Source organism: Leptodactylus fuscus, chromosome 2 (genome assembly GCF_031893055.1).
Source record: "Leptodactylus fuscus isolate aLepFus1 chromosome 2, aLepFus1.hap2, whole genome shotgun sequence".
Lineage (NCBI taxonomy): Eukaryota > Metazoa > Chordata > Amphibia > Anura > Leptodactylidae > Leptodactylus > Leptodactylus fuscus.
Genome location: NC_134266.1, coordinates 220,095,074 through 220,228,007, shown reverse-complemented (window position 1 = coordinate 220,228,007; position 132,934 = coordinate 220,095,074). Strand labels below are relative to the sequence as shown.

General features: G+C 40.9%; 3 protein-coding genes across 4 annotated transcripts; 2 read left to right on the top strand and 1 right to left on the bottom strand.

The window, feature by feature from the left end:
* The first annotated feature begins 26,626 nt into the window (after positions 1 to 26,626).
* Positions 26,627 to 45,267, top strand: DNAJC14 (DnaJ heat shock protein family (Hsp40) member C14). Its single transcript, XM_075265642.1, has 7 exons — positions 26,627 to 26,765; positions 29,197 to 30,688; positions 35,207 to 35,313; positions 37,882 to 38,001; positions 39,535 to 39,695; positions 39,897 to 39,999; positions 41,196 to 45,267. The coding sequence occupies exons 2-7, from the start codon at positions 29,249 to 29,251 to the stop codon at positions 41,425 to 41,427; spliced, it is 2,163 nt and encodes a 720-aa protein (XP_075121743.1). The 5' UTR covers positions 26,627 to 26,765; positions 29,197 to 29,248; the 3' UTR covers positions 41,428 to 45,267.
* A 5,287-nt stretch (positions 45,268 to 50,554) lies between these two features.
* ORMDL2 (ORMDL sphingolipid biosynthesis regulator 2) lies at positions 50,555 to 62,079 on the bottom strand. The gene is made up of 4 exons (XM_075265586.1): positions 62,024 to 62,079; positions 59,733 to 59,907; positions 58,807 to 58,958; positions 50,555 to 53,233 (listed from the first exon to the last, which is right to left on the bottom strand). The coding sequence occupies exons 2-4, from the start codon at positions 59,904 to 59,906 to the stop codon at positions 53,098 to 53,100; spliced, it is 462 nt and encodes a 153-aa protein (XP_075121687.1). The 5' UTR covers position 59,907; positions 62,024 to 62,079; the 3' UTR covers positions 50,555 to 53,097.
* A 214-nt stretch (positions 62,080 to 62,293) lies between these two features.
* SARNP (SAP domain containing ribonucleoprotein) lies at positions 62,294 to 112,513 on the top strand. 2 transcript variants are annotated; one of them, XM_075265693.1, is made up of 12 exons: positions 62,294 to 62,549; positions 75,716 to 75,815; positions 77,634 to 77,680; positions 78,842 to 78,909; positions 86,192 to 86,287; positions 87,856 to 87,910; positions 88,933 to 89,006; positions 89,130 to 89,158; positions 89,320 to 89,345; positions 89,651 to 89,719; positions 110,484 to 110,567; positions 112,336 to 112,513. In XM_075265693.1, exons 1-12 carry the CDS (start codon positions 62,517 to 62,519, stop codon positions 112,375 to 112,377), a joined length of 723 nt encoding a protein of 240 aa, XP_075121794.1. In that variant the 5' UTR covers positions 62,294 to 62,516; the 3' UTR covers positions 112,378 to 112,513. The 2 variants fall into 2 exon arrangements, with proteins under 2 accessions (XP_075121794.1, XP_075121795.1); XM_075265694.1 differs by lacking the exon at positions 86,192 to 86,287.
* Positions 112,514 to 132,934: the final 20,421 nt, after the last annotated feature.

Here is a 132,934-nt window from a genome sequence, read left to right as displayed (position 1 = left end):
CTGCTTTAGACGCCGCTTATTCTGAACGTGTTTTACGTTCAGAATAAGCTAGCGTTTACTCAGTGTGAATGCACCCTAAGGGAGTCTTCACATGGAGTTTACGCTCACTCATTCTAAACGTAAAACTTGTTCAGAGTGAGCGGCGTAGAAAACAGTTCCATTGACCTGAATGGGTGCTGGCATACGCGCGCTCCCCATTGAATTCAATGGGAGGCTTTTTTACCTATTGCTTTCAATGTGATATGCGCGTATCACATTGAAAGCAATAGGTAAAAAAGCCTCCCATTGATTTCAATGGGTAGCGTGCATATGCCGGCACCCATTGAAGTTAATGGGATCTGTTTTTTACGCCGCTCACTCTGAACGAGTTTTATGTTCAGAATGAGCGAGCGTAAACTCCGTGTGAAGGCTCCCTAAGGCACTTTTGAAGTTTGCTATTCAAAAGGTTGTGGCTTCTTAGTTGTAACTGGACAAATTAATTTTACTTTAGGGGCCACACGGTGGCTCAGTGGTTAGCACTGCAGCCTTGCAGCGCTGGAGTCCTGGTGTTCAAATCCCGCCAAGGACAAAAGACCATCTGCAAGGAGTTTGTATGTTCTCCCCATGTTTGCATGGATTTCCATCCCATATTCCAAAGACATACTGATAGGAAAAAATGTACACTGTGAGCTCTATGTGGGGCTCACAACCTACATATATATAAAAAAAAATCATTAATTTTGCTTTACAAAGGTGGATCAATTGTGTGACTGGTCAGATCTAATATAAAATCAACTTGTTCAGTTTTAGAGACATGTACAGTATCATACCATTTAAAACAAAACCCCAAAACTTGTCCCAAATACATTATTAATAATTATATCCCTATATGATATGTAAGGAAATAAATGAAGGATTCCAGGGACAACACTATAAACATTTGTACTTGGAGCCCGAACAATGTGATCTGTCTCCTTCAACTTAAACAATAGTTACTTTTGTGGAAAATGCACATACATTATTTGTTGTGGAATCTGTAGCTACTTGTTACATTGTTTATGTAATTTATGTGAAAAACAAGTCTCTGATCTATAAACCAAATTAAAAAGGTCCTGATCCTATATTATCCTATAGGCTGCTTAAGGTTAATAGACAAAAATGGTATCTTTGTGATAGAAAGACATATAAGAATTTAAGATTAACTTGGGATGCACATGTGCGGAAAAGATCGTGAAGGAAACGAATCAAGTTTTTTTTCGTAACATATTTTTACAGAAAGTCCGTAGAATTTTCCACTGTAGATTTTTGCCCCTATTATGCATATACGAATAACACCAGCGTGTCAGTAGGTATACATGACATGCTGTGATTTGAAAAATGCAAGCTTTTCTAAATGGACAGCTCTTCTGCTTCCGATTTTTTTCTGCAATGTATGGATGGGATTAGCCAGAATCCCATCTACAATGCTGGTAACGCGACACATTGCTCCAGCCTAAGGCTAAGGCCCCATGTAGCAAGCCACAGCCAAAAAGTGCAGTGGAAAAAAAATGCCGCGGAAATGCATTGTGGTTTTTTTCTGCAGCACTTTTCCTCTATGGAATTTCTGTCCCTATTATACCTATAGGCCCAGTTCACACGGGGCAAGAGGTGGTGGATTTTGGCGCTGAATCCATTTCATAATCTGTCCCCTCACAATAGCGGTCTATGTAGACCACTAGCTTACTAGCTGCAACAGTCGTGGAAGGCGCATTTTTGTCCTATTCTGACGCGGCTTTCCGCGTCAGAATCAGGACCACAATCCGCTGTTCCTTGCCCCATGTGAACGGGGCCTTACAGAAATGCCTGTGTATCTGTAAGCATAATTAACATGCTGTGATTTACAAAAATGTAACAGTTTTTGAAATCGCAGCATTGTCACTGCAGATGTTTTTCTGCAATGTGTGGATGGGATTAGCCAGAAACCAATCCACTTTGAAGGTAATGTAAAATGCCACTGTTTAACGTCACGTGGGGCCCCAGCCTAAGGGCCCCTTCACACGGAGGAAACGCACGTGTATTTTGGCAAAATTGCAGTGTGTCGGCACTGCGGTTTTTACTGCTAATTGGGCATGAGATTCACAAGAGTCCCATCCACTTTGCAGTTACTGTAAAACGCTGCGATTTTTTCCACAGCATTTCCACTGCAGGCAAATTGCGGCGTTTTCTGCCCATGGGCTGAAGCTGTTTTCTCAACAGAATTTTAGCTGCCTACTTTCTCCTTTTGCACTTGATAGTTTTCAGCTCATTACAAGAAGCTCTAGCTTGTTGTACAACAGTTATCTCTGGATTTGCTATACACAAATAACAGAGACTTATCTAGACTTTATCAGGACTTTCCTCTCCAATCTGTAGCAGAGCCTCCTATGGAGAATACGTGTTTCTAGGGAGAGGGACAGAGACATCATTCTGACCTGCAAACAGGTCTGTAACTTAGGCAACCAGCTGTAAACACTGACGACAGAGATTTAGTTGTTTCTTGCAAACAGAGCAAAATAGAAAAAGCAATGTATTGGGTAAAACACTTCAGCTAGCTTAAGTTACAAGACTATTTAAGGCTAAGGCCCCACGTGTGTCCCGCAGCAAAAAAAAGTGCTGCGGGAAAAACTGTGGCGGCTTTTCCCGAAGCACTGTTTCAATTTTACCTTAAAGGGGCTCTATCAGCAAAATCATGCTGATAGAGCCCCACATATGCGTGAATAGCCTTTAAAAAGGCTATTCAGGCACCGTAAATCTTATATTAAACTACCCCCCCATTTTAAAATAATACCCTAAAAAAGAATGTGCTCTACTTACGGATCGTGCACCCTGGGCGGGCATTCTGGGTGTGTCTTCATCTTCGAACACGCCTCTTCTTCCTCTGATGTCTTCAGGTCCCATCCTCCTCCGGCGCTCGCAAACAGACACTGATATAAAAAAAATAGCCTGGGCGCATGCGCAGTAGCATGCGGCTTCTACTACAGCTACTGCGCATGCGCCCAGGCTATTTTTTTTTTTATAAACGTCCGTTCGCGAGCGCCGGATTGAGGACGGGACCGGAGGACATCGGAGGAAGAAGAGGCGTGGATGAAGATGAAGACACACCCTGAATGCCCGCCCAGCGTGCACGTTCGGTAAGTAGAGCACATTCTTTTTTAGGGTATTATTTTAAAACAATATGAGATTTACGGTGCCTGAATAGTCTTTTTAAAGGCTATGCACTATGCACGCATATGTGGGGCTCTATCAGCATGATTTTGCTGATAGAGCCCCTTTAAGGGAAACTCCCCATGGTGATGACACAACATCCCTTTGTGATATCGTACCATCCAATTGTGATGTTTCAGTGTCTCAATCTGACCTCACAGTCCTATTGTAATGTTACAACACTCCATTATGATGTCACAGAGCCCCTTTGTTATGTCCTTATGACCTACTGTGATGTCACAAATCCCAATTCTCATAACAAAGTCCAATAGCCTGATATGTGAATGATATGGTAGTGTAAATGCTGGACTACTATATGGAACTGACTCAAATGCAGCCAATACTTTATTAGTTCCATAGAAATTAATGGCACAATGTGGATAGGTGATAATGGCGACCTCTTTTAACAAAATAACGTGTGCACATATGATCTGATATTATTTATATGGCATATTTCATTGATACAACCAATGTTACATTTTCCCAGCAAAATCACCTGCTTGTTCATCTGTAGGTAACTGACCTGCTGCTTTCTGCATCTCTCATATTAAAGAGCCTGTCTGGGATGAATTGTGCGGAGTATGGGTACTTTTTTAAATGTGACGTCCTATGTTTTGGAAATCAGTATGGCAAAAAGTTTAGTAGCATGATGGGGAACACATATGCTTTGAAACACTTATTTAGCTTATAATACCCTAAGTGCCTGTTTATATGGCAAGTCTTATACAGATTGGACAGTATCTCTTTATTTGGATCTGGAAGCTGACAACGGACAAGAGGTTAAATGAGGAAAGCCAGCAGCTCTGTAATTGGAATGCACTGGGCACAATGTGTTTCTGAAAAGTGACACAGCAGAGATTGCAGAGAAGTGTCCATTCATCCATATGTGAATTAGCAGAGAACATGCATCCTGTCCTGTCTAGCAAATACATATCATTGCTTGCAGTGGCAGATCTACCACCATAGCAGTCACAGCTGCTGTTATGGGGCCGGTGACATTAGGGGGCAAGTACCCCGCACTGCTTTTTTTTTTTTTTTTTTTTTAGAAATAAGCGGCCATTGTGTACTGGATAATTCCGGCAGGTGATGGCTGATATATTTACCATAATAATAATATAATAATAAATATAAATATATAAAAATATATATAAATAAATAAAAATTTTATTTATATAGCGCCAACATATTCCGCAGCGCTGTACAATTTGTAGGGTTCAGATACAGACAGATACAAAACAAAGAACGTCATTTCACACAATGGGACTGAGGGCCCTGCTCACAAGAGCTTACAATCTATGAGGTATTTACTAATAGCCATTCCTGCCCACAGCTGCCTCCTCTTTGGCCTCCAGGGGTCCCACACATTACGTTCTAATGCTGAACATTGTGCGTACATTACCACAAAGCAAAGGCAGCGATGGGCAAGTGAATATTGGCTGTTAGCTGCTGGAATAATCCAGTAGGTAGCAGGTTAATGTAATTCGGGATGGGGGGGGCAGTAAATGGAGAAATTACTGTATGGCGTTCAGTAAAGGGGACTTACTGTATGGGGGCAATACAAGTGGCATTATACTGTCTGGGGTCCAATGAAGGGGTCCGTACGCTATTACTATTCTTGATTGCAGATAGCAAGACAAGTTGTCATGGGTGGGTTCTTCAGATGATTACACAAATCAACAGTCCCACCAATGTCACATGCACAGTCAATTCACGTTATTATGACTACTTCATACTTTTGACATCGACAGAGCACATAGCCTATGAAGGAAGTGACATATAGTAAGTTCAGTGCAAAAGACTGAACACACATGACTTGTCGCTGTCATGGGTAAAAGGGGTGATTTATCAGAGATGAGAAAAGGGATTATTATTGGCTCTTGGCCCAAGGGTGTCAGTATTTATGAAACAGAGCACTTTGTGAACTGATTGAATGTTGCTGTGGCGAAAGTGTATTGTGAGTGGACACATGGTACCATTGGGAATAACCAACGTGGAAATTGCAAAATGTTAGTTACAAAGATACGCGGGAATTTACCGACAAGCCACATTGGAGCAGCTCACTGTGAAAATGAACCAGGGGGTACCAAACCTTTATCTAAAGCAACAGTTCATCAAACCCTTCTCTATATGTGACTCTGAAGCAGATGGATAGTCTCTGCACCTCTGCTAGCAAAGATGCATCAGAATAAAAGGCTTCAGTTTGCAAGTCTTTTTGGAATTGGATCACTGTTGATTTACAAAGGGTTGTCTTCTCTGATGAGTCATGTCTTCTGCTTCATCAATTGATGGACGTTGCAGTATCATGCGATGAACATCAGAGAACATACATCTTGTAATCACTGCTGAAAGAACACAAGCTGGTGGCAGCAGTGCTATGGTCTGTGGACATTTTCATGGCATTCTCTGGGTCCACTCATTCATGTGGACAGTAGTTGGAAGAACACAGCAATGTATCACAAAGCACCTAATTCTTCAAACTTGAATCTGTAGGACCACCTCAGTCATCATGTTCACTTCTTGGATTCTTCCTCACACACCTTATAGAAAATTAGGATTTAATTGCAGTCAGTATGTTTCTACATGCCCGAGACAAACTACCAGCACCTTACTGAGTCACTTCCAGGCCATCTAGCTGTTGTCCATATGAGCGTACGAAGTAACTTCTTGTTGGATACTCACATATAGTTCAGCAATTAGACCACCACCAATCCTTGTCAAGTATCCAACACCTTTGGCTGTGAAACAACTTCATATTATCAGTTTTCCTCCAACAAACTTGACAGTTCCTTTAAAGGGATTCTACCATTAACCCCTTCCCGCCGATGGCATTTTTTGATTTTCGTTTTTCGTTTTTGACTCCCCTCCTTCTAAACCCCATAACTTTTTTATTTCTCCGCTCCCAGAGTCATATGAGGTCTTAATTTTTGCGGACCAATTTTTTCTGCATGATGCCACCATTAATTATTCTGTATAATGTACTGGGAAGCAGGAAAAAAATTCAGAATGGGGTGGATTTGAAGAAAAAATGCATTTCTGCGACTTTCTTACGGGCTTTGGTTTTACGGCGTTCACTGTGCAGCCAAAATGACATGTCCCCTATATTCTGTGTTTCGGTACGGTTCCAGGGATACCAAATTTATATGGTTTTATTTACATTTTGACCTCTAAAAAAAATTCCAAAACAGTGTTAAAAAATTTTTTTTCTAAAAGTTGCCATATTCCGACGGCCGTAACTTTTTTATACATAGGTGTACGGGGATGCATAGGGCGTCTTTTTTTGCGGGGCCGGGTGTACTTTTTAGTTCTACCATTTTCGGGAAATGTTATTGCTTTGATCACTTTTTATTCAAATTTTTATCAGAATTAAAACAGTGAAAAAACGGCGGTTTGGCACTTTTGACTATTTTTCCTGCTATGGCGTTTACCGAACAGGAAAAATATTTTTATAGATTTGTAGAGCGGGCGATTTCAGACGCGGGGATACCTAACATGTATATGTTTCACAGTTTTTAACTACTTTTATATGTGTTCTAGGGAAAGGGGGGTGATTTGAACTTTTAATACTTTTTATATTTTTTTATATTTTTTTTTACTTTTTTTTAATTTTTTTTTTGCATTTATTAGACCCCCTAGGGGTGTTGAACCCCAGGGGGTCTGATCACTAATGCAATGCATTACAATGCTAATTCATTGCAATGCATTGCAAAAAAGCATCATCTCTTTTGCAGGCTGTATACACCAGCCTGCAAAAGAGAGAATTTGCAGACCGGCTGGGAGCCTTTAACAAGGCTCCCGGCTGTCATGGCAACGTGACGTCGGCCCTGGAGCATGCTCCAGGAGCCGGCGATCCCTGCCAAAATGGCGGCGCCCATGCGCCGCCGGGAAAATGGCGCCTCCTTAAAGCAGTAGACACCCGGCGGCTATGATGGCCGCCCGGCTCCCGGGCGGTCGCCATAGTTACAGACCCGACACGCGCCGTACTATTACGGCGCATGTCAGGAAGGGGTTAAAACCCTTTTTTTCTCATTGACACAACGGAATAGCCTTAAAGGGGTATTTCCATCTACATAGTTATTTTTAAATTTGTAGATAATAAAAAGTTAAACATTTTTGCAAATATAAGTAATTAAACATTTTGCAGAGTTTTAAAGATTGTCTCTAAATATCTTGTGGTGACAGTCTGTTGTCTTGATCGGTTGCCAGTGGATACGACCATGTATGCTGGAACTTTCTAAGGTCAGAAAATCTGCCATGATTTCCTTATTGTGGCCGGGATATCTTCTCATACCTGTAGAGTCCCTGCCTGATAACCCAGCTACAATAAGAAAATCATAGCTGGGTTCCTGACAAGTCCCAGACCATAGAAAGTTTCTGAATTAGTGGTCGTATCCATTGGCAACCGATAAGGATAACAGACTGTCACCACTAAGAAAGTTACAGAAAATCTTTAAAACTTTGCAGAATTTTTAATTACTTATATTTGCAAAAATGTTTAACTTTTAATTATCTACAAATATAGATATGATTATGTACATGGGAATACCCCTTTAAGAAAGGCTATTCTTCTCTTACCTTTAGGTGTCCTGTTTTTCGCCGGTATGCAAATGAGTTCTATCGCAGCACTGGGGGTGGGCCCCAGCGCTCAAATAGCACTGGGGGCGTCCCCAATGCTGCGAGAGAACTCTCCAGCTCCACCTCCATCTTCTTCAGGAATGGGGTCTTCACGCGTCTTCTTCCGGGGGTTGGCTTCAAATTTCTAGGCCTTGGGCCTAAGGCAAAGCTGACAGGGCATGCCCGCCGGTCACAAGAAAATGGCCACTTACACAGTATTGTAAGCGGCCATTTACACAGTATTGTAAGCAGCCATTTTCTTTTGGCCAGCGGGCATGCGCAGTCAATGGGTTCCTTTTTCTGCTAGCAGAAACTGATCACCAGGTTTCCGTCGCCTGTCCAGTTTCTCTCGGCAGAAGACGGAAACCCGAAAGCGGAGACTGGGCGCAGGTGTGAACCCGCCCTAACCAGTGAATTTTGTTTTAAACAACTGGAGGGGTCTCCCCTGGCCCTTTGTTTCTCAGCCAGGCCTACATGCCTTATACTTTATTTAATTCTTAGTATACTTCATTTGGTATGTTCTTTCTTCCCCTCCCTTGTTTTATATAAAATCCTTAATAAAATCTGATTACACATAAAGTATATTCCAATGTATATTAATATCACACATGCAGCCAGAAAATCAAAAGTTGTACAAAAGTTTAAATGATATAAAGTGTTGTGCAGCCCAACACATAACCTTCAGGAGAGGAAGGTACTTTACAAGGACAATAAGTTTCATGAAGAAGTAAATGTAAGTTGGCTTGCCATGCAGTTATTTAGAGAGTGCTATGTCCTCAGGTCTAGGAACTCCTGAGATTCTTTCCCTCCCAGTAATAGAAGGGAGACAGGAGACATTACTATGTTAAGACACTGTCTGAGCCACTATGAGCTATTCAGAGAATAAGTGGGTTGTGATGCTAGCAGCAATGCTATAAAATTACACATAGCAACACTCATCAGTAGGTGCCTGATTGACAGTGCTGAAGTAGCAGTATAAAGCTGGCCATACACATGAGATAAATGTCGGCTGATATATGGGCAGGATCGTTCATTTAAAAAAATTACCACGAACAACTGATCACAATGGCTGATAACACCAATAATAAATGAACATACTGCTGCAAAATATTGGCTGTTGTTGACCCAAAATATAATTGAATGGCTGAATTTGGCCGATCATTTGACATTCAAATTTAGTTTTTGGGGTAGTTTAGTTGGCTATAGTGATGGTGGAATTGTATGAACGAACAATCGCATCATCGTTAGAGATGCAGCATTACATCACACTTTTAACCCGTGTGTGACCAGCTTTAGCTAGTACTGGAATAAGATATCCACTTAATTAAGCCTAAAGCCTAGTTCACATCTGCGTCGGTAATCTGTTCGGGGGAGTCCACATGCGGACAGAGAAGCAGTTCACGATGTGCTTTTCCTGCACACTGCTTACCAAAGCGTTTGGTAGTCCGTTCGGGGGGGGGGGTTCCCCATGCGGACTCCCCCGAACGGGAGTGCAATAAGCTCTGCAAGAAAAAACACAGCAGAGCTGCATCACAGTTTTTCTCACAGCCTCTATGCTACTTACCCAGCCACAACTTTGCTGAGAAGATTTTCAGCTACGGTATGGCTTTACAAAAAACCCAGCTTTTAGCTAAACTCAGAACTCCAATAAATGTGAATGAAAGTTACGGAAACAACGTAGCTCAGACATATACACTGCGTTTTTGCTCCCCCCCCCCCTCGTTTTAAACAGTGAATTTTAAAATGCAGTCCAAAAAGTCCATGATGGAGGCCTATCTGCTTCCTCTAGAAATCCTTTCAAGTGGTTTTCTGGATAAAGTAATTAAACAGTCACCATATGCAGTCACTTAGCGGGATCTACACTTCATTATGTGCGGAGTTATTGACAATGTTTACATGCAGACATGATCTTACAGTAACACTAATATCTTCTATCAGAAACACATTTGATCACAAGGAGAAAAATGAATAGACGTTCAAAGATTATTTTTCCTTAGAACAAAGAAGCTCCAGGATCTTGCTTTGCTTCTTCCTGTTTTGTAGGAATATATTCTTTTTTTCCAGGATGTCAGACCTTGGTTAAATATAATGTGTTTCACTACAGGGTGATCACTATTTTTTGTTTTTACTTTATCCAACAACTGTAGAATTACTTATTTTAAATCAGAGTTATTATAATTATATAAAATATGGCCCCAGTTTTTTAGGGTAACATATATGGATCTATAAGGCCTCTCTTTGCACTGGCCTACCTAGCAGCAATGTTTGTGAATGAACATTTTTAGGAAGTTTGCTCACGATTATTGCCCAATTTGTCATCATACTGTATAGGAATAAGCATACTGTCCATCCTAATTAAGTTTTCATTCGCTGTACACATGGACCAATGCATTTTGCCTGTGAGTCAGGTGATTATACACTTATATATGCCAATTATTGGGAACAACCATTCCTAGAAATGGTTGCTCCTGATATTTCTTTTCTTCTAACCCCCTCCCTATCAGTATGTCTTTAGAGTGTGGGAGGAAACACACACAAACACGGGGAGAACATACAAACTCCTTGTAGGTGTTGTCCTTGGCAGAATTCAAACCCAGGACTCCAGCGCTAACCACTGAGCCACTGTGCTGCCTAGGTCGTTCCTTATGTTTTGTCTGATTATTGTTCCATATACAGAGACCATTAGATAAGTCATCAATGTCAGACCCGTTGGGGCTCAGCATCCCCACCAATTAGCTGATATCAACAACTGCAACAGCAGAACTGTGCAGTATACAGAGTTGGAAGCCGACAGTTCTGTGTACTGCATATTGGTCATGTTGGTAACTGCAGATCAGCTTCCAGTCTAGTCACAAGATCAATGCCTCACTTCTTTTGCCTACCCCCAACCTCCTCAAAAGGGCCTCTCCCCCTTCTCATTAACACATCAGACATCTAGCAGAAGTAAATACTTGGGTGGGTTATCATCAAGATATCTAATATTTTTATGAGGTTATGGGATTTCCAGTGATAGGTATGCAGGATAGAAATGCCCTAAATATGGACTATTTATTATAAGGATCTTATGGTCAATTGCCATAAATTTACCGTAATCTATCTGTATGACAACCTAACAGAGATTTGTTATTTATATTTGGTTGTATTTAGGACACTTAGAAGACTCATTGGTTGACCGACTGTCTAAGAGGGGTAAACTGAGTACCCTCATTTGCAGATAATGGAGGACTGCTATGTATCTTTTTACACTCGCCTGTACAGCGGTGATGTATGGTGGATTGGCTGGGCCTGAGAAGAACCTAATGCTGGCTAGGGACTAGGTTTTGTGATGATAATTCGGCAAGTCATGCTGCCAGTAACAACCAGAAGAAAGCCAATAAAAGGAGGAGGTTTGTTCGCTATTATTACAGAGGATAGGTTATTGTGTGAGGTGTTGGGTCTTTGTACTACAAGTCTGTGTGTGACATAGGCTGGGACTTTGACATTTGAAGAATGGCTTTGTCCAAGCAGGTGTGATATACAGTTTATGGAGAAGACAGGGAACCTCTTGGTAGAAGATACCATCCCCCCAAGTACCAAAGAAAATGTCTTGGAAATACTTGGGGTGGGTAAAATTAAACTATTCTTATTCTGTCAATTGTCTCCCAGATATAGATGACAAAAAAACCCAAAATGTATTTGCTCCAGTTTGTTATTACAAAACTACTCTAGCAGTGAGACACTAGTAGAGCCGACTGCACATGCGCGCATTTGTGACCTTGGAACTATGGCCGACGGCCAGCATGAGCAGTCGGCTCTTCTAGTGTCTCACTGGCAGAGCCAACTGCGCAGGCGTCGGAGGTGACGCTGAAGAAAGACGCCAAAAGAAGGGGAGGATCCAGCCGAAGATAGAGGCATCGCTGGAGCCTGTTCTCGAGCAGCAGTGGGGACTCCCCCATCGCATTTCCAGCGCTAGGGCCCGTCCCCATCGCTGCAAGAAAACTAATTTGCATACCGGTAAAAAACGGTATTTCTAAGGAACGGCGCGGCGGAGATCACATCTAATGGTAAGAGACGAATAGCCTTTCTAAAGGCTATGCCAACGTCTTATCCACAAAAAAAGGTTTTAATTGTAGAATCCCTTTAACCTGATACCTTTCTTCAAAAGTTACCCTGAATTCCATGCAGTTAGTATCTGTACAATCACAGGTACAGCTAGTGACTGACTCTTACAGCTTCCTTTGTATTACTTTTATATTAAACAATGGCTACAACACTGTTATTACCATGTTTTCTTGTACATCGTAAGCTGTTGCGAGCTGGGCCCTCATTCCTGTTATTTGATATATTGATCATTTGGTTATATTGCAATGTCTGATATTGTCTGTTCATGTACCCACTGATTTGTAAAGTGCCGAGGAATATTTCGCTGCTATATAAAGTTATTACTATTATCATTCCTCGGGTTTACTTTTTTCACGTTCATATTTTGAAAGGGTTAAGTGATATCTGAACTTGCTCCTCTAACAAAGACAGTGGGATGATGTAATAGAAATAGCCAAAAACAAGATAGAGAAGGAAAGAAAAACAGAGCAGGAAGTGAGAACACTTAACATAGTCCATCTCAGGGGAATCCATATCCTGCCCTCTATGTGTTCATGTGTTTTGCTGTTTCGTAAAAAAAGGTATACATAGTCACACATCAAACACAATATCTACTTCCGTCACTGTGCTAGAGAAGGACAGGAACCACAACACAAATCAGACTAGTTTTACAGTAATAGTGCCCCCCAGTTAATAACATTATCTGTGTGTGGGGAGCTATAGTATTGCTATAGTAGTGGCCTAATACTGACCCCACGGGTAATAATCCTCCCACATACTGTTACTATAATTACAATTATTTCATACTTACCTGGTTCCTAATGCAGCTCTCGGGACCTGTTCTTGTATACAGGATTTGTGTATCTACAATTCTTCTCTTCAGTCCCAGAGACACCATAGGGAAAGTTCTAAGAGCAGAATAGAAGATGCACACATCCTGTATGCCTGCACAGGTCCCAGGAGCTGTATTAGTAACCAACTAAGTGGAAAGTGATCTGCTGCGGTAGCCTATACCAGCAGATGACTCTTAAAAATGGAGGTGTTGGCTCATGCTCATGTGCTGCGTGTTACACACAGTATGGGAGCATCAGCCAAAAACTAATAACCTATAGAGGTCTCCAATGACTGGGTAACCCCCCCTTACCAAGTGAACCACAGCCCGATACTGGTCCATAGCTTGGTCATTGGGGACGGGGACGGTCATCTGGGATACGGAATAATTTGCAGATCAGTGGGGGTCTAATTCCTCCCTCAAATCCCACTGATTAGAAGAACAGTTTTCTGGCAACGTGTATCGCTCCATTTACTATCTGCAGGACTCCGAGTGAAGTGAATGGAGCTGCGCGCAAGCTGCCTAACCACTGCTCCATTCAGAATATGGGAAGAAAGTCCCCCATTCTCCTGATCAGTCTGGAAGTCTGAGTGCTCAGGCCCTCACTGCTCTTTAAGTTGCCCCCTGTTCTATGAATAGGGGATAATTGGCTTTGATGCTCTGATAACCCCTTTTATTGACCAAACATATTTGGGCATTATTGATATACTTTTTTTCTGTGTTTCAGCAGCTATAAATCGATTATTACACTAAATATTGTAATTAATTATTACAGTAATCACATGTAAATATTACTGTCATCTTTATTTTAAACTAGTAATATATTAGTATACTTCTCTTGTGTTCGAGCATGGATAGGAACTCAATCTTTGCTATTATAGAACATAAAGTCTGAGACATTGAAAAAAAAGTTTGCAGATTCCAAATGAATTACTCAAAGGCAGTTCAGGTATACGGTAGTGACAGTTTGGTCCATCCCAGATCTTCTTTATACAATCGAATTGCTACAGAAGGCAGGCTGGGAAGCAGGATGAAGGTGCGCATGGACAAGCACTTTGCATAATTTATTAATTTTCCTCCCTATGTGTAAGTTGTTTGTTTTACCCGTCAACTACTAGCAGATGTTTGCACACTGATATTTGTCATTCATATTCTTCACAAACAGCTCAAATTTTGAAAGGAAAAAACTCTGCATGGACATTTGTTTACAAGCTGTGTCCTGAACCCTCCTAGGCCTTACATTCTAAATAAAATAAATGTAGTGGTGTTTTATTGGTGATTTAATGGGTTTAAAAAAATGGCTTATTTTTTCCAGAAACAGTGTTAGGGCTTATTTACAAAACAGTGAAAAAAGGCCATTGACATCCAACACCCTATTTCCCAACCTTTTCTGAGTCGGGCACCCCTGAAAAAAAAAAATTCATTGGGGGCTCCCCACCAAATAATTTACCAAAAGACAAAGAACTACAGTTTCATGTGTGTGTTTTTCAGCACAGTTTTTGAAATCAAAGCTGGAACATAAATTTGTTTAACAAATTTAGAAAACCTCCCCAAAAATCACATCAGAACTGCATGCATTTTTTCATTGCAGTTTTGATGCAATTGTAACTGCATCACAACTGCAACATGTGAATGCGCCCTCAAAGCTACACCATACTATACTTTCCACCCAGCACATTCAATAATTCACCTTTTACCATCACCAAGCTCCCTTAGTTGCCCCACATAGTATTATGCTCCCTAGTGGTCATCAAAAACATAATAACGCTTCCGTGTGTCCCCCAGACACCTAATAGTGCTCCTCAGATGTCAACACTGTACTGCCATAGAAGTAAAAAAACATTACTTACCCATCCTCGGTTCCCCGAAGCTCTGAGGTTCTGTTTCTTATAAGCCGATTGATGCAGCCAAGTCTTCAGCAGGCATGACTAGCTGATGCCTGAGTAATGGAGCAGGAAGTTAAAGCCTTCCTGCTGCACCATTCTATTCAACTAAGGATGCCCATGTAGTTAAATGGGAACGTGAGGCCATTTCTCCACCAGATTGTTGTGGAACCCCAGTGTCAAATGGGATAGTCACAGAAATGTGTATAACAAATGTTCTGTGTTAAAATTTTACCCTTACATAGGCACATTCATTAAACTAAATTTGCAAAGGAAAAGGAACAGTTTTTTGTGCGTGCAAGATTTCAGCCAAAAATTGTTACCTTCTTCTCCCTCTTTCCACTGCTCAAGCCATTATTTAAACTTGTGGGCATGGTGTGAGTGGTGTATGGGCCGGTACAGCTGGTGAGGAGGGAAGCCTTTACAGCCCAACATATTCAAGATTACTTGGGTCAGTTTTCTTGCATAACGATAAGAAACTGCATGCGTGAGTTTAAGTTTCTGGTACATGCTCCTTCTGAGATGCGCCAAAATTATTGAGCCTCCTTAATAATTGTGTAGCATTTGATGCCAGCATAGCCCAAATTAAGAATGGTGTATAAAACATGTAAATTGCAGTTTTATTCATATACAAATTAGGGGAAATGTACTTTGCCCAGAAATCTAGAGCTGAGATTAAAGACCAGGTAAACTAAGGCATGCCCTCAAAGCACTCTGTCCTCATATGCATATGAATAAAGCAGCTATTTAGATGAAAATGGTGCTTCAATGCTGAACAATATGCAGATTCGGAGGAAGAAAAGACAAGAAAGCCGGGCTCCTTGGAACCGGTGGACTTTGTAGTGGGGAGTAACCAGCTATTCAAAGGTGCTCGCCTATTTCTGTTATCTGGATCACAGGTTGCTTTAAGAGTTCATTTGAAGTCACAAGGACTTAGGAGGGTAGCGTCCACTGGTTTGTGCCCACTTCCAGACACTTCCGGAGCCAAATGAAATACAAGAGAATAACTTGGGGAAAGAATATTTCCAAAAACACCAGGATGCGTGCTCTCCCTTGGAAATACAAGACTCAATATATCTGTAGAGCTTGATAAAACCTGGGATTTTATTAGCTAGGATAACGCGTTATGGGGTTTTTACACATTATTTAGAGTGCACCCCTTCATCACCTCCAACATATAGAAACTACAAAAAATAATGAAAAGGGGCCCTTTTGCCTGTGTTCTGGGACTGTGCTGCACTCAGGGACTTCTGGACTGGAGTCCATAGAGTTCTGTGTCAGGACTTCCATTCCTCTCTACCCTTCACCCCGCCCTTCTTTTTGCTCCACTGGTCGGATCTTCCTCTGCACTCCTACCGCAAATCCTCCCTGCGTCATATGCTCAACGTGTGGTGTGTTTTTTTTCTTCCTTCCTTCCTTCCTTCCGTCCGTCCTTCCTTCCTTCCGCCCTTCCTCCCTCGTTCTGTTCAATGGTTTATATTTTATTTCTCTGTTCCCTCCATTTGTTTTGGATGTACTTATGTTTTTGCTGTGGGCAGGCTGGGCTGGTGCCTCTGACCTCACCCTGCCTCCATGTTGTAAAAAATAATGAAGAGGGAGTGCGCATCCTGTTTTTTTTGGGGAATATCCTTTCCCCAAGTTATTTACTTGTAAAGCTGAATATTAGAGGTATATTTAGAAACTGTAGATTCATCATTACAAGGTACTAAGATTAGGTTTATAACCAATTTACTGCTGATAGACTCCCAGTTTGCTGCTGACAGACTAATGAATGGCCTGGAGTTTCTCAATGACATATGGTGAAGTCTATCAAATTACAATGGTGCACAGTCTGAGAGCACTGTAATAGCTTAGCGATCCATGTGTTTATGGGCTATGTCTTTTTTTCACCATAATGATTTTATAAATTTACAAGAAAGGATAATAGACATATGCATTACATGGATCGTTTTCACCAGACACATTAATAATCTATTCTATATGATACCGACAGGGATTACTGAATGTTGTTGTAGGGAAGGCTTTACAAAAGATGACGCAGGAGGGCCTGTAATGATCAGAGCTAAGCAATTGTTTTTATGGCTTTTCCATTCTCTAAACAAAAGGTACATTAGATAGATGGAGGGGAGCGACTAGACTTGCTATTAATATCCTACAACATATTTATTTTTAATGGCTTTTCAGGCCTGTGCTGAGTTCCCTGTTTGTAATCTCTTGTATACTCAGCAATTACAAGAAACAAAGGCTTTATTGGAAATGAACTGACATGGTTGTATGAATACAAGAACAAAAACATTGTGCACCATATTTTTTATGGATAATAGATGCCAGGGAGTGAACAGTATAATCTGGAGAATGTTAGGCCCCATACACGTGAGCTGTGTGCACAGAGATAGAAGGACACCTTGTGGCTCTATATCAGAGAGCTCTATGCGCTCCGTAAGCTACAGTGGCGGCACCACCAGTGGATTTTGTCAAGTGTATGTGATGCGTATAAATTGGTATAAATTTTGTCCCTGCAGATGATAAGTATACCTTCTACTATGAAATCGACTGAAAAATGTCACGTGACATGTACAAAATTCCAAAATACTCGGCATCCAGGAGAGAAGACGATAGAAATGGAAAAACACAATCATTACATTTTGTGAAATGGTGCGTTTTTTTTGGCCACCACTGTATATGTTTTATTATAGTGATATTCTTCCGTAAGAGATCTGTTATATGGTGCACAATGTCACATACTGAGACACCGTAGGACCCCATAGTAGTCTATTTAAATCATATTTTCCTATGTTCACATCTTTATTTGTGACTCTAACAGAGAACCCATTAAAAATCAAGGACACTAAAGTCAGTTAGCGTAATGGATACCCAATGGACCTAATTGTTAAAACTGACTCTGGTTCAGAATCAGAGAAAAGATGCCCCAACCAGCCCTGAAACCAGGGTAGTACAGGAAGCCAGAGGCTTCCTGCCCTACCACTCTGTAACTTGTAGTAAATAAGCTACCTTAGGTCTGTGGCCTACAAGGTGCCAAGAAGCAAGTATGGGTCCACGACTCACAGCTCTGCAGCACACTCCTTTTCTTCTCTGGGTGCACATGGCACATCACAGAATCACTGAGCAAGACTTTATTCTGCTTTGGAGCACTGAGGTGAGCATTACCCTGAGCAAATAGAAGAGAATATGAATATAAGGGGGAGCATTAGAGGACAGCGTTAATACTAGGGGAAATAATTTATATAAGAGGAAACTTTAATGTGGGGGGCAGGCATAGGTGGGTTGTGGAGGAGAGATGACCTAACCTAGTTCTGAACCACAGGAAGAGCAGGAAGCCATAAGCCACAAACCACCAATGGTCCTGACTACTTGTAGGTCACAGATCTATAGTGGCTGCGGCTGCCGTTGCATAGGTCAGGGAAGTGGTATTTTTTTGTTGCACATTAGGGGAGACTATTAATATAAGGGAGGCATCAGGGTACATTGGGGGGAATAATAATATAGGGGGAATCAGGGGACATTGGGAGGAATAATAATATGGGGAAAATGGGGGAAATAACATATGGGGTGCATAGGCGCCAGTGGGGGAATATTTATATAAAGGGGGCATCAGAGACATTACAGGGAACATTTTTCAAAACATTCAGCACACTTTGCCCCTGAAAAATTTTCATTCTGCCTCCCAGGACTGGAACCTACTCAATCCCCTTTATAGTTAATGTTGATGTCGCTTAATATACTTATAACCTATAAGAAACTATTAGTTTCCTGGGTACAACTGGAAAAAAATAAATATTTTTATTAAAAAAAAGTTTGCTTTTGTTGCCACCATTGCCCTTTACTATTAAACATCATCAATATTGAATAAAGAATTGCATTGTGTTCTTGATGTGAATAATAAGATTGGTGGTCCAGCTCGTGAGAATACAGTCAGTGACTTCTGATGTTACAAGAAGAAATGAGTGGTGTCTGTGTCAGAACTGGCCTATCTTACATGCCATTCTAGTATTGTCACTGTCTGACCACTACTTATCATGTGCTTGGCTGCTTCAGCTCCAGAGGGAAACACAAAGCACCCACTGTTTTCTGTCCTTAACCCAATGAAGAGGGGGAGAGGGTAATGATACAAACGTTTCAGCTTTATTATCCCCATCATGCCCTCTCTCTATTCTTCAGTTACACATAGACTTTTTGTGCAGAGGATTATGGGTGACTTTCCTACTTGCACTGCACTGCTTTGTTGCGGGAGCGGTTTAGGGTGTTAGAGAGGACTGTGAACTGCAAGAGGAACAGATTTAATACCATATGAATATTTACTCTTCATCTAGCCATGAGTAATCCACACAAATCAGATGACAATGTCCTGTGTCTAATGGTAGGCATGTATTTATTCATGTGTCATAAACATTTATTTTTTTTGTTAAGAGCGAATACATGAAAGGGCTTTTCCCATCCCAGACACGAATGGCATATCCTGTGTATATGCCATAAATGTATAATACAAGTTGTTCAAGTTGCAACTCTGGGATCCTGGACCTGTGTTGAGAATGCGGATTTCCTCGACTTACCTATCTGGGTGGCTGCCTTATCTAAGAGGAGAATGGAAATGGTGGTGTACATTCGCTCAGCTATACCAGTAAGGCTCTGTTCACACTACTGATGCTCATTGCGAGTGCTGTCTGTGGAATAGTAGAGCATGTTCAATATGGAAAAAACACAATGCCGCACTAGTGCTGACCTGGCCATCGAAAAACTCCATGAATTAGCACATTCATGTAAATATAGCATAACTGCTAAAGAAGAAAATAAAGAAAGTCGCAAATGTCTGTGGATGGCTACATTTCAATTGTCTCTCTATCTAAAAGTGTGGCCAGTAGCCAACTCATCAGACACAATGGGGAATCCCATAGATAGGGCTCCAATTTATTTAGAAATTTTACGGCATAATCTCTGGCTATAGCCTACACGTCTGAGATGGGAATAGCACTTTAAAGAGGACCTTTCACCATTTTGCCCACAGGCAGTTCTATATACTGCTGGAAAGCTGACAGTGCGCTGAGTTCAGCGCACTGTCGGCTTTCCCGATCTGTGCCCGGTGTGAAGAGCTTACGGTCCGGTACCGTAGCTCTTCTATGGTCAGAAGGGCGTTTCTGACAGTTAGCCAGGAACGTCCTTCTGCCTCGCGGCGCCTATCGCGCTGTACTGTGGAGCGGGGAGGAACGCCCCCTCCCTCTCCTGATAATACTCGTCTATAGACGAGCTGTGTGAGCAGAGGGAGGGGGCGTTCCTCCCCGCTCCAAAGTACAGCGCGATAGGTGCCGCGAGGCAGAAGGACGTTCCTGGCTAACTGTCAGAAACGCCCTTCTGACCATAGAAGAGCTACGGTACCGGACCGTAAGCTCTTCACACCGGGCACAGATAGGGAAAGCCGACATGTGCACTGAACTCAGCGCACTGTCAGCTTTCCGGCAGTATATAGAACTGCCTGTGGGCAAAATGGTGAAAGGTACTCTTTAAAGAGCGTCTTTCAAGTTCTCTGACATCAACAGTATTATACCACTAGAAAGTTCACATCAGCACACTGTCAACTTTGGCGGTATATGCCCTGATGCTAGAGATATAGGCACCGATATTCTTCCACAGTTAGTTCACAGGCTTAGTTCACAACGTGTGGCTTATTTTGGCAGCGGGAAAAAAATGCTTCCTAATCAGGAAGCATTTTTTTGACCTTGGCACGCTTTTTGTGGAGCGTTTTTTGTAAAAACCGCTTCCAGGCATTTTTCCCATCATTTAAGAGAACGGGCAAAAAAACATGCGGTAAAAACCACTTCCCATTCACTTCTATTGCTTTCTTCAGGCAGAAAACGCGTGAAGAAAGGTCATGTCGCTTCTATTTCTCTACTAGCAGAAAAATCTGCTAGCAGAAAAAAAAAAGCTAGCAGTCTCCATAGACTAACATTGTATGAAAGAGGATTATGACGTGGATTCCGCTGTCAAAATCCTCCTCCATGTCCCCGTGAACTAGCCCTTAAAAAGGCAGGCCTTAATGCCTATCGTCATTGTTGGGCGTAAGGAATGACAGTATTCTGTAGCCTTGTACAGTCAGGTACGGGGGAGGTGTTCTTTACAACCCAGTGATGATATGAGCTGTAAGGCTTACTCTTCTGACAGTGGAGAGATATTGGTGCTGAAACTAACAGCACAGATATCTCAGGCTCTGGGATGCATACCAGCAAAGTTGATAGTGTGATGTCAGCTTTTTAACGGTATATAATACCGCCAATGTCAAAGGACATGAAAGGTCTTCTTTAATCTGGTCATACACTAGCTATTTCAGATGGTTGCTTTCTGAACAACTTCTCAGTCATGATCGGTCAGTGAAGGTGTTCTGAATGACAAAAAGTTCTCTTCTCTGAACTCTGACCTAGGCTAGGCTATTTTCTTCCTGTGGATAGGTAATAAATAGTCTAATACATTTTCAAATCAGCAAACAGAAATAGTTTGGCTCCCTCTACTGGTTAAAGCTGTTACATGTAACTTTTTTTTTCTTTTATAGAAACAGAATCTATTATGCATTAATCTTTCATGTATCTCTGACTTTAACCTTGTTTTACAGCAGTGCACTGAAAGTGGTGCTGCAACCTTTACAATGGTGCAGTGATTTACAGGACAGGAAATGTCAAACTTGGACATTGAGTGGAAGCAGCAGCTTGAAGCTGTGAGATTATGTCTTCTATACATACCCAGAATTTTTGTTCAGTTATAGTACCTGCAAATGGATGTGGAATTTTCCACCACAATTTTTCTGGATCGGTGGCAAATCAACATGCATAACATTTGGATTTTGCTACAGATTTTAACTCCTGGATTCCACGCCAAATTTGAAAATAGTGAAATTTAATTTGACAAAACAATATCACCCTCTTACAAATAATAGTCCCCCTCATAAATAATAGTGCCCCTTGTAAATGATAGTTCCCCATGCCTTAGAAATAACAGCCCCCTAAATAATATTGTTCTCACATAGTCTCCATTATAAATAATAGTCCCTGTTCATAAATAAGCTATTACTTAAAAAAAAAAAAAAAAAAAAGAACTAAAAACAAAACAACAAATCTTAATCTTATGATCAGTGAAGTAGCCTCTCCTTGCTATTGGACTCACAAGTGGCGCAATACAGTGACATCATCACGCCAATTAGAGAAAAGCTGCATTTGCAACATTTTCTGGTCAAGGACGACCTTCAACACTCTCCAAAAAGGGTTAAATCAGGCACAGGTTTTTATGACCTTTTATAACCACTACACAACACATCACTGATCAAAGAAGCCATAAACCCAGAAAGCTTTCCTGTTAACTGATATACATGTTTTTTTAAACTGTTTATTTACATGTTCTGTTTTCCATCTATTTTGCATCTAACACTCCATCTCTCTGTGTATATATATGCCTAACTTCAGAAATTGTGTTATATTATCCTGATGAAGGGACCTTTATAGTATTCCCGAAAGCTCGATATGTCATAAAAAAACTTTTTAAGTTAGCCATTAAAAAAGGTATCAACTACTGAGGACTTCTCTCAAAAAATTTCTTTCATTTCATATCCACTGGCTAACACGGTACAAGGATATTTTTTCTTACACTAATTACATAATCATACATTTTATTTCTTCGACCAAAATGCATAACCTTATGTTTGTCTAAATTAAACTTCACTTGCCAAGTCTCCGCCCATGCTTCCAGCTTTCCTAGACCCCCTGTAATATTCTACTATCCTCATTTTTTATCTTACATAGATCAGTATCATCTGCAATTATGGACACTGCTCTGTAAACCCTCTACCATATAATTAATAAAGATATTAAACAGGAGAGGACCCAATACTGACCCCTGTGGCACTCCACTGGTGACTTTGTCGTAGAATGAGTATTTACTAGGTAGTTCAGTGTTCCTGGATTTCCTATTTTATGGTCACTTAGGCTTTTCTTAGCTATTTCTTTGCTATTGTATAGTTACTCCTGGTAGAATTACATTTGCATAAATCAGTAGTAGTATAAAAAACAAAAAAACTTGATAGTCTTCAGTAGTTGATACCTTTTTAATGTGCATCAAATGTTCCACTAATAACCTGTATGTTGGAGAGACGGGACAGCAACTTAGGACGCGGATGAATTCACATCGCCATACAATTAAAGAAAAAAGAATGGACCTTCCCGTATCTAAACATTTCTGCAATGAAGATCACAATATCACTGATCACATGAAAATTTTAGTTTTGAGAGGGAATTTCAGATCAAAGAGAGAACGACGCATTCATGAATGTAAATTTATGACCCTGCTTCAAACGCTGGAGTGTGGTTTGAATGTGTCACAGGGTTTCCTGTTTCTTTACAGAAACGTGTGAACTGATAAGGACCTGTAAGTGGTTACATTGTCTCCACCAATTACTAACAACCCCCCCCCCCTTCCTCCTGGAATTCTAACACCCTTTGTGCCTTCTCTGTATATATATATATATATATATATATCTTTCAGAAATGTTTTAAATTTACTTTGATAAAGGAGCCGAAGCGTTCCGAAACGTCAGTCATTTGTCATCATGAGTTAGCCATTAAAAAGGTATCAACTACTGAAGACTATCAAGTTTTTTTGTTTTTTATATTTCCAACCCACTGGCTAACACGGTACAAGAACGAACATTTTCATTATCAGTAGTAGTAGTAATGGATAGTGGAAGAGGACAGACTGCTCCTTATTGTACATGTCCCAGCCTGATAGACAATTGTAAAATATGCTGCAACCATAATGGGATATTAGTAGCAGAAACACTAATAGGATACCATGCATCAAAACTTATAAAACTGTCGTAGAACAAACTTTCCAGCAAGACCCTGCAGATATTTCAGTTTTTCATGAAAACTGAGATACACCATAATACTACAGCGATATTGAGTATTTAAATATGGTGGCTACTCAGGAGCTTATACAGCAGAGACCCATTGCTAATGCCTGCTATCAGTGCCCACACTATTCCCAGGCATTAACTATTTAAAGATGGGGGCTAGGTTTCTGCTGTATTAAACAGCAGACACCCAGCGCTAATACCTGCAATCAGTTCCTGCATTGATTGTGGACATTAAAGGGGTTTTCCAGGTAGTTTTTTTTTTTTATAAGGTCTGAGAGTGCTAGTAATGAGTTAAGAAGTACACCCATATACCTTTGGCAGGTTTTGGAGTGATTTCTGGGTGTCTCTGGTTGCTGCTGCATCATCTGTTTGTTTACATGCTGTAGCTTCCTACTGTGCAGACTTCCTATGTAGCTGCTGCACTAACTCCCTCTTACTCAGCTCCCCCCTCCTCTCTCACTCCTACACTCCCCCTCCATTCTCTCATTAGAATAGCAATCCTGCCCATTACTAGCCCTGCCTACCTCCTGACTCTCAGGCTAAGCTATTCCGCTCACTGTAGAAGACAGGAAGAGGGGAGGCCCTATTCTCTGGACACAGGAAGGCTGGTAAGTATTGCAGGGAATAGAGGAGGGGGAAGAGTAATGGTGATGTTTTGTTTTGGAAGCAGTGAAACGGAACATCACTAAATTGTCAGAAAGTGTCCCTGGAGCAGTCACATGCAATAGGGATATGGGTAATTATATATTTTTTTTAATTGAAGTAAATTAAAAGTTAGGTGGTGGGAGGGAGTTTAGGGGTTAATTTTTAGTTTATCCTGGACATCCCCTTTAACCCTCCCCGGCACCTTGGTCAAAGCAGACCGAGGTGCTATTTTCCCAAAGCACCATTTTTTCACTGTTTCACCTCTGATAAAAATTTGAATAAAAAGTGATCAAAGCAATAACAATTTCCTAAAATAGTATAGCTAAAAAGTACACCTGGCCCTGCAACAACAAAAAAAAAAAGACGCCCTGTACATGTAAGTATAAAAAAAAGTTATGGGTGTCAAAATATGGTGACTTTTCCCCAAAATTTTTTTTGCAGAATTTTAAATTTTCATTAAGCGGTTAAAATGCAAATAAAACCATATAAATTTGGTATCCCTGGAATCATACCGAAACATAGAACACAGAGGACATGTAGAGTGAACACCTTAAAAATGAAGCCCATAAGAAAGTTGCACAAATGCACTTTTTCTTCAAATCAACTGCATTCTGAATTTTTTTCCCTCTTTCCAGTACATTGTAGAGAATAATTAATGGTAGCATCATGAAAAGAAATTTGTTCTGCAAATAGTAAGCCCTCATATGTCTCTGAGAACGGAAATGAGGTTTGGAAGGGAGGGCAGAATCAAAAATGAAAAATTCCTTCAGCGGGAAGGCATTAAGGCCCTTTGCTCCTCGGTCAAAGCTTAATTAAAAATCACCCCTCCCCCTTTTCCCTAGAACACACATAAAAGTAAATAAAGTGAAACATATAAATAATAATAATAAATTTTATTTATATAGCGCCAACATATTCCGCAGCGCTCTACAATTTGTAGGGTTCAAATACAGACAGATACGTAACAAAGAACGTCACTTCACACAATGGGACTGAGGGCCCTGCTCGCAAGAGCTTACAATCTATGAGGTAGAGGGGGTGACACAAGAGGTAGCAGGGGCGGCATTACTTATACAGTATTCAGACAATTTTGTAATAGAGGTGACTGTCATTACACAAACAAAACTTTATGAGCCGTCACTAGTGGTGTCCTGTAACATGTGGATGGAGCTTGGACAAATAAAGTTAGCCTGAAATTGCATCATATCATGTGGGGTAATATGGGAGCGGGTACAGAGGAGGGTTAAATTTTGGGGATTCTAATTATAGTATGGAAGGATTTACGTTAGACATTGTGATAGGCTTGTCTGAAAAGACGCGTCTTTACTTTGCGTTTGAAACTGTAGAAATTGGGAGTTAATCTGGTTGTCCGGGGTAGGGCATTCCAGAGAAATGGTGCAGCTCGGGAGAAGTCTTGTATACGAGCGTGGGAGGTTCTGATAATAGAGGATGTAAGTGTTAGGTTATTGAGTGAACGGAGAACATGGGTTGGGCGGTAGACAGAGATGAGGGAGGAAATGTATGGAGGTGCGGCATTATGGAGAGCCTTGTGGATGAGGGTGATAACTTTATATTTTATTCTATAATGAATAAGCAGCCAATGTAGCGACTGGCACAGACCCGAGGCATCGCTGTAGCGTCTACACTGATAGCTATCCCTGTGTCTGAAAACACTGTCTCCAAACTCAGAGAATGTTATTCCCATATGGTGTATGCTATAGCAGAAATTTTTTTTTTTAAATCATTGAAATGCAGTTTTTTACTGAATTTGGCATCCCCGCCACTGTACCGAGCCATAGAATACAGATAACATGTCATGTTGTGCGCACAATGAACGCTGTGAAAACAAACCCATAGGAAAGCCACACAAATGCAGTTTTCCTCCAGTTCCACCCCATTCTGATTTCTTTTCCCAGCTCCCTAGTACATTGAACATGAAATAATACCAATATAAAGTACAACTTGTATCGGCCTTATTTAGTTCCGTCAACAGAAAAATAAGAAAGTTCTGGGGCCCTGGAAGGCAGGGGGTGGAAATGAAAAATGCCTGCAGCAGGAAGCGGTTCCGTGTATGGGAAGATTCATGAAAAGCAGAAGTCCCAATGATGAAAATCAGTCATAGAGGAAGGGTCAGTTTCCCATAGCCACCACTTTATCTACAATCTGATTAGTTGCCATGGGCAGCCACAGAACTTTAAACTACAATGCGCTTCTGTATCCTGCAGAGGACTGCACTCAGAGCACAGCACGCGCGCACACCGCGCGCACACCGCGCGCACACCGCGCGCACACCGCGCGCACACCGCGCGCACACCGCGCGCACACCGCGCGCACACCGCGCGCACACCACTCATCAGTTAGGCTCTACTCTTTCCCACCACTCCGCATCCTAACGGAGCTAAAAAGTCGGGTAGACGTGATGACGTCACTCGTCACGCTGACGTTTAATTCACGTCAGTCCCGGAAGTGATGTTGGGAAGAGTGTGTCTTCTGCTGGCAGTAGCTCGGAGCGACCCGGAGAAGCGGGCCAGCTGATAACAGTGACCCGTGCAGAGTGCCACCGGCAGGGGAGCCGCCCCGCCCTGACTCCGGAGCCGCCCGGCTGGTAAGGGCGCTACCTGCACACTATCCGGGTGACCCATCCACCCAGTTACCATATGTGATAAACACTGGCCTGACCCCTGCCCCTGTCATGCAGGACCTATGGCCGTACCGTACACAGCAGCTGGGGTGGCCTGTGACTTTTGAGGAGAGTGCCTGCCTTCTATTCCGGTGCTAGCAGTAGTTGTGTGAGTCATAGGAGACATGGCAGCTAATTCCTGTGCACATCAGGTCTGCTGTCAGTACATACTGGTGCATGGAGGCTGGAGGGGGCTGTACTGATGGTGTAAGTAAGGGAAAGCTCTGCAAACTAAGTCTGTGCCCTGATCACTGCAAAGGGCGAGGAGCGATTCCCATGACAAGCGCTTAGATTGGAGCCCTAAACACTTCCAAAATATTTCATTAATCTACAAATATCTCTCAGACTTTCATCCATTGTCATCGCAACCAGTCCTGCACTGCAAAAAAAATTGCACTTGCCTGTCATGGGTCTCATAGCCGTGCCTGTGCACATGGTGCTCTGCAGAACCTTACCGTAATATAATACAATATATCTGACTTTGTAACTCAGGCTGTCTGGAGTAGCGTCTTGTCATCGCAGTGACTTTGACACATGTGGATGACATGTAAAATCATAGGTTACATACATGTGTGTTTGGTTTCAGCAGCTTCCCTGAATAATGTGTGATTTTAGCTTGGCTGTTTTAGTGACATCACTGTGGATGACATCATTGAGGCAGCTGTTGCAGTTAGATGATATGGTTTATATTAATGTATATTGATTAATACAGAACACATTAGGGCAGAATTATAAAAATGGTCTAAAAGCAAAGTTTTCTTATAAAGGAAATGTCTCATTGTTGGGGGCCACACTGACCAAGAACAGGGGTCCATTGTTCCCAGTTTTAATGAATTGGTAGTCGTGTATGCGTACACCGCCATTAAATTCTGTGGGATTGCAGGAATAGCTAAGTGCTGCACTTCTCCAGCACTCCCAGTGAATTGAATGCTACATTTGCTGCACAAGCACTACTCCATTCAATACAGAAGAGAAGTGTCAGACACCCACTGACATGCAAGTTATTGTTGGAGATAACAATCTTATGGGTAGGGGGTACTTTCTTAGATGGGGAAACCCATGTAAATTTTTTCATCTGACCTGACAAAGTTTGCAGGGTTTGCTAATATACATATATATGGCCTGTTTTTTTTTGCATTTTATGGTGAGGTTCTGAATTGAGTTTAGTCCTATGACACAAATGGGTTTTTACAGAATCTATATTGTACTGTCATTGCAGATATTTACAAGTAACTCATGGCAGTATGTTGGTCAAAAATTGACCAGTACTTGAAAGACAGTAGCTCAGTTTGTCCACTCGCTCACCAGTGACACCAACTTTTTTTTTTTTAATGTAGATTGTGAACCCCATATAGGGATCACAATGTACATTTTTTTTCCTATTAGTATGTGTTTGTAGAATCGGAGGAAATCCACACAAACACGGGGAAAACATACAAACTCCTTGCAGATGTTGTTCCTGGCAGGATTCAAACCCAGGACTCCAGCACTGCAAGGCTGCAGTGCAAACCACTGAGCCACTGTGTTACCTCTAGTGACACCAACTTTTGTACCTCAGCAGTAACCTTTTAATAGACTGCACATGATTGTCATGACGTGCCATTTGCAAGGGGTCAACCATTGAGGTCTGTGATTGGCTACAGAAGTCACCTGGCACATATAGACAAATGGAGCTGCTGGCAATGGTGATATGGGAGTGGTGGGTAATCATAAAAAAAAATAAAAAAAAATATATATATATATATATATATATATATATATATATATTAGTCATTGGATTTGGAAGGATTAAAAAAAAAAACCCAATACCTATTCTCTTCAATCCCACACCTTCAGTGCTGCCACTTTGTTGTTCCCGCTGGTCTGAGTCACAGTCACTTACACGTTTATAGAACATCATCACCACAGAATGTAAGCTGAGACTGATGGGGGATTGAATGTGCTTTTGGATACATTTTTGTAAATCCCTTTAAGGCTGGGGACACACGGGTGAAATGCTTTATTTTTGATGTTGTCAAAACACATACGCGCATGAAAGGAAAAATCATAATTTTACAGTTCCCGCAGAGTAGATCTGATTTTAGTAAATCCTATCCACATGTTGTTGGAGAAATCCTTCTAAGAAACTTATCTATGGTGGTGGATTTTACAATTCCAGTTTTCACCCTTTGCTACGTGCAATATGCTGGAAAACCGGCAGCATATCCTGAATCAAATCCACAACAAAAACTACCATTTGGTGTATTTTTTTCTGTTTAACATCTGCAGTGTTTTAGTGTGTCCTTATTCTGATATTAAAAATAACATTTCAGTGATACGACTTGATGACAATAATTAATTCTCATTTTTCATGCAGGATAAAGGAACAACAATGAACGCAGTAACCTAGCATCTATTGTGCCCCATTGATGGGACTAAAGAAGATGGAGAGGCAAATAAGTACAGAGAGTCGTGGGCTCGCAACCCCAGTACACCCTTATTGCAATAACTTGCATGAAAGAAATGGCGCACACCTATCCAGACCAGGGAAAAACTGTGGCCTTTCTGGCTGTGAAAATGTAAGACATGCAGGTAAACAGAGTAGTGATGGCTCAGCAGACACGGTATCAGGGGTGTTCACAAACCATCAGTTTAATGTGCCTAAGCACTGCTGCTTCCGAGATTCTGACAGAGCGCCACCACATTGTGAAGTGGCAGGAGACATGTGGACTAAAGAATTTCTCTCTGGTGAAGCCTCTGGATACAATATTAGAACTGAATATCCTGAAATCTCAAAAGAGCAAAAGGAAACTGCAGCTTGTGACGGTGGTCAAGAATCACCCCAACTTGTCAATTCTAGTTGCGGGTGTATTAATGATAGTACTGGATCAGTTGGCGGTACATACTCTCATATTGCCGATCCTAAATGTAGCCAGGACTGCCAGCATTTTTCCTGCTACCAGCAGCAGTCATTGGACAAAGAAGGAGGTGAAGATGAGTTTCCTGGGAGATTAGCAGAGGATGATCCCTACAAAGGAATAGGTGGAAGAAGAGGTCGTAGAGGAAAAACCCGGAACAGTTCAAGGGATGAGTCTAAAAAAGATGGTCGTCAAGCTCCTACTTCTAGCGGCAAGCACAAACTGGGTCGCAAGAAAAGTCATGGGGATGGGAGACAGCAGCTGAGATCCCTTGTTCCGCAGCCATTGCTTCAGTTATCGAAAAATTGTATTCAGGTTCTTATCGATTTGGTACTGTTGATAGGTGAATGTGTGGAGTCATTCGGCATGATGTTGTATATCAGGGTGTGGCAACCTGCTCATGACTTGGGCAGTTTAAAAAGTCAATTTTTGGCCTTTGGAATATGGATAAAACATTGTGCTAAGGATTTTTGGGTCCTTGTTTGCTATTGTGGATCATGGATTTTTCGTGTGCTGAAGATGTTGTGTGCACTGCTCTTCCTGCTGCTTATGCTTTCAGTGCGCTGTGCTCGACTTTGTTGGCAGTATATTAAGAAAACAGTGGACAGAGTTGGAGAAGACAGCAACTGGAGATGTTGGATTTCTACAAGATTGCATTCAGTCTGGGCCTTAGTAACTCAAAGCAGGACCTGTAAACGTTTAGTCGGTCTACTTGGAAGATGGACAGGGAAATTATGGCCTAATAAGTTGACTGCACAAAAAGAGTCTACTTGGTCTTCAGCAGGATCATCTAATACTGCAGGCCGCTTCCAGCCCAGACATGAAGTAGAACGATTGCTTTCTATGGTCGATATTCCTGAGGAGGATTTAAATCCATTTCAAGTGTTGGGAGTAGAGATGGACGCTAGTGATGTAGAGCTTAAAAAGGCTTACCGGCAGCTGGCTGTATTGGTGAGTATTTACCTGTGTTGTGGATTCCTTAGTAGTTGGATAATAACACAAGTCCATTCATACCTAGCTTTAATCCTCCCCCGTTGGTCCAGAACAAGGCCAAAAAAACAACCAACTCATGACATGGATGTCAGGTGCTCAATAGTAACAGTAAAATTCTTTTCGATTTCCAAAGATGACAGTTGGACTAAGGCTTTGTTCACACCTGCACCTCACCGATCTTACTGTAAAGAAGCCCTGTCTGTAACAGTAATGAAACTTTGTTTTTCCTCTAGACACGACAGATGCCCTTATGTGATGGTTACAGGCCTAGGTGTGAAATGACAATTAGAAATATCTCTGTACAATACACTCATATATTTGCACATTGACAGGTCACCCCAAGCTGGCTTTTAATGCCCCAAACTGAATAACCCCAGGTTTGATAAACTGTCTTTATACTCTGCCCATTCATTTAATTACCTCGACTGCCTTCCTGTGCACCCACCATAATTCAGATTATAGATAGATAGAGATAAGCTTTCAAATGTGCCCTTGTGGTCCCCTACCTGTCTAGTGCAGAAAAACAATTGTGAATTAGCAGATATGGGAAATCACTTAACTGGTCATGCAAATTCTCTGGTGCAAAAGTGGCATATTTTTGGCTCCCAAACTGTAACATGTTGAGAAAGATGGATGTGCAAGGCAAGTATCAAGCAGTCTGGGGCAGAGGTACCTTAGTCTGGCAGCTGTATTATAACGCATGGCAGAAAACGGGCATGAATAATAACTGAAATATCCAGACCCCTGACTGGATTCTGGTGCCAGGAACCTGAAGTATAGTGTGCTAGAGCTTCTTAATTTTGGTGCGTGTGCTGTCAGTGCTCACAATATTAAGACACACGCTCACAGTATCTTGTTTTAGTATCCAGTATGGAGGCCAGCACTGTAGACGATAATGTTATTGTACAGCACTGGTCTTCCCTGCTGGATAAGGGAGCTTAGGCTTATAAAGGATTATGCAGTTTCTAATATTGATGGCCTGTCCTTAGGATAGGCCATTAATATTAGATCTGTGAGTGTCCAATATTTGTGACCCCCTGCTCCAGGACAGTGTAACTCCCGGTAATGACTACTGGTTGCAGAGTATACAGTGAGACAGGAGGGAATGGATGCAAAATAACAAAGCCAATGTGTGCACGTTCACATCGATTAATTGAACTGACTTTTTGATTTAACAGCCCCCCCCCAGGACAGAAACTAAAATTCAATGAAATATAAATAGGGGGTGGGGCTTGTACAAAGACAGTTGTCCTAAAATAATCCATTAATTGCAATCAAGGTAGCTTTTGACTTGGGTCATAATCGCCCAGCTCTGGTATATGCTAGTGTGATGCCAGTTATTGTTATGCTGGAAATAACCCTTCAGTTTTCAAAACTTTTTTTTTTTTTTTTTTAATAGAAACTTAACCCGTTATGGACGCAGGGTAGTCTGCACATTAACGCACAACAACTTTTTTTCATATTTTCCTTCCCTGCCATACAAAATTCCTAACTTTTTTATTTTTTGTGGACTTAGCTATGTGAGGGCTTATTCTTTGTGTGACAAGTTGTACCCGCATTTGGCACTGTTTTGGGGTACATAATGTTTTTTAGGTCTTTGTATAAAAATCCACCATTCTATCATTATTTATTGCATTTTGTTGACGGCGTTCACTCTGCATTAAAAATAACATGGCAACTTTGTCCTGTAGGCCATTATGGTTACAGCAATACCCTATTTATATTGGTATTATCATTTTTTATTGCTTTTACAAATAAAACGTCACTTTTTGAAAATGAATGATCTTCCTGGGGTCAGTGTATTCTGATGCATATAACTTTTTTACTGTTTGCGAATTGTGGTATATACATTTTTGTTTATTACAGAGTTCACCATACAGGATAAATAACACAATTTTTGGATATTGGGGGCTTATAAGCACATGGGGATACATAACATGTTTGTTTTGTTTACATAATGTTTTGGGTTTTTTTAATGTAAAGTTATTTTTTTTAACTCTTAATTTGTTTGTTTTTTGTGTGTGTGGGGGGGACTTTTTCCCTGTCCCACAAGGGGACTTGGACCTGGGATCGCTGATTCCCAGTGCAATGTACTGCATGCATGTGTGAATAGAAAGTCAGGAGGCCATTGCTCTGCCTCCTGAATGTCATGGCAACCCCTCGGACCCCACAATATTGTTTCGGGAGGTTCCAGGCGGGGTGATCTTGCCCCCAGACCCCTGGATTTTACAAGTCTGGTGGCTTAGTCCCAGGCCTCAGCTGTAACATATCCAAGTGCCAGAGGTTATGCTGAGCGGGAAGGAATCTGTTCACTTGTTCTAAAGATATGGCTCCTGGAAGCATATGTGTTACAGCTCATATACATAACCCTAAAAAGAAAAAAAACAAAAAACTCCCCAGCTCTGGTAACTCTTCATGTACACACATATGACACCTTATCCTCAAAAGTCATCTAAAGTATTAGCAATCTTTAAAGTGTACTTAGCCTTTCATGAAACTTTGCATAAATCAGTTGTACAGTATATGCACTATGTTTGGCCAAGGAGCCCCACTAAAGGCTCTGTCTCTAATTTTAGTCTGAGAGGTTATGGGCGGACACGAGCTAACATTATGTCTCCCATAGACCGCACACAGAAAGCAGAGGTGAGTCTGCAGTTTTAACCCCTTCCTGACATCCACCATAGCAGTACGGCTGATATTGGGTCTTTAAACATGGCACCCAGTGAGGAAAGCAGCAGACAAGTGTACTGCCAAGTCCTTGCTATTCTACATCCCTGGCGGCAGTACTTGTGATCAGAGACATCTGTGCTCACGGGCACTTAACTTCTGAGATGCGACCCTGGAATCTGATGAGTTACTTTTACGTCAGTTACCCCATTAAGAACAGAAATTGTCAGAGCTGTCACTTGAACAGGACTGATGTACGATCAGGCCATGTCACCAATAAACGTGATATCACATGGTCTGACACTTTAATCAGCTGATCCACAGGGCTCCTGGATGTTGGACCACCATAGATTTTCATTTGATGAGCTATTGATGAACTATTCTGTGGTTAGACTTGAGGAAATACCTGTCACTCCACTGACGTTGGGTCCACACAGAATAACAGAAACTTGGTACTACGAAAGGATATTTAGGTTTATATATAAACCTAAACTTACTCTTTGTTTAGGTCATCCATATCCAATACTCATGGGTCTCGGACAACTCCTATAGTCCCTTCCTGCTCTGTACCATACTATTATGTTATAGTTGACTCTCAGGGCAGTAATAGTACGGCGTTGTAATTCTGCAGGCACAGGAGCTATTACAAAGCTGAGAGCCGGGTCTGACCACCAGAATTGGAAGTTCGGGGGTGGCAAGATCGCCTTCACACCATCCCTTGGATCCCCAAAATAAGATCACAGTGTCCGGGGGGCTGCCATGGCAGCCAGGAGGCTGAATGGCCTCCTGACTGCCTATGCACTTTACACATAGGGAACCTATGTATGGAAATAAGAGATCACAAGTTTCAAGTACCCTTGTAGGACAGAATTTTTTTTTTTTTTTTTTTTTAAAAATAGTGTCAAGAATAAATAAGCAGTAGAAAATTTAAAAAAAAAAATTAACAACCATTCCATTTAAAAATCACATGAAGTAAACAAAAAAAAAAAATGCATTATTTATCCCAGAAGGTGAAGGTCATAAAAAAAAATAAAAAATACCGCAATATGCAAAATAAAGTATTTTGGTCAACTCTTTCCCCAAGAAATAACTTTAAAAAGTGATCAAAAACTCATACATAGCAAACATTGGTACCAATAAAAAGCACAACGTGCCCCACAAATAAAGAGCCCTGGCACGTCAACAATACAGTGAAAGTTATAGGCATCAGAATACGGTGACCCCAGGAAAATCGTTTTCAAAAAGTGACGTTTGATTTGCAAAAGCAGTAAAACCTAATAAAAATAATATAAATATGGTATTGCCTTAATCGTAATGAGCAAAGTTGCCATGTCATTTTTAATTTCCAAGTGAATGCATAAAATTATGATAGAATTGTTTTATTTCACTTGGTTCTCCAAAAACCTAAATAAAAGCTAATCAAAGCATTATATGTCCCCCAAAATGGTGCTAAATGAAAGTACAACTTGTCACACAAAGAATATGAATAAAGTTATGAATTTCGGAAAGCGAGGTGGGAAAATATGAAAAAAGTCGGCAAGCATTAACGTATATTTCGCTTGTCAGTTAAAGCTAATACGCTTCCCAAAAATAAGACTCATTTTATCTGGTCATGAGTATTGGTTTAGTTAAATGAGAGCTCCTTTGCTTTAAAGACTTGAAGGCTCCACATTTGAGGCTGTAATGCAACATATCAATGTGTGATGGGGCAGATCGAGTTATCCAGTTATGGCCCCCTACCCTTAGCCCCAGTAGCTTGTAGGCAATTGTTGATGAACCTTTTTTTTTTTTTTCTTCTCCTTTTTACAGGTCCATCCAGACAAGAATAATCACCCCCGTGCAGAAGAAGCTTTTAAGGTTTTACGTGCTGCATGGGACACCGTCAGTAACCCAGAGAAGAGGAAAGAGTATGAACTGTAGGTACACAGAGATCCTAGCAGGTCCTTTATACTAGTGGCCTTCCATTGGAAGACCAAGGCTGCTTGACACCAAATGATGAAGATGTAAATGTCTTGTGAGTGGCATCTGCCCAATATTAGGCAAAGTATCAACATAGGGAATAATAATGTCATGTTACCTTAAGGCTAAGGGCCCACGGGACGACTCGCAGCAAAAAAGCGCTGGGGTAAAAAACGCGGCGGCAATGCATCTTGTTTCTTTCCACAGCGCTTTAAACAGAAAGTTCTCTGAGGTTTCCTCCGCGGACATTGTTACAATTGTATCTATGGGGAAACCGCCGGCGTTTCCGTAGATATAATTGACATGCTGCGACACACTGTGGTTTTTACTGCAAAGTGGATATGGGATTTGCAAGAAGCCCATCCACTTTGCAGTTACTGTAAAACTCCACGATTTGAAACGCTGCAGATAAATCGTGGCGTTTCCGATCCGTGGGGCCCCGGCCTCAAGGTTTTATTTGGTTTCTAACATTGATGGCCTATTTTTAGGTCTCACAAATCACGGTTCTCTGTATTTTTTACATAATGCAGCTCACTCGAAGTACAAACTTTAGTGACAAGTGTAGAAAACTGATAACCCCTTTAAGGTGCCCATACACATTAAGGTCAGCCTAACCCACCCTCATGCCTCTGCCCTGACACACAATATTAGAGCAGACAATGCTTAAGTTTCAACACCCAGTTCTTTTGTCATTAGAAGATATAAGCCACCACCATTTTGTATTTAGAGCACGTGTAGTATTGACTAGGTTGCACTTGCATGGATGCAATTAGGTGGAATAGCTTTTGGCCAAACATATGTTAAGCAAACGGCTATCTAATCTTTGTGGGCACTTTAACGGGATTCTATCATTAAAATGCAATTTTTTCTCCCTAATACGTAGGAATAGCCTTAAGAAAGGCTATTCTTCTCCTACCTTTAGATGTCTTCTCTGCATGGCCGTTCGATAGAAATCACGGTTTTCTTATATATGCAAATTAGTTGTCTTGCAGCACTGGAGGCGTCCCTAATGCTACGAGAGAAATCTCCAGCGCCGCCTCTATCTTCGCCTGGAATGGCCTCTCCCTGCATTTTCTTCCGGCGCTGGCTTCAAACTTCTAGGCATGCGCAGTCGGCAATTTTCCTGTGGCCACTTACACAGCAAACTGGTGTAAACAGCCATTTTCTTGTGGCTGCTTAAACAGTAAACTGGGGTAAGCGGCCACAAGAAAATGGCCACGGGCATGCGGTCGGCTCTGCCCAAGGCCCGTCGGCAGATCCGACTGCGCATGCTTAGAAGTTTGAAGCCAGCGCTGGGATTTCTACCACAGCAGCGTGAGAAGACATCTAAAGGTAGGAGAAGAATAGCCTTTCTTAAGGCTAGTCCTATGTGTTAGGGAGAAAAAATAGCATTTTAATGATTGAATCCCTTTAATAGCCACCTTTTAAAATGTAGACTTCATGCGCAAAATTGAGCGCACAGTGTGTACAGCTCACTAGTATAGAGCTGCACTGCTCATAATATGCTGCCATACATATAGAGACACCATTCTCTAGAAGCACTGTAGAAATCTGAAAGCTAAAGGGGTTGTGCCATTTTGGACACTTTAGCTCCTGTCCTATGAATAAGCAATAAATGTCGATAATGGCACAACCTCTTTAATAACATCTGTATGAAATCAGTGGCACAAAAATTACGGAAGAGCTCCCATGAACTTGAATGGGCACTATATTCTTGCTCTGTATAAAACAGTCACAATATGGCTAAAATCTGTTCTGCTTTTAAAGGCGTATTTCTAACTCAGCAAATCACTGCTGAGATGGGAATAGCTGCTCCCCAATCCAAACCACTAGGACGGGACTTGTCTATGCTGTTCACTTAACACATAGAGGAGAATGAGAGCTACGGAAACAGTGCATTTAGCTACATTGTTTCCACCCTAGGGTTAGGAAGGGGACCAGTTATTCCCATCCTGGGATTGATTTGTTGGGATTGGAATAACTTTATAAGTCTAAATGTTATTGTATGTTGTAAGGTAGAACATCATACAGAGTTATTATTCAGTCCCATTACAGGTAAATAAATCTGCAGCATTCAGTCCTGTGTAGATTTATCCTAAAAGCTTCACGATTAACCGTACATTGTTTACATCAATACAATACCTATTAGGTCTCCGTGTGGTCTTTCACTATTAATGAGGTGATGGCTGTGCCTAGTATAGGCTATGTTTTAGGCTACACGCACATGTAGGTAAATTTGCGGAAATTTTCCTGTGCAAATTTGCATGCAAATGTGCAACAAATCTGCTGTAAGATGTTCAGTGTCACTTTCTATAGAGTTTTTTCCATTTTCCTATTAAACAACCAGTGCAATACAATTGTACCTATGTACCCAGATGTACCTTTTTTTGTTAAAGAAGGCAGTCTGTTTTACTATGCTCTAATGGAAGTGGATTATAGAAAGATTTCTACTGATATGAAAGCTGATACCTTGCAATGAAAGGGTTATCTATGTCTCTAAATCTGTTTTCTATGTGTCTTTCAAGGAAGCGGATGTCTGAAACTGAGCTGGCTAAGTCTATGAATGAATTTCTCACCAAGCTGCAAGATGATCTAAAAGAGGCAATGAACAGCATGATGTGCAGCAAGTGTCAGGGAAAGCACAGGTACAGTGCGGTCATAAAACAGGTATCCAAGAATCTCACAGGCCAGTATCACATGGGCCCTCTACAGTCTGCTGAAATGATACAAGCTATCTGTATTACACTCGGTTCACACCAGCACTTGTATTACATTCGGGGATTCCCTTCCACTCTCCGTATGAAAAATGCGGAAAGAAAAGTGCGGCAAGCAGCACTTTTCTCTCCACATTCTTTGCCCTTTTCAGGCGGAAACCAGACGGACCACCTTATAGTCTATGGGGTCCGTGAGGTTTCCTAAGGTAACCGCTTTTTTATGCATATAAGGTTTCTGTTTGGGGGGGAGGGGGGGATCCTGAACGCAGATGTGAACCTCACCTTATATCAGTGGGGGTCCAACTCTGACCCACCCTGCCTATTACCTGTCTAAAAGGGCTGTGGTGATCTGAAAAACCTGTATTTTACAGTACCAGCAAAGTCAATGAGATTTAGAGTAATCTTTCCACACATTATGGGAAAAAAAAAGCAGGTGCGGAAAACCTGCTTCTTCAAAAACATGCATCTGACACTGCAGAATCATGAGCGTTTTCCCTATAGAATTAATAGGGGAAGAAAAAAAGCTGAGAAAAAGTTAGAAAAAAACTCAATGAAAAACACTGGGGGGGAAAAAATAGAATTTTTTCCATAGCAAAATTTACTTCTATTTAAAGCTGCAGTTTTCTAAGTGGGGCTCAGCCTAAAGTTGTTTTCTGATGAGAAAAATTTTCTGGTAAAGGGCTCAGAGGGGATAAAATATATATTCCATATCTATCTCAATGAATCTATACTTGCTTAAAGAGGACCTTTCACCACCTGGGGCACATGTGGTTTTCTATACCGCTAGAAAGCAGACAGTGCGCTGAATTCAGTGCACTGTCGGCATTCACGATCTGTGCCCCAGGTGGAGAGCTGTCGGTGCCGGTACCGTTGCTCTTCACTGTCAGAAGGGCGTTCCTGACAGTCAGTCAGTAACGCCCATCCTCACAGCAGTGCCTATAGCGCTGTACTGTGAGAGCGGTGAGGAACTCCTCCCCCTCTCACAGTACAGTGCTATAGGCGCTGCTGTGAGGATGGGCGTTACTGACTGACTGTCAGGAACGCTCTTCTGACGGTGAAGAGCTACGGTACCGGCACCAATAGCTCTTCACCTGGGGTACAGATCATGAATGCCAACAGTGCACTGAATTCAGCGCACTGTCGGCTTTCTAGCGGTATATAACTACATGTGCCCCAAGTGAAGAAAGGTCCTCTTTAACTGATCCCCCCCGCTCCTGCTGAGGCATTTACCATGTTCCTAGGGGTCTCCAATTCCTAGTCCCATCTCAACATGCATAGGAAATGTTTGCTCAGCTATGCAAGTATTTCCTGGGGTGAGTTAGCATGCCTTTGTTTAAAAATGATTCTCCAATGGAGAAGACCTTTAAGGTCTTGGCAGTAATGTAAACTGGCAGTATGAAAATGTCTCATACATACATAATATAGATATAGGTTTCATGTTTTCTTCCTTTTTTTTTCATCTAGGAGATTTGAAATGGACCGAGATCCTGCCAATGCCCGCTATTGTGCTGAATGTGGAAAAATGCACCCTGCAGAAGAGGGAGACTTCTGGGCAGAATCAAGTATGCTTGGCCTCAAGATCACCTATTTTGCAATGATGCAGGGCAAAGTGTTTGATATAACAGGTAATGAAATGGAGGAAAACGTAAGGCCATTTGTATATTGCAGATTATTGTTCTGATAGTCAGTTTGGTTTCGAAGTTCCCTTTTCTATTCTATGTAAGTATGACTAAGCCTCATGCAGCAACTGTAGTGAAGTAATGGCAATGACTCTGTTATTCCAAATACAGTACAGTGGTTAACAGCACTCCTTTCTCCTTACTTAGAGTGGGCAGGATGCCAACGTGTGGGAATCTCACCAGACACTCACCGGGTTCCATATCACATTTCATTTGGCTCAAGAAATCCTACAAACGCAGGACGACAAAGGTGGGAATTTTTTTTTGTGTGTGTGTTATGGGGACTAGTTGAAATGGGCGATTGCTCACCTGGGACATTAGGATATGCCATAATGCCTGGGAGATCGCACCTCTGGGACATGTACTTGTGTGTAAAACGGTGTCCTTCCACCTGGCTATTGAGGAAGTTGCTGCATCCAGATGGAGAATAAATGGAGATTGGGCCACGCTTGGTCTGCTGCTTATGTTAATCCCATAAAAGTAGAGCTGCACACATGTGCTGCCATGTCTCCAATAATTTTCAGTGTGGATATGTCAGCCAGCAGCTGCTTCACTAGAAAAAGGGAGGAAGCTCCACATTCCATGTAGGTGGGTCCTGCATCTATCAGACAATGTCCAAGTTGTAAATACACCTTTAATAAAATCGGCTAAACCTCTCAATAGTTGGTGGTAGTGTACTTCTTTCAATTCAGAATACGCACAAGCTTGTCTAAGGTGAGCGAATATGTGTATGGGGGAAGTGGAAGGAATAGCTCTCTCATATGAGTGTTAGACCATGTTTCAAAAATGTATGACCTTTCTCATTTCTGTATAGAGGACCTTTCACCTCCTGAGGCACATGCAGTGTAATACACCGCTAGAAAGCCGACAGTGCTGAATTCTGCACACTATCAGCTTTCACGATCTGTGCCCCCGGGGAAGAGCTATCGGTGCCGGTACCGTAGCTCTTCACTGTCAGAAGGGCGTTTCTGACAGTCAGTCAGAAGCTCTTCCTCACAGCAGCGTCTATTGCGCTGTACTGTGAGAGCACATGAGCCCCAGGAGGTGAAAGGTCCTGTTTAAGGGGGTTAATATTTGTTTACTTATCCATGGGATAGATGATCAATTGAAGATTGGCAGGGGCTTCTTCACTACTTACCATCAGTGCGATACATTTGTGCAGTGGCTGTACTTGGTATTGCAGCTAAGTCCATACATATGACTAGGACTGAGCTGTGAACAAGCCATGTGACTAATGAACAAGCCATGTGACTAATGAACATGACATGTAAGCATAATTGAGGGAATAGGGGTCCCAAGTATAAACCTCTGCTGTGTTTTCACTAATCACCTATTTTAGGTATAGGTCATCAACTAATAAGCCCTAAAAACAACACACTTTAATGTCCTGATGACCGACCATACGCACTTTGATGTCTTCCATGACCTTTTTATCTTTCTTTCTAGAGCTCCATCAGAAAGCAACCCGACCTCTGTTGCTGATTTACAGAATCTCTTAAACAGGATATTCCAAGGATCTCCTGGTCAGATGCCCAATGGGAACATGTTCACACCTCCGCAGCAACCACCACCACAGGGAACTCAGTCTCCTCCTGCTCCACCTAAACCTGACACTGCATCTAAGAGTGAAACAAAGACAAAGCGAAAGAAGAAAATGAGGCGCCCTGTACAGAGATGAGCAATCTCCAGCCATCCAATCTCTAAATGTGAAATCTGGCAGTGGGGCGATGGCATTAGATGCACAACTTTCTTCAAACTCTTAAGTGTCTAGAGGTTTCGGGTCAGACTGCTGTACACTGACAGGAACCAAGCTGTCAAGGGCTTTTAACACCATTCAAGTGAAAATGTCTTCTGTAATTTTTATTCTAGCGTTTTGTTTGTTCTCCGATTGCAGTGGAGACCAATGAAGCTTCTCCTTGCAAGTCCCTTTAACAGATCACTGACTTTTTTTTTTTTTCTTTTTAGTAAAACAAAACACTATCTGTTCATCATACCAAAGATACCTGATGTAGATATCTGTCTGGAGAGAGGCAGACATTGCTGTGCATGTAGTCTATGGGGGGACGGACTCTAATAGAACATATGGGCACACATATGCACAGAAATTCCCATCTCTCCTAAGTTTATACAGACGACCTTGGACGCTACAATGGTTTTGCTTTGGTTACCCTTTTCACATGTTATAGCATTTACTGTAAATGATATCAAACACTCTGAAAGAGGACTGGACTTTTTTTTTTTTTTTTCCTAATGTTACACATGGAAGTTAATACAGGGGCAGACATGCTGCCAATTTTCTCTGTTTTGTTTTCAGTTTCTTTTCAGATAGCCTTTCTTTTCTGCTTGTTACTATTGTAACCTTTGCATTAGAAGTCACATTATTACCATATAGGTATAACAGGGTTAAATCGATGGAGAGGGCTTTCCGACTAAAGACTTTTATCACTTCTCAAAAGTCAGATTGATGGGATGCTGTACCTAGTATTTGTACTGGCCTTGAGAATAAAGGCTAATCCATTCCCAGTTTTTTTTTTTTTTTTTCACTGGGGTTAAGCCAGGTTTTATCCAATATATGTTTTTTTTAAATAATAGGGAGTGGGTCAACACAGGGAATGTTTATCACAATAATTAACCATGACTTACCTGCTCTTGGTGTCCCAGTGGTCAGGTCAGTCTTTACTCTCCTGCAGTGTTGGCATGTTGATAGTTCGATTGCTGCAGCCAGTCACTGTCCTCAGGCATTACCGCTAAAGAAAGTGAGTGGCTGCACTGTCACATTTATGTAATACAAGACATGATTTCTACAGGATAGATAACAGACTATTGGGACTACCAGAGCAACCGGGATCTTACCAGGTGAATGATGGCTATTTTGTTTTATCACATTCTCTGCTTCAATCCAGTTTTTTTTTAAATGCTGCATGGCTTACTGCGCCCCCAGTAGTTAGAACGGTGAGAGACTGCACATGCCTGCCTAGATGTCCCATTTTCTTAAAGTTGGTTTCACACTACCAAGTCTTGGATGTAAGTCTGTCTGAATGCACGAGCCAGATTTACTGTCATGTACTATGCCGAGAGACAAAACTCCTAGCATCGTGGATTACTTGCATGGACCAAGTCTTACAGACAAGACTCAGTAGAGGGAAACCAACCTTTGGAAGCTACCTTCCAAAAGGTGACACTAGAACAAGTTTTCCTTTTTCCATTAAGGAGGGCTCCCTTGCATTTTCTTTTCTCACAATGATCTAGAAGTCTCTGTACACCGAAAGGTGGCCTACAAAAGACTCTTCTTAAAAAGGCATAACCAGAAGTGGATTTTAAATTTTATTTTTTTTAGTGACCACCCCAATGCCCAACTTTAACAAGAGTATGCCACTTAGAAGTGGCTTATGATGGCAGTAGAATTTTACATGTGCCTGTAAATACGCACACCGCTGCAACTAGTCTTCCCTTAAGCAAGGGGGCAGTATCATAGTCTGGGTGGTACTTGCCTACTCCTGGCATGTGTTGGAATCTGCTACTCTTTCACAGCAAAGTACCCTGTGACCATTACAATTAAAATTGCCTTCAGCTATACTCCTCTCATCCCTGGTTTCAGCAGAATCCCGGGTGCATGTTGTGTACACATTGCATGCACGATGTATAAACCCAGCCTAACACTGGGTGTCCTATGAATGCTCATTCAGCTAAACAGCAACCCATTTAGAAGGCCCTGAAAACTTAACCTGGTGTATAATCTTTATACAACCCAAGGCCTATGGGAGTCTTATTCCACCCTTGGACATTGTACCCACTCTGAATACCAAAACTGTTTATGGACAGCAGTGGGAAAAAAAATCTGATCCTTTTATCTTGTAGAACAACTTTAAAGTCTTTTATCAGAAAACTTCTTTAAACAGAATAATAAGTCATGCATTCTTTGTAGCACAACTTATAATAACATCCCTTTAAGATTATGCTGGAGAAAAAAAATCAACTTGAAGTTTTTTTGAGAACCTATATGTGAAAAGCCCTAGTTTACACATATTAAAGCAAGTGTTTGATGTGCGGCTTTGCCATGATGTATCTGCTCAAAGTTGTTTTGTTTGGGTTTTTTTTTTTAACAAGGCACTTTTTAAAAAATTTTTATTTTAATTTGTTGCTTAGACCATCTGCTTTTGTTCCGTTACTCAGGCAGATCACCTAAGAAAGCCGTCCCCGAGCTTCTTTGTAACAGTATTTAATATTAAGGATAAAGTTTGTGGCTGCTCTGTCTTAAGTTTTTGCTTGGGATAGCCATTCATATTTTGATTCCACTGTATAGCAAATTTCTGCAGGAACAATTTTTAGGACAATCAAATTTAACAGGATTTGTTTTTGTTTCTGAATATTTTCTATTTTCTGATTGTACAAGTGTGATAACGCTCAGCCCCGGGGCTCATCCCTATACTGTAGTGATTGTTCTTGAGGTATAGTTGACAAACATTGTCAACTCCGGATAATGTTATATTACTGTAACAATTAAAATGCTTGTATTAGAGGAATGTAACCCGCCAGGAAGTCAGGTGAATAGAATATGGATATAGCCATTGCTCTTTATATTCCATGCCTGAAAACTGCAGCAGGTACAACTGGGGAGACATATCAAAACTTTTGCATATATGAGGTGGAGCAGTTTTGTATAGCTACCCATCAGATTCCAGATCTCGGGTTTTACCCACCTATGGGAAACACTTTCACCTTTTCTGTGGACAGATTTGATAAGCCTCCTCCTTGAAACCACATAGATGTATAACTTATGCCTATGAGATATTTCATCCTCCCCTTTCCTTTCAACTTCTATCAAGCATATTTATATTTTCCTATCTCCGCAGCCAGCAGAAGAGTCATTTCATGTATGATGAGATACACACTTCTTCAAAAAAAAAAAAAAAAAAAAAGCGTTGGCTCCTCTTTTGGGCTGTGTACCTTTGTACTTGTGCCAGCAAACTGGCGAAATTCTATTAAATGTAGTGCAACTTGCAGGGGGTTTATCATTGGAAAAAGTCATTTTTAACTAAGTACATCCTTGCATAGCCTTTAGAAAGCCTATTTCACACCTACCTCTTGTATGTAAATCGCCTCAGTAGATTTTGAATAGGTCCGTTTTTATTCATATGCTAATTAGCTTCTCCGTGCACCCCGGAAGTCCCTTTGTGCACTGTCTTCTGTATAAACTGCACAGGCTGCTGCTGACTCCTCCTCCCTGCTCTCATACATAGTGCACAGCATAGAGAGGAGAGCTGGCTGACAACTTCCTGTGCACGCTGGAGCCTAATTAGCATATGAATAAAAACTGACTTATTCAAACACTACTGAGGCGATTTACATACAAAAGGTAGGTGTAGAATAGCCTTTATAAAGGCTATGCAAGGATGTGATTAGTTAAAGGTGACTTTTGCCAATGATAGAGCCCCTTTAACAGCTGCAGTTTTTCAGCAGCTATCAGCAAGCAGGTCTCTAAGGGTGCATTCAGACTACGTAACGCCGGGCGTGTATGAGAGCCGTACACGCCGGCATTACGGCAGACTGCCGAACACTTCCCATTCACTTCAATGGGAGCGCTCGTAAACGCCGCTGTTACGAGCGCTCCCATTGAAGTGAATGGGAAGTGTTCGGCAGTCTGCCGTAATGCCGGCGTGTACGGCTCTCATACACGCCCGGCGTTACGTAGTCTGAATGCACCCTAACAACTTTTCTCACTCTGCTCAACTCTTCTGCTAAAGGCCCAATTGTCGCTCAAGTAAGGCAAACATTTTATTTATCACCGCTGCACTAGTCATATTCCACAAAAAAAAGCCGAATACCTCTTGAAATGCTTGTAAAGATCAGATGAACTGCTCTTACTGATAGATCTATCCCTTTATAATACCGCTTATTCACAATCTGCTTACTTATAACACCAAACAATGAAGGAACATCTAAAATGTTTGTTTATGAAAGAATTACAGTATGGGTTGATCTTCAGGATTGAGGGGTTAAATGGTCTTATATAATATTTTGTTAAATTAAAACTTTTATGCTTTGAATGAAACTTTTTGGCTTTGTTGTTTGACCTCTGAAGGTGATCGTAAGCTGGAAGACAATAAATGTAGACTCCTGTATGTTATATTTCTGCAGTTGGTAAGTCTAAGTTTAAATATGCGGTCTCTGCACTGTTGGCGAGACCGCATTGGTGATGGCCATAGTAATGGTAGTAAAATGTACAACCCTTCTCCATTGCAATTCATAGAATCCTCAAATTGAGAGCAATCAAACATTTTGGTAGCTCTAATTTATTTGGATGTGTAGTCATTGGCATGGGTAGGGTGGGACTAGCCGTGAACAAGTTATTTGGGAAAAGATAGCACTGAAGCTCTATTTAAATGACCAAGTGTCTTAGCAATGTGGTGTCCATGATCCATGGGGGGAAGGAAAGAAGGATGGCCAAGAATTGACTTGGTTGTCTGAGTATAACCGTTCACTATATTCTATTCTGATACTATGTCAAGCCCAAGCACTATCTTCTTCAGAGAACTTTGTAGGCTGCATTCATACAGCTATACAATAAATCTAAGCCTAGATTTCAGTTGTAATTTATGCCAGAAAAGTCACACAAATGATGAATTCAAAGCACTCTCTTGTCATGGCCCCATTTAGGGAACTGATGAGGGCTGTGGAAAAACACCCTTTCCACTACCTGCTTGGTTCACACTAGTGATGGCTCTCAATTGTTCGAGTCTGTTAGAGGATTCAAACAACAGAGAAGCGGACTGCTAAAACAGCGGGTTACACTCGGAACCTGGCAGACCTCATTGATTTTCGGCAGACTCTTCGAACGTTGCCTAAGGCATTTAAAAAGTCATAAACTGGAGGTTTGCAACTTCTATGCCTGTTATCTGGCATAGGTAGATAAATCTACACAAAGAACTGTAAATCAAGGATTGCTCCTCTCACCTGCCTAGCCAATAGGATCTTTTCCAGTGGGATCGAGGTCGGAGGTTATGTCAAGATCGGCTCAACCCTATTCATGTATATATCATTAATAGGGTTGAGTGATCGGGAAAGATCGGATCCCAATCGGCGATCAAGCAAATTTCACGATTGGGATGGGCTGGAAAATGATCGAAAAATCGGATTTTAAAAACGATCCTGAAATCTCAAGATCGGCTCAGCCCTACTAGCCAAACTACATTTAGAGACTGCCTTCCCTTTGTTGTGACCTGAATAAAGAACAAAAAGGGAAGTAGATTTCCTCCAGGAGGAAGGTAGAGGACAAATACTGCACTAGGCAATGTGTTACATCCAAACATTGGTTCTCCTGCTTGAGTTAGTTCTCCTCTCCATCTATGCTATCTCCTGAGATCTATGACATTTTCAGGCTACTTTAGGAAAAGAAAAAAAAGCTGGATCAGATTACCCCATCATCTGTAATGACAGTAAAGATGAGTAGACAGTAAAGACTGTCACTGTATAGAGCCTGTAATCCCCCTATGCGACGTGATCTTTGGAGAGGTCGCCTTGATGAACCTAATAACCCAGGGATCGTCAGCCAATTAACATCTAGCACTAAGGGCCTAAACCTAGTCTTTCAAAGAGCTACTGCAAAGCCACTTTTCTATGGCATTCTGAAAGAACTCCATATTCCTAAGCTCACCCGGAGAAGCCCCAAGAATTTGATAAAGTGGAACTAAGCCCTAGCATAAATTTTAGTAGTGACCAGTTTTATGCCTAAAAAAAAAATAAAAAAAAAAAAAATAGAAGAGTGGCAATGAGGCTAGCAATCTCCACTCAAATTCCAGTCGATCAAATGCAAGTGGCTGGACTCTGGTTGGAGATGGGGCCATGCAATAGAAGGTCCTGGGTCACTGGGAGAATCCAAGGGTCCAAAACTGCCACAATTCTGGGCAGGTAAGTCAAGCTCTCCAGAGCCAAAAGAGGACAGTTAGAATGACCCTTGCTCAATACTCCCTGATCCTTCTCAGAACTTCTAGAAAGAGAAAGAAGGGAGAAAAAGCGTAAGCTAAATTGAAATCCACCTGTGGCAGAGTGTCCACCCCAAAGGGGGATTTCTCTGGCTTTAGGGGGAAAAAAATAAATCGCTCCACCTCTTCTTGTTTGATTGACTGGCAAAGAAATCTATTTTCAGGACCACCCCCAAGTTCTAGTGGTCTCTAAAAAGATGAAGGGGTTCAGTTCCCACTGTTTGAGGCTATGATGGCTCAAACAATTCATTTTGAAATTGTCTGACTCCCTGATATGTAGGACAGATAACGGGGGAGCCAGAGGCTCTGACAGCTGGAGAATCCGGGTCATTATTGTAATAAGGGGAAGCGGCCTCATACCCCCCTACCTGTTTATGTAGGAAACTCTAGTCCCATTGTTGGACATGATCCTAAAATGGCAAGTCTGAATACCCTGACTTGCAGCTTTCAGGGTCTCCAGAACCGCCATTAGTTCCTTCTGATTTGAGGTGGCCTGAGAAAGACTGCTTGACCAGGAGCTCTGGAATTCCTAATCCTCCCCCCATATGAGCACCCTACCCCCAGGATTTGGTATCCTTGGTAATATTTAGGGGGTCTGAGATCTTCCATGGAATTCCAATTTCTAGGTGACCCCTAACTAACCACCAGGCCAGGGTTTCTTTTGTTGGCCGAGACACCCACATAAATCTGTCTACAATTTTTTTTTTCTTCCGGATGCTAGGCTGCCAAGAATTCCCACTGCAGGTTTCAGGAGTGGCTCTGAGCACAAGCTACTGCTGGAATACAGGCTGTGAGGGTCCCCAGAATGGACATAGATTTTGGGGGGAGCTGTGGAATTTAGAATTATCCCTAGAAACTTTTTCCATTAGGATGGAACTAAGTTTGACTTCTCTAGATTCGTAATCCAATATAATTCCTCCACAATGTTCTGTACCACCTTGACACTTTCTGAAAATTCTATCCTGGATCTTGCAACAATGAGAAAGACATCTAGTTATGTTATAAACAAAACATCTTTGTCTTATACATGTGCCATCATTTCTGCCATGATTTTGGTAAAGCTTCTTGGGGCCATGGAGATCCCAAAGGGTAGGGCCTCTACTGCTACCTGTGGTGATCTGGAAATATTGGAACATCGTAATAAGTGTCCTTCAGGTCTATTACCGCCATTCAGCAGTTAAGGGTTAGTAATCTCACTGTTGTCTACACTGTCTCCATCCAGAATTTCTTGTAAGACGGGTACTGATCTAATGTTCTTAGACTTATTCTGTAGGAGCTATCAGGTTTCCTTACCAAGAACAAATGTGAGTAAAACCCCTACCTTTGTTCTTCCTGGGGAATTGGAATCGGCACTCTATTCAAGATCAGACTCTTCACTTCCAATTCCAGAGTCGATTGAGAAGTTAGGGAAGTATGAGTTCTAATAATTTGAAAACTTGAAGGCGGAAGAAAAGAGAATTCCAACTTTAGGCCTACTCCCAGGGCCAGAATCCCAGGGCCGCCTTATGAAATTTCTTCCAGGCAGGAAGGAAATTCTTCAGTCCTTCCACCTTCCCACCTGGCGACATTCCTTATTGAATTTTGAATCTTTATTGTGGAGTGAGTTGCTAAATGAAAACCCTTTTGTTTCATATTGGCTTCTACCCAGCTGTTATCTCTGGACTTGGCAAGTCTGTCTATTGTATCTTCCAAAAGGACCTCCGCATATGACCAGAAGGAAAACCTCTCTTTTCTGCTTGGATATTGGAAAACCCGCACCAGGAACGCCAATGGTGCATAGCCGGGGAATCAGCACCGACTCTAAACCTGGCCACAGCTGTGGAAAGAGGGAGGCAATCCCCTACCAGGACCAACTCTTCCTATGCCACCAGGTACGCCTACCCATACGGCAGGAAAGAACTGAGGGTTAGGAGAGGCTCCACCTTTTTTTTTGTACCATAAGTTTCCTGTCCCTCGGGGGTGGATGGTCTCAGTTGGTGCTGGTAAGAGTGGATAAAACTAAGGCTAGAGGTACACATTGATTTTCACAATACAATACATTTTGCAGTATGCATTCACAAGGAGTGTAGCTCTCAATCAGTAGTTAAAATTAATCTGCACTGTCACAAAAAGTTGCAGTGTTGCCATAATCTTCCTGCAACACAACTTGACTTTCACTGCCAGTTTTCAACCCACAGCATGTCAATTTATGTTGCAGGATTTCACTGTGGTATTCAACCTGTACAATAGAAAGGCTGAAAGCACTGGCATACTAGCAATTCCTGAAGGAACAACAATGCAAAAGCTCCAACCTGAAATTTTTAGCAATAGAATTCGGGGAACCCAGCCTTAAGGTGCAGAAATAAAAAGTTCATTGCACATACTGTCTGATATGAATTTATTTGCATACAATGTCAGAACATTATTTCTGCAATATACATTATATACAGATATAGATCAAACTACAGAAGTGAAGATCACCGAAAAAGTAAACCTTTGGTCATCAGGTATGCCGCCCAACTTAATCTAAGGGTAACATATCAGAAGCATTGTTTCCATGCGTGTGTATTATGTCATGCCTTGTTAGCATATATTGTGCTCGTCCAATTTTTCCTGCCCAAGTTCTGTCAAACTTAACAAGACTGACAGTGTTTCTGTGTAATTGGTATGTGCTATGTATACATAGACACATATTAGTCTATGGTCCTGATATATCTTGCCAACAACAGGGGATGATCTTCTCAGAGATCTACAGGAAAGACTGTCACTTGGAATATGTTTTCACTGAGATCTGTTCCCATGTCTGGGGCCAGGAATAAATGTAATTTTATATATATATATATATATATATATATATATATATATATATATATATATATATATAATCTCCCCTGCACAAGGGGTGTGATTTCTGCTGAAGGCCACACACTGCCATAAGATGGCCACCTAGACCTGCACAGTTTTACTGGACCTCACTGTAGGATTCTAGTTTTGCACTGTGAAACAAGCTTATCTGATGATTTGCTACAAATGTAAGCAGAGTTGCACATATTCACATTTGCTTTTTTTTTTTTTTAAGATATTCTCTCTTTCAACAGCCCCTTGGATGTAACTAGTTGATCAATCCATTTTTTTGTATTACAGGAGCTGGTAAAGTCATTAAAAATATCCAGAGCACTGTAAATGTAATGATTCTTGACAGCTAAGTAAATGCCCACAGCCACATTAAATCACCCAGATTTTATAGCACATGTAAGATCTGCAGTTGTCGCCCCCACCCCACACTTGCCATACCCTATAGTGCTTCAGGCACTTTATACAATTTTGTCCATTTTCCTGGTCCTATGTCATATTGTACATTCATTACAATGGTAATGTCATAGCTTGTTCTCAACTTACTGGCAATTCTGCCTTGAGCAGAGGGTTTGAGTAATGCTACAGGATGGTTTTTCTAAGGACTTACTGCCTATAACCAGATCATTGATAATAATGTGATGTTTAGACAGTGTAACTCTAAAAACCAGTATGTTAGTATCCTGTAGAGCGGGGGTGCACAAACTACCAGGGCTGTGGAGTCGGTAGGCCAGACCAACTAAAGCTGGATTCCAACGACTCCTAGCAGTATAATTATCTATGATGGTAGGATTCTCTGCATCCCAGTGTGATACCGTCCTGTAGAGTAATTGGTACAGAACAGTATGTTGTTGGGGGGGAGGGGGGACACTTCTTGTAGCATAGATAACTATGATGCTAGTAGTTCTGCACTGACATATCGTTCAGACCAGTAAATCCAGAAAACATACAGTTGTGTGACTCTAGCCTGAATCCTTCATAAATGGGTCACAGTCAATGTCCATCAGAAACAGTAAAGCCCCTCTAATTCTTTAACAGGACAGTGATCAAATTCCTATGCAACAAACTATAAATCTAACTGTACAATATTAATAATTGTATAATGTAATAAAAGTAATTTTATTTTGAAAATGGAGTAGGTAACTTTTTACCCAAAATTGGTCAGGACTCCAACTCCATATCCCTGCAAACTTCAACCTGCAATTGACATTCTGTTCTCCCACCCAACATGCTTAGGTGTGTCTGCTCTCAAGCATTTATCATGTCAGAGGGAAGTAGGTTGGCATACAATGTGGGAACTGCAAAGGTAGGAGTAGGAATTATGTGGTCATCTTTGGAACCCCTTCCTCCCCCCCCAATAGCTACATGTGGCTTAACATGTTCAGATGTAAAATTGGTATGTTGTTTAGTATACAGAACATCATCTCCTAATCATTACAAGCAATGAGGAGCTTTCACCGTAGTGTTTACATCTGAATTTAGTTTCAAACTACATATAGATATCCAAAGGGCTACAGTAAAAGCAGTCTATTACGCTGATCCTTAAGGCTGGGGCCCCACGGGATGTAAATGCAGCAGGAAAAATCTCAGCGTTTTACAGTGCAAGCAAAAGGGATGAGATTCATGCAAATCCCATGTCCACTTTGCGGAAAAAAACGCAGTGCGGACATGCAGCAAATTGCAAAGCCGTTGCGGCTTTGCAAATCGCAGCATGCCAATTATATCTACGGAATCGCCGGTGGCTTTCCCGTAGATATAATTCTAAGAGAAAGTCCGCAGAGGAGAACTCTGTGAACTTTCTCTTAAAAGCGCTGCGGAAAGAACCACAATGTGTTCACGCAACGGTTCTTCCCGCAGTGCTTTAGTGCTGCGGATACGGCCCGTGGGGCCTTAGTCTAAAGAAGGTATTCTGATATCATACGCTGCTTTGTAAATAGCCAAGTATTCTTAGCTATTAGGTAGGAAATTTAGGGTTATCTATGTCATCTTTTAGAATAGATGATGTCAAAAGTGACCCTAACATAAAATCCCATCCTAGATATGGGAATGTACAAGTTTATGGGTTCCATTTTTTTTTTTTTTTTTGTAATTTTGATAAACTGTCTGTATAGCACAGGGCAAAATGAAGCTGTCAGAACTAGCTCAGCTTTAATGGAAAATAAAAAGAGAAAACACATTTAATACTTAACATAAGGGCTTGTGGAATTACAGCAGATCTTCCTTCTGTGTGTGCCGCACAGCTCGTGTACATCATCTTGAGACAACAAAGCTCACTTATCTTATTTAAATTAAGCCATTGGAATACCCCTCCCCACCCCGGTTATGTCCATAATGTCACTTCTGCAGTAATAATTTGTATATATGATCGACTGATTATCCTTCTGTCTGAATCTTGAAACATCACAGTATAAAACACAATATTATACAGCCAGGTATCTTCAGCTTCATACTGGGAATAACGTTCCCAACATATTTGATCATGCAGAACATGAATCATGTCACAGGCAGCAGGTGGAAATTCTCATCTGTTATCTTCAGTATTTATTGATCCCAAATATCCGGACTCCGTGGAACTGCGGGAGTTTGGGAAGAAGGACACTGAGCAGTGATAATGTGTTGATAAGGAAATGGACAGCATCATATTTGGTGTAAAAGCTGGCAAGGAGGTATCTGGTGGAAAGAAAACACATGGATAGGTTACTTTACTTTGTGCTAGATGTTGGTTCTATGTGTAGAAAGTGAGTAAAGACAATGAAAGGAGAAGACTGCTCTATTAGCCTCTCGGTTTCAGCAATTGCATGGTGTCAAATCACATGAGCACACTGCAGGGTATAACTAGGCCCAGCACAGCCCTAACAGCAGTAGAAATGGAGGAGGAATTTGAGACTTTCAGCCACTGATAGAGAGATGAATGATCAGAAACAGAGGAGTGAATTTTGTAGCTGTATTATCTGCGGGATCCACCTCAAAATCATTGCCAAATTCTGCCACATGAACAAATCCCTACTGCAACTGCTATGGCAAGTTAAATTGCCCTCGGTGAATGGATCAATGGTGCACATACGATCACTTTAGGACTGCTGGAAATCACTGTACTGGTGTCCTATGGAAATTAATAGAGCATGGTACTCCATTTACATGAGCCACCTATAGACCCTCATTTTCGTGATCGCTGAGGGTCCCAGCAGCCAATACCTGCAATCAAACACTTATTCCTTAAACACAGGATAGGACATAAAATGTTAATAGTGGGGAAACCCCTTTTATTTTGGATACAGTCATGAGAAAAAATAAAAATAAAACACTCATATGATTTCACATATCAGGACATAATGAAAGGTTTTAAAATTAGGCAATGGGAATGCCCTAAATTAATTGTAATTAAAGTAAAAGGTGGAATTAATCGAGAGTTTGATTTTCGGTCATTACTTCCCAGCCCTAACCTCATCCTACAGTGAGAAATATTATTCATAAGTGGAAACATTCAAGACAGCTGACAATCTTTCAAGTCGTGGACATCCCAAAAAAATTCACCCCTCCCCCCAAGGTCAAAACACATCTAAGAGCTACATCATAGGCCAGGGGTAGGTAACCCCTTTTTGTACAGTGTGCCAACTTAAATAAAAAAAAAAATAAAAAATCAAGGACAAGGTACTCTGACAATAATTAATGGAGTTGGTAACTACAAAAGTTATTATAATGGGACTTACAGCTATTTTACAGAAAATAGATTACCCTACAATTGCAGCTGTGTGAACCTGAAAAAATTCTAACAAAATTGTGCAGCAGAATGCCAGGACCTATATATATATATATATATATATATATATATATATATATATATATATATATATATATATATATATACACACACACACACACACATATATATATATACACACACACACACACACACACACAATACAAGGCTTCTTATTGCCCCCCTATACACAGAACAAGGCTCCTTATTGCCCCCTATACATACTATAATGCTCCTTACTGCCCCCTATACATGGTATAATGCTTCAAATTTCCCCCTATACACAGTACAATTTTCCATATTGGCCCCCCAGTATAGTGTCCCACTATAAGTTCCCCACGCCGTATGTTGCCCCATTTGAATCCCCCCAGAGTATTAAACCCCAACATAGTTTAGAGCACACAGTATTAACCCACCTTGTGCTTTATTACCAATGATCGCTCCGCTCCCATTTTCTCAGCCTCCAGCAGCTGCACCTAACAATCCCATCCATAGTTAAACAGCAAGTGGAGGACCATGTGCCTGTACATATTACTGAGCTTCCTCTATAGTACCACACTGCTCTCTGCAAACTAAAGCAGAAGAGCTGGAAGAGGATGAAAAAATGGTGGCATAACGATCATGAATATTATTCCACACACGGATGGGAAGCTGCGTTCAGTGGCGTGGAGTTATGGCTCGTGTGGCGGGATTTGCCGACCCCTGTCCGAGACTCTACAGGCCCCATATTAAATGTTTAAGCTCATAACAGTACAAAATAAGCGTCAAACGTGAGGCCATCTATCCAACAGGTAAAGTTTGGCCAAAACTGCATCACAGAACAGAACGGATAGATAAGAATCAAAGTGCTGCAAAATCCCATTCACAGCCCAGACCTCAACACAATTGAAATGCTATGATTGTATCTTAAGAGAGCTGTACAGAATCAATTGCCCAAATCCTCAATAAACTGAAGCAATGCTGTAAAAAGGAATGGAGCAAAACTTCTTTAGGTCACAGTGAGAGACAAATAGACATGGACATTACTTCATGTTACTGTTGCTAAAAGTGGCTGCATGTTATTGATTCATGAGATGTATTTCACATTTGCTTTCTCCATTGTTAGCTTCAATTTGTTGCCTAACTAATGACATGGAGGAATCTGTTGTGTGTTTTTCATGTGTGGTTGTATTTACCCAATTTTAAGGCCTTCTAAGGAACTGATTTTTTTTTTTTGTCCTAATACATAAAACCGTAGAATTAAAACGGCGCGTTTAGTTTTTCTCATGACTATACATGCACTTGAATCAGAACAATGTCTTACTGAACTTTATAATATATATAGTTCTGTGTGTAATTTTATATATATTATATATATACACACACAATTATATATATCATACAGTTTACTTCTGCCAAAAATACGCACTGCAAGCTGTTAAAAACATGTTGTCATGCCACAATGATAATTACCATTGTGTAACCTGTAAAACCTGCCCCGCCCCGGACCTTATAATCATGCCATATCCTCCAAAGGAGGACTACACTGAATATAATACAGAGGCTTCAATAAACCCACATCCAGTTCTAGTTTGTGGGAATTAGCAAAGCTCAAGACTATATTAATCGTATTTCTTAGGGCATGTTCACATACAGCAGAAAAACTCCAGCTGCACGATATATGACAAAATTAACTGCACCCTTAGGAATACACTGTGAAATCTGTGTGAGGACAAAATGTGAATTTTAAAACCCATAGCAAGACTTCTAATTCCTTGAATTTTTTTTTCATATCTAACTAAGATAATCCTTGTGAATCTGGCCTTAGAGGAAGGCTCCACGTCAGAAACAAGACATATTCATTAAATAGAGCTCAGGTAAAGTGCATAATAAATGACCCCTGAAATCACAGGACTAAACGTCACGTCAGACATGCATCAAAGCAATCTAGTCATGAATCACCAGAAGCTTTATCTTTTAGACGTTCCAAAAAATAGCAAAACCTAGTTGTATTTCTTAAAATATGAACCAGAAGGCAAGAGTCAATACATATTCATACACAATAGATACTGCCAACCATTGACACTGATGTAAACTGGATCTCCCCCTTTACTGCTATAAGAACATGCTCTCCGTGTCAGATTTACTACAGAATCTCCTCTATACACCTGAAACGGCGCCATTCACACCTAGGGTATGGATTTACCCTTCTATATAACAATACTTTTATGAGGACGCTCAGGCTGAGCAAGAACACCTAGCTCACATTTTGTCATCACAGTTCATCACAAAAGTATTTAGTGTGATCCAGTCCAACTCTTCCACATTGAACCTACGGTAGCAAGCCATTTTTATGAACCTCGTTACGCAATTTATATCATCATGTCCATCGCAACACCACCAACATGGCCTGCAGGGCTGAGCTAGGCAGACTCCCCCTATGGCTCACCATACAGAAGAGGGCGCTAGCTTTCCAGGCACACATCCAGGGGAGCAAGCCCGACTCCTACCACCACCAAACATGGCTAAGCCACCTGAGCAAACCAGACACTCACCAACCAAACAACAGCCAACCACCAAACCAAAAACACCAACAGATGATAACCAAGGCCGAAATAAAGGCGACCACAGAGGCAAACAGAGAGCGGTACATTGAAGATTGGAGAAACGAAATAAATAACTCCAAGAAACTCACCGTGTACCAATCCCTACAAAGGGACTACACCATGGCCACCTACCTGGAGAGAATACGCCACCCCAAACACAGACAGACCCTGAGCCGGTACAGACTGAGCGCCCACAACCTGGAGATGGAGACGGGGCGATACAGGCAGACGTACAAGCCACGGGAGAACAGACTGTGCCAGCACTGTGACCAGGGGGCCCTAGAAGACGAGACCCACTTCCTGCTACACTGCACCAAATACTCAGCTGTGAGGGCCGTCTACTACCAAAGACTCTCTGCCCACATCCCAGACTTCATATCTGCAGACGAGAAGAGGAAACTCTACATCCTACTGGGAGAAGAAGAGACCACTGTGGAGATCGCTGCCCAATACGTGTCCAGCTGTCACCAAACAAGAGGAAGATGAGACTCCACGGACTGTTATATTTATCCCAATACACCCGCCCCACCCCTCCCCCACATCCCCATATAGTGGTCACCAACGAAGAGGAAGATGAGACTCCACGGACTGTTATACCCTAAACCAACCGCCCCGCCCCACCTCCCCATATAACAGTCACCAACAAAGAGGAAGATGAGACTCCACGGACTGTTATACCCCAAACCACCCCCCCCCCCCACCATACCCACCACTCACCCACCCGAGTCCAACTCCCCCCCCCCCACACACTTTATTAGCTTTGGCAATGCCAAATATCTATTCGGACGTGCCAATAAAGCTTTTTTTGATTTGATTCAAGAAGACACAGGAGCTGCCATGGTGACAGGTTTGTGCAGCTTTTCGTACCACACTCCACTGTATATTTGAAGGAAACTTGTCAGTTTGGTGTTGCCTGCGCAGTTCTTCAATGAAGCTGAGGGGTTACAACCAGCTTCACTGCTCAGGCACCCAGGAATGCATACACTGAAAGGGTCCATTCACACGGAGGAAACGCGCGCTCATTTTGGCAAAATACACATGTAAAAAATACAAGTGTAAAAATAAGACTCCCATTGACCTCAATGACATTTTTTTACACGTGTAAAAAAAAAAAAAAACACGGCAAAATACACATCAATACACGTGTAAAATGTCATTGAAGTCAATGGGAGTCTTATTTTTTACATGTGTATTCTTTACATGTGTATTTTGCCAAAATGAGCGCGCGTTTACTCCGTGTGAATGGACTAGCGAATCCCATCCAGGGGAAATGCTGCGATTTCCAAAACCGTTGTCGCTGTGGTTTTTCAAGCACCCCTTTTTCACTGCAGCCTGCTACGTGGGGCCTTAGCCTTACAGTAGTCACATCAAAAGAAGAGATGGTGTACAATATCCATTATTGCTGCAACATTTTGGAATCAAGTCCCTTCATCAGGCAAAGGCTTGGGACTTGAAACAGTGGCGACACGACATCTCTGAGAACAGGGAAACGGCCATTGGTAGGTTTTAAGTTGAGACTACACACAGATTCTAAAACGTTGCAGCAATAATGGATAACTGAATTGTACACGGTCTCTTCGTTTGATGTGATGAATGTTACATATTTTTCCTTATATATATTTTTTGGTGTGTGGTCAGTTCCCTTTGTGAATGCACACCCAACGGAGTTGTGCCAGTCAAGTGTCTCTTTGCCAATTACAAGGAAGGGGGCGTAAAAACTTTTACTGGTAATGCTTCTTTGCAGCATCACATGATCAATCCTCACTATGGTCATATTATTCAGTAACATCATGGACAGCAAAACAGGGGTCAAGATCAGAACACAAGAATAGAGGAAGATATCAGTTTTGTTAGTACTTAAACAGAATTCTGAAAACAACTGACAGAAGAATACTTACAAAACAATCGGTGTTATGGTAAGAAATTTGCGAGAAGAAGTGAACTGGATGCCATAATCCATCTGCTCCCAATGAGTAAGGAGTCGTGCTTTACCCTGGTCAGGGGTCTCAAATGGAGTGCCTTTCACTGTATGCAGGAACAGGTACATTACCTGTAGTATAAATCAAAGGAGAATGGATTAAATTTGTCCCATGTGCAAACTTAACATTTAACACTAACAACTAGTACTTTATTATGTCAAAATGTCTACAACTGAATTTAATTTTTCATCCAAAGGAACACAACAACAACAACTCAATTTGGATTCAAATATTGTATTATCATATACCACAAGATAGTTTGTAGAGGCAAGGATTAAGTCTATAGCTGGAACAACATGAAGTTTCTTGCGATTCGTCTTTTGAGTCAAAGCCAAGACTTGATTAAAGACAAATAGGAAATGTAAAGGACTTCTATTTCTCCTTTCATCTAGATGAACTTAATTTAAGTCACATAAATAATGAATTTCAGCAAGGTAATGTATGCTAACACTATTTATTTGCCTTCACCTCCTACATCCACCTATTTATGGCCTCTGAAATTATAGTAAAGGAGTTTTCCCACCAATGACATTTATCCGTTGTCCACAGCATAAGTCTCTTATTTCTGGGGTCCAACCACAGGGGCTTCCAGTGACTGGAAGAAAGAGATTCTGGAAGTACCCCAGAGCCATATTTGTCAGTCCTATAGAAGTAAATGGCGTGGTGGCCATGCATGTACACCATTGCTCCATTCACATAAAGCACTTGCAGGCTCCTGTTTATGTGATCGCTGGTCCCCATTGGTCAGACTATCACTGATCAAACACTAAACTTTTTCACTGGGATACGTTTCTTTGGTGGCAAAACCAAATTTATCACAATAAGAAATCCAATATGTAACTTACAAGATTGTGAATGACGTTAGTCAAGGTCCAAACAACAGGAACACTGAAGAAGGGAAAGCTCAAAAGGATTATGTGAAGAAAGCCTACTAAAATAATGTAGGCCAGCCATATTCCTCGACTATTCAATACCCGAGTATTGGGGTTCACCTCACTATGTGCCACCCCAACATTCATCCTAGAAGAGAAAGAGAAAGTTTTAACATGGCATGTTTCACTGAAAGCATATCTAAGATAGCGGGTAGAGATGAGCAAGTACTATTCGAAACTCCCGTTTCGAATAGCACGCACCCATAGGAATGCACAGAAGCGGCCGGCACGCACACTTTGCCGACATCCGGCCGCTTAACCCCCTGCGTGCTGGCTGCGTCCATTCATTCCTATGGACGCAGCCAGCACGCTCCTATGGGAGCGTGCTATTCGAAACGGGAGTTCCGAACAGTACTCGCTGATCTCTAATAGAGGGTAAACATAAAGGCATACAGATAAGAGTAAGAGGTACTGCCACCCATGTGGCAGAGCTCCAGATGGCGGTCAAAACGGTTGCCAGTGTGCCTAAGTGTTTGCAAATGGCGACCAGACAGACAAAAAAAACCTTCCCTGCTTGTTAAGCAGACATGGCACATGCTGCACACATCAGTTAGGAGAAGGCCCAGGAGTGAGTCATATGGATGATGGTGAGGGGGGATTTAATGGAGGAACAGAGAGCCATGTGGATAAGGGCAAGTGGTGATGTAATGGAGGAAGTGCACTTAGGAGTGAGGCGATATAATGGAGTATAGTGAGCCTCATGATTGGTGGAGGCGGCCAGTGAGCCTGAATGTGATTACTGGAGAAGACTATGATGGGAAGCACATTTCGTTTGCTTTGTGGGGTGTGGGTGGTGAGCCAGAATCGGATCAATACGGTGCATGCTTACTTAGCTATACGTGCATTGGGCTAAAACCCTGTCCACATACAGCCGTCAATGGTTGTATGATTATATTGTATGATCATGCATGCAGCTACTAATATATAACAATGAACCATATTTTATTAGTAGTGACTTCAAATTCACAGAGCTGAGTTCAGTCTAGGAAGCTTTTTTTATTATTATTAAATAATGTAACATGGGAAGAATATGCAAATCTGTCTTCCATCATGTAATTAGGAAGTCAGTGCCTCAGTCATGCAGTCCAATAGAGGGCGCTCCCTGAGGATGTGCAAGTCTGTCTTCCATGATGTAATTAGGAAGACAGAGCCTCAGTCATGCAACCCAATAGAAGGCGCTCCCTTTAACATCATGCCGACCTTCCCAGAGGCCTTTGCTTACAATGATGTGGGATTTAATGTAATGTATCTAAGGCTAGGTTCACACCAACAAACAGTCTCCATCTGGGGGATTACCGTCCCCAAATCCACTTAAAAAAATGGAGAGAAAGTCTTGCAAGCATTACAATCTATGTGGTCCACAGGTCTCTGCAGGTAACTGCTTTTTCCAGGCAGATTAGGTTTCAGTTCATGGTGGTCAGCTACGGAAACCTGAAGGCAGGTGCAAATGTAGAGTTTTTTTTTTTTATATATATACTAAACTCTTGAGTTCAGGAGACAATAGATTATTTTGCAGTGTGTGAAAGCTGTACAGTAACAAGGACCGGTGACAAGTCTGGTAATTGGTTATTCCTCCTAGTTTACAGATAGTGGTAAAAATCTGGACAGGATTCAGAGCGTGGGGGCGACAAATACAGCACATATAGATAGAAACCAGAAGGTGTGAATATAGTCTAATAGCACATATAGATAGAAACCAGAAGGTGTGAATATAGTCTAATAATATGTTGGTGATATAAGTACAGCTATACTGCTGTTGCGATAACATATTATATATATATATGTCTGTGTACGTCGTACATGAGCAGATATGGGATGATAATGTAGTAGTCATTAGGCAGCCATTGTTAGGGAGCTCCTAATACACTGGAAACCACTACAGTCACCCCAGTATATAATGGTTGCTTCCAGTACACAATATATAGTTATGCTATGCAGGTGGCCATAGGCTAGGTAATACAGGGTTAGTGTCACTATTACTACACAGCACTTATGGGGCTTGTACTGATATATGAGTCTTATGTAGCAGGAAGCAGCCATGTTGCGCCCTCAACCCTATCAACCCGCATTGCTATGAATGAACATCACCACAGACCCAGCCAGCCACCGCTTCCAGCTCCCGCCTATACAACCCTAGCACACGTCTGGACACAATACATCCCCCACACCCCGCTTCACTCCTGGGCAAAGTCAGTAGCAATCACCTGTAGCTAGAGCCTCCGCCTGTCACCGGTCTCCAGGAAACCAAACCACTTCCGGTAGGAATATGCCCGGGGCGGAGCCAACATGACGACTCCAGTCTGCGAGATGGTGACGCTTCGCCATTGGTTTAGCCCCCAAGACGTATTTCGCATGCGCTGGAGCTGTGACGCACATTTTCCACGCGCCCCCTTCGATTGGTTGGTTCTGTCCGTGACCTAAGCACGCTACAGTTTGTTGATTGGTCAGTTTCGCAGCCCAGGTGGCCTATCGCATTGGCTGGTGTAGAGCTCACATTGAAGCCCGGTGTGTAGTGTGTGGCTTGGTGAACTTGTAGTTACAGTGTTCGCTATCGCTCGGTGTCCCGGTTTGTAGTGAGAAAAACGAAGAGCGGTAATCAAAATTCCCGCGCTTTGACTTGGACGTGACGTCACACGTACGTCTGACCAATAGTAGCCGGCCTTGCTCAGGGAACTTTAAGCGAGTGTGAGGTTAAATATGGCGGACATCGTAGAGATTCACAAGCTAAAGGTAAGAATGAGCAGTAATTGAGGCGGAAGACAGGCAGCCATACGTGGTAAAGTGGTCTGTCCTCACACGTGTGCAGCCCCTGGCTTGTATAACTGTGAATGCATCGTGAACTATACCCCAGCACCTCTCCTGACTAGCCAGTAATGAGGTGGCTAGGAGGCAGCACATCTCTCTAGGAGGAATGTATTAGCATGTAGCAGTTCATCTAATCCATAACTTCATGTTACTACATTAGAAGTCTATGGGACAGAGTTACAGTATCTACATTTGCTGCTACAGTTTGTATTGTGTGTGAGCAGTATCTGAACATTACTGACGCTAGGCTCACACCTGTCTTGGGGTTTCCATTCTTCGAGTTCAGTTGGGGACCCAAAAAATGGAAACCTAATCCAACTTAAAAGGCGGTCACCTGCGGACCCCATAGACTACAATGCGGTCTGCAGGGTTTCTGCCAGAAAATTGCAGTGAGAAGAGTTCTGCTTGTAGGGTTTTTTTTTTCTCTGCATTTTTTTAAGCGCAATGGGGGACAATCCCTGAATGGTCACGGTCCTCAATTTAAAAACGTTTCCATAACGTTTCCCTGCTCACACAGTGGAACGTGCAGCTGATTTTACCTCCCGTTATTTTAAATGGGAGGCAGAGATGAGAGCAGAATGCTGAAAAAATAAGTTTTTGGGGGGTTTTTTTGCATGCGGCACGCCTGCATGGTTCCTTAGGGTGAGTTCAAACAGCTTTTTTTTTGCTCAGGAATTTTGTCAGGAATCAGTCTCAAAATCAGCCTCCAAAAGGTCTCCCTATAGAGTTCTATTGGAAGGCTGATTTTGAGGCGGATTCCTGACCAAAAAAAAAACAAAACTGTGTGAACTCAGCCTTAGGGCTCGTTCACACGTGGGCAAAGGAGCGGATTTCGCTTCAAAATCCGCCCCTTTACAATGGTGGTCTATGCAGCCCGCCGGGCTTCTTTTTTCTGCTAGCGGCGGGCTGCTGCTAGCGGATTAAAGAAGCGACATGTCCTTTCTTCAGACGGAAGCCCGTGGCGCGCTGGGCCGCAGTTTCCGCCTAGCGGCAGCACCCTCCTATGTCGGCTCATTCATTTGAGCCGACATAGGAGGAGAAAGCCGCGACCGCGATCGTCGCGGCATGCGGGTTTTGACCAGAGAGAGACGCGGCTCTCTCTGTGTCAAAACCCGCGCGGACGGTTCACATGTGAACTGACCCTTAAAGAGAATCTGTCAGCAAGAAATTAATGCCAGTGCTTTATAAGATGACGTTTCTTTTTGTGTATTGTAGCTCCATTTTTATTAAAACCAGCATTTTATTGTTATGCAGATTATCTGAAATGGGCTTTAGAATAAGGTGAAAATGCAGCATATTTTTTTTTTTGTAGATTTTGCTGTTTTTTTGAGAGGAGGGGTTTGAGCCCAAGCCAGAAATGGATTGAGTAGAGGTATAAGTACTTCCTGTTTTTCCCATTCATTTTGTTGGCAGCCTTGTCTCAAAAACCCGCAAGATCTGCAACATCAAAAAAGCTGCATTCTTTTTTTTTTTTTTTTCAGAACGTGGGGTCTCAGACTTAAGGGTATCTCCTTCTGCTGGGGCTTCGCTGTCTGCTTTAGATAACTTACCCTAACTGCAGACGAAGTGGGAGATGTCACTCAAGCAAAGAGCAAAGCCCCAGCTGTTTGTGGTGTAGCCGGAATTAGAAACATGATGCAGCAAATGAACAGCCCTCCAAAAATAAGCTAAAAAAACAAAAAAAGTGAGGATTTCCATAGCAACGGTTCGGCCCCAGAAGTGCAGAACCTTTCTCAAGCAGTAGTATAGTGCAATGTGCAGACTTTAATAGTGAAATACAGGTCACTCATTGTAGTCAATAAAATACATTTTTACTAATGATGTATATGATTGTTATTGACTACAGTGAGTGACATGTATTTCACTATAAAAGCCTGCACATTGCACTATGCTACTGCTTGAGAAAGGGTCTGCCCTTCTGGGACCGAAACGTTGCTATGGAATCCTCATTTAAAAAAAAAACAAAAAAAACTTATTTTTGGAGTGCTGTTCATTTGCTGCATTATCTACACGTGATCATATGCCTGATCACTTGGAACTTGCACCCGCTGACCGGATCAGGTTTTTTTCTGCTGCTGCTCTCTCTAACTATTTCCGAATTAGAAGCAGCTATAATTCATGAGGACCACGTGTCTTGGGGCCTGCCTTTATTTATATAAAATGACTGGAACAATTACAATGTCTCATACAATGTTCTGTAAGATGCATTTAGAAATTAAAGTGCAACTATTCTTCTTGCTCCGTTTGGTCTCCCCCGTGTTCTATGGGTAGGGTAGCTAATCCTTTGTCTATATACTTTTAGGAGAACAAGGCTCTTGCTGTGTATACTTGATTATTTCCACAAATGTACATGACCTACAGCATTGAATGTTATGTATGTTTTGCAACAACTATATGGTTACATTTACACAGAGAAATTTCAAGAAGAATTTAAGTAAGCTTTCCACCTCAGATTCCTCTTCAAAAATCGACACTGTGGATCCTGCAATGGAGAGCTGAAGTCGAGCTTTTATTTTCCGCTACAGATTTGCGTGCTTATTGGATTCATTAGGAACTTGGCAAGAGCCTCACATAGCGGTTTCTGAAATGATTTAGCTGTGGAAACAACAGCAAGATTGAGCAGGATGCTCCTTGTTCAGCATTCTAAAAAGGCACATTCATCGCTGCTTTCTTCTGAAAAGGGAAGGCAGAATTTAGAGCTGATTTGAGGCGTGATCCTCCTCAAAATCAGCTCCAAGTTGTGTGAACTCTGCCTTAGTGCTCATTTTTTTCGCTGCCAAAGGCACATCGCAGGGGAGTGTGTTGCAGGATCCATGAAAACAACCTAGGAAATGGCAAGTACTATTATTTAATGGATCAGTAATACAATCTGTTCAAAATAACGGTTGTGTGAATAGACCCATAAATGACTGTATGCTGGATGTTAGGGGTACTTGTTCAGGGTCTTGTTTCAGGCAAGGGGGTGTGTACAATAAGGAACAGTCTGACCCCATCCACTTCTAATAATCTACCATTTTACTGGGAGTAACTTCACAGTTGCAAACAAATACATTAGAAAAGCTTAAAGAGGACCTTTCAGCGCACTGTCAGCTTTCCAGCAGTATATAACACTGCATGTGCCCAAAAGTGGTGAAAGGTCCTCTTTAAGTGACCGTAATATAGGAGATCCAGGAACACTGGACTGTGAGAAGACTTTTACATTGTAAGCTTTGAGGTGTGCTGAATTCTCAGTCTTTTGCACACAACAACACTTTGCAGAATTCTTTGTGCAAGCTGTGAGGAGAATCAGTCCTTCCCCTCTCCATTCACCGTGTGATGAGAGAAAAGGACCACTTTGTACACTTGCTGTGATAAGCAAGACTGAATGGAATGTATTTATGGGCGGAATTCAGAGGAGACACCTAGTGGCAGGAAATTTAGATGGATTTTTCAGGCAGAAATCAGCCACATTTTAAATTAAAGGTAGGGGTGCGGGTGTGTTACTAATGCAGCTGTCTCTATCTGCATTCACTACAGTGTCAAAATCATTAGGGAAGCTTTATTCTGTAATGTTTTTTTTTTTCATTTTGAAACAAAAAAAAAAAATTGGGCATGCAGACATTTATCATTTGTCTGAAAAGTCATTCCTCCCCTCTTTTAATTTCATTGCTGTCCTCCTATGACCGATGATGGCCACAGACATTAGAAATGGGAACCTGATCTTCATCTGAGGCTACACGCACATAGCCAAGTGTCAGTGCGCTATTTGTGTTTTTAACAAAGAATGGTCATTGTGCTATGTCTATGGAAGACCTTGAACCCAAATGCAAATCACAGGACAGGACTTATTCCAGGTTGTTTTGTGTTCTAGGCTTATTAATTGAAATGTAATGTACAAGCCCGTGTAGGGTATGGACAGCACATGGATGTTGTCCGTGCCATTTTCTCACAAACCATACATGCAAGTGTCTGTGAGGAAAGATCTCTACTGATAAAACAACAGCTTTGTGCAGTGTAAAATTCAGAAAAAAAAATCTAACCTGTTATCATAGACATCAGTGATTCTGTTTGTGTGTTATCGAGAGCATCTGTTTGGCCCTCGTTGTGAAAATGCAGTTTTTGTTGTTTCAGATTTTGCTGCGGTTTTTTGAGCCAAAGCCAAGAATGGCTACAGAAGTGATGGGAAGTATATAGTAAGTATTTATGGTTCTTCCTTTTGGTCAATCCACTCATTTGCTCAAAAAAAATGCAGCAAAATCTGTAACAAAAAAGTAGCGTGTCTGCAACATGGGGCCTCAGCCTAAAGGCGACTTGTTTTTGTTTTCACAAACTTTGTGTTCTGTGTAAATTTGCCTTGAAGGCTAAGGCCCCACGTTGCGGAAACACAGCTCTTTTTTGTTGCAGATTTTGCAGCGGTTCTTGAGCCAAATCCAGGAGTGGTTTGAGCAGAAAGGAGATCCACAAATGCTTCCTTTATATTTCCCATTCCTTTTGTAGCCACACCTGGGTTTGGCTCAAAGAGCGCAGCAAAATCTGCAACAAAAAATGCAGCTTTCCTGCAACATGGGGGCTTAGCCTCAAGTTTGTTTTACCATATCTCCTAGACCAGTCTTTCTCAACCTTTTCATTTGAATTACCCCCTGGTGAGAGAAATTCCCTGTAGAGTACCCCAAAACTTCGTTAACTACTATATAAGGGCTCCTACATCCCCCCCCCCCAACTTATAATATAATGGCCTCCACATGTAAAATAATAACCCTCACAGTACCATATCAGCTCCCATGCATTTTAATGTCCCTGAGTGACCCCTCCATGCAGTATCATGTCCCTGAGTGGCCCCTACGTTAATAAAACTGCACATGCATAGGGATTTTCTTACAATATCAGGTTCTATCGAACCAGCATTTTTTTTTTTCCTAGGGTTCAGCTGAACGTGATATTTTTTTGGGGAAGTGGGTTGTCACAAACTACAGTTATACTCTGAGGGTCTCTTCAAACCCTCAAAGTATAATTAGCTGAGGCTGCAGGGCGTAAAAACAGTGCTACTTACCTTTCCTGGGCTCCTGCACGGCTTCCTGTGCTCCTCTGGCCTATAGAGATGACTTCAGGCCGTCACCTGAATCACGTAGCGTAATGACGCATATGCTACTTGACCTCATACCTGACTTCATCTCTGTTGGCTGGAGCAGTGCGGTGAGAAGTGCTAGAGTCCAGGACAGTTAAAGGGGTTGTCCCATAACAAGGATCCTATCTATACTGCCAGTTTATGTGGATATAAGACTTTTCCTAAATACATTGCTTTATCAAAACTGCTCTGTTTGGCCACTATCTTAAAGGGGTTGGCCACTTTCAGACCAATATTGACAAACAAATGTACAATAAAAAGATGTACAGTTTTCCAATATTCTTTCTGTATCAATTCCTCACGGTTTTCTAGATCTCTGCTCACTGTCATTCATTCTGTTACTTCTAGTGGATAAAACTCTGACCATGGTCATGTGATTTATGGTCCATGGTCATGTGATGAGCACACAGGTGCCGCTTGTTACAGTCACAGCACAATAATCAGACATCTGCCTGGTAATCAGCCGTGCACCTGTGTGCTCATCACGTGACTCACTTATAATATGAAATTTATTTTTTACTGATCATCATCGCCATGAAATATGCATTTGGGACTGGACAAACTCCTGTTTCCCCCCCCCCCCCCCCATCTTTCCAAAATCAATAGTTGTTTTTTTTTTTTTTGTTTGTTTGTTTTTTTCTCCTTTGTTTCCATAATCATCTAATGGTTTACTCTTTGCATGACAAGTAGTATTTTAGATGGCACCTGAAGTGGCCCTGAAGTTACTATATTTATTGGTTCGGAGATGACCATTGTAAGTTAAAACAATTTTAAAGGAGCTCTATCAGCAAAATTATGCTGATAGAGCCCCACATATAAAAAGGCTATTCAGGCACCGCTAAAGTTATATTAAACTACCCCCCAGTTTATAGTACAGCGCATGTCGGGTGTGTAACTATGGCGACCGCCCGGGAGCTGGACGGCCGCTGGGTGTCTACTGCCTTAAGCAGTAGACAACCGGCTCTAATGCCTCCGATCGGTCCCCGGACCGATCGGAGGCATTATCCCCTCCGGCGCCACGGCCAAAGGCGCCGGAGGCGTAATTTTCCCGGCGGTGCATGGGCGCCGCCATTTTGCCAGTGATCGCCAGCTCCTGGAGCATGCTCCAGGGTCGACGTCATGTTGGCATGACAGCCGGGAGCCTTTACAAGGCTCCCAGGCTTGTCTGCAATCTCTTTTGCAGGCTGGTCTTTGCAGCCTGCAAAAGAAAGGATGATTTTTTGCAATGCATTAGCATTGTAATGCATTGCATTAGTGATCAGACCCCCTGGGGTTCAACACCCTAGGGGGTCTAATAAATGCAAAAAAAAATTCCCTAGAACACATATAAAAGTAGTTAAAAACTGTGAAATACATACGTTAGGTATCCCCGTGTCCAAAATCGCCCGCTCTACAAATCTATAAAAATATTTTTCCTGTTCGGTAAACGCCGTAGCGGGAAAAATAGTCAAAAGTGCCAAACCGCCTTCTTTTTTGTTTTGTTTTGATTCTGATAAAAATTTGAATAAAAAGTGATCAAAGCAATAACATTTCCCGAAAATGGTAGAACTAAAAAGTACACCCGACCCTGCAAAAAAAGACGCCCTATACATCCCCGTACGGACGTATAAAAAAGTTACGGCTGTCGGAATATGGCGACTTTTAGAAAAAAAATTTAACACCGTTTTGGATTTTTTTTAAAGGGGTCAAAATGTAAATAAAGCCATATAAATTTGGTATCCTCGGAACCGTACCGAAACACAGAATACAAGGGACATGTCATTTTGGCTGCACAGTGAACACCGTAAAACCAAAGTCCGTAAGAAAGTCGCAGAAATGCATTTTTTTTCTTCAAATCCACCCCATTCTGATTTTTTTTTTTTTTTTTTTTTTTTCCTGCTTCCCAGTACATTCTACAGAATAATTAATGGTGGCAACATGAAGAAAAATTTGTCCCGCAAAAATTAAGACCTCATATGGCTCTGAGAGCGGAGAAATAAAAAAGTTATGGGGTTTAGAAGGAGGGGAGTCAAAAACGAAAAACAAATCAAAAAATGCCATCGGCGGGAAAGGGTTAATATAACTTTAATGGTGCCTGAATAGCCTGAAAGGCTATTCACGCATATTCATGCCTTTAACCAGGCACCATAACTCTATGGAAAACTGGTAATTGGTTTTGAAGACCTCAAAATGTCATCAAAAATAAGTTCAAAATTATTTTTTTTAAAAAAAAAGAGAAATCATACTTTCAATAACTAAGGCTAGGTTTACATCTTTATTAGATCCTCTGTAGGAGCCTGACGCAAGTGTGAACCTATCCTAGTATAGATCTAGCAAAACATTGTAGACAGTCAGCAACAGCCTATGGAACTTGGACATCACTTCCTATGATGGTGCAAGGAGCTTTGCAGGATCCTAAGAATTATATGAAGCTAAATTAAGAAAACTACAAAACCTAGTATTGCACTACACTATAGAGAGGCGCTGCCAGTCAGCCAGTCAGTGCATGCCCTTCACTAATACTATTATTATTATTATTATTGTTTATTTATATAGCGCCATTAATTCCATGGTGCTTTACATTTGGGGGTTATACAGGGGTTATACCAGTCAAATTATTGACGTCTTGAAACCTCCAGACAAACCATGTATATTGAGTTTGGCTTCAATATATTAATCCAGAAAAGTCCATTGTATGTTGATAATATTGTAATGTGAGGGACAACTGTATGTTTTATTTCACTTTATTACAGGAATGACTGCATAGAAAATTACAACTTTGTTATTATTGTTTGTGCTTTGTCTGTATATCATGTACTCTGTGTTAAAAATGACCTGGTGATTTTTTTCCAGCGGATCACCATAGTGTTTCCGCCTACTTGGCATGTATACCCTAATTTTCACTTTCAATACTAAAAAAACATATCTTTGGAATGGTTGATTGGATTTGGGTAAACAAAACACCAAAATGCTTGGGGTGATGGCACCTACCAAATGACGTGTCAATTGGCTCTTTAGAAGTGGTAACAAGTCTCCTTTAGGCTGAGGTCCCATGTTGTGGAAAATTTGCTTTTTTTTCCCAGCATTCCCCCCCCCCCCCTCCCCCGTTTGTCCTTAACGTAGGTCTTTAAAATAAAGGGGTTTTCCAATCTCAGATTTTCAGCTGTCCCCCAGTCTCCTCTTTTTTCTTCCCTTTTATTAGTTTTCAGTTGATTCCTGCACAAGGTTCTGCTTTCTGTAAAACCGTTTTGTCTGGGGTTACACACTGAGATAGCATAAGGGTTTATCAGGGCTCAAAACTGAAAGCAGTATGCAGAGGCACAGAATAGAATACAGGGTGGCCATAATATAACCTCAGGTGTTTGGAGTCGTGTGCAGGCTGACCCAATGGATGGAATTGCCTGAAAATGTGTATGTGTGCTAATCAAGGCATGGGGAAACGGACGGCATGAAAAAATAACCTTAAAAATCATCACGAACTGCTTCCTCGTGACAATGACACCCGCATGACATTTGCATTAATGTTCCTGGCCAGAGTGGAAGTGGATACCAATTGGCCATGGAATATCCTGCGACGAAGCGCATTTTTACCTGGATGGAACGGTCAACACACAGAACTGTCGCATATGGGCCACCGAAAACCCGCGTGCGCTAGAGGGGGTACCGCTGCATTCGCCCAAGGTGACCGTTTGGTGTGGGTTCACCTCATCGTTCATGATCGGATCATTCTTTTTCGAAGATTTGGGCCCAACTGAGGTTGCCACCTGTTCCGTCACAGCAGCGAGGTACTGGACAATGCTGGAAAGAGTGGTCGTTCCCCAACTGCAACAGCGGCAGTGTCAGCAGATGATCACCTTCATGCAGGATGGAGCCCCTCCTCACATCGCAAATCCTGTGAAGAACGCTCTTCATGCACATTTTCCCGATGACAGGATTTTGAGCCGCTCATTCCCTACAGCGTGGCCACCGCGCTCTCTGGATCTCAATCCTTGTGATTTCTGGTTGTGGGGACACTTGAAGGAGCGTGATTATCGGGGGAATGTCGAAACCCTGCCTGACTTCAAAGAGCGCATCACGTTGGAAGTGCCCAGCATCTCACCAGAGACATTACACGCAAGCGTCGAGCACGTTCTGCATAGGATGACCATGCTCACCATGCATGATGGCGGCCACATTGAACAGTCATGTTAGTCAGTGGTCCAAATGGGACATCCCCAAGCATCGACAGACTGGTTTTGTGCCGCGTGCTTACTGTACTGCACCACATTATCCCCTGGTGGGGAGTTTTGGTATTAAATTTTTTTTCATGCTGTCCGTTTCCCCATGCCTTGATTAGCACACATACACATTTTCAGGCAGTTTCGTCCATTGGGTCAGCCTGCACATGACTGACATGACTGTATATAGAAGGCCCATAGAATATAGAGGGCCTGGAGCAGGGACTCTTCAGGGAGTCATCATTCCAATCTGTTTAAGGCTTAGTTCACGCATAAATAACGTGTGGCTTATTTTGGCACCGGAAAAAAACGCTTCCTAATTAGGAAGCATTTTTTTGACCTTGGCACGCTTTTTGTGGAGCGTTATTTTTGTACCAAAAAAAAAAAAAAAAAAAAAAAAGCTTCCAGGAGGTTTTCCCATCCTTTAAGAGAACAGGCCGCAAAAAACGCGTTTCGGCAAAAAAAGCGTGGTAAAAATGCTTCCCGTTCACTTCTATTGCTTTCTTCAGGTGGAAAACGCCCGAAGAAAGGTCATGTCGCTTCTTTTTCTCTGCTAGCAGGAAAAAACCAAAAAGCTAGCAGTCTACATAGACTAATTGTGTGGAGGAGGATTATGATGTGGATTTCGCTGTCAAAATCCTCCTCCATGTCACTGTATGAACTAGCCCTAAGAGGTCTGTAACCTAGGTAACCACCTGTAAACACTGAAGAGGAATATTTAGTTGTATCTGACAAACACTGCAAAATAAGTAAAACACTGTCTTTTGTAAAACACTGTGAGGGCCCCTTCACACGGCGTAAGCGCTCAGCTCATTCCTAGCCGTACACGCGAGCGCTTCTAAACATTTCCCATTCACTTCAATGGGAAGTTTTTAGAAGCGCTCGCATGTACGGCTTGGAATGAACCGAACGCTTACGCCGTGTGAAGGGGCCCTCAAGGCAGGGGCTGATTTGCTGTGAGAAGAAACAATCAAGCAAGGTACTGTTCCCCTAAAACTAAAGCAGTCAATTAGGTTTTATAATTGGTTTTAAAGTGCCTCATTCACATAAGTACAAAGACAGCCATGCCCGCCCATTTTGACAGGACCAGTCATCTTTGTTTGGGGTGTGCCAACCTTTCCGCTATTTCATATATGAGGGAGAGTCGCTCATTCCACCGTACACACAAGATTGTTAGATTTGGCTGTCTTCACTCTTATTGTGTAACCCCCTCCCCTCCTTAAAGTTTTGGACAAGCATGATTTGGGGTTTGAGCAAAGTGTATTACAATGCACCCTACGTAGAACATGTTTAATGACACTGTAACTTTAGCCCCTGCTGCTTCTAACTCTGCAGCCACGGGGGCTAGAGCTGCGATTTTGACTAACAATGTCTGTAAAATGCTGTGGAATATAATGGCGTTCTACAAGTAAGCTAAATAATAAATAAAATGGGAAAAAGTAATAGACTAACTGCCCCTCCTCCAGTTAATGAAAAATAAAAAAAAAAAATAACCCTCCCTCCCCACTATTGGCATCCTCACATTCATAATAACAGTGGTCAAAAAGAAGCCTACGTGTTTCGGGACAAAATTAAAGTCCCTTACCCATGGCATAAGTCCCATGAGTAAGGGACAGGTTTTTTTTTCCCGAAACGTGTAGGCTTCTTTTTGACCACTGTACCCATGGTTTTGTAACCGTGTTTATTTTAATCTTTGCATGATTTTAAAGATAAATTTTATTTTTATATACTGGTACTATTACTTTTACTGCTATCTTAAAATGTATATGTCACAATTTATGTTTGTGGATCATCTCACCTCTCAAAAACAATAAAAACTAATCAAAAAGTTTTATGTACCCTCAAAATACAAAGTCTCAGAAAGCTACATTGAATTAAAATGTAAAATGTTCTGAATGTGGGAATGCAGAGAGGGATAAGATGTTACTGGTGTAAGGCTAAAATGTTAGATCTCTAAAGGGTTAAAATACACACAAGGCATCGGAGTCATGTGTCATTAATATATTACTTTCAGCTCATATAAATTCAAAATCTGCAATTAAGAAAAAGTGACAATTTCGGGAGGGTTTTTGCACTGTTAATGTGACAGTTATGTGAATACAAGGGTATTCCCTTGAACATAATCCGATCTATATTTGTAGATAATTAAGCAAAACATTTTTTGCAAATATAAGTAGTTAAAAATTCTGCAGAGTTTTAAAGACTTTCTGTAACTTTCTTAGTGGTGACATTTGTTGTCTTGATCGGTTGCCAATTGATTTGATTACAAATGCAAAAACTTTTCTATGGTCTGGGACTTGTCAGGTGAAAATAGATTTTGCTGCACACACTGTTTTGTGATCAAAGGAATATAGAGATTTATTTTACAATATAGTTAACGCCTTTTGACACAATGCAAAATATTGGCATAGAAAGACAGGCTAGATCAATTGGATATGACGTTTCGGTCCTTAGACCTTCATCAGACGCGATCTAGTGTGGTAGCAGGATCAGTATAAGTGTCAAGGCATGATGCCTTGACACTTATACTGATCCTGCTACCACACTAGATCGCGTCTGATGAAGGTCTAAGGACCGAAACGTCATATCCAATTGATCTAGCCTGTCTTTCTATGCCAATATTTTGCATTGTGTCAAAAGGCGTTAACTATATTGTAAAATAAATCTCTATATTCCTTTGATTACAAAACAATGTGTGCAGCAAAATCTATTTTCACTAGTATATTTGGGTCGAAGGACCTTTTTTCGCTAGCACCACATATAATTTTAGAGTGTGCGGTACCATTGACTTTTTTGCTATGGGACTTGTCAGGAACCTACCTATGACTTTCTTATTGTATCTGGGTTATCAGGCAGGGACAACACATGTATCAGAAGATATTCCCGCCACAATAAGGAAGTCTTGGTGGATTTTCTGACCTTCCAAAGGTTTTGCATTCATGGTCATATCCACTGGCAACCGATCAAGACAACAAAACTGTGACCACTAGATATTTAAAGAAAATCTTTAAAACTCTGCAAAATGTTTATTTTTTCAAAAATATTTACATTTTAATTATCTACAGATTTCAAAATGGTTGTGTTTGTGGGAATACCCTTTAATGGGAGTCTACTTCTTCTTTAAGCATATTCAACTGTAACTCCACCAGGTTACAGAGCACATTACAGTGATAAACTTCATACTTTTCGTAGATTTGGGAAACAATTCTTGGCCCTCTATCTCTAGAGCGCTGCTGTTGCACCTGCCTGTGCAGTAAGAGTTGATCCTCCCATTGCTATGTCATCTCCCATCCTACTTGATCAGTAAGTGTAGTGCTCCCAAAGCTGAAGGCCCGCCCCCTGTGCACCAACTGCCTTTTTTACGTAAGACATTGTTTTTCTTCAAAGCTACAAAAGTGACATGCACAACAAAGATGTATGAGGTTTATCACTCTGTGCTCTGTAACTCAGAAAGGAGCCAAAATTTGTTAATAAAGTATGTTACAAAATGTATTATTTTCACAAATGCTGCCAGAAAAACAAATGTTTTCCGGAAGTTTAGTTACATTTTAACATGTTTTTGTTAGTTCGGAGAAATTCTATGCTAAAAATCTACTTGTCACTTATGTATTCTGTATTATTTCCGGAGATGCAGTCAGTATTGGATTATTGAATGAATTGGGAAGTGTGCTGACATTTTCATAGACATTAAAACAACCAAACTAATTTGTTACTTTGCTCATTATTTTAGTTCATTAATCTGAGTACATTGATATTTTATTCACTTCTCACACCTCTTTGTGTCTTTGCAGCTAGCAGAACTCAAGCAGGAATGTCTGGCCCGGGGCTTGGATGTGAAGGGCAACAAGAGTGACTTGGTGAACAGACTTCAGGCATATCTAGAAGAACACGGTTGGCTAAAGCTTAAGTTTTAACTCTTTAATATTATTAGCTTTTCCCTAAAAGAAAGTAGATTATAAGGAACCTTTCACCACATCGCCAAGACCAGCTCTTTGTATCATTTAATAGGCACTGCTTTATTGAATCCAGCCCAGTTGAAATTTTTTCTCCAGTTCCCACCCCATACACACACCCCTTGAGCAATAAGTTCTTTTAGTTTTGGTGCCTGATATACTATTTAGGCTTTGTATTGTTAAGTGGATGTGTGAGGCAGAATCAGGCAAGGGGTGTGATTTTTGCGGTTTGACACTGGATTGGAACCCCTTGTCTGCCCACCTGACAGAAGAGAGCCTAAATAGCATATCAGGCAACAAAACTAACTGCATTGAATGCTTGGGAATGGTGTTTGCTAGAGAGAGAATTTTTGGAAACAGTGGCCTGGCACCTATTAACCCCTTCCTGAAATCCACTGTACTATCAAAATAGAAAAACAAATGCAGTTGGCAGGAAGGGGTTAACCTATGTTAATAACAGGAGTTGGTGAAAGGAGCTTTTTAAGTATATTACACCTCAAGGGTCCATTCACACAGAGGAAAATGGTGAGGAATTTGGTGTGGAATTTTCCAAGTGGAAAAAAAGCCTCCCATTGATTTCAATGGGTTCTGCTAGCTTTTTTTTTTTTTTTCTTTTCATTAGCGGAATTTTCTAGTGGAAAAAAAACTAACAACCCATTGAAATCAATGGGAGGCGCTTTTTTTTCCATGTGGGAAATTCCTCACCATTTTCCTCCATGTGAATGGACCCTAAGGCTGTGGGCCAGCAAAAAAGCATGGGGATAACTCCAGCAGCAACACATTGTGGTTTTTCACAAAGCGCTTTTCATAGAAAGTCAGAAGAGGTTTCCTCTGCCGACTTTCTGTTTCAGTCACACGTTATTATTATGATTATGATTATTATTCTGTTTCTGTAGGTATAATTGACATGCTGCAGTTTCCAAAACCACAACAGCATGTTTGTAGCTTGTATTTTTCTTCGCAAGGTGTGGATGGGATTTGACTGTAAAACACTGCATTTACACCATGTGGGGTCATGTCCTAAGGGGGTTTACAAATGTTGGAATTTGATGCTGAATTTGTCGAGTCAGAAAATTTCTGCTTCAGGAATTTGAAGCAGATTTTTCTGCTTGTCAAAAACAACAATGTGGAATGTTGAATGCTGTGTATCAAAAGTGGTTCTTCCCCGAATTTTGATATCTACTCTTATCAGAATTTTTGCAACTTTAGGAACTCCGTTGTAGGTGGGTCAGTTTATCTTTGCTTATCCTTGATACTGACTCTACAGTATATAGGTAGATACAAGCATCATGTCTGTATGGAATAATCGTAAAGATTTGGCTAACGTTTACAAAGTGTATTCACATTAGTTAACCTGAACTTCTGCAATTGGTTAAACTGCTGCAACATGGTAATTTGTCTCTAAGACAACAACATTCAATAAATATTAATTAGAAAAACATTTTTCAATTACTTTTTATTGGTTTTTGTTGTCTTCTGTGATAAGATAACAAGCTCTAGCAGTTTAACCAATTTCAGAAGTTCAGATTAACTCGCCTATATCTGTATATATGGCAACAAGAAAAATATATAGCCGGGCACTCAACCGTGGCGTTTATAAAAACACAAAATTTTATTGATCCTTCAGAAAAAAACAGCAGCCCGACACGAAGGAGGCATGCCTGGTAGATCTGCAGCAACGATTGTTTATTGTTCTTATCCCATAAAATATTTCAGTTCCCTTTCTAAGAGTTGCCTTTAATGTTTTACAATGCAGCTGAAGAGGAGGCCAATGAAGAAGATGTCTTGGGGGATGAAACAGAGGTAAGGACATGGAATTTTCATTCTGAACATTATAAAAACTGTACACAGACACTTCCTGTAGAGAAGGTTCTAGCACCAGCAATACACTAGACCTTATGCACTTCTCACCCTTAAGTGTACATTTAATAAGTAATGTATTAAAATATGTAATGCTTTTCTCTAAAAATCAGCATTCGATTCTTTACTACCCATATTATGACCTATTGATTTTGTTCGTTACAAAAATAACACTGTGTTGTTGAAAGCTCATTTATTTTAATGCCTGATGGTTATAGAGCAGAAAAAATGGAATCTAAGGGTAAGTTCACACAGGTTTTTTTGGATCGGAACCGCCTCTGGTTCCGATCCAAAAACTGGGTAGCCACGACTGAAAGCTGGTGCACTGCACTGCCATCCAGCCGCGCACTCTGCTCCGGATTAGGCCCAATAAATGGGCCTAGTCCACAGAAGGGAGTGTCTTCAGGCCAAATCGCGATGCAACTCAGCCTGAAGAATGAACACCTCTCTTCTTTTTTCCGGGAGTAGGAAGAAACTGCTCCCAGAAAAAAGACCTGAGCGGCTCCCATTGATTTCAATGAGCCATCTTTTTGGTCAGGGTTTTGAGGTGGATATGGCCTCAAAACCCTGACCAAATAACTCAATGTGAACTTACCCTAACAATAAGGGTAAGGTCATACAATCACTTTAGTCTTGTCACTTCTGACCTCCGTGTTCTTTGACTCAACCAGAGGCTGCAATCACACTTGTATAGTCATCACAGAAGCCTGTACAGGAAAAAATAATTAATATTAATACACAAGACTTTTCCTGGTTTTTTTTGAAGAGTTCAGTAGAGAGCCCCATAGCACAGCCAATAACCAACACACCCAATAACAAAGATATTTACTCACATCACATCACACATCATATGAAGGAAGGATGACACCAAAAGCAAGTTTCTACATAATGCCAGAGATATAGCCATTTGCCATGGTCCTCCCTCATTCTCTTCACTTCACACTGCCCTGTACTCTATAGAGACAGCAGAGAAGCAAGGGTGGAAAACTAGGCGGGATTCATAGAAATGTATTAATGATAGAAAATCAAAAGTTGTCTGAAAGTTTAGTTACACCTTAACACTAATTTAAAATAATGTTTTTGTGGGTTTTTTTTTTCTTGCAGGAAGAGGAACCAAAGCCAGCTGAAGCTCCACTAACAGAGGATGAACCATCAGTCAAACCAGAAGAAAAGTAAGCTCTTTCAATGATCTATTCTTTACAGGAAATACTTACATATTTTAACAATTATTAGTCGTTTTCTTTTGACCTAATATATATACTGACTATAATGTTCCGTGTTTATTTAAAGGGGTATTCCCACGTCGCATACTCACCAGTCTTCACTGCTGTAAAATCTTCTTTCTTCCTGGTTTCTTGCGTCATTTGGTGGGCGGGGTTTCATATGCAACCTGCAGTTTAGCCCCACCCCCAAATTAATGTGTAGCTCAGCCCACCGCATAGCGTGATCCTATGGGGCGGCTGAAGGGCCTGTGATGTCATCAAAGGTCCTCAAACAACACTATATGCACAATATTGGACTATGAAGTACAGGCAGGAGCAACTCCATTCTGTGTTACATACAGAGACTGCCTGTCTCTGCCATAATGAACACAATTGAATTAGCTAGCCTGATAACTGGGAGAACAGAAGAAATGAAAGCAGCTCCTCTCCCCTATCTGATAGCAAGAAGGTCACGTGGTGTAGACACAGGAATAGCTAGATACACAGGCTCGCTCCGTGCACTTAGCCCCTCCTCCCTCCCCACCAGAGAGCAGCAGATACATCACTTGACTTTTGAGCAGATAAGCCCAAGGGATGTGTCAACAATGAATTGAATAAAGTAAGATAGTGGACAAACAAAGCAGTTTTGCTGAAGCAATGTATTTAGGAAAAGTCTTAAATCCACATTAACAAGAGGTATAGATAGGATCCTTGAGATGGGACAACACCTTGCTGCGGTTACTCTGTTTATAATGTCAGGAGTGAGTTTGGATCCCATTTGGAGACTCCAACTCCATTTTATTAAGTTTCTATTCATAATATCGCAGACATAAAATCGGCTCAGGTAAGTGAATTCTTGAATAGAACTTCTTAGGTTTGTATTTTCAGCTTTGTTGAATTGCATCTTGGACTTCATTGTGTAAAAAACTATTTAACCTTTGTCTAGATGAGCTTGGAACCCAATGTTCCCCTAAATCGCTCTTTATAACCAAAGTCTATTTGAACTATGGGTGAGCAGCCAAGTCAAGTTTTCTGGTTCCATCAGTGCAATTCAGGTCATCTTCAGTTGTGACTATATTCTGTGAACTGAGATCAGAAGGACTGTCTTTTTGGCTCAGTCAAGCCCCTTTACTCTATACAGCTGCCCTAGGGATTTATAAATGGATATTTAGTAACCTAAAGGTGGCAGATTCTTTCGGGTTTTTGTGTTCCATTTGCTTTGCCACATAGGGAATAATAATATATTTATATAGCGCCAACATATTCCGCAGCACTGTACAATTTGAATCGCTCAAGTACAGATAAATGGATAGATTACAAAGAAATGGTCACTTCACACAATGGGACTGAGGGCCTAGAGCTTACAATCTATGATAGGGAATGTCTCCGGGCAGAAAAATAGTGTAGTACTAGAAAACTAATGCAATCTGCTTCCTTTTGCTTCATTTTACAAACTCTTAGAGGATTTTTGAGGTTCTTATCTCCTTTTAATAGGGATCTTTCAACTATCCTGACATGTCTATGTTAATGAATACTTGCATTCCCTTTAATATAACAATTCTGGAACATCTTTTATCTCTGCATTGTATCGTTCCTCAGTTAAATCAGTTGTATCTCCTAGAAGTTTCTGCAGCTGAATGTTAGTAGTTGAGGCGTTTCCCTGCACTGTCTGATACTGTCATATCAGTGCTGAGACTTTGTAGGAATACATTGCATTTACATTGGGAATAGTAACACCCAGTTGTGGTGTCTTTTTTTTTTTTTTTTTTTTTTAAATTTATTTATTCTTCTAGAAACTTCAAATAAGAATAACTGAGGAACGACTGAACAGTTATGAGAAAAGTTGCTGAAGAATTATGTTTTTCACTCGCAGTGGGTGGACACAATTCTGACTCTGATGTCTGAATGTGGCGCCTGGCACCCGCCGTAATAGAGAGGCGGATGCCGGTAAGGGATAGACGCCGGGGCCTGAGACATCACTGCGCTCCTCTGCCCTGCATGAAGCCAGCAGCCGGAGGAGTGATGCTATTCCGCCCCTCCGTCCCCCCTCCGCTGGCTTCATGCAGGGCAGAGGAGTGCAGCGATGTCTCAGGCCCCGGCACCTGTGCCAGCGTCTATCCCTCCCCGGCATCCGCCTCTCTAGTACAGCGGATGCCGGGTCAGTATCGGTGGCCCCTTCTCCCCCGGGGCCGGTCCCCATCAGCCCCGTACCTGTGAAGTTGCAGGCCGGCTCCTGCGCGGCGATATCGCAGGAGCCGACCTGTTCGGGTGACAGCCGGGAGCCTAATGAGGCTCCCAGGCCTGTCACTGCTATATATTAGTATTGCGGCTGGGCCTAGGACCAGCCGTAATACTAATAGACAGAATGTCCCATAGACGGCAATACAGTTGTATTGCCGTCTATGGGACTTGCAATCAAGTGACCGCAGGTTCAAGCCCCCGGGGGGGAATAAAATAGTAAAAAAAAAAACAAAAAAAAACTTTAAAGATATATAATATATGAAATAAATAAAAGTTCTAAATCACCTCCTGTCCCTAGAATATATATATATAAGTAGAAAATCATATATCATAAACCACCGGGGTTTTTTTTTTTCAATACAAGGTGATCTAAGCAATATATAGTCCCCAAAATGGTATAACTAAAAAGTACTTCTGGCCCCGCAAAAAAAAAAACTCTATGCATCCCCGTACAGCTGCAGGGTCACCTGTCAATGTGGCCTTGCAGCTGTTGCAAAACTACAACTCCCATATATTAAATATTTTACCATTTTTTGCTTCCAAATTTTTTTTCCCTATTTTCCTCCTCTAAAACCTGGGTGCGTCTTATAGTCCGAAAAATACGGTAAATAAAAGTTCACCTCCTTTCCCTAGAATACATATAAAAGTATAACATTACTGTGAAACATATACATTAGGTATCCCTGTGTCTGAAAATGCCCAGTCTACTAATAGTTTTATGTACAGTGAACGTCAAAATCAAAAGTGCTAAACCGCTGGGTTTTTCTCTCTGTTTTGCCTCTGAATTAAATAATAGGTGATCTAAGCAATAAACTTTTCCCAAAATGGTATAACTAAAAAGTACACCTGGCCCCACAAAAAAAACGCCCTATACATCCCCGTACAGCTGCAGGGTCACCTGTCAATGTGGCCTTGCAGCTGTTCCAAAACTACAACTCCCATACATTAAATATTTTACCATTTTTTTGCCTGAAAATTTTTTTTCCCCTATTTTTCTCCTCTAAAACCTGGGTGCGTCTTATAGTCCGAAAAATACGGTATTTTGTGGTCATAAAGCTAAGTTTAACAGCGTTTGAACTTAAAATAAACTGTCTATGCCTGTGATCACTATGTAAATGGTTGGCTGCCCATTTGCATCCATCTGATACAATTTATAAAATTCAGGTTATTGAGAGTGTCGACCTGTTCTTTTCCCTCTCCTTCTGTATCCCCATTGCATTTATAATGCATATGTGCAGGAAATAAGATGGAGGTAGTGGGGCGGCTTGCTTTCTATGGATCGTCACAATACCAGCCCCCTAGTGGTTACATCATTTGACACCCCAAACATGAGAGAAGCAGACCACTGTGTCACATGAACTTGTATTGTAGCGTCATCTACCTAGAAGTCACTGGAGAACTAGAATATTAGTAAGTGAGCCCGTGTTAGGTGGTTACATTAATAGCAGACAATTTCTTACTGTAAGATTAACCCCTTCTCATTTTCACTGGAGCTGGTAAAAACAGGAAGGACCCTCTTCTATCTAAACCACAATATTCCCTAATTTACTATGTTATATATGAAGTAATTCTCTTTTTTTCAAGAGATAATAGACTTTTTTTTAATGAAAAACTGAGTATGTATGGAATTGCACTTTTTTTTCACTTCGTCCTCAGATAAACTTGTGGCTTAAGCTATAGATGTTTGCCCTGCCTTTCTATGTTGTATTTGTATGAAAAGGGCTTAGCTCCTGCAGCAGGGTATGTACCTACCAATTCTTCTTACCCTTTATTCTTCCCCTTTCATTAGGCCGGTTCCCATGCAGATTACAAAGGATCTTTTCAGATAAACTTTCATCGTAATCTTCTCTAATGTGTATTCTGATGTCACTAAGCGAGGATTAGCTGACATGTAAATTCATGTTTTTGTGCTTTTTATATTTAGGAGTAAAATAAGGGCTCCTAATGTGAGTTGTGTACAGATAAATGAAGATGTGCATGGCACTATGCATTATTATGAAGGAATCTGTTAAATAAATATTTCACGGGAGGGGTCCATGAATCTTTCAGGATTTTTCTATAGAATTTGATTAAAATGAGTAGAAAGCAGTAGAAGGGGACACTTTGCCACACAAGATGGCAATGTACACAGTGCAGATGTGCTTAGCTGGCTCGATGCCTCCAGCTGTGTTCATGCAGGAGCGGCCCAGGGACGGGTTTAACATCTGTGCTGTCAGTACACAGAGCCCACCAGTGGTTGCTATTATTTCATAGATTATCACTATTCGTGTCACTAATTGTATAGAAAGATTAAGCCTTTTCTAAGGGTTTTTTTTTTTTTTTTTTTCTTCTCTTAAATCTCCTTTGCCCCAATAGAAAGCTTCCATCAGAATGAATTTCTCTGCTGGGGTTTATACACTTCAGAAGCTCTTCTCTCTCCATGTTGGACATCATTTCCTACACCAGGAGATATTAGCAGCTAATATTATTTATAAGGATAGATGTTTATATCTGTCCAGAGGTTCTCAAAATTAGAGCGGTGTGACTTTATTCACATGCAGAAGAATTGCTGCAGAAGATTTAGTGGCTGAATTTCTATTCCATACAAGTGAATGGCGGTGTTTGTGTAGCATGTACATCTATTTGTGCAAGCTTTATTTAGGATTTTTAAATTTGATCATCTTTTGAACACGCCCAAATGATGGTGGGTGCAAACATTTTTCGGGACAGTTCAGTGACAAGTTTGTGTGCGGGCTTAGACTGGATTCACATTCTGCTTAAAATCAGTATAATAATATTATAGTCTATGGGGTCTAGTGGTTTTCACAGGTAACCCCTTCTTAAGCTTTAAAAAAGGTAGGGACTCTGTCTTTTGGGTCACCACGCAGACCCAAATGCTAGTGTGAACCTAGAGTTATCTGTGTAGTGTACTGCTCAGGCCAACAGTGTACTTCTGAGATGAGCAGTGTGCTTGTTCCTAACTGCACAGTTATATTTGGATTTACACACTAAAATAACTGAGACCCTGATCAAGAAACGTTTCTAGTCCTTATCAAGGCTTAGCAACTGAGAACACTCTGCAAAGGGATACTGAGCGGTGAGGACCCCCCCTCCCCCCACTCCTGATAGTACTTGTCCATAGACGAGTACTGGGGAGATGTTACTCACCGCTCTCACAGTACAGCGCAATAGATGCTACTGTGAGGAAGGGCGTTCCTGACAGACTGTCATAAATGCCCTTCTGACACTGAAGAGCTACGGTATCTGCACCAATAGCGCTTCACCGGGGGCACAGAACGGGGAAGTCGATAGCGTTCTAAATTCAGCACACTGTCGGCTTTCTAGCGGTGTATTACACCGAATGTGCCCCAGGAGGTGAAAGGTCCTCTTTAACAGACTCAAAATCAGACACAAAAACCTGATCCGTTGCTGTCCTTTGTTTGTTTGTTTGTTTATTTCTGATACAGAAGTTTGGTATACTATGTTTTGTGTCCAAAAAAATGTATTTGTTTAGACTTTTAACGCCGACGTAAATGGATGGCCTTCGATTTGTGCCCATTTTTTGCATTAAATGAATGTAAAAAAATGTGATCTTAATAGAGCCTAAATTTTCGCAAAATCTACCGGTATTTTGAGATGCATATGCACTTAAAATAAGCTGGCTATTCCTATGCTCCGAAGAAGTCTATCTCATGTATGCTAAATGTTCAAAGAGTAAATCAGACGGCACTGCTAATTCTTCAAAATATTGTAGTCCATTCTCTATGTGTTGGTCTACAGACGAGAGAATATATGTGTGTCTTGAAGTTTTGTGGTGCTCAACATCCAAAATTTAGCAACCGAAAATGTCTTTCAATGAAGAAAAAAGCAAGGAGGGCACTCACCATTCAGTTGAATACTTCTAAAACATCATCCTTTATTGATGCATATTCATTAAAAACAATCTTCAGGAAGGGAGAAGTTGCATATTAGGCGTGGAGGCAACAGCCGTTTCGTGCTTATAGAAGCGCTTTCTCAAGCCCTCGATGCAATCTCATGTATGGTCGGTTTTACATTCTTACCTGATGTGAAATGGGTCATGGAGAGATTTAACAGCACAGTGGACAGTTCAATAACCAAGACAATTGTCCGATTCCCAGTGTGTATTGCGACTGGATCCTCTTGGGGGTTTAACATATTTATAATAATTTGAATCCTGAGAAAAATGGTAAACTTTCATTCTGGTGATAATGGCTACTCCCTTTATATACAATATAAACACAATTTCAGCAGAGATAGAGGCATGCCGCCTCTATCTCTGCTGAAATTGTGTTTGTTGTATATAAAAAAATATTCTGTTCTACTTTATAGCCAAACAGTGTATTTGTAAGAAGGTTAATCTATTGCTGTGGATAAGACATTTGTTGTTTTTCTGGCAATAGAAAAATCTCCTTTGCATTATAAATTTATACAACCCTAAATACACAAACACCCGGTGTATTTTTGTGTATCTCCAGCAGATGGCAGTATACACTCATTCTTTGTAAATGGCTTTCACCTATAAAGCAATTCTTCTTTTCTGTACATTCCTGCTTTAATTTCTTCATATGTTAGGGTAGCAGGTCAAAAGGTGGGATTTTGGGGCAGGTTTCTACTGATTATATTTATTTTTTTGTGTCCATATTCAGGTTTTTGCATGCATTTCCTTTCTGCTTTCATGAGCCATACTGCGTTTTGGCTTTAAAAAGTGCATGCAAAGACTTGAATGTGGAGACACTGTCTTAGAGAATTATATAATGTGATTATATAACAGTAGAGAAAAATTTCCCTGTTAGACTTGCAAATTTTTAGGAATAACCAGACCATATAGGTTTTTTTTTTACATCTGATCTTAAGTACGGTAATCTTTCTCTACCAAAAGTGGTTTACTTGTAAAACATCAGAACCTCCCTTGGTACGAAAAAAGCAGCAAGTCTTCTGAACTTTATGTACTGAGTAGATTTTGGATGAAAATGATTCCTCCCAGCAAATGTTCTTTGTAAACTATCTTTAGGTCTCAACATGAACAAATGTGTAACTCTCCTTCAAGGGGCAGAGGTGAAGAATCTCTAGCCCAACAATCTCATGTACCATTTGCTTCCATGGAAAGGTAAAATCTAGTTGCTGCTGCTTCACGGGCAATTTTTTTTTTTCTTCTTCTTTAATTTTTTTGCGGAGGGGAAGGGGGCAGCTTGTCTTGGACAAAGTATGTCTATAAGGTAACCCACCCCATAACAAAGCCTTCTTGTGTTCCTGACATCTAACCAAAGCCACCTGGTCATCAATTAATCAGTAAAGCAATTAAACAGCATGTTATGAGCTCATATTGATAATGTTACTAAAGCTTAGCTTTTGCAAATGCTAGGCTTACCTGGAGGAGTTGGCAAACCTGTTACATCTCTAACAAGCATGTTAATGCCGCTTTCATTCTATGTATTTTTTACTATATAGGCAATGCTACTTGAGTCCCAACTTTATGGAGGTGATATTGAACTGGGACGATGGTGGGCAATGTATCTTTCTAAATGAGCAGGTCTTAAAAGACATACATGGTGGTCTCTGTGTAGAATCGTTTGGAGTGGACATACTGTTCAGTGACCTAATGTTACATTGACTAAGCTAGGGATGTAAAGAAAAATGCACGTTTACGCCTTTTGATGAGTCCTAAAACATATAGCAAGGATTGACTTCTCTGGGGTGTGTGGAATGGCACGTCCTGTCCCCTGACCCCACTGTGCTTCCTGTGAAAGTTGTTAAACCTTTTACTGCCCCATGGGAAAACCTCTTCCAGGATTTGGGAACAAAAGCATTGCAACGTTCCCCCTGAGCGAGCACCTCTGTCTTTATGGGGCTCTTAAGATCCTCACTTTATGGGAGAAATCTTTTTAAGGGCTGACACCACTTGACTTTCTTTTCCCTTTAAAGCCTGGGAACTTCCTAGAAGGAAAAATGTTCTCGTGCCATGGCCATCGGGACAAGTGTGACACTTTCATCCCCTGACTATAAATAGAGTTATTGCCCATTAAACATGTTTCCGCTGGGAAACACAACGTGGACCTATTTATGAAAACTAGTACACAAGTAAAAAAAAAAAAAAAAAAAAAGTTGTTGTCCATGACTAATAGATGAGGTGATGGCTTTCAGTTTGTAAATGACAGGTGGAATCTGCTGGGACAGAAATCCACCCGATCACTAGTCACTAGTTTTCATAAATGGACCCAGTTGAGGATTTTACCAATGTTTGCATTTACATCTCCATACACTCTTCATCTACAACTCATCTAATCTGTGCTGGAAAATTTGTTGCCCATATGAACAGCAACGTGGATTTCCATTTAAAAAAAATCGGAACAGATTTTTTTTTTTTTTTTTTTGAGCATTGTCTGCCAAACGCCACCTAAAAATGTGGCCATGTGGCTGCACCTTGAATAAGTAGCAAGTAGTAGCTTTCATTTGCATCGCTTAGAAAGAGAACTAGGATATAGAAGAATAAAATCTAAGCTAAATAATAAATGTAATGCTTAAAATGTTGGCACAATGTATGTACAGTCTGCATTCTACGTGTATGGGAAAGTTCTGTGCTTGTCTTTTCGTAATGGCCAGATTTCTCTTTATAAGCCTCTGTATATATTAATGTTTATAATTCTTCTTTTCTTTTTTCTTTTTTTCTCTTTACAGAAAAGAAACTGAGAAGAAATTGGTAAAAATTACCAGTTCCGTTTCTCAGGCTGATGTAAGAAATATTTATTAATGCAATTTGAGTTATTTCCTGCATTTTGTTATAATATAACTTTCTTTTTTGTTACTTGTATATTCTTGTATGTTTTAATGCATTTAATATACTCCAGCTGTATAGAGCACTTTATTTATGTTACTTGGAATGATGACTGTGCCTCCGTTGCTTCCCCTTCTGTTATTTCTCAATATTAAGGCTAAGGCCTCATGTAGCGAAACGCAACTGAAAAACAATGCAGAAAAAACTCATTGCGGTTTTTCCACAGCATTTTTCATTGTGGTTTTGTGTAAGAGTTTATTTTTAAGGCCGGGGCCCCACAGACTGGAAACGCCGCGATTTGCCCGCAGTGGAGATGCTGCGGGAAAAATCGCGGTGTTGTACAGTGCAGGCAAGGTGGATGGGATTCCTGTGAATCCCATCCCCACTTTGTGGAAAAGATCGCAGCACGGACAGCTTTCCCATAGATATAATGTTAAGAGAAAGTCTGCAGAGGAAAACTCTGTAATCTTTCTCTTAAAAGCACTGCGGAAAGAACCGCTATGTGTTCACGTGGCGGTTCTTCCCGCAGCGCTTTAGTGCTGTGGATACGGCCTGTGGGACCTTATCTTAACACATGGGGAGGCTTAAATCACAATGCTCTCACATTGCTCTCATGTCCGATTGGCCATGGGTCCAGCGTAGGTGTCTCCATTTGGGTCCAAATTGGGTTCAATTGTTTACCTTCTACCTGTGCACTAGCGTATCAGCCAATCGGTGGCTAAGCACGGATGCCATGTTTGGTCAGAGTCACAGCTCAGCCTCTGGCTGACTCACTGCTATGTGGACCAAATACCCAAACAGAGGTTCTCTGCTGGATTCTGGCCAAACCAGCAGGCGAGTATATACTTCCTAATGTATTAAAATGAATTGGATCACCCCCATCAACTTTTGCTAGCTGAACGGTTTCTGTAACTTTTAAGTAATCGTGTTTATTTGCCGATGTATTAAAGACAGTAATATTTCATATATTTATGTTACAGAGACTTCAGAAAAGAGCTGAGCGGTTCAGTGTCCCTGTTAATGCTGACAGTAAGAAAGCAGCCCGCGCCATACGGTAAATAGTATTCTTTTTCTGTATCTGTGTTCTTTTTGCATAGGTAAAAGAATACTTGACTAGTTGAAGCATCAGTATTGCACCACTTTCTTGTTAACACGTTCCTGCTCTTTCCATGTTAAGGTTTGGCATGCCATCTGGTGAGGAGAAAGGTGAGTGATTTGTGAATGCTTTTACTACCACGATTGTGACTGTGATGAAGCTTGTAGATGAATAGTCCCAATATAACACAGAGTTTCTGTCTCTACGTTTTTAGTGTTGGGTCATTTAATAATTCTTTAAATTCATTAATTCTATCCATGATATTTTATAGGTGACATCACAGCTGTGAAAACCACGGTAAGCTTTCTTTTATTAGATATGGAAGTCGTACACCAAAGTTTGTAGCTTTTCAGGATGGTAGCAGAAATCATGACTGGTTCCTTTTACTTTTTTCACATCAAACATTTCTCAAGAACTTAAAAGAACATGAAATATGTGTCTGGGATATGTGCATGATTTATCAACATATTTATGTGGATGTATGCATATTTAAAGGGATGTTTTCTTTCCAAGAAGGACATGGTTATACAATTGCTTATATTTTCACCACACTGAGCCAAATACTGAATTGTAGCCTGCTAAATGTGGATGTCTTCATCTAGGTCAGTATGGATAAATTGAAGGAGAGAGCTCAAAGATTTGGTCTCAGCGTGTCACCTGTCACAAAAAAGGTAAGTTTCTGTTTAATCTAAAACTTCCCAAACATGTGACAGGTTAGTTTGGTTACCACCGTACAAATATTTGACCACTGTCGCTCTCCACAGTAATATAAAAATAAATACCATGATACTGCAGCAAAGATCAGATATTTATTCATGCTATGGCCACAAGGTTCTGTTTACAGCTGAATAAATGACTGTACAAGTCAGTCCTGGCAGTTAAACACTTCAGTGTTGTTATTCCTGCCTTTACAAGAAGAGCGGAGAAGAGTTTGTGACCTGTAGGGTCTATTGATGCACTCTTTGCCCTTCTGTCCTAGTATGGTAAACCACGTTATTACTCGAACGGAAGGGGAGCTGTGCCTTTGGGCATTTACAACTTAATAGCACCATGGTATTCCCATTTTATGTAGCATAAAATAACTTCATGTAAACCTGGTTTATGCTTTGTTTCTTCACTGACAGGTTTGTTTTTTTTATTTTATTTAATCAAACAGTCCTTGGCTTTCAGCAGTTACTTGTGGTGTGTGTGTGTGTGTGTGTGTGTGTGTGTGTGTGTGTATATATCTGGCCCTCCCAGGTGTGCGCTCATCTGTCACGCATTCATCCGATCGCCAACTACACCTCTAGCAAAGTAAACTTTGCACTAAAGTGTGAGCCGGCAATAAGCTGCATTTATGAGGGTCCTTAACTGCTTTTGTCCTGCATTGTGTATGGCATGTTCACACCTCCCTGTTGGAAAGGTTATTGCCGCTTTTTAATAAATGTAAGGGACCCTTCCCCCCTCTTATTTATGGCTCTTTTTTGGCCTTCTTCTATTTACTTCTAAATGTACTTTGTGTATTTTGAGGATGCTTTTGCAGAGATGTCCTTCATGTGCACACTCTTCAGCAAGCTGGCTTTTTTTTTTCTTAAGAAAATAATGAAAATCTTGCTTTTTTACATATAGCTTGTAATGTAATCTGTGTCCCCTATCAGCATGAGGAATACATTGGAAATAAATCTTTGGTTCAATATTTCTGTATTACTGAAATCCATTGCACCTTGAACATGTAAATAATTTTTGTGAAGATTATAAAGGACTTCACCCCATGAGCCATGGCTACATTATATATGTTTTCTCTTGTATTCAAGCTACACAATTGTTTTATAATCTGCTACTTTGGCTTCCCGTCCTGTCACCAACTAAAGTTTTAGGCTACATGCATGTGACTTTTTGCATGTGCCAGGTTCATGGTTGATCAGTATGAAAGGCACATGGATGATACACCTGTTATTTTCTTTAATGAGCCCAGACCACAACATGAACAGGAATAGGACTTGTCCTGAGTTTTGCCCTGGACTGTGTTACAAGGGCAGGAGTATCAGTGTGCTGGCTATTGAGAAACAGCTAACACGCTAACAAAAAAAAGCTTTAGGTTCTCTTTCAAAAAACACTTTCAAAAAGCACTTCATATATAATTCAGCTAGTATTACCTTTTTAGTTATTCATTTCTGTCTAAATCCTTTTATTTTGTTAGGTCCTGTGACTCACTGTGCTCACATAAAATGTACAGGAATTAAAGCAAAAATCCCTGACTTCTTATATGATGGATTGTACCACACAGGATCTCCACAGGGGGAGACAAAAACTTCTGTCACTAACTACTGATGAGAAGACAGTTCCCGTCAGATAGCTGTAATGAACACAATCGCCTGAACTATATACCTATAGTCTCTTAGATTTATAATTATAATATAATTTATAATAATAGTTCATTAATTGTAATTGAGGTAAAATGTTTAATTTTGATTGAGGTCCCATGCACGTGTCCATGTGTGCTTCTGATGTGGGGCAGAGTTTGCAGCAGAATGCACTCTGACTGACATTCACGTCTATTGGGCTTCAGATTCATTCCCTTCCATTGACACGGAGCAGGATAGGTGCTGCTCTATAACCATCCGTATCATCGGAATGGAATGGATTGGAGGCCCCATGGATGTCAATGCATAACAGAACTAGATAGTATTCTGTTGCAAGCTCTGTCCCGTATCGGAAGGACACTTAGTCGTGTGCATGGGGCCTTAAGTCCTAGTTGTCCAAAGGTCAGAGCATATATTAAGAATGCAGCTGTACACCATCCTGTTGTACTTACTGTTGCTTACCTCTGTGATCACTCCCACTTATTGCAAATGTCAGTGACCTAAATGCCTCTGCATGTCTACCATAGACCTCAGTAGAGCAAAGTCGTGTATGTGTTGCCAGTTTACCAGGTTTGGGAGTTCCAAGTATTCAGGCTTCCACGAATACAACATTTGGTGTAATAACTTAAAAAATGTTTATTATTCAAACTTAGTTGCTTAGCAGCCTATTGTAATATAGAAATGTATTAGGCTTGGTTCACATCTGTGTTCTGGCCATTCTGTTCCCCTTTCCGCATGAAAAATTCAGAGAGAACAGTCCTGCAAGTAGCACCTTTCTCTCCACATTTTTCACGTGGAAACCACATGGACCCCATTATAGTGTATGGGGTCCACAGGTTTCCTAAGGTAATTGCTTTTTTGTGTGGTTTAGGTTTTCGTTTGGGGGGGGGTCCTCGATTGCAGATGTGAACCAGGCCTTAAATTGATGTTTGCTGGGGTTTCTTTTTTTCTATAAATCCCACATACTGTGATTTTTAGAGCCCATAACGTTATTTAAGTAAATATGCACCAGCACGATCTACTGCAGTATGAGATTTTGGAAAGAATTGTGCTTTATCCTTATCAGTGCTTGCCTAGAAATCTGGTTCAGAGCAGCCCTTTCTAACCTGAAAGTCTCCAACCTCATCACCCCTCCATCTCTCCCCCTTTTTAATTCTTCTTAATGAGGGCATATTTTAAATGTGGTCCCTGCGGAATTGTGGTCACTCATTGCGGAAGATTAGCTGCCCCAAGCTGGCAGGCAAAATATTTGATGACGTTTTTTTGTGGCAGGCGAGAGGCAGAGGTCAGCCGTCCTGCGGGGATAATGTGTGTGTACAAAATATCTACAGAAGCGGGTGGGGGGATAGAGAAGAATGGGTATGATTGTTTCAGGTTCACATACGTGCTTCATTCTCATTTTTATGATTATTTTTTTACCTGCTTCATTTCTGCAGCACTAGGAAATTAAGAATTTCAGATCTGTTAGTGTGTTTCTCCATCCCACTTAGATAATAATTCTTACAACCAGGTGTTGTAGGCTTATAATGCACTTTTGTAATATTTCCATTAGCCTTATAACTTTTTAGTAGAAAATGTAATATTATGTCCAAACTAGTCTGAAAAACAGTTATTCAACATATGCAACATGTGTATTTCCTAAATTACAGATATAAATTGTACTAACTTTTGACAGTAGCCAATTGTGGTTTAGTACAGCAAAGGATGTTAATGGGTTGTGCAGGGAAATATAACTACATTTCCTGCATTATATAAGCTTATTTATTAATATATTGTATTGTATATGCTGGTCCTTTCACCCCCATTCTTAGGTTTGCCACTGACCACTGCGGTGGGGAGGGACTCTCGTTCCTTTGCCTCCCCTTCCTCTGCTGTTTCTCTGCGCAACTCTTTCTGCATAGAGTACAAAGCAGGGTCGATCATGTGACTGGAAAATGGAGTGTCACATGGTGAAGCCAGACTTCAGGCTTCCGATACTCTTAGCAAACCGAAGAATGGAGGTGACTGGGGATTATCTTATACCACCGGGAAATCTCTTTGATCTGACCACCCACATTTGCACAGAAAAATGGCTTTTATAGGAGTAGTTATCTCAAAGAAACAAATATACAGAATGCAGGTTAAAGTGTCTAATGGAGTCAGAAAGCGTGTACCTTGTATGCTTCAACATATTACAGAGAACCAGGTATCATATCAACATATCACACACATCCAGGCTTGGCATGGAACTAATAAAATATCCATAGTACTGTACACAAGTCACTACAACCGACACACTAGAGAGCCCCATCATCATTCGTCCCGAACATAGCTTTCCTCTTATTTCTCGCTGCCATAGCATTTCATTGGCCAGAATCTGAAATGTAAAGCCCACTTGGGAATGCCCGTTTTGGTCTGGGGTATACATAAACCGTCCCTTTTTGTCACCTAATTCCCAAGATTGTCCTGGAAAAATTGGTAGTGTTAGCATGTAGGCTCACCACCTTAGTGACAGATTACATGTACTGTGACATGGACTCTCTGCTCCTGTTAATGGCAAATTCCTGTCATCTATATAACGTTATTCAGAATATATTGCTCTTATCTGTTGTTGTCCTTTTTGGAAGATTTAGGGTCCTGGAGATTAAGACTATTAGATTTGCACCAATCAGGAGTATATGTACAATGTAGCAAATGATCCAGTTTTCACCCTCTCTCTTGAAGTTTTGTTTCTGTGATGCATAATCTAACTTCAGTTACAAATTTTGTTATTTTCCATCCATTTTATGACGGAAAAAAGTATGCCAACAGCCCACAAGCGGTTTTCCTCAATGGCCTATTGCTAGGATTGGCCCTCAGTATAAGATGATTCTCACACCCCTGCATATCAGCAGTTTGATGAAAAGTCCATAGCCAGAAAGACACAATAGTAATGCATGGCAAATGTCTCACACAGTCTTAACTCTTTCAAGCGGCTATCCAGCTTTTATAGTGTTGGCCTATCTTTAGGATAAGGCAACAATATTAGATCTGTTAGGGTCCATTCACAAGGAGGAAAATGGTGTGGAATTTCAGAGCTGAAAAAAAAAAAAAAAAAAAAGCCTCCCATTGACTTCAATGGGAGGCTTTTTTTTTCATCATGGAAATTCCACACCAAATTCCTCACCCTTTTCCTCCGTGTGAATGGACCCTAAGGGTCTGATACCTGGGACCTCCACAGGTAATCTGTGGACCGCACAGCTCTCAGTATTGTTTACATGTCAGGAGCAGGCCCACAGAGCTGCGGTACCAAATCCTGCTGCCACAAGTCATACGTCAAGTGAGCAGCATGGTTCATAGATTGTAAACTTTACCTTGAGCTGTGCTGTCCCGGGCAGCAGATCTCTGAGGGACCCTTGCAGATCTAATATTGACGACCTATCAAGTTTTAGAACCTGAACGATCCTTTAATGATACAGACTATCTTGGCCTTCACGATGGCTTGATTTTATCAAGATAAGCTGCATAATGGAAACATTTTGGAGTAGATACTCTTTTTTTGGGGGGAAGGGTGTTATTTTATGTTTAGATTTATCTTTCTTTCTTTCTTTCTTTCTTTCTTTCTTTCTTTCTTTCTTTCTTTCTTTCTTTCTTTCTTTCTTTCTTTCTTTCTTTCTTTCCTTTTCTTTTCTTTCTTTTCTTTCCAATCATCATATTCTAAGAGCCTTATAGAGGACCTATCGTGGTCTGGTGCACAGGCATTTCTATATACTGCTGGAATGCAGACAATGTGCTGAATTCGGCACACTGTCGGCTTTCCCGGTCTGTGCCCCAGGTAAAGAGCTTTCGGTCCGGGTACCATTGTTCTTTACAGTCAGAAAGGTGTTCCTGACAGGCAGGTACGTCCTTCTCCACAGCAGCACCTATCGTGCTGTACAGTGTGAGCGAGAAGGAATGCCCCCTCCCTCTGCTCACAGTGCTCGTCCATAGATGAGTATTATCAGGAGGGGAGGGGGCGTTCCTCCCCGCTCACACTGTACAGCGCGATAGGCGCTGCTGTGGAGAAGGACGTATCTGACAGACTGTCAGAAACGCCCTTCTGACTGTAAAGCTCTACGGTACTAGGACCGAAAGCTCTTTACCTGGGCACAGATCAGGAAAGCAGACAGTGCGCTGAATTCAGCTTTCCAGCAGTATATAGAACTAACAAAGTGAAAAGAGATGACGGCTTGCAACACTCTTGTAAAATACAATCTTTTAATTCATTCCATTAAAATATAGAAGAAATCACACAGAAAAAAGTGCAACGAAAAAACAGAAGAGTGCCATAAAACCGCTAACGCGTTTCGGGGTGTACTGACCCCTTAATCATAGCGTATAGTACTGAACAAATCCATACTTATTTATACCTCATCCACTTGCGGAATACACCGCTGCTGACTATTACCTTAATTGGTTTGTTCCTTTCGTTGAAATGTCTATGTTAATAAAGTTTGAACTAGTTAAACTTTTTTCTGTGTGATTTCTTCTATATTTTAATGGAATGAATTAAAAGATTGTATTTTACAAGAGTGTTGCAAGCCGTCATCTCTTTTCACTTTGTTGGATCGTCTACCTTCTGGGTCCGGAGGTTTGGTTTGGCACCTCTGAAGTCTTCACATGTGGCGGTAAGCTTACAGCCCATTATTTTTTGTTTCTCTTTTTCCCAGTATATAGAACTGCCTGTGCCCAAACCATGAAAGGTCCTCTTTAAAGTATACCTCAAGTTATAAACAACTTTTGATAAATGAATAGATAAATAATTAAATAATATACGAAACCTTGTAATATACATTATTAAAGAAATGTTTTCTTCTCTACTTTTCAGGTAGTTACTTTCTCCATACCAGTCTATGAAGAAAGATGGGGAAATAGAAAAGACACTCAAATAATTGCTGCAATTACACACTGCTAGGTTGTGATAAGAGGCAGTAAATCAATTAACCAGCCAAAATTTGTACATGTGAGGCTGAATACACAGAGGGTTATAATTTAAGCTAACAGTCAGACTGAAGATAAGGAGCAGGAGAATAGTTTAAGTGGTGAAGGAAACAGATTTCCTTAACAAGATATTACATTTTTTTAATTTTCATCTGTACTATTCATTTCTGAAAAGTTGTTTAGACCTGGAGGAACACTTTAAGTTTAGATTCTTTCTATTTTAATTTATCTATTGATATTAACTATGCGGGTTAAATAACATGTTAATTTAGTTTGGAATTAGTTTGAATGCAGTAATAGAAATTATGTAACAGGTCTCTTTGTTTTATTTTTAACATAGTAAAGCTATGTGTTTAGGTAAAAAATATGTATTTATTTCACTTGATTTACTTTGTTTTTCACATTTATGTTTAAATGTCTTACCTTTTTTTTTTTTTTCTTCCAGTCCCACTAGAGCAGTGATGGCGAACCTTTTTGAGACCGAGTGCCTAAACTGCAACCCAAAACCAAATAAATTATCACGGAGTGCCAACACGGCAATTTAACCTTAAAACTCTGTGGGTCCACAATTGCGGACCCACAAATTACAGTCATGTGACTGGGGCTTTACAGATCTTGTACTGAAAGGTAAAGGTCTCTGCATTCTGTACTTTTAAACAATTAATTTTCACTATTTACATCGCACAGGATCTGTTTTATAGTTACCGTGCAATGTTATTACATCCTGTACTAATTTCACGTCTGCTATAAAACAAATACTGTGTGATATACATAGTGAGGGGACCCCACACAGTACAATCTGCCCCTCAGTGGCCCCCCCACACAGTACAATCTGCCCCTCAGTGGCCCCCCACACAGTACAATCTGGCCCACAGTGGCCCCCACACAGGATTATACCTGTATACTCCACAGTAGCCCCCTCCCACACAGCATGAACTGGTCCACAGTAGCCCCCTCCCACACAGCATGAACTGGTCCACAGTAGCCCCCTCCCACACAGCATGAACTGGTCCACAGTAGCCCCCTCCCACACAACATGAACTGGTCCACAGTAGCCCCCTCCCACACAACATGAACTGGTCCACAGTAGCCCCCTCCCACACAACATGAAATGGTCCACAATAGCCCCCTCCCACACAACATGAAATGGTCCACAGTAGCCCCCTCCCACAGAGCATGAAAGATCCACAGTAGCCCCCTCCTACACAACATGAAATGGTCCACAGTAGCCCCCTCCCACACAACATGAAATGGTCCACAATAGCCCCCTCCCACACAACATGAAATGGTCCACAGTAGCCCCCTCCCACAGAGCAAGAAAGATCCACAGTAGCCCCCTCCTACACAACATGAAATGGTCCACAGTAGCCCCCTCCTACACAACATGAAATGGTCCACAGTAGCCCCCTCCCACACAGCATGAAATGGTCCACAGTAGCCCCCTACCCGCACAGCATGAAAGTCTACAGTAGCCCCCTCCCACACAACATGAAAGGTCCACAGTAGCCCCCTCCCATACAGCATAAAATGGTCCACAGTAGCCCCCTACCCACACAGCATGAAAGTCTACAGTAGCCCCCTCCTACACAACATGAAATGTCTACCGTTGCCCCCCTCCCCTGACAGTGCAAACAAACACAATATAGTTACCTGAAGAGCTGCCGGGTGTTCTCTCTTCTGTTCACTGCGCGCGCTGATGACTTACGTCATCACGCCCGCGCTTGTTCAGAGGTCACACTCTGTAGTCAGTGTAGGCCGCGTAGTACGCGTGGCCTACACTGAGCTACACTGACAGCTTTCAGCTGGATGCGCATTTGCACAACCAGCTGAAGGCAGCGATCGCTCACTAACGGGGAATCCTGCATCGGATTCGCCGTTAGTGAGCGATCAGGGCGACAGCACGCGTGCCAGCAGAGGGGGCTCTGCGTGCCCTCTCTGGCACGCGTGCCATAGGTTCGCCATCACTGCACTAGAGGATTTGATCATGTGATTGTTTGAATGTTACTCTGCAATTGGGCTGAGCAATTATGACCGAAATCAAAATTGCAATTAATTGGGCATTTTACCTAGATTCCAATTAGTGACTATTATTTAGGCTACCCCCGTTATGTGTTGCGTGAATCTCATGAGATTCATCTTGTGAGGTTTTTCTGGCTGTTTCATTTAAACTAAACACGTCTGGGCAGGAACTGGTATCATGCTATCGGGTCTCTTCTTTTTTGTGTAAATGAAACTTCAGGTAAAGGCTCATGAATACTGAAATAACAGATGTGATAATCACATTGGTTATCCTGAACCAATAGTCTGATTTGGTTCTTTTTTTTTGACCATTCCTACCCTGCCATGCATATCTGTTACCCTGACATTCAGAATATTAGACCAAGCCTCTAGTTTAACCCAATAGGCTTCCATACATGGCAGAGCCACAGGCCAAGTTCAGGCCTCCAGCTGCTATGGCAGGTAACCAGTGATTGCCTTGCAGGGCTGAGGCACTGGCAGAGGGAACTCCTTTATCTATTTTCCATGTTGTGCTTTCCATTTACCTGCACAATTGCCATGATGAATGCATTCACATTAGAGCATTAACTGCCACTTGCTCATGATGGATATAAGGGGTTAATCAAGGTCGTCATTGGATTGCAAAACAAATGATTGGATTCTGAACTTTAAAACCAAGTATTTGCACTTTCTAATCTGGGTTATGTTTTGCATTTCATAGTATGAAGAATGGGGCAGCCCCTGCACACAGCTAATATGTGGCTAATAAGTAATTACAGCTTCCATTGAGCCACATGATTCCCCTCATCAACTAATCACTGTGTCCGAAATGGATCACATGATGCAATTGGACTGCTGCTTCTAAGGACCTGTAGTCTGTATCTAACACAAGCTGATGATTGGCTGAAAGTGACCATGTGATACACCACACAACTCCACAGAAATGCTGGGGGGTTTTTTGGGGGGGTTTTTTTGTAAGTCCCTGCCTACTTGCTACTTTAGTTACTGTTTGGGTGTAATGGTAACCACTAGTGTATATATAATTAGGGTGTCATACTAATGGCCTCATGTTACAAGATCTGGTTCTCTTTGTCACCTAAATGTGTTGTTATTCTATACGGGCAAATTTCATATTTCACTCTTGTTTTATTTGGTTGATCAAGGACCACCTATTTTTTTTTTTTTTTTTTTGATCTGACATTTTACCTTAATTTGTAAATGTAGTTAATCTAATAGGCAGGCATTCAGAGGGTTAAATTCATGTGATTTAGATTTTTGATAAAACTATAACCCCGAAATCTTGGGATGGGGAGACTGACCTTATTGTAAAAAGGTCACCTGGTTCTTCTTTATTTATGCCTGCTGTGAGACAAAACTAGCCTTTGTGGTTGGCACACATACATCTTATCTCATCAACCTTCCCCCTCTATTCTGGTTCAATGAGCGTTTTGATGAGCCATTCAGCCTATTCTCCAGCCACCAACCCCGCTTGTCAGCTCATAGCGGTGTAAATAAAACATTGAGGTGCACCGCATCACGTGTAGCGAGCCCTTCACTTCCAAGCTTTTTTTTTTTTTATGACCACCACCATGGTAACAATCCAAAGCTTGCTTCCTCTAAAGCTACTCCCCCAGAGATCAGTCATTGCTGTCATCTAGTGACATGTGTCCAGCATATGCCGTGCGGTATGTAGAACAATGCCTTGCAGGAGCAGTCATGCACGCTGCATATCAAATGGACAGAGAGCAACTAAGGTGAATTGTGCCACTTCTGCCATCAGTGGCTGGATCACTCACACACAACTAAACAAAGTGTGTAATGCTACCATTACAGGTTATTCACTCTGACTACTTTCTACAAATCAGAAGGATATATACTGTAATGTCAGAAAACAGCAAATCCAGTCAATGGAGTGCTCCATAAACTAGCCGTGTACTTTGTAAGCGTTAGTTAACTTACCGTTCAACAATTTTGGCAACATAATTCGTTTGCATATATCTGCAATCCTGTGAAAAGTCAAAAATCACACACATGACCACATCGAGTTGTCTTGACAAATTTGGCTCTGCTGTACTTTATAGATGATTCTCTTTCTAAGTTTTCTGCTTATCGTCATTTCTCTTATTTTTGCCATTACAATTTTCCGTTGCCTGCCATCTTGTCCTCTCAACCATCACATGTGTAGCTTCCAGTATGTCATGAATCATCCATGTTTAGCTTTGTCAGAAGCTGCTTTTAATGCACCTGTAGTCATCAGTGTGTCATCGGTTATCATAATTGATATGTATTGGAAAAAAAATGCCCTTGCCAGTCCTGTTAGGTTGAAAGTAATTCATATAAATGCTAATTTATTGCCCCAACCAACCAACAAAGGCAGATATCTTTCGGTTGACTAGACATCTCTGCTACTCTAATGGCAGGGTCTAATGTGGCTTTCAGATGGCGCTCAGTCCACGCTCCGTTGCCTCTTTTCTCCTACATGCAGAAGCCTAATCCAGAATCCGTTTCCCCTCCCCTTCAGCACCCTTACTACTTAAAAGTTCACTAAAGCTTTATCTGCATTACAAACAAACTATGCTTTTGTTATATTAAATAAATTGCCTGTCATTATACGCTGCTTTGACTATCAAGCGCTGCATATTCTGCTATAAATCTCCATTTAGAAAGTATGTTTTTGCCATGAATTGGATATCCGTGTTCTGCTTTCTTATTGGCATTTAAGGAGGAGTTATTGTGTTCATTATGACAATTAATCCTGTCAAAGTGACATCTCAACTACATGATCCTCACTTTTCATTCTTTACATATATTCTTTATAGACTGCTCTTTGTGGAAAAAGAGCAATTCGCAAAATACACACACAAAAAAGAATAACGTTATTTTGAGGTAATGGGATGTTGGGAAATAGTTGAATATTTAGGAGGAGGCATTTTAAAACTTCTCCATTATTGCATCCTTTGCCTAATAATAGACTGACACTTGCCAATTCTCTAGGGTTTTTCTTTACAGCAGTCACTTCACTTAAAGGGATGCTATCATTAAAATGGCATTTTTTTTTCTCACTAACACATAGGAATAGCCTTAAGAAAGGCTATTCTTCTCCTACCTTTAGATGTCTTCTCCGCGCCACTGTTCGGTATAAATCCCGTTTTTCTTCTGTATGCAAATGACTTCTCTCGCAGCACTGGGGCGGTCCTCAGTGCTCAAACAGCACTGGGGGTGTCCCCAATGCTGTGAGAGAACTCTCCAGCGCCGCCTCCATCTTCGTCTGTAAAGCCTCTCTCCGCATCTTCTTTTGGTGCAGGGCATCAAAGTTCTAGGCTTTTTTTTTTTTTTTTTTTTTTTTTTTTTTGTGGCAGCTTACACAAGACAGTCAGCTCTGCCTGAAGCCCGATGGCAGAACCAACTGCGCATGCCTAGTGTCCTACTACTATATGTAGGGCTTTTTTTTTTTTTTTTTAATTTCATAACATTTTTGATCTGCATCGTCCTGATTTTGGTTACTATTTCATCCGTCTTTCTATAGATCTCATTAGTAGTGCAGGTGATGATGATAAACTTTTGCAATATGTTTTATTAAAGAAAAATGCTACTTTCTCCTGTTATTCTTCCTTTGGTACTGATTTAAGATGACTGAATATACTGCGTATACACTGAATGCATTTGTGCGTTGTTCTTAACATTGTGGTGGCCCTGACAATAGAATGTATAAGATACTCCAGCCTCTTAATGGGTCTAGTAGACTGTGGGAGGTCCAATCTTCCAGAATTATTTCAGATACTACTCTCACCAGTAAGGGGGCGTTCACACTACCGTCAGTGTCCGACACGTAGTGTCCGCTCCTAGTGTCCGTTCAAAATCTTGCACGGACATTAGCAGCAGACGCTAGCTGTTTCCGTGACACTTTTCATTCATTTAAATGGCGATCAGGTGCGTTCTTTTGCACTCCGTGCCTGTCCTTAGCTGTCAGTTTGTAAAGATGTCCAACTTTTCAAGTGGACAGAAAAAACCTACATGTCGGGTTTTGCTGTCCGCTTGAAAAGTCGGACATCTTTACAAACGGACAGCGAAGGACAGGCACGGAGTGCAAAAGAACGCACCCGATCGCCATTTAAATGAATGAAAAGTGTCACGTACACAGCTAGTGTCCGCTCCTAATGTCCGTGCCAGATTTTGAACGGACACTAGGAGCGGATACTACCTGTCGGACACTGACGGTAGTGTGAACGCTCCCTAATTCTGTCAGACCGAGGCAACACATCCTCGGCACTCCTTGAACTCTGCTCAATTTTCCACTTTTTTAAAAAGTGGCTAGCAAGTCTGAAAACTAACAAAGTTTCCGCCCCCCAATGTGTTTCTTCATCCTGCTTCTCCAGCATATCAAAGTTTCTGGAGATGGAAGTAGGAGGACAAGCAGACCGTGTGCAGGAAGACAACCCATCTCAGCTGCACCATTCTCCCTAAGTAATAACAGCCCTGTATTGGTTATAGCTACTTCTCATTGTCTCTCTACTGTGTTTGTTCTGCCGTCTCCTCCACCTACTCCTCTCCATAGACTTCAATGGGCTGAGCTGTAAGTGATATATGGACTCCAGAGTACGGATTCAAACTGTTGTTCCTGAAACTGTGATCCATGAAGGTAGGGGGAATAGCAGAAGAAAGAAGCATTTTTTTTCTTTAATAAAATATATTACAAAGTTTAGGATTATCACTTGCACTATAGATTTATGATAACATTTGTCATCTTTAAACATTTAGATGTGCTTTAAATGTAGTTGAAGTTGTAACGTACTGTAGCCCTTACTTTTTGTAGGACTTAGCTGATTTTCTTTGCCAGTATCTCCATTCATTAAACAGGAATGTGTCTGAAAATTATAACTCTAACCCCCATTGATATTTGTTTTTAGTTTTTGTGATGGGGAAACCGATGGATTTCCTTCATTTATTTTTTCATAAACATCCTCAGCAAAACATGTTTCTCTGCAAGATGTATAATTATCTATAAATAATACGGATCCCTCCTGTTCAACAATTCATTTCTGTGACACTTGTGATGAGAAGGTGAAGGGCAATGCTTACCTCTCTCCATCATGACGTTGTTCTAAAATAAAAGTATGCTGATTTCTCATCTTCTCTAATTTATCAAGAAATTGGTGGATAAAGTCATTTTTTATAGTAGATTATTTGCTTTTAAGGTGATGTACGTACTTTATATGCACCTTAAATAGACAAAGTATTCTCTTTAGGGGTATCGGGTTGTGTTCCTCCTGCCCAATTTGCGTAGTATTTTATCACTAATACAGCCTGTTTGCAGAATTCTGTAGAGGGGGAGAAAAAAAATCTGCTGGAGGAAAAGAGATGTGGTGATTCAGGACTAAGGGAAGAGGAGAAAAATGAAGAAATAAGCATTAAGCTTATAATAGATCTTATAAGCAGTAAGATATATTACATAGTTTCCCTATTCACTGGTACAGATTCATTTATGAAAAATGTTTTTGTAATTAAAGATGCACTTTAAAGGGATCTTCTCAGGTGAATTAAGGGCACTAAACTACCAGCATCTCCTTATGGACCAGGTGTTTAGTGTAAATAAGGGAGGGTTCACACGGTGTAACGTGCCGCGGGAATACATGTACTCATCTGTCCCCGATTCTACAGTGTCCTTCAAGGGCGGTCCAGTCAGCTGCCTTCTTGCTAATGAATTTCTCAGCCGCTGTGACGTCCTGGTTCCTTTGCAATGAGGCCAGTGATTGGCCTCAGCTGTCATGTGACTGCTGAGGTCAATTGGCGACCTCTGTGGCTTCAAGTAGAGAACAAGGGATGCCACAGGTAGTGATCTCACTTGTTCCTTTCTCGAGGCTACTGATTGGGTACTTGACCAGAAGTCAACAAAAGAGCTCAGGACCAGACCGTGAGGGGAGGAGACAGATAAGTAAAGTGGTTTTTTTTTTTGTTTGTTTGTTGTTTTGGGGGGGTTTTCCCCCACATCCCCCGACATTCCCCTTTAAGTTATCAGTCTAACCAAAGAGGTAGTCTGTAACCTAGGCAATGACTTCTAAACACTGAAGAGGAATTTTCTTTACCTGTATTCATCAAGCAGAGCAAGATAGATAAAGCAGTGTGTTGGACACTTCATTTAGCTTAAACTACAAGTCTTAATATGAGTTTTGAGATTGGAATACCCCTTTAGTCACAGCAGGTGGGGAGAAACTCCATTTAGTCATGCATATAGAAAAGCTGGGGGGTTGCAGATTTGTGGTTTAATTTTTTTCAAGCAGTAGGGTGAAAAGCAGTCTTTCCACTAAATGGGGCCTTGGCCTATGTGATCATAAATCTGATGGGGCTGGTGGCAACAGTTGTGTACAGAAGAAACCCCTGACTTGCACAAAGAATTGTGACTTGTGCACCACTGATCTAGCATGCAAGGTATCCTATTTTTCCCAATAAACGTAAAGTTTCAAATAAAAGCAACTTTTTTCAATAGTCTTTGAAAGGCAATATGGCAACAAAAATGTAACTGTTTAGACCATATCTCCATGATGAAATTCGGTCTATCTCTCCACAAATTCCTTTTGCTTGTAGAACTGTGGTTACTTATATATTCATCTTCTGTGAAGGAGGTTAACCACTTTATTTTTTGTACTAAAAAGCATGGGAAGTGTAAACAAAGCAACCCAAATGAGTTTAATCCGACCACAGTGAGACTTCCTTAATTCGACAAGGCTCATGGTTGGTGGTGCAGAGGTACTGACTTGGTATACACCTTGTCAGGGGAAGGAAAGCAACAGGAATTTGAACCTCTGCCATCTTGCATATCCTTTGGGCCAAGATATCTCTACTCCATGCTGAGTAGGTTAGAAAGATGGTTCTGCTGTCTGTGAAGTCCTGCTTGTAATTGATGAAGATCTGTTCCACAATACCAGTGTTCAGCTCTTATACTAATAGTTGTATGGTACATTGAAGATAGCAATGGTCTCCCTGAACCTGATAAGCTTACCATTAGCAAAAGGTTTACCCATGAAGACAATATTTGAAAAGAACTCCTTAAGGGGGCATTTACATGAAGTAATTTGGCGATGATTCTGACGCAATAACTTGCGTGGAAATAAATCCTCCCATTGACTTCAATCGGTTCATTCTCATGGAGTTTTTTTTTTTTTGGCGAGGATTTTGGCGCTGAATCCGTATTAGAATTCATGTGGAAAAAAGACTTCCCATAGAGTTCTAGGGGTTCTGCTACTTTTTTTTTTTTTTTTTCCCCCCTTCAGGTGGATTCTGCCTGCAAAAACCAACGCAGTCAATGGGAAGCGAAAAATCCACGAGAAATTGGTAAATTTCCTAATTCCTGAAGCGGATTTTTTCCTCGCCAAATTTTTCACCAAAAAACTTTGTGTGAATGGACCCAATGGGTTCCGTTTTCTGCGTGGAACCCATTGAAATCAATGGTTGCTTTATTTATTTTATTTTTTTTTTCCTTTCCCCATTGAGTTCAATGGGTTCTGCGTGGAAAACTGAACCCATTGAAGTCAATGGGAGGCTTTATTTCTACACGGATTGTGACGCGAGTTATCGCATCAGAAGCTGTGCCAAATTATTCCGTGTGAATGCCCCCTTACACAGCATTGAATTCCTGTAAAGCCTTACTGTTACCTATTGCAGGGGTTTTCAGGTCCCTTATACTCCAGATCTAATCTGTGGGTCCGATACTGTGACATTGCACAAATCTGTTTCTTTGGCACCCTTCACAGGATGTTTTTTTGTTTTGTTTTGTTTTTTTTTTTTTTTTTCTTTTTGGCCTGTTTGAAGGCTATGATATATAGGTTACATAGATACTTGTATATGTGTGTGTGTGTGTGTGTGTGTGTGTGTATATATATATATATATATATATATATATATATATATATATATATATATATATATATACACTCACCGGCCACTTTATTAGGTACACCTGTCCAACTGCTCGTTAACACTTAATTTCTAATCAGCCAATCACATGGCGGCAACTCAGTGCATTTTGGCATGTACAAATGCTCAAGACCATCTCCTGCAGTTCAAACCGAGCATCAGTATGGGGAAGAAAGGTGATTTGAGTGCCTTTGAACGTGGCATGGTTGTTGGTGACAGAAGGGCTGGTCTGAGTATTTCAGAAACTGCTGATCTACTGGGATTTTCACGCACAACCATCTCTAGGCTTTACAGAGAATGGTCCGAAAAAGAAAAAACATCCAGTGAGCGGATGTGAGCAGTGGGCGGAAATGCGTTGTTGATGCCAGAGGTCAGAGGAGAATGGCCAGACTGGTTCGAGCTGATAGAAAGGCAACAGTGACTCAAATAGCCACCCGTTACAACCAAGGTAGCCAGAAGAGCATCTCTGAACGCACAGTACGTCGAACTTTGAGGCAGATGGGCTACAGCAGCAGAAGACCACACCGGGTGCCACTCCTTTCAGCTAAGAACAGGAAACTGAGGCTACAATTTGCACAAGCTCATCGAAATTGGACAATTGAAGATTGGAAAAACGTTGCCTGGTCTGATGAGTCTCGATTTCTGCTGCGACATTCGGATGGTAGGGTCAGAATTTGGCGTCAACAACATGAAAGCATGGATCCATCCTGCCTTGTATCAACGGTTCAGGCTGGTGGTGGTGGTGTCATGGTGTGGGGAATATTTTTTTGGCACTCTTTGGGCCCCTTGGTACCAATTGAGCATCGTTGCAACGCCAAAGCCTACCTGAGTATTGTTGCTGACCATGTCCATCCCTTTATGACCACAATGTACCCAACATCTGATGGCCACTTTCAGCAGGATAATGCGCCATGTCATAAAGCTGGAATCATCTCAGACTGGTTTCTTGAACATGACAATGAGTTCACTGTACTCCAATGGCCTCCACAGTCACCAGATCTCAATCCAATAGAGCATCTTTGGGATGTGGTGGAACGGGAGATTCGCATCATGGATGTGCAGCCGACAAATCTGCGGCAACTGTGTGATGCCATCATGTCAATATGGACCAAAATCTCTGAGGAATGCTTCCAGCACCTTGTTGTATCTATGCCACGAAGAATTGAGGCAGTTCTGAAGGCAAAAGGGGGTCCAACCCGTTACTAGCATGGTGTACCTAATAAAGTGGCCGGTGAGAGTATATATATATATATATATATATATATATATATATATATATATATATATATATATACACATTTATTTATTTATTTTATGTTATATGGTCATCCTCATGATTATGATTTTTAACGTTTGCATTTTTAGCATGTGTGACTAGCCGTTCTGTGAACACCTGACAACTAGTGATGTGAGGTTTTCCGTTTTTTTTTTTTGTTTTTTTTTTAAATCTGTACTATACGCACTCGCTATTACTTTTAGAATCAATTGAAGGTTTTGTTGAACAAGCAGGAAAGGAAACTGAATTCACTGAAAATAGATGATTCTAGCCAGAGGAACAGAGCAGAGAAGGCACTAGAAATAGAAAGAAAAAGCCATCTGACACTTTACTGGAGGAGGTCACTGTCCCCAGCAGCTGCATGGTGCACTTGAGCATAGCCTGGGGCAGAAACAAGCATAGGGAGGAGTATTGGGGTGAGAGGTTTGATAAATGCCTGGCCCGCTGGCTTTTGGTTAGGGGTAATTTGGCTCAGATGGGCTCCAGCAGCCCATGAATCAATAGCTGTCAGTATAAGGCTAAAGATGGAGTGAGGAGCATTGTAAGTGTGCCTTTTAGTGACCCCAGCTGGCCCGGAGGTCAAGTAGCTTGATAATTCAGAATAGTTGATTTAGTGGTATAGTTAAGAGTGCATGCAGCAAGGTGGAGAGATGTGCAATACGAGGTGTGTTCATATGCATGTAAAATACAACACATGGAAGTGGTGCACAGGTCCTCATCTGTTAACCCATTCATGAGTAAATATTACAGCCTTTAAAGATGGCAAATGAGTAATATTTTTCTTTGCTTTGATGCCAATTTAATGTGTTTGGTTAACAGCTGCATTACATGACAGTGCCATGTGTTCTCAGACACTTGTTAAACACCGTAAAATGTACCTTCTTAGATTTACAAGAGTAATGATTATTTGTATATATTACGAATGGACAGAAACCATAGTCCTATAAAGTTTGATAGCATGTTACATAGTTGAAAAAGAAAATCTGCCTTACTGAGAGAACGAAGTCTCAAAAGCTTTCTGTTAAAATTATCTTTAACTTCAGTTAGCCATTAAAGGCTTATCCAGGGAGGCAAAAAGTTCCCTGGTGCCAGGGATAGTGATAACAGAAGATTTATAAAGACTGCCATTAACGCCAGCCCCCATTACCCCTGCTATGGCGGAGGGTGTGCCGCATTTATGAGGGGGTGTTGTGCACCTGGGAGGAAATCTATCTGGTATGCATCTCTTGCATCATTTGAGCCAGATTTTGGGCATAAATGATAATGAATTTGGTGCCGTTGATACCCCCCTCCCTCAGTACTCCCTTACCATACCAACTGAAAGGGAAAAAAGTCACACTCCCACCCCCAGCAAAATCAGAATTTGCACAAAAATAAAAAATTGCAACCTTTTTCTGCCTTGTATACTAGAAAGCTGGCTTGCAAGGCATAATAAATCTGCTAGCAACAAAAAAGTATGTCCACAGCTCAAAAGAATTATATATATTTGGATCAGAGAGTGTTCAAACCATGCACGGAAAACGGTGACCTCCCGGTCTAGGCAAAACTTCAATAAGCAAGAATAAAATCCAGCACAGGAAAGAATTCCCAGGTAAGTAAAACTTCACTTTTAATGATGGAAAATATTGTCCATAAAATCACAAAAATCCAACAGAGGAAGTAGAAATAACTCACAACATTAATTCACAGGACAAAAAGACTGACATGATAAAGAGTAAGGGGCCTGACCGACATGCCATGAGTAAGAGGCTAACACCCAGAAACGCGTAGGCAGGTGTCTCATCATGTCGGTCAGTCTCTTTTTGTCCTGTGAATTATTGTTGTTTTTTTTTTGTTTTGTTTTTTTCTACTTCCTCTGCTGGATTTTTGTGATTTTATGGACAATATTTTTTATCATTAAAAGTGAAGTTTTACTTACCTAGGAGTTCTTTCCTGTACTTGATCTTATCCTTGCATAATAAAGCTGCCCCACTGTCTATACTGACCCTTACTCCCTTGATGACGTCACATACTAGGCCGCGCTGATTGGCTGCAGCTAGTTGGTGACATCATCCTTCAGTTCCAGTGTGGAGAAGCAAAGCCGTTCTCTAACTGAGACACAAGGAGGGGTAAGTATAGTCACTTGGATATATATCTCTCTTTATTTTAAAGAAAAAAATCCATGCCATTAGGAAACTTTGATTCTTTATGGATAAAGACTTCATGTTCTCTTTAGTTCTTTCTTAAGTCTAGTTCTCTTCTTTTTGAGAATCTCCTTGACTCTGTGCAGGTGACTGAATTAGTGGCTCACCGTATTATGCAGATATTCCCTCTAGGGATGAAAATAAAACGCTGGTTTAATTCATGTGTGTGAAATTGACCTTATGGCTCCTGCACACCCACACAGTTTTTCTGCTTTTTAAATGCTTGTAAAGGACAGGATGAATATCAATTGTTTTAGAACGGCTGAAGAACTTTGGGGGAGTTTATGCTAAAACTGCAGCGTGTGACTTCAGCTATACGGTTCTTAAAGGGGTTATCCAGTTGTTAAAATTGATGACTTATCCTTAGCTGCCAGTTTTAGATTGTTAGGGGGTTTTTTTGTTTTTTTTAGTGGCAGCTGTTCTGGATATTGCAGCTTTGTCCCATTGAAGTGATGTGCTGCTTTTTTCTATACAGCTAATTTATAGTGTAGTCATTGTAGTTGTACCAGGCCTGTACTTGTAACCGCTCCTTTGTCTGCTAAAGAACTTGATATTCTGTGGAATAGGTCACTGGCAAGGTTTGTTGGATTTACCTCTGCATAGCTGCGTCTTTGAATCACAAGGTATTTTTATGACGGGCAGGAATAATTTCATTACTGAAATTTTTTTTATACAAATGTAATAATATTCCACTGCCATACCTTCCATTGAAATAGTGCAGTTGTACTAAAATTGTACATGATTTCTGTATTGAATTTTATTTTTCCGTTTTCTCCTCTCCAAATAGAGTGAAGATGATGAGAAACTTAAGAAGAGAAAAGAGCGTTTTGGCATAGTTACAAGCTCAGCTTCTGTAACTGATGATATTGAGGTAGGTTTGGGATAAGATTACATTTGTTTCTGCATTATATAATTGAAGCACTTCTAGCAACCTGACAGAATGTGTAAGACTGTTGCATGCAGTGGTGCTTGTCTCATCAAAATGATGGACCCCGTTGTATGTCAGAGGTTCTGCTAGTTTCAGTCTTGCAACATTCACCACAATACATCATGGATGCTTCTGTTGTGAACACTGAGGGCAGATGGTCTATCTAGTCAGCCCTTGTATTACCATTTTATCTTAGGGTATACATATTTTTATTTATTTTTTTAACCTAAACATGTTTTAAGTGCAGCTTCCATTTTATTTTGTGTTCTTTGGCTATTGTGTCAGGGAGAATGGTTAATATTATGTAGAGCTGCGGCATTTACCAAAGGGGACATAGTCATTTCAAATAGCTGTATCGCCAGTTTTTCACCACGGGTAAAAATGGTTCTAGTATCACAAGCTGCTATTCAAGTAATCGCTATAAAATAACCTGAGGCATCTCTAGTTAACACATGGGAATGTGATTTTATATGTATCAGGAACTACTACGTATTAAGTTCTAATATGCCTATCTACAAAAAATAGTCCAAGGCAGCAAGGTAGAAAATTAAATGAATCTCCAATGCAACATTTGGGTCATGTGTGAACCTTTAAGCAATGCTTAAGTGACCATGCCAGCAATATAGGGTGCAAAGTGCAATATGAACCGAAACTTTGCATTGGAAAAACAAAATATTATATGTATATTTATTAAGTACATTTTGTTTCCTCTCCCCCCCCCCCCAAAGTATTGGATTTGAAACAAAAACTACAAATTTTGCACAAATACAGTTGTTCTTTTCTCCAGCTCATTCAGATTTTTTTTTTCTACCTTCCCAGTACATCATATAGAATATTAAATTGTACAATTACAAAGTATACAGTGTAATTCATAACAATAAAATTTAGTATTTTGTACAATCTACTGGATATCTGGAAAAATTTAGTTTGGGGTGGAATTAGAAAATAAAGCTTCCTTTTTGCCATTAATGGCCTTCAGGCTTTTTGTTATCTATATTCTACAGGTTGGCATGAACACAGTACCTTTACAAAAATCCCAAACTTTGAAAACACATTAATATTTTTGGATCATCCTAGGCAGACCTCTGTAAAAAAAAAAAAAAAATTATATATCGGACTACATTCACATATGCATTGTAGTGCCCTGCACATAGGACTTTTTTCATGTGCAGCCCAGCACAGCTGGGAGTAGAGTATGTGTTGGCAATGTAACTGCATTGGCTTGTAAAACTTTGGAATGCAGGGTCAAATATTCACCGTTGATGGCTCCTGGTTACCTTGCTCAGAAATGTGGGGGCTTCTGTCAGAAGTGTGAACTCTTTGCCACAGAAACCATGTGCCTCCAAACAGCCTCAGGTGGGGGGAAGGCTAGCCAATTAGCCCCTATCGTGGGTCAAAGGGCACTATAGTGGGAGCTGCTTAAGGTGGGGGATGTGAGAACAGGAAGCAGTGTCCATAAAGCGCTGTATGCCAGCTGTGTATTACCTTGTTCAGCTTCTTTACTGCTGCTTTCAAATGGCCTGTATGCATTAGTGAGAAGAGGAGCAACCAGCGTAGAGAGCATTAATACCGGCAAAATGTAGAGATCTAACCTAATAGTAAGGTGGACAGGCCACAGGCTATGTTCAGTGCTTTTGAGATAGAGATATATCTAATTAATTTTCTTCGTCTTGTGATTTTTACATTTCTCCTTTTTTGCTTTTTATTCTAGGCAAAGAAGAGGAAAAGATCAGAACGATTTGGCATTGTCTAGCACAACCACTTCTGCTTACAGATTTATTTGTTCCCTTGTATGTGCATCTCAAAGTATTGTAAAGAAACACTTTCATTTGCGTTAATCTTTTTTTAACTTTTTAGGATGGGGTCATTGAGAATTTATTAAACAAAACATAAGATGATTCCTAATCTGTTGTGTTTTCTTTAATCAGTTGTACTAAAGTAATATACAACATGGTGCTGATATGGTTTATATACATAGGGGTACTTTATCAAGTCTCTCACAGAATTCTGTGGTTAAAGTCACAAAATGTGACTGTCCATTTGTGCCAGAATTTTTTATTTTTTAAAGACCACCCAATTTATTTTTTTGAAAAGTAGTTTTGAGTGTTGGTTGTGGTTGACCTATCAAGCTGATATATCACCAGATTTATCAAATGCAAATCTTTAAAGTCACAAAAACTGTCACAATGTCACTCCGGTTAGGACAGGCTTAGAAAGTAGAGAAACTGCTCGAGACATAAAGTGTTGAATGTAAAGATCTGCCAATTTTAGCAAAGTTTGTTTGGCACTTGACATTTAGAAGGAGTTACAGCAATGCAGAATCCAGCATAGCTGACTTTAACAGTTCCTCTCCTAATAAAGCTCCTCTACTGTCTTTTAATACCAGGATAATAGAACAGTATTCTTGATTTAAATTTACTCATATGTTTGACTGTTCAATGACTGTCTCTGTACAAAGTGGTTTAGGTACTTTGTTGCTGGCTCTTCTTTGAGTATATGATGGAATTCAAGAGGAGGATGTTAACAATGCTTTTCTATTCCAGTGTTGGAAGTAGGCTGGCACTAATTACAAATGGACTTTTTATACATCTGGGAATTCATTACTTTACAACACTGACCTCATTCAAGCTTTATCCCGCATTCTTCCCCTTCATCCACACACACCCCTAGGCTTAATGCTGAATGCTTTATTGCTTCAACTCCCATTTGTCACAACTACAGGTTACATTCTCCTGAAGTTTTGACATTTTTTTCCTAAAAATAATGCAACCTATAAGTTTGATTGACATTTCAACCCCTTTGGGAGTATATTCTCACATATCAATATGGTACTCACCAGGCAGCTTTTTTTCCTGCTGCATTTTTGCAGTTGTTTTAGAGAATATTGCATTTTTTTTAATTGCTGCATGTTCTATGTGTTTAGTTCTCCTTTTATTTTCTCCCTAACACATGTAATGTGTAGTACTGTGTATTTGATTCCTCTAGAAAGAGCTTTAAGTCTAAGATATGCCAGAATTGGTGCATATTTTTGGTAAGAAAACAATATCTCTCCATACATGGTCAGATTCTCTTTCATATTTATTCTCTGCTTTATTGTCACCAGAAATAAAATCCTAGATGGCGCAAGCAACACTCAAAATTTAAAGTGTATCAAGAAACAGATTGATTGAATGCACATGGGAAAATAACATATTTGTTAGTATTATATACTTTAAGTTGATCTACCCAAATATAGTCATACATGACCTATAGCTTCTTCAGGCCAAAAAATCCAATGTGGCAACTTTTAAAACCTACCTATCCTTTCAAATGCTGTGTGTGTGTGTATGTATGTATATATATATATATATATATATATATATATATATATATATATATATATATATATATATATATATATATATATATGTATATCTATGAGTAACTCCATTTCTGCCTGTATGTGACAGCCACTTGCACATGTAGAAAATAGGAGACTGCTCCCTAAATATGCCACTGAAAAATATCAGCAACACCATGTAGGGAAATATTGATGGGTACCAAACAGTATTGATATCAATAAAATACATGGGATGATACACTGTGGTGAAGTTAACTCAGTAGAAGCAGTGGTGCGGACCCAAACAGTCAAGACAGGAACACAAAATATGCAGCAAACTGGTTTATTTAGAAAAAAACAGGAAAATAAATAAACCTTGACTTCAGGCATAAAATGAGCAAAACAAAATCCAGTTTCATCTACAGGCAAAAACAAAAGAAAAAACTGCTCATCAGAGCAACTAACTAAACAGAACTGATATCCTAACTATACATGTGGCTTACTTCCAGCCACACTAACAAAACGGGAGCAATATAGTCTCACTGGACTCAGGGTTACAGGACAGACCCATACACCTCCTCTCACCCCATGGAACTGCCCTGCAATGCAAGAGCTGCAGCCTTTTTCTGGCCTAGTAATGAGCCCAGGATCTACACGTGGGCTGAGGCCTACTCCAGATCTGCCCTGGACCACACATGTCAGAAACCTGGGGCTGATCTACCTGGACTCCAGCACTCTGCCTGTCAACTGCTCACAACACTTAACACTTATTATATTATCTATAGCATCCTCTGTTGGCCTTTCTCTCTGCCTCTCTCCCGTATCCATAGACATTAAAGACAAATGTATTTTGATACCTTGTTCCGCTAACAGTTTGACTTGGGAGACCAAGAAACAGAATACAGCAGAAATTTCAGAGTGAATGAGTTGGAGGGGAAAGTTCTAAATACATTTTACAGATAAGATATATAGATAGATTAAAAATTATAGACCCCATATTGAGAATGTGAAGACAGAACATCAGTATTCAGACTCTTTGCTGTGACACTTGAATTTATCTCTGGAGACCTCTAACTTCCCTTCGCATTACATTCTTCTATACCTTGACTGGAGCGCACCTGTGATAAACTGAGATGATAGGACTTGATTTTCTAAAAGACCTTAATTGGCCTTATAACCCCTTAACGACCCATGACGTAGTATTACGTCATGGGCAGCTAGGTACTTAGCGCACCATGAAGTAATACTACGTCATGGTAATTCTGCCTGCTCACTAGCTGAGCGGGCGGAATCAGAAGCGGGTGAGAGCTGTTACCGACAGCTCTATCCTTTTCCATAACCTCTGGTTGGTGCTTTTACCGATCAGAGGTTTCAACCCTTTGATTGCAATGGTCAAACATGACCACTGCAAACAAAGGGTTTTGCGCTTTTCCGACCCCCCCAAACACCGCCCCCCCCCCTTCCCCTGCGCAGCGAGATCCGGGGGGGGAGGGGGTGCCGGTATGTCTACCATGAAGCCTGGGGTCTAGCTAGTGACCCCAGGCTGCCCTGAGCCCCACTTACCTGTTTCATCCTTGCCGGGTCTTCTGAAAGTGAGCTGTGCCGTCCGCACAGCTCACTTCCTGTTATGCACTGTGAGACACATGCATGTTGTGTCTCACAGAGCATAATACAGGATCAGTGATGAAATCTTCAGTGTCTCTAAGTGTCCCATAGGGACACATGAAAAAGTTGTAAAAAAGTGTTTTAAAACAATTAATAAAGTTATAAAGCCCCAAAAATTCCTTTCGTTCTATAGAAAATGAATTACCGTATATACTCGAGTATAAGCCGACCCGAATATAAGCCGAGGCTCCTAATTTTACCACAAAAAACTGAGAACTTATTAACTCGTGTATAAGCCTAGGGGGGAAATGCAGCAGCTACTGGAAAATTTCAAAAATTAAAATGGTCAGAGTTTTTGGGTGCAGTAGTTGCTGGGAAAGGGGAGGGGGTGTTTTGGTTGTCTGTCTGCCCCTTCTCTGAGCTTGAGGACTGGGGTTTTTCTTCCCCCACTTGGAATTCAGTCTGTCTGAATATAGGGTATCTGCAGTGCTCCTATTAACCCCTTCCCAATGGAACAGGAGCACTGCAGATAACCTATATTCAGTAGACCAGGCACTTTCAGACACAGGATACCTAATGTGTTTGTGTTTCACAGTCATTTTCTACTTTTGTATGTATACTAGGGAAAGGAGGGATTTAGAACTTTTTTTTTTTTTCTTTTGCACTATTTTATGGGAGATTCTATACATTAGCATTGGTGGCTGGTCATAGAACCCCCCCCCCCCCCCTAAAAAAAATGATTTTTTTTTTTTTTTTGCTGACTCGATTATAAGCCGAGGGGGGCTTTTTCAGCACAAAAACTGGGCTGAAAAATTTGGCTTATACTCGAGTATATACGGTATATTAAAAAAAAAAAATAATAAAAACCATGCATTGCCGCATCCGTAACAATCTGTACAATAAAACAGAAACAATATTTAATGTACACGAATGATGGGGAAAAAAACGGAAAAAACCCGCCGGAAGTAGTGATTTTTTTTGCCATCTCACCTTACAAAATATGCTATAAAAAGTGATCAAAAAGTCATATGCACCCCACAACAGTGCCAATAAAAAGCATAAGTTGTCCCGCAAAAAATAAGCCCCCAACCAACACTGTCAACCGAAAAATAAAAATGTTACTCCTCTCAGAATATGGCAATGCAAAAAACATTGATTTATGTCCCCAAATGTGTTTTTGTTCTTCAGAACTAGTAACACATAAAAAAATAATATAAATGAGGTATCGCCGTAATCGTACCGACCCACAGAATAAAGGTCACATTTTAATTGTACTGTACTGTACTGCATGGGGAAAAATTTAAAAGGTAAAACACAATGCCAGAATTGATTTTTATTTTTTTAATCCAGCAAAAAAGTTAATAAAATGTATTCAATAAGTTGTAGGTACCCAAAAATGGTGTCATTACAAAATACATTTCATCCCGCAAACAACAATCCCTTATATGGCCACTTCACCAGAAAAATATAGAAAATATAGCATGTAGTAATGCGAGGACAAAAACCCGCTAAAATCGCCAAATTATTAGAATACAACTGGCTGCGGCAGGAAGGGAATGTATAAACTGCGTGAGCGGATATCAGGGGACACCCCAGATTTACAGCTTATAAGGGAACAAACACCAGAAGTGAGCCCCAGAGTGACTCCCCCAATCATAGGAGCTACTGGGACATAGTAGGGAATGCGGTGTTCCCAATGTACTACGCACCGCTTATATATTCCCTCTTCACCATCCGCTGTGCAGTCATGTCTGGGATACTAATACTCGTTACACCCCCTGATAAATTCTTTGGGGGGTGCCATTTTCAAAATGGGGTCACTCCTTCAGGGAATCCACTTTTCTGGTACCTTACAGGCTCTACAAACATGACATGGTGTCCAGATACCAAACATCTGAATCTGTACTCTTTACCTTCTGCGCCCTGCTGTGTGCCCAAACTGTAGTTTATGCCACATGTATGACACTGGTGTACCCGGGATACTGTACATAATGTCATATGTGGGTATAAACTGATATTGGGGCACAGCCAGACACAGAAGGAAAGAAGGGTTATGTGGTTTTTTGGAGCACAGACTTAGACGGTTTGGTTTTTAGATGCCATGACCCTTTTGCAGAGACCCTAAAATTGCCCTTACAAAATGAGGTCACTTCTTGGGGAATTCCAGTTTACTGGCATCTCCAAGGCTCTGCAAAAACATGGCACCCAGAAAGTCCCTCTAAAGCTACCCCAAAAGCTAAAAAGTAGGGCAGTGCTCCTTCCCTTCTGAGCCCTGCTGTGTGCCCAAGCAGCAGTTTATACCCACATATATAATTTTTTGTCCCTCGGGATGGCCCCTTAATAGTTTTAGGACTGCAGGTCTCTGACAACACAAAGTGAGTGCAATGTATTGGGCACCGAAATGGCATATTTCTTTAAAAATTTCAATTTTCAATTTTTGGGAAGCATTTTTAGTCTCAAAATCATAATACCCCTTGATACATTCCTTGACGGGTGTAGTTTCTAAATTGGGGTCACTTTTGAGGGGTTTCCATTGTATTGATACTTTAGGGGCTCAGCAAATGCGACGGCACCTGAAAACTATTCCAGCAATATCTGCCCTCCAAAAGCCAAATAGCGCTCTTTCCATTCTGAGCCCCACCATGTATCCATACAGCAGATTATGGCCACATATGGGGTATTGCCGTGTTCAGGAGAAATTGTGTAACAAACTGTGGGGGCTTTTAACTCTTTAACGACTTGCAAAAATTTTAAATATGGCGCTAAATGGACGATTCATTGGAAAAAAAGTAATTTTTCATTATTACGTCCCAATGTTAATAAAATCTGTGAAACATCTGTGAGGTCAAAATGCTCACTCTACCCCTAGATAAATTCTATGAGGGGTGTAGTTTCCAAAATGGGGTCACTTTTAGGCGGTTTCCACGGTATTGGTACTCTAGGGGCTCTGCAAATTCAAAATGGCACCTGAAAACTATTCCAGTAAAATCCACCCTCCAAAAGCCAAATGGCACTCGTTCCATTCTGAGCCCTGCCATGTACCCACACAGCAGATTATGGCCACATATGGGGGTATTGCCGTGTTCAGGAGATACTATTTAACAAACTGTGGGGGGCTTTTTCTCCTTTAACCCCTTGTGAAAATGAAAACTTTGGGGATAAAGTGATATTTTAGTCATTTTTCATTTACACATTCCAATGTTGGCAAAATCTGTGAAACGACTGTAGGGTCAAAATACTCACAATCCCCCTTGATGAATTCTGTGAGGGGTGTAGTTTCTAAAATGGGGTCACTCTTGAGGGGTTTCCATTGTTTTGGTACTCTAAGGGCTTTGCAAATGAGACATGGCGCCTAAAACTATTCCAGCACAATCTGCTATTCAAACACCGAGTGTCGCTCCTTCCCTGCCATGCTGCAGTCTGCCCAAAAATCAGTTTACACCCACATGTGGGGTATTTCTGTGCACGGGAGAAATTGCAGAACAAACTGTCAGGTGCATTTTCTCCTTTAACCCTTTCACTGCCAATCACGTAGCTCTACGTCCTCCCAGGGTGTCACTTGCATAGCCAAGGACGTAGAGGTACGTGCTTAAATTCTGATGCCCATATCTCAGGATTCGTTTGGCCTATGAAGATAATTTTAGATACATTTTAAAGATGAGAATCTCATTTTTAAAATGACACCAAGATCTTCATGTTAACCCTTACTGTGCCAAAGTGATTCACTGTTGAAAACGCTATTGGGGATTTAGATCTCATTGAAGATCTCAATTCCCGACAGTGTTTTTAACAGCAATTCGCTAAAAATCTGTAAGGGCTATTATGAAGATCTTGGTGTCATTTTAAAGATGAGATTCTCATCTTTAAAATGAATCTAAAATTATCTTCATAGGCAAAACGAGTCCTGAGATACAGGACTTTAAATTGTCGTGTCTCCCCCTCCTGTCTCGGGAAGTATTAGTGAAACAGGAAGGGGAGAAGGACTTGCAGCTGCAGCTCACCTTGCATGGAGACACAGAGATAGAGAAGCATTTTCTCTAATCTTTGTGGACAACCTCTGTGTGACCCTAGGAGGAGGGAGGAGGAGGGATTTAGTCCCTATTTCCCCCCTCCTGTCAATCAGATAGCATACTGATTTGCTGTCTGATTGTCACATACAGGTATAATATAATTCCCCCTGAGCTTTACTAGTGGGGTATTCTTATGTTATACCTCCTGAACACAACCAGGAAGGTTATTGGCGCTGTGACCCAGACATTTACTATTGTCCAGGTCGCAGCGCCAAAAAAAAGTCGCACCAAACACTTACACAACACATACAAAGTCATGAATAAAGTTTACATTTCACCCTTTCCCTGTCCATACCTGAGCTTTCTAGAGTAAAATACGCCTCAAGCGATATCCGTTATATGCTAAAATAATAGTAAAAACTATTATCACTAGAGATGAACGTATAGATTGCTAAAATTTTTATAGGGGGATGGAAAATAAAATTTTTATGTAAAGTCCTATATTTAATTTGCATGCACAAAATGGAATGGCGCATTTCTGCGATTTTGGCGTTTCTTTAACACCCGCCCCTGTAAATATATACATGTGTGGTATGTATGAACTCCTCACATATTGCAGTTTTTTGGAAAGTACATTATGTTTGCAGAAAGGGATTGCTTGAGCCGCACTTTAGTGGCAAATTTGAATTTTTGTGCAATTTTTGCTTGCAATTTCTGTTTGCCGCAACATTGCGTGAAGGTGGTTGTATATACACTCACCGGCCACTTTATTAGGTACACCATGCTAGTAATGGGTTGGACCCCCTTTTGCCTTCAGAACTGCCTCAATTCTTCGTGGCATAGATTCAACAAGGTGCTGGAAGCATTCCTCAGAGATTTTGGTCCATATTGACATGATGGCATCACACAGTTGCCGCAGATTTGTCGGCTGCACATCCATGATGCGAATCTCCCGTTCCACCACATCCCAAAGATGCTCTATTGGATTGAGATCTGGTGACTGTGGAGGCCATTGGAGTACAGTGAACTCATTGTCATGTTCAAGAAACCAGTCTGAGATGATTCCAGCTTTATGACATGGCGCATTATCCTGCTGAAAGTAGCCATCAGATGTTGGGTACATTGTGGTCATAAAGGGATGGACATGGTCAGCAACAATACTCAGGTAGGCTTTGGCGTTGCAACGATGCTCAATTGGTACCAAGGGGCCCAAAGAGTGCCAAGAAAATATTCCCCACACCATGACACCACCACCACCAGCCTGAACCGTTACCGATACAAGGCAGGATGGATCCATGCTTTCATGTTGTTGACGCCAAATTCTGACCCTACCATCCGAATGTCGCAGCAGAAATCGAGACTCATCAGACCAGGCAACGTTTTTCCAATCTTCAATTGTCCAATTTCGATGAGCTTGTGCAAATTGTAGCCTCAGTTTCCTGTTCTTAGCTGAAAGGAGTGGCACCCGGTGTGGTCTTCTGCTGCTGTAGCCCATCTGCCTCAAAGTTCGACGTACTGTGCGGCGTTCAGAGATGCTCTTCTGGCTACCTTGGTTGTAACGGGTGGCTATTTGAGTCACTGTTGCCTTTCTATCAGCTCGAACCAGTCTGGCCATTCTCCTCTGACCTCTGGCATCAACAACGCATTTCCGAACACAGAACTGCCGCTCACTGGATGTTTTTTCTTTTTCGGACCATTCTCTGTAAACCCTAGAGATGGTTGTGCGTGAAAATCCCAGTAGATCAGCAGTTTCTGAAATACTCAGACCAGCCCTTCTGGCACCAACAACCATGCCACGTTCAAAGGCACTCAAATCACCTTTCTTCCCCATACTGATGCTCGGTTTGAACTGCAGGAGATTGTCTTGACCATGTCTACATGCCTAAATGCACTGAGTTGCCGCCATGTGATTGGCTGATTAGAAATTAAGTGTTAACGAGCAGTTGGACAGGTGTACCTAATAAAGTGGCCAGTGAGTGTATGAACTATTAAATTGTGTTTTTATATACGGTATGCTGTGCAATCTCAAAAAAGTTAGATTTTGGTATCACAGTCACAGTTTGGTAGGTGCAGTATAGCTTTATAACATATTAGTGAATAACAGCAAAATCCTGCCTATCTTCTGTATTCGTGTTTTTGGGAGTCCGAGCTCTTGTTGTAGTTGATGTTTGCGGTACATATAGTATATATGCACATTGTATACACCTTAACTTGTTATTTTAGATGTATTTTGTATATGAATCTGAGATTGAACATGAGTTTTAGGTGCAAATATGTGTTTTAGTGCATTCTTTTTTTTAAAAAAAATGTTTTGTGTTTGTCACTAAGTTGCATGAAGGTGGATGTGGCTATTGATGACCCATTGAGATATATGTAATCTTCAGGTTGTCTACTTTCAAAAAATATATAGGGTTTAGGGGTTCACTTACTTTTCATGGTGTGTAATCCCTAGATTTTATAGGATGATACTTTTTTAGCATTTCCAGCTTCAAAGCAGATTTTTGTTCCTTCCAGTTCTAGCAATTTTCTGAAGACATGTGCATGTGGGTGCAGGCCATAGTGATATGTATGAACTCTGCACATGTTGAATTCTTATTTTTAGGAGGTTTGTTGCATATAATTTATTGTTTGGTTTCCACTTTTAACAGCTAATATAAATTTATTTGCATTTTTTCATAAAACATTCACTTTAAATCAAAATTGCATGAAGGTGCCTGTTCGTATACAGTACCAAGTTGCATTGAGACAATGCTGCAGGTGTCTACTTTAAGAAAATATATAGGTATGGGGGGTTGGATGCTTTTTTAATGTTGCAATTTAGCTTTGATTTATCCATCTCAAAACTGTGAAAATTGCTCTGGCTACTGGAGGTGCAAAATTTCCAGAGACCCTTGGCAGTGAAAAGGTTAACCCTTTTTGAATGTGTTAATTTTAGGTCTAAATAAATGTATTAGTGAAAAAAAGTTAAATGTCTAAATTTCACTTCCATATTATTTTTATTCTTATGAAATGCTTAAAGGGTTAACAAACATCCCAAATGCTGTTTTGCATTATTTGAGAGGTGCAGTTTTGAACATGGGGTGATTTATGGGGGTTTCTATTATATAGGCCTTTACAATTCCTTTCAGAACTGAAGTGGTCCCTAAAAAATTAGTTTGGGGAAATTTTCTTGGAAGTCTGAAAAATCGCTGTTACACTTGTAAGCCTTGTAAAGTCCAAAATAAATTAAAAGACAATCAAAAGATGATGCCGATATAAAGCAGAGATATGGGAGATAATATTTATTCATGTATTTGGGTGGTATGGTTATCTGCCTGAAAAGCAGAGGATTTCACATTTTGAAAATTGCAATTTTTTCCAAATTTCGATCAAATTTCCTATTTTTTTTTATAGATAAATATAAAAATATTGATTAGTGTTTACCACTAACATGAAGTATGTGTTACGAAAAAACACTCTCAAAATCACTTGTGTAAGTTAAAGCGTCTCAAAGTTATTGCCATTTAAAGTGACACATGTCAGTTTTGAAAAAAGAGGCCTGGTCCTTAACGCACTTTTGGGCTGTGTCTCTAAGGGGTTAATTATATGCATCATGTCTAAAGTAAGCCAGGCTCTGCTGATCAACTGCCCACTACCATCTCTGCCCACTACCATCTCTGCCCACTACTCAAATGTCTGTAAACTTTCCAAATGCATTGTATGTGTTTATAGATATGTATTTAGATATATAGACAAATGAGTTTTACAACTTATAATGAATTCCCCCAAATGTTATTTGTTTCTGGGGTTTTTTTTTGTTTTTTTTTTGGGGGGGGGGTTAGAACAGCATTTTCATACATCTGACTTGACCTAATGTACACTGTACAATGTGTGTACACATATGAGCTATGCAAATGTGTCACAGAATTAAAACTGCTAAATGTCCACTATACGCTAATATAGATTTGCACTCTAATTTATGCCAACCACTGTTGTTGTCACTTAAGTAGTAAGCGTAACATAAAAGGACAGAAAATCACAAATTTTCTGAATTATTATTATGATTATTATTATTATGATTATTATTATTATTCATTTTAGTTAGCAAATTGGTCATTTCTGGCAAATAACCAGTTGTTGCTTAATTAGGCCAAGGTGGCTGGGTTTTTTTTTTTTTTGACGATTTCAGCAAATTTTTATGTAGATAAATATATGGTGAGCCTTCTGTGAATGTTTGCTTTCAATTTTGTGAAAAACATGCAGACCCCTTGCAATTTATTGGGCACACATAACATTTCCCTTCAGTTCTTTGTGGAGCTCATCACATCTGATCCCTCAGATTGTTGTATTTTTGGAATAGACAATGTTTAATTTCCTTTAAGATTGAGGACTGGTAGAAGTTGTCGGACATCTTTGAGTTGTGTTGGTTATATCAGTTTACCATATGAAAGCATTAAAGACAAATGATGGTGCCATTAAAGGGTCAGTGACCCAAATTTATCAAGATACTGCGTGAATGATAGTGTTCAGTGTCTCCCCCCCCCCCCCTTCAGTGCTTTAAACAAACACATTTCTCTTTCATTCCATTTTCTGCCACTTGCTGTTAGGCCCCTTTCTATTCCAAGCAATCCAAATAATTTTTCATTTAATGTCTTGGCTTTTATTTCATTTAAATCTATTAAATGTGAGATCTGTGTAGCTAAAGTCTATTCTGGCAGCACAACATTGAACTAGATGAACATCTAAATGAACTAAATAAGCCAACATACATCTCGATTAATGGATTCCATTATGTTTTGATTGGCAAGCAGGAAGCTTATATATGTGTACAATCTTTCATTGTAGCATGCCTTTATCACTGTCTTTTTAATGGGTTGGTATGAGATTAGTGTAAAAAAAAACAAAAACCCTGTTTTAATGAAATGGTATTGTGTTGTCCTGATCCATTCACGTAAGTGGTCTTGCTTGCTATAATTGTATATTACTGACGGGTTGATACTCTATAGGCAACAAATTCACTGAAGGAGTAACTAAAATATAACTTTTATTTGATATTTGTAAAAAATTGATCTATATAGATAACTAGTCCCTAAAAATAAGTGTGAGAGGTGAGCAGACTCAAATGGAAGCGTGCATGCGGTATTGAATATATTAGCCACTTAGATAGCAAACAAGGTCTGCGACATCTCCATACAATATACATAGAAACGTGAGTCTACCTATCGCTCACAGATAAGTATATAAACGGACAGAGCCCTGTAAGATATGCATGAACCTTGAACATGAGGAATTAGGTTAAAGAGCTCCTAAGACCCATCACCACTCCAGTATATCAGCAGTAAAACCATGCCCCATACAAAATTACTCAATGCGTTTCCCTGGTCTCTATAGCGGACTGTTCATCAGAAGGAGTTAAAAGTGCGATAAGTGTGGTAACAACTGCAGTTCCCCTGTCCTTAGCGGTATGGCAGGGTACTTAGATATATGCCTATATAGATCAATTTTACATGAATATTGGTTGGTATAATTGGTAGACCTTTTTTTTTTTTTTTTTTTTAACAGTTTAAATATGACATGATTTAGTTCCCTTGCACACTTTTTGCTTCAAAATGTACTGGTCAGGTGTTGTAACCTGCTGTAATGATGAGCAGATGTCTGTGAGCTTCACCTCAGGCCTTGACTTTGAGAACTTTCATCAAGTTTCATGGGGAAAATTCCTGGTTCATGGACTCCTCATACAACACTTCTGCAGTTTGAAAAAGCAGCACTGAGCCTATTTTTTAAACTCGTTTTATTGGAGAAGATATAACAAAACAAACAATACAGTCAGAATAGTACGTATACAATACAAAATATAGAGAAATTAAAAGGGTTCTAAATAGACAAACAACTACCCCAACCCAGGCCCCACCATTCCGCACACAAAAAAAAAAGGAGAAAGACAGAATCGGGGCACCTTGGCGTTAACATTCACAGAGAAACCCAAGATAAAGGGGGGCTACAGTTTCATGCAATATGTCCTTTCTCAGGACTCAAAGGCGCCCAATGCAGAGCGCATCAAGGGGGCAGAATACTGGGTAAGAGGAGAATCGCACCATGCTCCCCAAACCTTGACAAATTTCTGGGGGCAGCCCCTACCCTTATATATAATCTGGTTGAACGGGAGAACCGAATTAACAAATTTCCGCCATTGAGACACAGATGGGGATCGTGAGGCCAGCACTGAGCCTATTTAGATTCCCTTTTGCAACGTATATGTTTTCATGAACTGCTCCAAGCGCCATGCTACCTCTGACACCTATGCCCAAGTTACAAGTGCCCGGGAAGCTTTATATTCCTTTCTGCTTCACAAAGCTATGGGGACTTTGGTTAAATGTAGTAGGTACATTTATGAATTTGCCAATAAATGAAGTTGTTTGTTGGTGAGGGCCCTATGCGTACAAAAATCCTCTACTTGCATGCCAAAAATCCAAGGCGCGAGGGCGGACTTCCCCTCGGAGATCGCAGTGGCGTTTTGTGATTATTACACCGGTCACCATATCTAACACTGACACACCAATCAATGTATCTACCCTGCGCTTTTTCGCGACAGTAGTCGGACTTATTTATCCTCCTCCGGCCTTCCCACATTGTCACCACAGGACCTAGAAGTACTGCAATTTCTATAGAAGATGAGGAGCTTTCTATGGTGATTAAATGTATGTCTACGGTTAAAGCACTTGGCCCAGATGGCCCTTTCTTACCATAGAAAACATGGGCCACATCTTGGTCCCCAACTGTTACACCAGCTCATCCCTATGCCACAATTAGCTCTGTGCATACATTGCAGTAATTCGGAAACCAGGCAAAGATCCACTCCTCTGTCCCAGTTACCGCCCAATTTTTCTCTTGAATGTTGATCTTAAAATTCTCAGCAAGATACTCATGTCCCGATTGACACCCCTGTTAAGTGACATAATACACCCGGATCAGGCTGTCTTAATGCCAGGACGAGAAGCCAGGGACAACACCACCAAAGCTATTCATATCATTCATGGTGCCAAACTGGTCGGTAGACGTCTCTTGCTCCTCTCTATGGACACTGAGAAGTCCTTTGATCGGGTTAAGTGGCAGTTTATGAAGGAAACCCTGGTACACGTGGGCCTATGTGAAAACATGATGAATTGGATTCTAGCTCTATATTCCCACCCCTCGTTTGAAGTTAATGTCAGTGGTTTGCTCTCTCAACCCTTTCCCATTGTGATTGGTATCAGGCAGGGATGCCCCCTGTCTCCCCTTATTTTTATCCTGACCATAGAGACCCTTTCTCTGCCATGTTCAGGCACATCCTGGCATTTCTAAAGTAGCTCATGCAGGCCGTCTTCATAAAGTGGCGCCTTATGCCGAAGATTTGCTATTTTTTTCTCTCGTCCCCTCACATCTCCTTCCCCTGCCTAATGTCAATGTCCTCCTTCCAAGATTATTCCAGGTTTTCCAACTTCAAGATAAATTTCTCTAAATTGGAAGCATTTAACATGACCTTACAAGTTTCTTCCCTGAGCCAGTCCTTTTCCTTCTGCTGTTTGACCTGTGCTCTAAAATACCTGGGAGTTCAATTCACACCTGACCCTAAGTAACTCTTCCAGCTCAATTTACCACCCATTTTGGCATCTATCCGGACTGACTGCACCAAATGGAAGGCTGGGGCATTCACTTGGTTTGGAAGGTGCATTCAGACATGTATACACGAGCACTTCAAAACACATCCCATTCACTTTAATGGGAGCGCGTGTAAAGCTGCGCTCCCATTGAAGTGAATGGGATGTGTTTTGAAGCGCTCATGTATACGTGTCTGAATGAGTGGAGTGTAAACTCCGTGTGAAGGGGCCCTTAAAATGAAAATCCTACCATGTCTAGTAGGTAGGACCCTCCTTTTTAATCATAAAAGTAGTGGTGGCTCATCTCTTCTTGACATGTATTACTTTGCTTCTATATAGCTGCCACGTGACTTCACAATCTGAATTGGTGGATTGTACTTTGTGTGATTTGTCTAATGTTTCAATATGATAGTAGTGAAAGTTAAGATAAGATAAGATATTCCTTTAATAGTCCCACAATGGGGAAATTTCAGTGATACAGTTTCATATATGGTACAGTAGTATATAACAAGAGAGAAACACATACAAGCTCATGGCAGATAGAGAAATCCTATGAATCATAGCAACTAAAACGAAAGAAACACAGACACACTGCAGGATCATTTAGTTCTCTGTGCGGAGTGATGTTAATAATACAGCCAAATGTGGTTGGAGGACACGAGGAGGGGGGTCACAGCATGTAGATATAACAGGCAGAAAAACATTTTTGCAGAGGTGGGGGACATATGCAGCATATGCATCATGATAACATGTGGTAGTTCTTTGGTACATAGTGAGATCTCCTGCTCACAGCTGATAGTTCGGTATCTTGCATCAGCACTATTGTCCATTAACCACAAAAAAAAATGCCCCAAATGTCCTTCATCACAAGCCCTCCTCCTCCTTACCACTGTGTTCTACTTCCCCAAAGAAGTCAGAGACCATCCAGGTATACATGGTGCTGTTCTCTTGCCATGCTTCCATAACTCCTGGGGTAGGTGGGTGATGGTAGGTTTCCAGGCTGTAGCAGAGTCCCAACGTGCACACAGTAATAGAAAGAAATACCAGTCAGCTGTAGCATCCTCACACATCAGCAATAGATGCCAAAAATCATCTCCTTGAACGAAGAAGTCCACACTTCCATGTAGGTTTTCCTCCATGCCGCATGGTGTCCTGGGGGGATGGTAATAGGCACATGTGTAGACACAGGAAACCAGCTGAACCAGGTCTTGAGTCCATGCTTTACAATAGAATAAAGAATACCTAGCAGTTTTCTAGCAGCATTTGTGTCATTAATTTTTGTAATTCCTTTACGTATGGATTTTGGTTCCTTTCTGTAAAATCCTGCACTGAAACCCACTTTCATTCACCCATTATTAGCTGAAAAAATCCTCACCAAAATTTAGTTGAGTGTGTTAGATTTACAGTTTGTGTGCTTTGTACATACTCTTCCATACTCTCTGTATCCTTAAAGAGGTCCTTTCATGAGTTAGGACACATGCAGTTTTCTATACTGCTAGAAAGCCTCCCTCCCCTCCTGCTAATACTCGTGTATGGGACGAGTACTGTGAGAAGAGGGAGGGGGCATTCCTCCCCGCTCTCACAGTACACCGCAATAGGTGCTGCTGTGAAGAAGGACATTCCTGACAGAGTGTCAGAAACGCCCTTCTGACTGTAAAGAGCTACGGTACTGGGACCGATAGCTCTTCACCTGGGGCACAGATTGGGAAAGCCGACAGTGCGCTGAATTCAGCGCACTGTCGGCTTTCCAGCGGTATATAAAACCACCTGTGCACCAACTCAAGAAAGGTCCTCTTTAAGTATCATGTTAAAAGGAGTCTACTATCACCAAAATCACTTCTAAATCACTTGTGTTGTTGTAAAGGCAGTTAGTGGCCTTTAGACCTTTTAAGAGCATAAGTGCCATCTTACTACAGAGTAAATCAACTTTAATCCATATTCAAATGAGCTGTTTGGTGCATTGGGTTGTGGTGACAGCCATTTCACCTGTAGCCACCACCCAACGCTGTCGCTGCTGTGCATATGCCTGGTGGCCATAGTCTCCGACAGAAAATGACATATCTGTTGTATGCAGAAGTATGTATTGGATAGGCATAGACTGTATGTGTCAGATATGTATGGAGTCAGATGTTGTATGGATGATGGTATGTAAGGGGGATATACAAATGAAGATATGTGGGGAAGTGTAAGTGTATAAAAGAACCAATAAGATACAGTCCTATGAAAAAGTTTGGGCACCCCTATTAATCTTAATCATTTTTAGTTCTAAATATTTTGGTGTTTATAACAGCCATTTCAGTTTGATATATCTAATAACTGATGGACACAGTAATATTTCAGGATTGAAATGAGGTTTATTGTACTAACAGAAAATGTGCAATATGCATTAAACCAAAATTTGACTGGTGCAAAAGTATGGGCACCTCAACAGAAAAGTGACATTAATATTTAGTAGATCCTCCTTTTGCAAAGATAACAGCCTCTAGTCGCTTCCTGTAGCTTTTAATCAGTTCCTGGATCCTGGATAAAGGTATTTTGGACAAACAATTCAAGTTCAGTTAAGTTAGATGGTCGCCGAGCATGGACAGCCCGCTTCAAATCATCCCACAGATGTTCAATGATATTCAGGTCTGGGGACTGGGATGGCCATTCCAGAACATTGTAATTGTTCCTCTGCATGAATGCCTGAGGATTTGGAGCGGTGTTTTGGATCATTGTCTTGCTGAAATATCCATCCCCGGCATAACTTCAACTTCGTCACTGATTCTTGAACATTATTCTCAAGAATCTGCTGATACTGAGTGGAATCCATGCGACTCTCAACTTTAACAAGTTTCCCGATGCCGGCATTGGCCACACAGCCCCAAAGCATGATGGAACCTCCACCAAATTTTACAGTGGGTAGCATGTGTTTTTCTTGGAATGCTGTTTCTTTTTGGACGCCATGCATAACGCCTTTTTTTATAACCAAACAACTCAATTTTTGTTTCCAAAATGAAGCTGCCTTGTCCAAATGTGCTTTTTCATACCTCAGGCAACTCTATTTGTGGCGTACGTGCAGAAACGGCTTCTTTCTCATCACTCTCCCATACAGCTTCTATTTGTGCAAAGTGCGCTGTATAGTTGACCGATGCACAGTGACACCATCTGCAGCAAGATGATGCTGCAGCTCTTTGGAGGTGGTCTGTGGATTGTCCTTGACTGTTCTCACCATTCTTCTTCTCTGCCTTTCTGATATTTTTCTTGGCCTGCCACTTCTGGGCTTAACAAGAACTGTCCCTGTGGTCTTCCATTTCCTTACTATGTTCCTCACAGTGGAAACTGACAGGTTAAATCTCTGAGACAACTTTTTGTATCCTTCCCCTGAACAATTATGTTGAACAATCTTTGTTTTCAGATCATTTGAGACTTGTTTTGAGTAGCCCATGATGCCACTCTTCAGAGGAGATTCAAATAGGAGATCAACTTGCAATTGGCCACCTTAAATACCTTTTCTTATGATTGGATACATCTGGCTATGAAGTTCAAAGCTCACTGAGGTTACAAAACCAATTTTGTGCTTCAGTAAGTCAGTAAAAAGTAGTTAGGGGAATTCAAATCAATAAAATGATAAGGGTGCCCATACTTTTGCACCGGTCAAATTTTGGTTTAATGCATATTGCACATTTTCTGTTAGTACAATAAACGTCATTTCAATCCTGAAATATTACTGTGTCCATCAGTTATTAGATATATCAAACTGAAATGGCTGTTGCAAACACCAAAATATTTAGAACAAAAAATGATTAAGATTAATAGGGGTGCCCAAACTTTTTCATAGGACTGTATATAAATGAGGAGAAGAAGGAAGGAAAAGATAGGATGGAGGAAATATGTAATGTGAATGAGGGAAAAATGAAATAGAAAACAAAGAGATGAAAGGGATATAGATAACAGAGAGATGGGGAAATGGAGGAGAAAATAGGGTACTACCTTATACCCCAATGGATTACTCCTGAGGATCCCTTCATTTGGTCTGTGAGAAACAACAACTTAGAATTTCTCTTAAAGTACCAAGTTACCAATTAGAAGAACCATCACATTTTCTATTAGGTCCATTGCGTTCCAAGGAATTCAGTGTCTGTATCCAGAAGGCCTCGTGTCACTAGAGACTGCGTCTTCTCAGGTTCTCCACCTGCTCTATGCATTGGAATCTCATTTGGGAGACATCATGTTCCATGTTATAGAAATGGATCACTATTTTTATACAGCGTATATTAGATTTGTGGTGGGAGATGTGTTCTTGTATGTGCAGGGTGGTCTCCCCAACATTCATAAAAAGTCTGTTTAGGAAGTCTGGATAACCTGTCGATATTTGCTTTAACCAGATGACCGCAAATATTTTTATCCTTATAACACGAGTGGAGGGTTTTAGAATTCCCCCACTTTATGTAGTAATGGCCAATGTCCCCTTATTATGTGGGTGTTTTTTTTTTGACTAAAAGTGTTAAATTTGTCGATAAGGGGAATCTGTTAGATGATGTGATTTTCTTCTCACCCCCCCCCCCATCCCTTTCAGAGCCCTGTTGAGTATGGAGAATGTCCTCTTACTAACCCCTCACTCTAAAGCAACCTGCCGTTTTAGATGGCCTAATTTCCAGAGTGGAGCGATCTGAGTATCCTACAAGACAAGTTAGTTCATACACTGTAGAGTACTATGGGTAGGAATAGGCCAATAACCCCAAGTGTATGTCAAGAATAGCAAAGAAATGGATCAATGACAATAAAGTAGAGGTGCTGGATTGGCTCCCACATGTCGGATTTTGCTGTCTGCTTGAAAAGTTGGACATCTTTGGGAACGGACACTTAAGGACAGGCACGGACTGTAAAAGAACACACCCGATGTCCATTTAAATCAATGCAAAATGTCACAGACACAGCTAGTGTCCGCTGCTAATGTCCACATAAGATTTTGAATGGACATTACCAGCAGATACTAGCTGTCGGACACCGGCGGTAGTGTGAACACCCCCTAATAATGCAGTTACATGACAAGAATCTGAATAATCATATGCTAAATAGTTGCAAGTGAAATTATTGTATGAGATAGCCAAGATTATTGTCTATAAAATGATGGTAGTTTCACATTCGAAGCTGTAGTGGATGGTGAGATATGGAGCCTGAAAGTCAACAGTTCCAAACATTTTTGCTTCCAGTGTACCTCTAGGAGTTCTTAGATCATCGTCCTGGCTTGTGTGGGTAGAGAGTGGTGTTGTTGGAGTGGATTTTTTTCAAGGAATCTCAATATGGGTGAGAAAATAGAATCAGTTTACACCACAAGTGGCCTATCAGTAGGTTTGTCAAGGCAATTCATGAATTGTCAGTAAGACATAAAAGACAAGTGTTATGGGGTAATAATTAACTAAAAATATGCTAGTTTTTTAAACTAAGATATCTAACATTTTGTATCAATCCACTATATCTTGTACCCTCTTCAATAAGATACATGAGGTTGGATCCTTATCTAAGGAAGTGTATGTGATAGTGTCTGTCAACTGGGGTGTAATCTCATCAAGATAGTCTTTCTATTCGTCACCAGGATGGCTCTGCCTTTATTGGCTGGTTTGATTGTTTGAAGTTAAGATATTTAAAGACCTGTCTGTAAATCTTTGGTAGTTTTTCCTCTAAGCTGAATGTATCTAGATGAGGTATAGGACAAGAGGAAAGGCTCATTTGTGCTGCAATGACATTTTGTAGACATAATTGGGACCAAGTGACTAT

Coding starts and splice junctions, on each gene's coding strand:
- ORMDL2 (XM_075265586.1), bottom strand. CDS start 59,906: ATGAATGTTGGGGTGGCACATAGTGAGGTGAACCCCAATACTCGGGTA. Junction 58,959..59,732: donor CTAACGTCATTCACAATCTT/GTAAGTTACATA, acceptor TTTATACTACAG/GTAATGTACCTGTTCCTGCA. Junction 53,234..58,806: donor ACCATAACACCGATTGTTTT/GTAAGTATTCTT, acceptor TCTTTCCACCAG/ATACCTCCTTGCCAGCTTTT.
- SARNP (XM_075265693.1), top strand. CDS start 62,517: ATGGCGGACATCGTAGAGATTCACAAGCTAAAG. Junction 62,550..75,715: donor TAGAGATTCACAAGCTAAAG/GTAAGAATGAGC, acceptor GTGTCTTTGCAG/CTAGCAGAACTCAAGCAGGA. Junction 78,910..86,191: donor TCAGTCAAACCAGAAGAAAA/GTAAGCTCTTTC, acceptor AACTATCTTTAG/GTCTCAACATGAACAAATGT.
- DNAJC14 (XM_075265642.1), top strand. CDS start 29,249: ATGGGACTAAAGAAGATGGAGAGGCAAATAAGTACAGAGAGTCGTGGG. Junction 35,314..37,881: donor AAGAGGAAAGAGTATGAACT/GTAGGTACACAG, acceptor GTGTCTTTCAAG/GAAGCGGATGTCTGAAACTG. Junction 38,002..39,534: donor AAGTGTCAGGGAAAGCACAG/GTACAGTGCGGT, acceptor TTTTTCATCTAG/GAGATTTGAAATGGACCGAG.